The following is a 115,232-nucleotide window of genomic DNA, read 5'->3' on the forward strand; positions in this document are numbered from 1 at the left end:
ATGTCAGTAATATCTGGAACAACATTAAAATTAAAGTATAATTTTTTTTAGTTTCATAGTGAATATGACATATTGTTAAAATTTCTCTGTGACCAGAGTTACATGAATGATTCATATTTATAGTTTGTAAAAATACTCAGGATAGATTTAGAAGTTACATTTCAAACTGAAAATCAAGTAAGTAATTTCAGAAAAATAGAATAAGCACATTTTTAAGAATTGCTTTAAATATCTTAAATATTTTTGCAATTTTACCTATTTGGTTATATTTTTACCTTAGTTCGCTTTCACTATAAATCACTTTCGTCTCCTAGTAACCCAATTCATCTTTTTAACCTTATCACTGTGTTCAGTATCTATAGCATTCAGTATGAACACAATTTATCTTCTCCCTTCATCTCCTCTCAGTCACTACTACAAACTCTACCCTAGAACTGCACTGTACAATGCAGTAGCCACTAGCCACATATGGCTGTTTAGATTTTAAAAGTTGAATTTTAAATTAAATTGAAATTTCAGTAGCCACTTTTCAAGTATTACAGAGTCACATGTGGCTAGTGACTATTGTAGTAGACAGTGCAGGTATGGAACATTCCCATTGTTCCAGAAATTTCTATTGGACAGAACTGCCCTGGAGTTTGGATCTAGAATTTCTATATAGTTAGAATTTGTGGTTAGCAGTGTGGTTGAAGTATGGGTTTAGGGATTTATTCTGAAACTGCATTAGATGTCATTTTGTACATAAATTGTATGCTGATAGTAATTATGTGGGGGTACAATAAGGCTCACAAAGCCATTCCTTTATTCAATCATTGTTCTAACCACACCAAACTCCAAAGCACTCCCCACCCCTCAAAAATATTGCACTTAATTTCCTTCAGGCCTTTGTTCACCTTGTGGTTATCTCCATTAGCTACTGTCCTTCCCACAACTACTCACCAAAAAAAATTACTCACCATTCAAGGCCCAGCCTCAAATGATCCTTCCTTTGGGAAGCAACCATAGCACTTTTTTCCTAGGCTCACAGATAATGTAGTTCAAAACACTATTATCTATATATATAAAAGCCTAAACAACCATTACGAGCAAAGGACCCGTCAACTGGTCACCATGATGCACACTGACCACCAGGGAACAGACAGTGAAAGCAGGAGCTTCCCCCTAGTGGTCAGTGTGCTCCCACAGCCAACTTCCTGCGGTCCCTCCCACAGGCAGGCTGGCCCAGATCGGTCCCAATCGAGACGGGGCAAAATGGCCTTGATCAGCCCTGATCACCGGCCATGCCAAGGGACCCCACCTGTGCATGAATTTGTGCACTGGGCCTCTAGTAGAATATATTACAGCCTTGCCTTATTGTATGTCTGATTCCTCCAGTAGATCCCAATCCTGTCAAGAGCAGGGACTTTGTCTTTGTTTTTTATTTATTTATTTATTTATTTATTTATTTATTTATTTATTATTTTTTAAAATATATTTTATTGATTTTTTACAGAGAGGAAGGGAGAGATATAGAGAGCTAGAAACGTCGATGGGAGAGAAACATTGACCAGCTGCCCCCTGCACACCCCCCACAGGGGATGTGCCCACAACCAATGTACATGCCCTTGACTGGAATCGAATCTGGGACCTTTCAGTCCGCAGACCGATGCTCTACCACTGAGCCAAACCGGCTTTGGCTGTCTTTGTTTTTTAAATATATCTTCAGTGCTTAGTGCAATGCCTTACTCTTTGCAGGAGCTCAGGAACTGTTCATTAAATTAACTTTTAAATAGCTTGGATGTCTAAAAGATATCCTAATACTAAATCTGCTGCAAGCATAGTCCCACTCCTCTCGGTGGTTACTTTATCTTAGTTACTCAGGTCTAAACTTTCTAGGCACTTTACAAATGTTAACTTATTTATTCCTCATCATGGCCCTCTGAAATGAAAACTTTTACAGATGAGGAAAATGAGGCACAGAAAGATGAAGAAATTTGTGCAAGGCTGTTTAGTTCATAGAACCTAAATCATATCATGTCTCTTCTCTGTTTGAAACACTCCAATAATTTCTCCATTTTATTCACAGTCCAAGCCTAAGGTTTAAAAAGCTATATGTGATCTGCAGCCTCCCTGCTCTATTTTCCTCCATAGCAATTTAGTTATTTACTTTATCTCTCCCCAAACAAATTAAGCTCCATCAAAGCAGGCAGGGATTTTTGTCCCCTTCTCCACAGATTTTTTTCTTTCTTTTCTTCTCAATGCCCAAAACAATGCCTTGAATACTAGGCCCTCTTAAAATAATTGTTGCACAAATTATTCTATTTCATTTACTGTAAGTGAAAACAAATGTTTAAGAAAAGAAGTAAAAATAGGAATCTCAAAATCCCTGAATTTTAGAGGTCACTGTTTGATTCCTGGTCAAAGCACGTGCCCAGGTTGCCTGATGGATCCCCAATAGGGGGTAATGATGGGTGTTTCTCTCTCATCAATATTTCTACATCTCTATCCCTCCCTCTTCCTCTCTCCAAAATCAATAAAAATATATTTTAAACAACAAGTTTGTGTACATATACAAACTCCATTTAATGGGTAAATTACTTACTACAAGAATGAAAATGAAAAGCATCACTTTTTCAAAATATATATTTTTATTGATTTTAGAGAAAGAGGGAGAGGGAGAAATAGAAACATCAATGATGAGAGAGAATCACTGATTGGCTGCCCCCTGCATGCCCCCTATGGGGATCAAGCCCACAACCCGAACATATGGCCTTGACCAAAATCAAACCCAGGACCCTTCAATCTGCAGGCCAAATCTATCCAGAGCCAAACCAGCTAGGGCAAAGCATCATTCTTTATTAGCACCCCGCTGGTTAACCAACTGAGCTTAACTGACCACCCAACAGAAACATCACTCTAGTTATTTAAAATTACATTTAAAAAACAACACAGCTGAAACCAGTTTGGCTCAGTGGATAGAGCATTGGCCTACGGACTGAGAGGTCCCGGGTTCAATTCAGGTCAAGGGCATGTACCTTGATTGTGGGCACATCCCCAGTAGGGGGTGTGCAGGAGGCAGCTGATCGATGTTTTTAACTCTCTATCCCTCTCTCTTTCTTTCTGTAAAAAAAATCAATAAAATATATATATTTTAAAAACACAGTGAAAGGGACAGGCTAAAAAGAGTAGGTTTTGGGCAATTTAATAGTTTGGATGAAAACAATCTTGAATGGATTCTGCCTGCTACTCTATCTAGATCAGCGTTTTTCAACCGCTGTTCCGCGGCACACTAGTGTGCCGGGAGATGTTGCCTGGTGTGCCGTAGGTGCAGACAAGAAAAGAATTTTATAATTTTTCACTATTTTGTTTACTTAATATTTCATAATAAAGTAATTATAAAATACTTTCTTTGTGTTTATTTGATTCCTATTCAAGAGAATTACTTTATATATAGTCAATATAGGCACAGAGTTAAATTTTTTAACATTTTCTAATGGTGGTGTGCCTCGTGATTTTTTTCATGAAACAAGTGTGCCTTTGCCCAAAAAAGGTTGAAAAACACTGATCTAGATGCCCAAGAACAAAGCACAAACTTTTAGGCAGAATTCTAGCAAATCAGCAACTGTATCAAGATCACTGGAATCTCCCTTGTGTAATACCGGAAAAAACAATTCAGTGAGTGTAGTACCTTTAACATTTAAGATCAGGTAAAGGATGTGTGGGAAAGCCCAATGGATATCTGATCAAGAATAATTTTTGTGCTCGCTTCGACAGCACATATATTGAAAGAATAATTTAAATAAATAATCGCATATCATTTTAAACTATGGCCGATGTCAGTTTCAAGAGCTGAAAGCTATTTCATCTTACTGTGGTTTTTCAAGACTGTCTTTTGAAATTAATGTGTTTCTCGGGTTCATTTGCTCAGCTTTTTTACACTGAATTGCTCAAAGCCACTACATTGGGTTTTCCTCTGGATGGAAGAAAAAAAAAAGGTTATTCTTTGGCTTATTTATAACATTTAAAAAAATGAATTTTTCCCATATTCACGAGAACATCTAGCTAACTGGTAAACCTGCACATGTCTGGGTTCTTCGGTTTGGGAGTGGAGCCCAGGAGCCTACGTTTCAGACTATTCTTTTGAGAACCACTCGACTCTGATATTTTTATATTTTACTATGATATTTTAATATTCCTAAAATATTAACTTTAGAAATCTAAAGAGGAGGCAGCTACACTCCGGTGGTTGTCAGCAGGTACAAGAAGGAGCGGCCCACGTTGCATACCGAGTTGCAAAACTTTTCCTCCGTTTGCAGACCTCCAGTCCCTAGGGAGAAAAGCAGTTCATTTTCACCGAATCATGAACGGTTTTCAACCAGTTCCATCCACGTCCCTTAGGACGAACCCCAAAAGTCATGACCTCTTTCTTTCCGCGCCCCAAGTTACAGCCCTGCCCCTCGTGTGCGGGGACCCGGCGCTTCCCGCCACCGGGCTCCCCGGCTCGCCCTATGGGCCGCGTCTTCCCCGAGGCGCTCGGCGCGGCAGGTCTTGGCGCCAACCGGGTGGCGGCGCTGTCCGCCCCACGCGTGGCGCCCGGGCCCGAGGGAGGCGGGGGCTCGGCGGGCGGGCGGAGGAAGGGGCGGGAGCGAGCGCGCGCCCTGCTCTCGCGTGCTCTCGCTCCGCTCGCGCGACCGGCCGGCGTGTGTGTGTGCGCGGCGTCGGCGTCGGCTCCGGGGGGCTCGCACGGCCGGGCGCGCGCCGCTGCGAGGGGCGTCCGGGACCCGGTGCGGGTCGGCGGGCCCGGCCGGCACGAGGGGCGGGCGGGCGCGCCGCAGGGGGGGAGGTTCCGGGCGGACACCCGCGCACACGGTCCCGGAGGAGCCTTCTCTCCTCGGCTGCTCTTCCCCGGCCGGACGGAGAGCGGCAGTGTCTCCCCGCCTAGCGCTCCCTCGCCCCGCGTCTCCCCCCGCGGCGGCGGCGGCGGCGGCGGCTCCTCCTCGGCACCGCCAGCCCCAGCGCCGCTCCGGGGCGGGAGGCGGCGGCGGCGGCGGCGGCGGGACCCACGGAGCCGCTTTGTGTGCAGCCCGGCGGCGAGGGGCGGCGGCGCAACCACCTGACAGAGGCCCGGGCGCCCGATGCACCTTCCGCCCGCATGAGGAGGAGGAGGTAAAGGCGGCGGCGGCGCGGCTCCCGCCCTAGGCTTGCGGAGGGAGGGAGGGGACGGAAGGGGGAGATCGGAGGGAGGAGGGGGTGAGGGCGCGGGACCGAGGCCCGGCGGGGCCGCCCGGAGGTGCCGGGGAGGCCTTGGGCGGCGCGGGACGGCGCTCCGGGGCCGGGGTTCGGCCCAAGCCGCTGGGGTCCCTCCGCCTAAGTTGAAGGAACAAAATGTGAAGTGCGGGGCCGCGTCAGCCTCTCCTCGGGGCGGAGGGGCGGCTTGTTTTCCCCTCCCGCGGGGGTGGGGAGCGGGGCCGGGGCGCGGCGGGGGCGCCGGGGGTCCGGAAGCGCGGCCCGGCGAGGGCGATCGTCCCCCGGAGCCGCCGCTGCGTGCGGGGCCGGCCGGGTCCCTTAGTTTTGCGGCCTAAGCCGAGCCCTCTAGGCCTCGCGTCTCCTCTCCCGAAGGCGGGTGACCGGCTTGTGCGGGGACCCCGCGTTCCTCTCCGGGGGAGCCGGGGCCTCGGGGGGCCCTCGCCGGACTCCCGAGGCCGCCAAACTTCGGGCCTCGGTGCCTGGGAGGCGGATTTCATTGTGAAAGAGGGAATGGGGGAACTCCAGGTGCTGCTCGGCGCTTCCCCTCCCCGGGCCGCAGCGGCGGCTGCCGGGGAGCCCCGTGGGCCCGGGGAATGGGGGGCCCGCGTGGGTGGAAAAGGGGTGACGGGGGGCGATCGCCAAGCTCCCAGCCTCGGGAAGGAGCGGGTGGCGGGGCTGCTGCCGCCGCGGCCCCGGCCTCCCCGGGAGAGAGAGGGCCCTTTGCAGATGAGAGATTTTTTGAAATGAAAAAAAAAAAGAGAGGTTACAAAGTCGCCCCTTTCCCGCTGAACTTTTGTTTTCTGACCGATAGAGGCCGGTAGAGGACTGTGAGAGGAAAGTTGTCCCCCAGGATGGACTTCGCGGCGCAGCCCAAGCCCGCCGCTGCCCTCTGTGGCGGCGTGGGGGGTGCCGCCGACGGGAAGATCGCTTACCCTCCGGGGGTCAAGGAGATCACCGACAAGATCACCACGGACGAGATGATCAAGCGCCTGAAGGTAAGCCGTCTGGGCGGGCGGCGTGCCCACCTTCCTAGGAGTGAGGTGGGAGGTGCCCTCGCTGTGGTGGTGTCCCGGCTGCTGGGCCTGCCTTAGTTTCACCTACCAGGGGCTTTTCTAGATCAGTGTTTCTAGATAGTTGATCGCCTTCTCCTTAATCCCTTCTCCAAGGTATTGTTCCCTCTTAGCTTATCTTTGTTTTTCGGTGTTTTTTGTTTTTGGCTTATCTTTGAATAAGTTGCAGGGGTGGGGGGACATAACCATTATGAGACATGAAAAGGAGTGTTTATGGGTGTGCTTTTTAATCTTACTGGGTTTTTTTTTTTTAAGCATAAGAATTCAACTTTTAAAAATTTTCACCCCTAGAAATACTTAAGAGAATACTGTTCATAGTAGCTTGCAACCTTAAATGTAGGTAATAATTAGCCTGAGAAGTCCCATTTTCATCAACTTCTGATGAGACTTGAGTTAGGTACGAAAGGTATTTTTTTTTAATTGTCACAATTTTCTAATTTCCACAAACTTTAGTGTGTATATAGTATGGTTAAACTTTGACAGAAGGTAATGACCTCAAAATTCAGGCTTGAAGTAAGGTGATGTTTTAGGTCCATGTGTTCAAAGGAGTTGTGAGAAAAAGTATTATGGCTCCTTTTATAAAGAATCATTTTTATTTAGTTTAGCAAGGGGAAAGGAAGACCTTTTTTCCTCCCGAGGGCCATTTGGATATTTATAACATCGTTTGTGGGCCATACAAAATTATCAACTTAAAGATTAGCCCGCTATATTTGCTCAGACGTTTAATTAACTCACCGCCAATGCCTTGGCAGGGCCAGACCAAATAACTTCGGCCGGACATTCTCCACCCCTGGGTTAAAGCTTGGTGGTCTTAAAGTCCAGGGTTTAAGTTTCAGCTTTATGTTGGTCAGTTTTTTGCTGTGTTGCATGACTAGATTGTGGCCACAGCCTTACAAAATAAGTTCCATTCTTGTTAAGGGATCAGCTTGATGCAGTAGTTCTCAACCAGGACAACTTTGACCTGGGAGGACGTTTGCCAATACTAAAAACATTTTTGTTGTCAAAATTGGGGCTAGACTGAAGCAGGGAATCAAGCTAGGAAACTGTTAATAGTAGTGTAGGTGAAAGATATTGAAATCTTGAAGTAGGGCTATGATAGTGGGGATAAAGAAGTAGGAAATGATCCAAAAGACAATTCAGAGTTGGTGGAATGCGAGGGAAGAAACACTATTGATAGTGTTTCTACCTTGAGCAACTTGGTGAAAAGTATTTTTAGGGAATGATCTTGCCCCTTTGCTCTTAGAGCTTAGTATAGTGCCTAGTAAATGTTTACAATGTTGTGAGTGTTTAAGGGATACTTTAAGTATTCTTTTAGTTCATGTTTAAAATCTAATAATTTGTTACCTCTTTGGAAGGAATGGGACACAATACCTTCCATTAAAACAACTCTTCCCTGACCAGGTAGCTCAGTTGGTTAGAGCATGGTCCTGAGATGTATGTTTATTAATATTTTTTATTGATTTTTTATAGAGAGGAAGAGAGAGGGACAGAGAGTTAGAAACATCGATGAGAGAGAATCATCGATCAGCTGCCTCTTGCACACCCCCTACTGGGGATGTGCCTGCAACCAAGGTACATGCCCTTGACTGGAATTGAACCCGGGACCTTTCAGTCCGCAGGCCGATGCTCTATCCACTGAGCCAAACTGGTTTTGGCATGGTCCTGAGATGTAAAATTATGGGTTTGATTCCTGATCAGGGCACATAGAATCAACTAGTGAATCTAAATAAAAGCCTAAGCAAACGTTATAGCAGAACAACCAGAACTACTAGTCGCTATGATACACACTGACCACCAGGGGCAGACGTTCAATGCAGAAGATGCCCCTGGTGGTCTGTGTGCTCCCACAGAGGGAGCACTACTCAGCCAGAGCTGGGCTCAAGGCTGGCAAGTGCAGTGGGGGTGGCAGGAACCTCTCCCGCTTCTGCAGCAGGACTAAGGAACAGTGAGCCAAGCTGTAAGGAGCAGCAAGAAGGTGGGCAGTAAGGAGTGAGGGCTTCCGAACTGCAAGAGCGATGTCCCCCCTGCTGGCGGAGGCCTGCTCCCCACTCGGCCTAAGCTGAAACCACACATAATTGGGTTCCAACTTCAATTTTTCTTTTTAAATTTAATAAATCTTTATTGTTCAGGTTATTACAATAGTTTCTCCTCCCCCCCCCATAGGTCCCCTCCACCTGGTTCCCACCCCATCCTCTGCTCTTACCTTCCTCCTCTGTCCTCATCCGTAGGTAAACAATTTTAGTCCAGTCTTTTCCTGCACCTCCCATAACCCTTCCCCCACTGAGAATTATCAATCCACTCCCTTTCTATGCCCCTGATTCTATTATATTCACCAGTTTATTTTGTTCCTCAGATTTTTTAATTCACTTGATTTTTGGGTTCCCTTGTTGATAGAAATGTATTTGCTGTTCGCCTTCCTCCTTCCCTTCCCTCTTCCCTCCTTCCTTCCCTCCCTCTCTCCCTCCCTCCTCCTCCCCTTTACTTCCCTTTCTAATTAAAGAAGAAAAAAAAAGAAATGTATTTGCTATTCATAATTTTTTATCTTTACTTTTTTCTTTTTTCTCTTCTTAAAGAATACCTTTCAGCATTTCATATTCTGGTTTGGTGGCAATGAACTCCTTTAGCTTTTTCTTATCTGTGAAGATCTTTACCTGACCTTCCATTCTGAATGATAACTTTGCTGGGTAGAGTAATCTTGGCTGTAGGTTCTTGCTATTTATCACTTTGACTATTTCTTGCCACTCCCATCTGGCCTGCATAGTTTCTGTTGAGAAATCAGCTGGCAATCATATGGGTGCTCCCTTGTAGGTAATTAACTGTTTTTCTCCTGTTTGTAAGATTCTCTCTTTGTCTTTTGCTCTTGGCATTTTAATTATGATGTGTCTTGATGTGGTCCTCTTTGAATTCCTTTTGTTTGGGGTTTTGTGCACTTCCTGAACTTGTAAATCTATTTCTTTCACCAGGTTTGGGGAAGTTTTTAGTCATTATTTCTTGAAATAGGTTTTGAGTATCTTGCTCTCTCTCTTCTTCTGGCACTCCCATAATTCTGATGTTGGAATGCTTGAAGTTGTCCCATAGGCTTCTTACACTATCTTCAACTTTTTGGATTCTTTTTGCTTTTCCGGTTGAGTGTTTTTTGCTTCTTTGAATTTCAAATCTTTTGACTTTATTCTTGTGTTCCTCTAGTCTACTGTTGGGCCTCTATAATATTTTTTATTTCAGTCAGTGTATGTTTAATTTCTAGTTGGTCCTTTTTCATATCCTTGAGAGTCTGGCTAAATTTATAGGCCTTTTCTAGGAAATTCTTGAGAAACCTCCTAACCGTGGATTTGAATTCTATATCCAGACGTTTGTTTTCCTCCATTTTTTTGTTTGTGCTCTATTACTTTGTCTCTGCATTTTTGCTGCCTCCCTGAGTTGGTAGGGTAGCTTTGTGTGCTAGGTTTCCTATATGGCCCAGTGGGTCAGCCTCCCCAGTTACTGAGGTGGACACTCTTAGTGCACCCCTTTGTTTCTATGTGTACAGCCTTGTTGTAGTTAGCCTCTTGCTTGTTGGTATCACTGGGAGGAATTGACCTCCAGGCCAATTGGCTATGCGTATCAACCATGTGTACTCCAGGAGACCTGTGCTGCAGACAGCCTTATAGGACCAGACTCGCAAAATTGCAAAAGCTTCTGTGCTCAGCTTGGATGGGGCAGAGTCTCAGAACTGAGCAAACAGTTTTCACTTCCGGTCAGCCCTGCCCTTGTGTGCGCGCCTCCAGATCTCTGCCTTCTGTGGCTCCTCTGAGTTTCCACCTGATAGTCCAGATTCCCCCAGGCTTGCCCAGAACTGGGGCTCAGTGCAGTTGGAACTGGGGGTTCAGTGCAGTCAGAGTTTCTGACTCCCTTCTGCTGGGAAGAGCTAGTGGCAACCTCAGCAGTCAGTCTTCTCTGTGTGCATTCATGTGTGCGTGCCCAAGACTCCAGACCCCTGCCTACCACAGCTTCCCCGAGTCTTCATGTACCTTTCTCGCTACCTGATAGTCCAGACTCCCCCCGTATGAGCCTGGGTCCAAGAGGTTTTGCCCAGAACTGGGGTTAAGTGCAATCGGAACTGGGGTTCAGTGCAGTCAGGGGCTTCCTTTCCTCTCCTGCCAGAAAACGCCAATCAGGCACTCAGTCACCCTTCCTCTCTGCACCTGTCTCTACCTCAGTCCTTTGCAGGTCCTCTTGATTCTCTGTGTATTTTCCTCTTTCCTTCTAGGTGTAGAATTTTCACTCAGCCAGCTTTCCTGTGGTTCTGGATGATGTCCGTTCTGTCTTTTAGTTGTAGTTTTGAAATTGTTGTGCGAGGCTGCAGTTTAGGTGTTTACCCATGTGGACATCTTGGTTTCCCCCAACTTCATTTTAATTGATGTTTCTTAAGGTTATATTGATTGTTTTCAGATGCTGAAAAATTATGAAATATAAAACAAGTAAAAAATGTATGGACTTTTATTGTATACATACTAAGAATATTAAAACTTGAAGTCTAGTAATGAATATCTGGTTTAAAAGTTATAACTACCGGTATGTGTTTTCCACTTGAAAATAGATTAAATATCAGAAATACTGTTAACCACAAAAGGACATAGATCCAAGTCTAGAATGAGCATTGGGTTAGAATATTCATTATAAGTTATTTTGGAAGTTAAAATTGATGTATATATATTCACTAATTTGAATGTCCCATGCTAAAATTTTGCTTTTCTCAAAAATTCTTGCCCTGGCCGGTATGGCTCAGTGTAGTGTTAGCCTGCACACCAAAGGGTCATGGATTCGATTCCCAGTTGAGAGCACATACATGGATTGAGGCAACCAATCAATGTGTCTTTTTCACAGTGATGTTTCTCTCTCTCTTCCTCTCTCTGAAAAAGCAATGGTAAAAATATCCTCAAGTAAAGATTAACAAAACAAAAGAATTCTGAAAATTTTGTTTTCCTCCCACTTTTCTAAGTATGTTTTGACTTCATACTATTTTGAATTTTTAGCGATCTTTGTTTTGTTAAAGTATTACTGTCTCATTTGAAGTGTGAATTTTTAAACACTAAGTGTATTTTTGATAATTTATCTTTGTTAGACCCTTAGTTATGAGCAAATGTTATAAGTTCAGTAATTATTGCATAGCAACAATGTCTAAATGCTAAATAAATAGAAAGAGGGCTTAAAAACAAGTAAAATCATGGTCGATGCAATTCATAGATATTTTGTCTAATTCTCTTCAGTTTAAAGAATAGAACAAGCGTATTTATAGTGAAAACATAATTTTAGAATAAGAAGGATCTTAAAAGAAGTTCTGTAACTTCTCTGTTTTACAGATGACAAAAAGGCCCAAAGTGACCTAGTAACATTCACCAAGATCAATAGTCAGAAGACAGTTTAGTGACACTGTCAGGGGTATAGCATTATGTTTATTTCTATTATTATAAAAATAAAAAAATCTAAGTAGAACTAAGAAGTTAACGTTTTTTATGCACTGGCTGGATGGCTCTGTTGGTTGGAGCTTTGTCTTGTACACCAAAAGGTTTTGGGTTTAATTCCCAGTCAGAGCACATATCTAGATTGCATATGGGAGGTAATCATCGACATTTCTCTCATTCATATTTCTCTCTCTCCTTTCCTCTCTAAAAATCAATAAAAACACATCCTTGAATGATGATTTAAAGAAAAGAAAAGAAATTGTACTTTTTATTATGCTGTTGAAAAAAACTAAAATGAAAAGAAAGGAAATCAATGAGAGTTGCTTTGGTCTTTTTTTGCAGGGAGATATAGCACAGCATTTTTATTTTTTATTTTTTTTTTAACATTAGAGAGAAACTATTATCCTTCGAAGCTTCCTTGAAAATAATTCTTAGAGTGTGCCTTTGAAAAGCTAAGCTATCCTTTCATATATTGGAAGCTTTAATTTCTAAGGAAGGATTGTTCTGTCTAATCACATTTGTCTTCTGTCAGTTCCTTGAACATGCCATGTTTATTTCTGCCAAGACACATTCCACATTATATAGGCCATATGTATCATTCCTCTCAGTTCATTTGTCATTTATTTGTTCTTTTTTGGTTAATCCTCATCCAAGAATTTTTTCCATTGATTTATAGAGAGTGGAAGGGAGAGGGAGAGACAGAAACATTGATGTGAGAGAGAGATATTGATTGGTTGCCTCTTAACATACACCCTGACCAGGGCAGGTACATGCCCTTGACTGGAATCGAACCTGGATCCTTCAGTCTATTGGCCAATGCTCTAACCACTGAGCCAAACCAACTAGGGCTATTTGTTCTTCTTAAGAGAAGTCTCTTAGATTTTCCATTATATACTTTCTTACCCCCTTCATATCACTTTTAGTTGTGATAATACACATATGCAAATGTTTGATTTGTTTCCCCAATTTCTCTGTAAGCTTCATGAATACTTTTTTTTTTTGTATCCTTCCAGTGGCATGTTTATTGTTTGGTACATAATCAGGTGCTCTACAAGTATTAGTTAAATGAACAAATTAATACTTTGTTTAATACTGGATGAAAGAAATATTTTTATTATTGAAAATGAAAGATAATTTGAAAATATTGGAATTGCAGCTAAGTACCTTATCTGTAAATCAGAAATGATAGCATACATAAAATTTTAGAACTAAAAGGTAGCTTAGAGTTTATTAGGTTTTGTTCTAATTTTCCACATGAAGAAACTGAGTCTGGGAGGCTGTGACCAACCCTTAGTCACATAAAGCTGAAAACTGTCATTAACAGTTTTGATACTTAGATAAGCTACAATTATATATTAACTAGAGACCCAGTGCACAAAATTCATGCCGGGTAGGGTTCCTAGCAGCTGCTGGCTGCCGGACGGGGCCTCCCTTCCCACAGTTGGCCAACTGGCCCCGCCATTCGAACTCTCAGTCGAGGGGACAATCTGCATATTAGGCTTTTATTATATAGGATTGACAGAAATAACCATACTAAAATTAGTTGGCTGTTTGGAAGGACAGCAGACCATTTGCTACCAATGTTAGATTAAGTGCGAAGATAAATAGTCTCCCTTTTATATAGTTAAGGATTCTGAAACTAATGCAGAGGTCATGTCTGATAGGTTTTGTAACATTCAAAATATACCTATAAGCAGTGTGGTACAAAGTTCCATTAAATGATTCTGCCCATAGTTTGTTATACACAGTCTATTTCTGTTCATGTGCCACTTACTACACAGCTATATGCCACGTACATCCTTGTTCCTTCCTTTCTTGCTATTTTGGAGATGGGAGGCCCTTGATAAGCCTTGGTTGTTAGAAGGAAGGATGAACAGGGTGAAATTGGTTTCTAATATACATTTCTTATTACTTGGTTTCGGTTCAGTGCCCTAGACAGTTCTCTAGCGATAAGTTCATACCTAAATCAGCTATATTTATTCTGTAGGAGAATCAAATCAAAATAATTACTACCTTGGTGCTAAGAATTAGGAAACATAAATATAGGGTTTTATTTTTCCAAAAATGTCCTCCATTTTTCTCCTACCAAGTCTTGTGGTTTTTTTGCATTTGTCGGTAATCTTTTCCTTTGTGTCAGCCATTCTTCCTTTTCCCCACATTCTCAGTTTTGCTTTCTATAGTCTGGCCTGTTTGATAGTTTAATAGGAATTAGGATATGATGGGCTTGATTTTAAGGTAGGACATTCTCCTTTTCTCATCAAACCTAGGTTGGAAAAGGGGAGGAATAGGTTAGGGGCAAGAAGGCCATGAATTCTTTTCCTTTCTTTTCCTCCAGATGAACCCAGAAATACTTAATTTGGTTGTAATCATTTTCACCTCCAAAAATGACTTTTATTTATGCCAATGCAGTGTTAATTTTACATAAAATTCAGTATGTAATTTCAACTCTGAATTATGCTCATATATATATATATATATATATATATATATATATATGCCTAATTTACCCAACAACCGGGTGACTGCTATGATACACACTGACCACCAAGGAACAGATGCTCAGCAGCTGCCCCCTGGTGGTCAGTGGGCTCCCACAGCCAACCTCCTGCAGCTGGCCAACTTCCCATGGTCCCTCCCTCCGGCCAGCCAGCCCCATTTAGCCCTGATTGGGACTGGGGAGATGGTCCCAATCAGCCCAATCACCTGCCAGGCTGAGGGACCCTACTGTGCACAAATTTGTGTACTAGGCATCTAGTATTTTAATAGTTGTATTAATGCAGAAGATTCTGCTAAGAATTAAGTTAAATTGAGAGGCAAGATTTTTTTTAATACATACTGATTTTTTACAGAGAGGAAGAGAGAGGGACAGAATCAGAAACATCAATGAGAGAGAGTCATCGATCAGTTGCCTCTTGCACACCCTCTACTGGGGATGGGCCCGCAACCAAGGTACATGCCCTTGACCTGAATCGAACCTGGGACCTTTCAGTCCACAGGCTGACTGACACTCTATCCACTGAGCCAAACCGGTTTCGGCAAGAGAGGCAAAATTTCTTAAAATCAAACCCTAAAATATAGCCAGTTTACACATTTATAATACATTAGTCAATAAATTACACATATATATATATATATATATATATCTATATATGTATATTTATATATCTATATGTATCTATCTGTGTGTGTGTGTGTGTGTGTGTGTGTGTGTATATATATATATATATATATATATATATATATATATATATAAAAAACTTAGTACAGCACAGTTCTTATTTTAGACATCCATTTGTGTAGAACTATTCTGGTTTTCAGTTGTATAACTATTTCCCAAATTTAGTAGTTTAAAACAGCAACTTTTTAATTTAAATTTTTATTTATTGATTTGAGAGAGGAAGGGAGGAGGGAAAGATAGAAACATCAATGATGAGAGGGAATCATTGATTGGTTGCCTCCTGCACACCCACTACTGGGAATATGCCCACAACCTGGGCATGTGCCCTTGGCCAGAATCGAACCTGGGATCCTTTAGTCCACAGGCCAATGCTCTATCCATTGAGCCAAACTTGCTAGGGCCTCACTGGTTGATTTTTGTATATGCCCTGACTGGGGATCAGTTCTGAAACCTTGGTGTATCAGGTCGACATCAACTGAGCCAGGGCAACAGCAACTTTTTTTGTCTGTGGTAAATTGAAAAGAAAAAAAATATATGTGTGTGTGTGTGTATATATATGTATTAAATATAATAAATATACATTTATATTTATTAAGTATAATATTCTGTATAATAAAGTAAGATGCAAATTGACCCTCATGTCCTCACAAGATGGCTGCCTACAACCAGGCCAGCAGGGGGGTTAACGAGGGACTACCAAATGACCGAATAAGCAGGCTGCATGGGTGCAGGGGGTGCAGTAAGGCGTGACCAAGCTAGTGTGTGTGTGTGGGGGGGGGCAGTTAGGAGCGACCAGGTTGGCAGGGAGGGGCAGTTGGGAGCAACCTGGCCGGCAACAGGGTGCAGTGAGGGGCAATCAGCCAGCGGGGGAGGCAATTAGGGATGACCTGGCAGGCAGGCAGATAAGTAGTTAGGGAGACAGTGGTCCAGGATTGAGGGAGGGATGTCTGACCGCGGGTTTAGGCCTGATCCTAAACCGGCGTCATACATGCCCTGAGGGGATCGTCCCACGGCCACCCCCTCCAATGCATGAATTTCATGTACTGGGCATCTAGTATTATATATACACACACACCTGGCGTATAAGACGACCCCCTAATTTTACAGTTAAAACATAGGTTTAGGCCTATATTCGCTGTATAAGACTACCCCCCACTTCGAAGAAAAGACTTACGTCAAGATCTGCAGGTAATTTTTGTGCAATTTTGGTCTTTTGCCCCGATTTTCGGTTGACTTTTTTTCGTTTCAAAAGTTGTCTTATACGCCAGAAAATACTAATAAAATTTACCATTTGAATCATTTTTTAAGTGTGCAATCTGTGGCATTCACAATGTTGTTCAGCCATCACCACTGTCCTCTGGAACTTTTTTCATATTTCCCAACTGAAACTTTGTATCCACTAAACTAGGGGTGTCGAACTCAATCAGAGAAGGGGCCAAAATCTAAAATCCAGCCTAAATCGCGGGCCGAATGGTTTACTGAACAGTCATAAACTGTCATTGTGATGGAAACGCAGCGGAGTGCAGTGATGACAGCGCGGTGCGGGCCACATTGCAAGGCCTGGCGGGACGGATTTGGCCCGCGGGCCTTGTGTTTGACACATGCACTAAACAATAACTTTGTGTCGTAGTCTTAGAGCACATGTGTCAAACACAAGGCCCGCGGGCCAAATCCGTCCCGCCAGGCCTTGCAATGTGGCCCGCACCGCGCTGTCATCACTGCACTCCGCTGCGTTTCCATCACAATGACAGTTTATGACTGTTCAGTAAACCATTCGGCCCGCGATTTAGGCTGGATTTTAGATTTTGGCCCCTTCTCTGATTGTGTTCGACACCCCTATCTTAGAGCTTCTTCACTCTCTCTAGTAGGGTAGTTGGACTCAGAGCTCTAATAAGACAGTATGGAGGAAGTTGCCAGTTCTTTTAATGGTTTGGTTCAGAATTGGCAGTGTCACTTCTAACTTACTCTACTAATTAAAATAATCACAGCCCATCCCATCTTCAAGGGAAAAAAAATTAATCCTACTTCTTAATCTAACAGGTAGGAAAGAATTTCTAGCCATCTTTTAATCTACCATTGGAACTTTCATACCAAGTTTAAGTATACCATCTATAACTTTTGTAGAATATTTAAAGACTTGAAAAACATTTAATTTCTAAAACAGCAGTATAGCCTGACTGGTATTAGCATCAACCCATGAACCAAAAGATCCCTGTCTCACTTCTCAGTCAGGGCACTTGTCGGGTTTTAGGTTTGATCCTAGTATGGGGTGTGCAGGAGGCAGCCAATATATGTCTCTCTCTCTCTCTCATCCATGTTTCTATCTCTCTGTCTCTTTCCCTACCCCTCTCTCTAAAGTCAAAAACATTTTTAAAAACCAATATATATTTGCAACCAACTGACTAGATTTGTAAAATTTATTTTAAAAACTAAGAAAAAACATTGTAGTACTTTTTTTTATGTGCTAGTTAGGAAAAATTATGGGGAAGGCTTATTATTTGATCTCAGAATTGTTTTTTACAGTTGAATTTTTATTGTAAATTATTACTGGCTGATTATAATGATTTTTTCATCTCTTCCTTTTTAAAAAAATTTGTTACTCTCAACTTTTTATTTTTGAGACATTTTTCACCTTTAGAAAAATTGGAAAAATTTTACCTTAAACACTCATGTCTTTTTACTCAGATAACATTTGTCAACTTTGCTTGCTTTTATGTTTCTACACACACACACACACCCCCCATACATTTTTGCTTGAGTCACTTGAAGACATCATGACATTTCACCTCAGAATGCTTCAGTATTCTTAGAACCAAGGATGTCTACTTGATCACCATCATCATTATTATACTCAAGAAATTTAACATTTATTCAGTGGCATCTATTATACTGTCTATTATAAAATTCTCCCAGTTGTCCTTAAAAAAGTTGTCTTCTAGCATAGGATCATATGCTTTTATCATGTCACTTTAGTCTTCTCAATTTAGAAAGTCTTTTTGGGGGGTGGTTGTTCATAGCATATTTTGAAGCATTTGTCTTATAGGATCTCTATAATCCTTTATTTATTTATTTATAGTCTCATTCGCATATGCTTAAATTCAGGTTGAACTTTTATGGGGATAAGCAAACTACTTCACAAGTCATGGTGTATAATTAGTTTCCTTCGCAATATATCATGAGGCACATAATGTTATTTTGTCCAACTGGTTATGCTAAGTTTTATCACTTGGTTACAGTTGGCCTGCACTTTCCATTGTAAAGGTACCTTTTCCCTTTTGCAATTAACAAGTAATGTTTAAGGTGACAGTTTGTAAAAATAACTTGTTTTTAAACAATTTATAATTAACCATTTTAACATCCACTCTAATGATTATAAAATGTTGACTTTGTTTATTCTGTCATTCCTTCTACATGTATTAGCTGACATCCTGTAAAGAAGAGCTTGCCCCTTGTTCTTGCTGGTTTGGCTCAGTGGATAGAGCATCAGCCTGTGAATTCAGGGTTCAATTCCAGTCGAGGGCACATGCCCTGGTTGCCCTTTGGATCCCCAGTAGGGAGCTTTTCAAAAGCACCCAAAGACAGAAGGCTAGTTGCTAATAGAATCATCAGTGGGCAATGATTTAATCATTCATGACTGTGTAGCAGTGCCTCCATAAATACCCAGGAGAATGGACTTCAGAGAGCTTCTGGGTTGGTGAATACATTGGAGATTCACCAAAATATCATGGGGCATGCAGGAGCTGGCTGATCAATGATTCTCAATCTTCTCTCTTTCCCTCTCCCTACCCCTATGAAGTCAATAAAATATATTGAAAGAGAAAAAAGAAGAGCCTGCCCCATTTAAAAGTAAATTACTCATGGATTCTTCATTCAATATATTATTATCTACTACTATCTTTATTCCTTTTGAGAGTCAAATTGCACCAAATAAGCATGTGGGGTTAGGGTGTCTTTTTGAAACTTCTTATATCTTTCTGATGTGTCTCTCTTAGTCTTTGAGTATTTCTTAGTTTTCTGGTACAAAATGGTTACCTCGTACTTCCCTGCCCCAGATTTGAATAGGTCATTTTCTCCAAAGTGCCCTAGTTCCTGTTTAGTAGGGAGTGGTGTTTATAAACCAAGATCTAGGCATGGACATTGTGTTCACATTGTCACTAGGATATGATTTTTTCAGACCCTTTCAGTATATAGAGCTATGAAATACACGTATACACTTTAAATTATGAGTTCATTCTGTTACCTTCAATTGAAATTTTGCACTACAAAGTTTATCCTCCATTCCATGTTTGATTCTTCTCTTACAGTATAAACTTTTAATAAATTTATTTATTTGTACTACCTACTGTTATGTACAAAAAATTCAGACCTATTATACCAGTATCTCTTGCAAGATTTTTTTATAGTTCTTTCTGTCCCATTAAGATTATATAGAGCAGTGGTCGCCAACCTTTCGGATCTCTGGTTGGCAACCACTGCTCCAAAGGTTTCCTTAAAACCAATAGTCACCAACCTTTCTGACCTCACAGACCACTGGTTGGCGACCACTGCTATATATATAGTACCATGTTTGTTATTACTTGAATTTGAATTCTTTTGTCTGAGTGGCTATGTCATTAATTTATATGCAATCTCTTTCTTTCTGTTTTTATTCTATCAACTCTTTATTTCCACTGACAAATATAATCCTTGATTTTTTTTTTTTATAAAAACACATAAACTGTGGCCAGCGAACCACCTGATTGGGGGGTGGCAATCTCGCAGCCCCTCCCCCCTGCCAGCCTGCCCCTGATCAAACTTTCCCATCCTGATCAAGAGTGGGGCGGCCACCAACACCCCCCCCCCCAATCCCATCAGCCAGCCCCACCACAATAGGCCCGCAGCCCCTCCCCCCTGCTGTCTGGCCCCTGATTGCACCCTCCTACCCTAAAAGGGGGCAGGGCTGGCCAGCCAGCCTTTTGCAGTCCCTCCCCCCAACCAGCCACGCCCCTGATGGGTTCCCACCACCCAGATCAGCCCTCAGCCCCTTCCCATGGCTAGCCCCGACCCTGATTGCCACCCCATCCCAATAGTGGGCAGAGGCGGCCAGCCAATTTCCCATAGCCTCTCCCCCTGGCTGGTCCCACTCCTAATTGGCCCCAACCCCGATAGGGCGGGGCCAGTTGGCCAATCTCCTGCAGCCCTTCCCCTCGCCCGGCCCCCATCTAGATTAATAGCAGGGCCAACTGGCCAGCAATCTATGGCCCCTCCCGCCATCCAATCACCTATAGCCTCTTCTCCAAGCTAGCCCAGCTCTGACTGGGCACCCCGATCCACCCTGACGGGCCAGGCCGGCAAGATCCCACCTGTGCACAAATTCATGCATTGGGCCTCTAGTATGAAATAAGTAACATTGGCATATAGAACACCAATAATATTTATTTTCCCTATATCAGAAATCTGTAGTTGTCCAAGGAAAAACTGGTGTTCACATTAGAGAACAGATTTAAGGACATTAATGAATTTTATTCTATTATCTTCTATTTTCAGAATTTATTGTTTAAGTTAAATGCTACTTTAGCTGAGGTTGTTGGCACCTGGAAGTATGTCTAGTTGAATTCTCTGCTCAGAAAGATAAAATGAGTGGAGTTTACACATTATATGAAAAAACCTAACAAGTTATTTGCTGAAGACAACAAATCAGTAAGTTTCTACATAACAATTTCAATGGAAGACCACACAGTCATAACAAAGGAATTTACGAAATTTCTTTTCCTTGCTGTGGGTATTTGGCTTTTTACATTAAAGCAGAACTCTTCTCAACTGGTCTGCTTCTACATAGTTATAGGTATGCCTCAGTCTTTGGAGGTTACAAATATATCATTTTTTTAATATCACATGGTAGTTTAATGTTGGGAACTGCCATATTTGTTGTGTGTGTTTTGTTGTTTTTATTTAGTTCTGTCCAGACACATTGGACGGCCTTTTTTTAAAATTTTTAAAAAATTTTATTAAGGTATTATATGTGTACATATCTTACCATTGCGCCGCAACCTCCTCCTCCCCCCCCCCCCCCCCCCGAGTTTTGCATCCATTGGTTATGCTTATATGCATGCATACAAGACCTTTGGTTGATCTCTCATCATCAATGAGAGAGTAACATCAACCGGCTGCCTCTTGCACACCCCCTACCGGGGATGTGCCCACAACCAAGGTACATGCCCTTGACCAGAATCGAACCCGGGACCTTTCAGTCCGCAAACCGATGCTCTTTCACTGAGCTAAACCAGCTTCGGCAGAAATTTAATTTTTAAAAAAATATATTTTATTGATTTTTTAGAGAGGAAGGGCGAGGGATAGAGAGTTAGAAACATCAATGAGAAACATTGACCAGCTGCCTCCTGCACACCCCCACTGGGGATGTGCCCGCAACCAATGTACATGCCCTTGACTGGAATCGAACCTGGGACCTTTCAGTCTGCAGACTGACACTCTATCCACTGAGGCATACCGGTTTTGGCAAGAAATTTAAATTTTAAAAAATATCTCAGGTATTTGAACTGAAGAGTAATGTGTCTAAGCGTGATCAAGCAGTTTCTTAAGCACATGAATAAACCATTTTCTTTGTGGTTAATTTGTGGAGTGTTTTTATCCTCATGTCTAGACTAGATAGCATCTTTGGTTGAACAGTAATCCATTTCTAAAGGGCAGGGTCTGAAGCGTTTTATCACTAGCCTTGAAGGCTGCAGATGAATAAAATTTAAAAGTGTGGTTAGCCCAGCCACCATGGCTCAGTGATTGAGCATTGACCTATGAACCAGGAGGTCACAGTTCGATTACTGGTCAGGGCACATTCTTAGGTTGTGGCTTGATCCCCAGAGTAGACCATGCAGGAGGCAGCCAATCAATGATTCTCTCTTATCACTGACTAGAGGCCCAGTTCGTGAAAATTTATGCATTGGAGTTGGGGAAACACCAGTCAGTTTTTCCTCAGCCCAGCCTGCCCCCTCTCACAGTCCAGGTAGCCCTCAGGCGGGAGGTGACTCAGTAATCAGGGGAAGGCCACGCCCCATCACACTTCTGCTGCTGTCTCTGCTGGCAGTGCAAACCTTGGCCTGCTCTGGTTACCTGAGCCTTAGATGGCCCTAGGCAGCTGGGCAGCTGCAATCCACGGCTTGCCTGCGCCTCTGGCTGGCCTTGGGAAGCTGCGGGGCTGGGCCCTTGGGGTGGGCCTGGCCTTGCTGTGCTGGCAGGGCTGAGGGCCTCAGGATATTTGAGGGTGTGACAGTCAATTAGCATATTTCCTCCATATTGGCTGCGGGTGCCGCCATCTTTGCAATGGCATGAGGGTCAATTAGCATATTCCCTCTTTATTAAATAGGATATTTCTATCTTCTCCCTCTCTGAAGTCAATAAAAATATGTTTTTTAAAAAAGTCAATTTGGATTCTGATGAGGATTGCATTGAGTGTGTATGTCAGAGGATTTTTGCTGACTTTTAAAAATACGTGTTTATTGATTTTTAGAGAGAGGAAGGGGGGGTAGAGAAACAATGTGAGATAGAAACACAGATCAGTTGACTTCCATATGCACTCTGACTGGGGGCTGTACCTGAAACCCTGGCATGTGCCCTGATCAGACATCCAACCAGCAACCCTTTGGTGCATGGGATGAAGCTTAGCCAGTTGAGCCACACCAGCCAGGGTGGGACTGTTGCCATCAAAACAATGCTGTCTTTTGGTCCATGAAGATGGATATTTTTCCATTTATGTAGTTTTTTTTTTTCTTTCTTTTCATTTTGAACAGTGTTTTTTAGTTTTCAGAGTATAAGTTTTGTACTTATTTTGTTGAATATATTCCTAATTCTTAGATGCTATTGTAAATGGAATTGTTTTCTTTATTTCATTTTCAGATTGTTCATTCCAAGTATTTAGAAATTTGAATTTTGTATATTGATCTTGTATCCTGTAACTTTGCTAACTTATTTGTCATTAACTCTAATTGGTTTTAATGGATTTATTAGGAGTTTTTGTATGTAAAATCATATAATCTATGGATAGAGATAACTCTTTTCTAATCTGGATGCCTTTTATGTCTTTAATATGCCTAATTGCCCTGTCTAGAACCTTCAGTATAACATTAAATAAAAGTGGTGAAAGCAGATATCCTTGTCTTGTTCCTGATCTTAGTGGAAAAGCAACTAATTTCCCACCATTAAGTATTATGTTGGCTGTGGATTTTTCACAAATGCCCTTGAACATGTTGAGAAATTTTTCTTCTAGTCCTAGTTTCTTTTTTTGTTTTGTTTTTTAATTCTTTATTGTTGAAAGTATTGCATATGTCCCCTTTCCTCCCATTGAACCCCCTCCAGCCTGCCCCAATCCCAGGCCTTCAGCATCTTATTGTCTGTGTCCATGGGCTATGCATATATGTTATTTAGATTCCATATATGAATGTAATCACGTGATACTTAGCTTTTCTCTAACTAGGTTATTTCATTTAGCATGATACTCTCCAGGTCCCTCCATGCTATCTCAAGGGGTAACAGATTCTTCTTTTTTACTCCTGCATACTATTCCATGGTATAAATGTACCAAAGCTTTTTTATCCACTTATCTATTGATGGGTTCTTGGACTGTTTCCAGGTCTTAGCTATTGTAAATTGTACTGCTATGAACATAGGGGTGCATACATTCTTTCCGATTGGTGCTTTGGGTTTCTTAGGATATATTCCTAGAAGTGAGATCACTGGGTCATATGGGAGTTTCATATTTAATTTTTTGAGGAAACTCCATATTGTTTTCCATAATGGCTGCACCAGTCTGCATTCCCACCAGCAGAGTATTAGGGTTCCCCTTTCTCCACATCTGGGCCAGCACTTGTTATTTGTTGATTTGTTGATGGTTGCCATTCTGACAGGTGTGAGGTGATACCTCCTTGTCATTTTAATATGCACCCTCTAATGTAGTTCTAGTTTCTTGAGTATTTTTGGGGGCCCTGCTAGTGTGGCATAGTGGTTGAGTGTCGACCTATGAACCAGGAAGTCATGGTTCAATTTCTGGTCAGGGCACACGCCCTGGTTACAGGCTTGATACCCAGTACAGGAGGCAACTGGTCAAGAATTCTCTCTCATCATTGATGTTTCTATATCTCTCTCTCCCTCTCCCTTCCTCTCTGAAATAAATTTTAAAAAATATTTTTTTAAAGGGGCTTTTGATTTCTGTGAAATGCTTTTTCTGCACCTATTAAGATCATGTGATTTTTGTTTTTTATTTATATGTATTACATTGGTTGATTTTTTTTTTTTTAATGTAAACCAACCTTGCATTCTTTTTTTTTTTTTTTTTTAATTGATTTTTTTTTACAGAGAGGAATTGAGAGGGATATAGAGTTAGAAACATCGATGAGAGAGAAACACTGACCACCAGCTTCCTGCACACCTGGGATGTGCCTCCTACACCCTGGGGATGTGCCTGCAACTAAGGCACGTGCCCATGACGGGAATCAAACCTGGCACCTTTCAGTCCGCAGGCTGAAGCTCTGTTCTCTAAGCTAATCCAGTTTCAGCCAACCGTGCATTCTTGACATTAATCCCATTTGGTCATAGTATCTATTTCTTTCTATATGTTCCTGGATTTGGTTTGTTAATATTGAAGATTTTTGCATTTATATACATAAGAGATATTAGTCTATAATTTTTTTTATTGTGGTGTCTTAGTCTGGTATTGGAAACTGGTTATACTGACCTCATAGAATGAATTGGAAGTGTTTTACCATCTTTTATTTTTTGGAAGAGTTTCGGGAAAATTGGTATTCTTGAAATGTTCAATAGGATTCAGCCGTGAATCTGAATTACCGTATTTTTCGGACCATAAGACGCACTTTTTCCCCCCCAGAAGTGGGGGGGAAAAGTCCCTGCGTCTTATGGTCCAAATATAGCCTACACATATACTTTAAAAAAAAAGTTTTTTTTACTTGCCCGGCTCTGTGTGGTCTCTGTGTGCTTGCCCGGCTCTAAAATGGTTCTAAATGCTGCTGTTTACTTTACAGGGTTGATTACATGTATTTATGACTGTGATGTTGGGTTTTAATGCACATAAAATATTTTAGGACACTATTTGTTTCAGAATCTTTTTTTCTTCATTTCCCTTCTCTAAAAACTGGTGCGTCTTATGGTCCGAAAAATACGGTAAATCTGGGCCTACATTTTTCTTTGTGTATAGTTTTCCTTTATAATTCTTTTTAGTAAGATCAGTAATATCCCCTCTTTCATTTATTAATCTGGTCATTTGAGTCCTCTCTTTTTCTTGGTCAACCTAGCTCAAGATTTATTTATTTTGTTGATGTTTTCAGAGAAGCTGCTTTTTATATTTCCTTTCTCTAGCAGTCTTCAAGTTCTTTTGGGCAGAGGTATTTTCTGGCAATTGATACAGGGAACCTTTGCCCAGTTTCACTTCTCTGCGGCTGTCTACTCTTTCCCACCATTCCCTTTTCATCTTGCCCTTAGGGAATTTCCCTGGATTTACTTTGGCTTATCCTCTGGCTCTCACTGCTTTTGTACCATAATTAATTCCATCTGTGTTTCCCCTCATACACACACACACACACACACACACACACACACACACACACACTCACTCGTCTGCTTGAACCCCTTTTTCCTTTCCTCCTTTCTTTCTAATTCTAATTCATTTAACCTCAAGAAAAACCAAAACAGAAAAAAGAAAAGCCAACTGCTTTACATTGCATTATTTAGTAAATTAAAAAGACATTAAGTAATATAGATCATTTTAAGAGTAGGGCAAATGATCCACCTTTATCAAGAAAAATGAAAGCTAGAACACTTAGCTAAATTAATATATTAAAAGCATCTACAGGGTGTCCAAAAAACATGTATACACATTTTAACAGCTGATAGTTCAGTTGATGTTTCTTGTCAGCTAGATTAAGCTTTGAACAAGGGAAATTCACCCTAAAATATTACCAAAAGTTTAAAAATGCAGTTGAATTCCAGACACTGCATTTATAATTATTCAAAGTGTGTATACATTTTTTTGAGACAGTGTCCCTAAAACAATATGCACTCTTTAACAGCTAATAACTCACTTAATTTTTACTTCTTTTCAGATTTAACTGATTTGAAATAATGGATAAACAGACTAAGCTTTCAGCAAGGAAAATTTACCCACTAGACTTTTTTATGAGGATACATATAAGATAAAGTTTATGAAACAACACTGGCAGTGGTCAACAAATTGAAAATGGGAATATGACCACATAATAGTTATAGAACTATATAATATATAGCTCTATATATTTCTTATTTTTCTCCCGTAATTTTGCATTACCCATTGTCCTTCACTATATTTAATACAGGTAAAGAATGGTAAAAGTAGAAAAGAGTAGTTTTCACATCGCCTGGATTTGATTTTTTATGCCTGTGAATAATCTACTTAGGCTCAGTTTCCTCATCTATTAAATGGGGATGGTAATTGTCCCACAAGAAATCTTTGTATTATTATTTTTTTAAATTATAAGTCTATCTTTAATAAAATCTAGAGCCCCAGGGTAAAAATGCTATCATCCATAATTCACATTACTATGCTGAATGGCTGTAGTAAACAATAAACAAAGAGATTCACCATGTAAATAGAATCAGTTCTGGTTAATGATAAACAGATCATTTGCATAATGCCTTGTCCTTTAACAGTGCACTAGCATTACATAATACCCCTTTGAGGCAATGGAATGTTGTATGGTATCACCAAAGAATAAGCAAAGACTTTATCATGTCCTTTCTACCAAAATACCACCAGGAAATTATGTGGCTTGTGACTCCTGTGGCTTGTTGTTTTATTACTTGGGGAGGGGGATTGCTGCAGGTTTTGCACTTTAGTAATATTAAAGGTGGAACTAGGATTGCCCCCTTAAATTAGAAGTGTAGGTTGCTTAGGCCAGAGATATACTGAGGTATTGTTGTACCGAGATTTCCGTGAGATTCCGTGATCCCCAAGACCAGCAGGGAGCCAAGTCTGATGTAATAAACAGAAGAGCCTCTTCCATGCTAGCATGGGCTCTGTCCCACTCACTCCAACAGATGGTGGAAGAGAGCGAATTTCACCAAGCCCAGGGGTTTTAGACCGTTGGTGATGTCACTGCTTTGGCTGACCCTGATTGGTTGGGTGAGGGCTAGGGTCCAGTTACACAAAATAGAGTGGAGTCTGGAGTTTATCCTCACCCTGCCCTGTCCTCTCATTCTCCCCTTGTCTTATGTGCATGAGTCAAATCATTGACTCAGCCTACTTCCTTTCAGAATAAACAACAAATACAGTTACCAAGACCCTTAGTACCACAGTTCCCATCAGTATTGGCCTCACTGAAGTCCCGTTCCCCTCCTGCAGGCATCAAGTCTCCTCCTGGCCTGCGTGGAGCCCAGGCTGGGGATCTCACAGGTGAGGCCGCTAGTTGCCAGGATCCAGGCCATGCAGGAGCTGGGAGTCGTGTAGTCAGGTCTGGGTGCCATCTACTTCAACAGCCGTGGGCAGGCTCAGGATGACAGTGTAGCGTCCCTTTGAGTCCTTGGACAGTGAGTTTCTTTACCCACACTGAGTTCCCGGGCTACAGGGTCTGGAGTGGGCACTGGCAGTACATCTGGAACAAGCAAACTGCAGAGCCTGTAAGGACGCGGCCAGTCTGGCTCTCCGGATCGGAGTCCCTCGGGGCCTTGGAGAGTCCTGGAAAATCCAGGCAAAAATCCCGGGCGAGCCCCCAAATGTTGTGCCAAGATTTCTGTGATCCCCAAGACCAGCAGGGCGCCAAATCCAATGCAATAAACAAAAGAGCCTCTTCCATGCTAGCATGGGCTCTGTCCCACTCAAACCGACAGCATGATGGAAGAGCAGGAATCATTGTATTGGGTGAATTAACAGTACATTTAAATTACTTGAAATATGTGTGGCACTCAGGAAGAGCTCAAATGGTATTATAAAAAGTTGTATTATAAATACTTCACCTATACAAAATATGTTTTCTGAATTGAAATTTTTTTCTGCAATGTAAAGGTCAAAATGTAAAATTAATTCATTATTTTACTTTGTCAAAGTTGCCTTTACTTGTTTTATCCTTCTACCTCACTAATACCCAACTTAGAGAACATCTAAGGTTATGTTAAAACCAAGTCAAAACCTCTGAAGCCTCAATGCAAGTGTCAGAATTTATAAGGCTTTAACGCTACTCATAATTTTATGACCTCAGAAGTTTCTTTGAAACTAAAAATAGCTTTTATGATGACTGTCTCTTTGTGATCAGTATTAAGGTTATTTTTAGAACCCCAATAGAACTGGTTACCTCTAAGGTAGAAACAAATGGGGTAAAACATATCCTCTAATTTAGAAATTTTCAGGAATTATTGTTTTGTAGCACATGCTTATTAAATGGGTTCAGGCTAATAGAATTGGGTTTGGAGTTCAGAAAGCAGATAGTGAATGTGTAACATCTAACTTTTCCATACCATACAACTTAGATATGAAATAATAAATTTGCTGCATTAAAGAATACTAAACTTGACTCTATTAGTAGCAAGAGAAATTATATGTTCAGGTAGCCTCTAGTGGCTTATTAGAAAAATAGATTATTGAATTTTATCCTAACAATTTGTTGGAATAGAATAAAATTTTATCCTAACAATAACTTGTTGAAATAGAATAAAATAACTGTATTAAAGCTTTGTTGTTGTTTATTTGTTCCTCCTGTTCAGGTGCAGTGTTTCTTTTTTCCTTTTTGAAAATTCAAAATTTTTAATTTATTTAAACAGAAAAACAACCCACAAATAGTTTTCATTTCTCCCACCCATCACCCTCTGCCTCTGTCAAACACCAATCTGTTCTCTGTATCTATGAGCTTGGTGCTTTGTTTTTAAGAGTCCACATATAAGAAAGATCATACTGTATTTGTCTTTTTCTGGATTATTTCATTTAGTATAATGTCCTCAAGGTCTATCCATGTTACTTCAAGTAGCAAGATTTCATTAATTTTTACAGCTGAGTAATAATTCAATGTGTGCATATTCACTGTCTGTATTTCGTCTATGTGTGTGTAAAGAAAGATCTCATTTATTTACCCATTTATCTGTCAATGGAAACTTCAGTGTGTGCTTATAAATTCAGTGTGTACACACAAACACACACCACAATTTCTTTATTCATTTATCTGTCCATGGACACTTAAAAAGTTACTTGGAAGTACTTCATTTGATTTTGAGAATTAAGGAAATTAAAATCAGGTCTGAGGTTAAAAGGGCCTAAATTGATAATGCAATGTAAGTTTTATCAGTTGTATTCAGTATGGAGCCAACTTAATTGAAATTAGCAGTCAGTGCCCTTAAGAATATTAGGGTTTTCTTTTTAAAAAATTTACAATCTAGCTGACCACTGCCCTAATCAGTTTGGCTCAGTGGATAGAGCGTGAGCCTAAAGACTGAAGGGTCCCAGGTTTGATTCCTGTCAAGAGATGTACCTTTGTTGCAGGCACATCCCCAGTAGGGGTTGTGCAGGAGGCAGCTGATTCATGTTTCTCTCTCGATGTTTCTGACTCTCTATCCCTCTCCCTCTCTGTAAAAAAAAACAAAAAAACAAAAAAAAAACACCAAAAAAAAAATCTAGATTCAACAAAAAGACAATACTAATAGTATGGATTTGGTCAGCAAGTCGCTTTATCTTTGAGCTGTAGGTCCAAAAATTGCTTTAATGTGTTGAACTCCAAAATTAGAATGTTTATTGGGTAGAGCTTTAAATTTTGTAGTTCTAACGGCATATGCATTTAACTACCCGTACTTCATCTGCTTCTCTTAAATTTCACCTCAAATGGATATTAGATAAAATTGTTACAGATAATTATATGAAACTATCTTGGATTATATTTTGGGAAATAGTTCAGTGCTCATTCTTATCTGGCAGTCCATATGTATTCACTTACCAGGTGTACTGGTTAATAATGCGGATTTTTTTCCCCAATAGATTGAGTTACACATATATGTTGATATATGTGCAATTTGACATGTATGCTTTTTTGTTGTATTGACAGCAAACTTCAAAACTTCATATGTCAAATTTTCTGAAGGTGCTAACATTAAAAATGTCAAATTTCATGCCAAAAAAAAGCATTTTCAGGAAGTTTTAATTCATTATTTTGAAGGAAAGTGCTGCTGATAGTTACTGTATACTTCGGGAAGCTTATGGTGAACATGCTCCATCTCAAGATACTTATGAATGCTGGTTTAAATGCTTTAAAAGTGATGATTTCTATGTGAAAGACAAAAATATCCAGATCAACAGAAAAATTTGAAGGCCAACAATTTCAAGCATGATTGGATGAAGATGGGTGTCAAACTCAAAAACAACTTGCAGAAAGATTAAATGTTTACAATTTCCTATCATTTACAAGCAATGGGAAAGATTTTAAAGGAAGGAAAATGGGTGCCACATCAATGGAACAAAAGACAAATGGAAAACCGAAAAGTCATCAGTAAAATGTTGCTTCAATGGCATGAAGGAAAGTCTTTTTTGCATTGAATTGTGACTGGTGATGAAAAGTGGACTTATTTTGAGAATTCCAAATACACAAAATCATGCGTTGATACAGTTCATCCATCAACATCAACTGCAAGCCCAAATTGCTTTGGAAAGAAGAAAATGCTCTTTGTTTGGTGGGATCAGGAAGGTGTGGTATATTATGAGCTTTTAAAACCACCTGAAACCTTTAATACTGATCACTACCAACAACAAATAATCAATTTGAACCATGCTTTGATCATAAAACAACCAGAATGTTCTTGAAGACATGGCAAAGTAATTTTGCGTCATGATAATGCATTATTATACACACTTCAAAACCACTTAAAGATACTTGCCTGGGAAGTATTAATCCACTCACTGTATCCACCAGACCTTGCTCCTTCAGATTACCACTTGTTCTGATTCATGGCGCATGCACTTTCTGAGCAGCACTTCAAAACATACAAAGAAGTGGAAAATTGGGTATCTGAATGGTTTGCCTCAAATAAGAAAAGTTCTATTGGGATGGTATCCACAAATTACCTGGAAGATGGCGGAACTGTGTAGCTAGCGATGGACATTACTTTGAATAAAGCACTTTCTATATTTCTCTTAAAATTATCGTGTTTTCTTTTATTATAAAATTTGCATTATTAACGAAAACCTTGTAGTGGGTGAACCATCACTTAATATAAAAATTTTAAGGCAGCCGAAACCGGTTTGGCTCAGTGGTAGAGCGTTGGTCTGTGGACTGAAAGGTCCCAGGTTCGATTCTGGTCAAGGGCATGTACATTGGTTGCGGGCACATCCCCAGTGGGGGGTGTGCAGGAGGCAGGTGGTCAATGTTTCTCTCTCATCAACGTTTCTGGTGCTCTATCCCTCTCTCCTCTTGTAAAAAAATCAAAATATATTGAAAAAAAAATTTAAGGCATATTAAATTCTAAAATTTACATAATTTCACCCAAGATGGGTGGATTGTGTTGTAGAAAGATTAGTGTACATTTAGAGATTGTCTGAACTAGTTATTTCATTCATAATTCAATGAATCAAGCCTTCAGGTGACTATAACCTTGACTAATTATACAATTTCATGAGAGATTTCAAACTAAACCCACCTTGCTAAGCCATTCTCCAAGTCCTTTTCCACAGAGAGTGTGATAAATAAATACTGTTTACTAGAGGCCCGGTGCACGAAATTCATGCATGGAGCAGGGTCCCCTCAGCCCAGCCTGCACCCTCTCCAATACAGGACCCCTCAGGGGATGTCCAACTGGCAGTTGGATACCCCTCTCATAATCCAGGACCAATAACTCCTAACTGCTCACCTACCTGCCTGCCTGGTTCCCGCCAACTGCCGCCCCCTGCCTGCCTGGTCGTCCCTCACTGCCTCCCTCTGCCAGCCTGGTCACCCCTCACTGCTCCCCCCTCCCCCACTGGCCTGGTTGTCCCATGCAGCCTGCTGTTCAGTCATGTGGTTGTCCCTCACTAACCCCCTGCTGGCATGGTCACCCCATACAGCCTGCTGTTTGGTTATTACTGAGGGTGTCCTGACCAATTTGCATATTACCCTTTTATTAGTATAGATTATTGTTTGGGGTTATTTTGTTACATAGCAATAAATGACAAATACACATCTTTTGTCTTTTAAACCAAAAAACCTTTTTTATAACTCCCATATCCTATATAATCTTATTTAAAGCTCCTTTGTTGTAGCATTTAGGAGTACCATTTTCCTGTTTCACTTTATCTCTCACCTCCCTCTTACTCTGACTGTTTCAGAATACTTGGTTAGATGTCTCTAATGACTTGAAAGTCTTGCCAAATTACCTTATATGGATCTATTAATCTTGTGATGAGGCATTCCTTTATTGGCTACCTTTTAGCCGAAGATTAATTTTCATGAAATGCAAATCTGACCATATTATGGTATTGCTTAATAACAATTAATTGGCTCTTATAAAATAAGGGCCAAATATCTCTGGTGTGTATGCTCTCTCCTTTTTCTTTTGTCAACTTGCATTAGCATTTAAACCGATTCTTAGTTTACTCATCTATAAATATGAGTTTTGTTGGTTGAGGTTAGGTGAATTATGTCTGAACAGAGGGTTCTATATAAGATGATTTCAGGTGGCCTTGCTAGTCCTACCAAAGTGAATGTTATGATTATCTTTGATCTCTAAGAATTCCTAAGTTTTGGGTATTTTTCTTCTATACTATATCATTTATATCATTCTCCTCCCTCCCCCTTCTCTCTCTCTCTCTCTCTCTCTCTCTCTCTCTCTCTCTCTCTCTCTCAACTTTTAAAAAAATATATTTTTATTGGTTTCCAAGAAGGGAAAGGGGAGAGAGAGAAAAAAAAAATCTATGAATAGAAAAAATCATTGTTCAGCTGCCTCCTGCATGTCCCCTACTGGGGTTCGAGCCCACAATCCAGGCATGTGTTCTTGACTGGAATTGAACTCAGAACCCTTCAGTCTGAAAGCTGATGCTCTAGCCACTGAACCAAACCAGCTAGGTCTCCTTTTTATCATTCTCAATTCTAACTAGATAACAATCTCTACTAAAATGTTAATAGATAACCAAGATATAAGGCTTACTAGCTATTAAATCTCACAGGGATGTTTGTAACTTAAAAGCAGACTCTCACAGACTGACTATGTAACTAAAAGATGAAGCTACAATAGCAGAAGGTCAGGGGAAGGTTTGATATTATTGATTATTCTATCTCTCTCCCTTCCTCTCTGAAATCAATAATAACCTACTTTTAAAGAAATATCAAATCATGAGGAAATGATCATGATTTGAGAAATGAGGAATTATGGGATGGTTATTTGCATCTTTACAGAAAAAAAATCCGCATAAAATACACAAAAAATATGTTAATAGTGGTTATTTTCTGAGACTGAGAAATAATGGATTTTTACAGTTATACTTATTTGGCTTTTTAGAATAATTCTAAAATGTGAATTTGTTAAGTCTTGTAACCATAAGGAACAGCAGAGGTTATTTTATAATTAACGCATTTAGTCAGAAGTACAACTACATAAAAATATTTAAACACGGCTTTCTATTGTGAATTGCAAAATTCTTTTTTTTTTTTTTAATATATTTTATTGATTTTTTTTACAGAGAGGAAGGGAGAGAGATAGAGAGCTAGAAACGCCAATGAGAGAGAAACATTGACCAGCTGCCCCCTGCACACCCCCTACTGAGGATGTGCCCACAATCAATGTACATGCCCTTGATCGGAATCGAACCCGGGACCCTTCAGTCCGCAGACCGACGCTCTACCACTGAGCCAAACCGGTTTCGGCTGAATTGCAAAATTCTTTTTTTTTTTTTTTTTTTTAATATATTTTATTGATTTTTACAGAGAGGAAGGGAGAGAGACAGAAAGCTAGAAACATTGATGAGAGAGAAACATCGACCAGCTGCCTCTTGCACACTCCCTACCAGGGATGTGCCCGCAACCAACGTACATGCCCCTGGCCGGAATCGAACCCGGGACCTTTCAGTCCGCAGACCGACGCTCTACCACTGAGCCAAACCGATTTCAGCTGAATTGCAAAATTCTTAAACTGTGAAATAAAATAGCAGTTTTAAGGAGCCTAAATGAAGTCAGCTTTGATAATAAAAGAAACATCAATAATATCACAAAGTATCGAATGAATTTGGTTGTGCACTTGAGGTCCAAAACATTTTACCTGCACTAGATATAAAATGATTAATGAGAACCTTATATTCTTCATAAATTTGGTGCAGATACAGATAATGTGTCTGTGAGTAATCCAAAAGTTGATAGTTGTTCAACTCACATCTTTTTTTTTTTTTAAATCTTTATTGTTCAGGTTATTACAATAGTTCCTCATTCTCCCCCCTCCCCCCAACCAGGTTCCTACCCCACCCTCTGCTCTTATCTTCCCCCTCTGTCTTCATCCATAGGTGAACAATTTTTGTCCAATTTTTTCCTGCACCCCCCATAACCCTTCCCAGCTGAGAATTATCAGTCCACTGACTTTCTATGCCCCTGATTCTATTATATTCACCAGTTTATTCTGTTCCTAAGATTTTTAATTCACTTGATTTTTGGGTTCCCTAGTTGATAGAAATGTATTTGCTGTTCATAATTTTTATCTTTACTTTTTTCTTCCTCTTCTTAAAGAATACCTTTCAGCATTTCATATTATACTGGTTTGGTGGCAATGAACTCCTTTAGCTTTTTCTTATCTGTGAAGCTCTTTATCTGACCTTCCATTCTGAATGATAACTTTGCTGGGTAGAGTAATCTTGGCTGTATGTTCTTGCTATTCATTACTTAGACTATTTCTTGCGAGACTCATCTGGCCTGCATAGTTTTTGTTGAGAAATCAGCTGACAGTCTATGGGTGCTCCTTTGTAGGTAATTAACTGTTTTTCTCTTGCTGCTTGTAAGATTCTCTTTGTCTTTTGCTCTTGGCATTTTAATTATGATGTGTCTTGGTGTGGTCCTCTTTGGATTCCTTTTGTTTGGGGTTCTATGCATTTCCTGGACTTGTAAATCTATTTCTTTCACCAGGTGGGGGAAGTTTTCAGTCATAATTTCTTGAATTAGGTTTTGAGTATCTTGTTCTCTCTTTTCTTCTGACACCCCCATAATTCTGATGTTGGTACGCTTGAAGTTGTCCCCTAGGCTTCTTACACTATCTTCAACTTTTTGGATTCTTTTAAAAATATATATATATTTTATTGATTTTTTACAGAGAGGAAGATAGAGAGATAGAGAACTAGAAATGTCAATGAGAGAGAAACATCGACCAGCTGCCTCCTGCACACCCCCCACCGGGGATGTGCCCGCAACTAATGTACATGCCCTTGACCTGAATCGAACCTGGGACCTTCCAGTTCGCAGACCGATGCTCTACCACTGAGCCAAACCTGTTTCGGCAACTTTTTGGATTTTTTTTGCTTTTCTGGTTGAGTGTTTTTTTGCTCCTTTGAATTTCAAATCTTTTTACTTGTTTCTTGCATTTCTCTAGTCTACTGTTGGGTCTCTGTATAATATTTTTTTATTTCAGTCAGTGCATATTTAATTTCTAGTTGGTCCTTTTTCATATACTTGAGGGTCTGGCTAAATTTATCGGCCTTTTCTAGGAAATTCTTTTTTTCTTCTTTTTTAAAAATATATTTTATTGATTTTTTTACAGAGAGGAGGAGAGAGGGATAGAGAGCTAGAAACGTCAATGAGAGAGAAACATCAACCAGCTGCCTCTTGCACACCCCCATCGGGGATGTGCCCGCAACCAACGTACATGCCCTTGACCGGAATCAAACCTGGGACCCTTCAATCCGCAGACCGATGCTCTACCACTGAGCCAAACCGGTTTCGGCTCTAGGGAATTCTTGAAAAACCTCCTAACCATGGATTTGAATTCTATATCCAGACTTTTGTTTTCCTCCATTTGTTTGTGATCTGTTACTTTGTTTCCACATTTCCTATGCTTCCCTAAGTTGGTAGGGTAGCTTTGTGTGCTAGGTTAATATCAGCTGTGTTTACTCTGGGAGACCTGTGCTGGAGACAGTCTTATAGGGCCAGGCTTGCAAAATTGCAAAAGCCTCTGTGCTCAGCTTGTATGGGGCGGAGTCTCAAGGCTGAGCTTCAGGTCAGCCCTGCCCTTGCATGTGCGCCTCCAGACCTTTGCCTTTCATGGCTCCCCCGAGTTTTCATTTGACAGTCCAGATTCCCCCAGTCTTGTCTGGTACTGGGGTTCAGTGTAGTTAGGAGCTTCCAACTTCCTTCTGCTAGGGAGAGTTAGTGGCAACCTCAGCAGTCAATCTTCTCTGTGTGCACCCCTACGCCCGAGCCTCCAGACCTCTGCCCACTGTGACTTCTCTGAGTCTTCGAGTCTCTGTGTACCTGTCTCTCTACCTGACAGTCCAGACTCCCTCCCTCCATATGAGCCTGGGTTAACGGGATTTTGCCCGGAACTGGGGTTCAGTTTAGTGGGGGGCTTCCTTCCTCCTTCCGCCAGAGAATGCTAGCCAGGCACTCAGTCGCCCTTCCTCTCTGCGAGCGTGTCTCCATACCTCAGTCCTTTGCAGGTCCTCTGAGTCTCTGTGTGCTTTCCTCTTTTCTTCTTGTAGAATTTCCACTCAGCCAGTTTCCTGTGGTCCTGGATGATGTCTGTCTGTCTTTTAGTTGTAGTAGTAGTTCAGATGTTTACCTATGCCGCCATCTTGGTTTCTTCCCCTTCCTCAAATTCTTGGCACATTCTTAGCAACCCCTCTTCCCATATATGCGCTGACTAGGACTTGAACTGTGACCTCCTAGTTGGTCCTTTTTCTATGCTCAGCAACTGGCCAGGCATAATGGTAATTTTTAAAAAATGTATGTCCCCCACTGATTTCTGAATATCAGATGTTGATTATATTTTTCTTTTATACATTTTTACAGATGGTAGTAAAAACTTTCATGGATATGGATCAGGACTCAGAAGATGAAAAACAGCAGTATCTCCCACTAGCCTTGCATCTTGCATCTGAATTTTTCCTCAGGAATCCCAATAAAGATGTGCGTCTCCTTGTAGCATGTTGTTTGGCTGACATCTTTCGAATCTATGCCCCAGAAGCTCCATATACTTCCCATGATAAACTTAAGGTAAATACAATCTTTACAGAATTGGTTTACTTTTATAGTTTATTTTACTTTTAGGAACATAACTTTAGTATATGTGCTGCCGAAGCGAGCACTAGGAATATAACTTTAATATTGTTCATCTTGTCATAGTAAGATTATGTCATAAGCCCTGACTGGGTTGCTCAGTTGGTGTGAGTATCACCCCAATAACCAAGGTTGCAGGGTCGTTCCCTGGTGAGGGCACATAAAAGAATTAACTGATACATGCATGGATGAGTGGTACAACAAATCAGTGTATCTCTAAAAAAATTAATTAAAATTTTTAAAATTTTTTTTATTGTAACTTGCAAAACAAGCTTTTAATTCAGTTATTTTTCATTGAATATCTATAAAAATGCCTAACATTTTTGTAAGATGTTGTAAACATCAAAGCTAGTCCATGTTTGCTCATATCTAACCTTCGAGATTACTTACCATAAAGCCCAGATGGCTGAATTGACAGGATAATAATGTATTAATGACAGCTTTTAAAACAATAGTAAAGCCTTACCTGCTCAGTGGATAGAGCCTTTGCCTGAGGACTGAAGTGTCCCAGGTTCGATTCCAGTCAAGGGCACATGCCTGGGTTGCAGGCTGGATCCCAGTAGGGGAATTCAGGAGATAGCTAATCAGTGATTCTCATCATTGATGTTTCAATCTCTCTCTTCCTCTCCCTTCTTCTCTGAAATAAAAACAAAAAAAACACACATACTAGTATTTAAAGAAAACAACAATAGTGGAACAGAACTTGCACATTCAAATGATTGTTTTCTCTGCAAGTTATTCTACATGCAAAATTGTTCATCTTGGTGGTTCTGCCTTTGTTTGAAATGTTTGAGGAGTTTCTTTTTTTAATTAATCTTGAGCTTATTTCATACACACACACACACACACACACACACACGTACATTTCTTGATTTGGGAGAGGAAGGGGGAGGGAGATAGAGATAAAAACATCCATGTTGAGAGAGAATCATTGATCAGCTTTCTTCTGCACACCCCCTACTGGGGATTGAGCATACAACCCCGGCATGTGCCCTTGACCTGAATCGAACCCAGAACCCTTCAGTCCACAGGCTGACACTGTCCACTGAGCCAAATTAGCTAGGACCTGACTGCTTTATTTTCAGTAGTCCTAAAATGTGTGTGTTCCATTTAATATTATTTTGGATTAAAACTTATAAAGAAAGGTTATTAAATAATGAAGCACCATGATCCTGAAAATACAACCTTTGGACCAATTTATTACTGCTTTTGTTCCACACAATTTTGAAGTCACATAAAATTCAAAAGTAGGTACTGAAAATTATTATTTACATATCAGAAATAGTAATGGAAAGACTTGTGTCCAGGTCATTAAATGAAAAATAATTGTTTGCCATCATGCATACTATAGATAGTAAAATGGAAGTTCTGTTTTAGAAGAAGGGTAACAACATATAAATCTATGATTCTGTCAGAATGAGAAAGCTTAAAAATTTGTAGTTGTAATATTTATTTTTTGCTTCTACTGAGAACAGTATTTTACTAGTCATTTTTGTTTAAAACTGAAATTGTGGGAGTTCAAAATTAACATTCTTGCCCTGAGCTTATAGACATCAGAAAAAGTTTCAACCTTGTGCTCCACATTGTTCTGCTGGGCTTTATCCAAATTAACCTTTAATGAGCCAGCTGCCATTTAGATTCATGTGAGTTCTCTTGCCCACAATTTCACTTGGGAAAACCAAGTCCTCCAGGATTGCATCATTAATGGCTGTCAAGAGTGGAGCTCCTGGAATGTTTGTGCTTATTCTTTGTACAGTTTTTTCGAGTTGACTTAGGCACAATTCTCCTCTGAGTGATAAAGACAATGTGCTTCCCACTGAACTTTATCTCCAACTCTCATACCAGCTGGACTTGGACTTTTTGGAAAGACTTCAGTTGAGGTACAAGAACAAAGATGATAAATAGCTTTCCAACTGTCACCAGCTTCAACATCCTTACTCACTGGGATGTTCAGCTCCCATTGCTGATCCTTGAGGCCCGAGTTTATCTCCAGCCTCAGCAGAGCTTGGGAGCTGCTGGACATGAACTCTTCTGGTTTATTGACATTGGGCTTCATGATCTTAGTGCTCAAACTGAGCATGGCCTTCTCCCTCAGTGAGCTCCGCCCTGAGGAAGGGCCTACATCTCACTAGAGTTTATCAAATATGCTCTTTATTTTTGCTTTTAAAGGATGTAATTTTATATGATTTGTTCTTTTCTAGTAGTTTTGAATGGGCTAGACTCAAGTCATTTGGCCAAAGAAGCATTTTATTTTAGTTTTTAAGAGAGAATACACGCGCACACACACACACACGCACACACACAAAATTAGTGTATTGTGAAAGAATGATACGTATTTGTGCCTAAATTAATATATTTTATCATTTTTTTAACAGGACATATTTTTGTTTATTACCAGACAATTAAAAGGTTTGGAAGATACAAAGAGTCCGCAGTTTAATAGATACTTTTATTTATTAGAGGTAAAAAAAAAATTTATTTTAAAAATATCACCGTTTCACATAGAAAATTCTTAATAGTAATTTTATAATGTTAAGTGAATCTTCGTTTTATACCATCCTTACTTGATAAAATGTATTTTATATTTTTTTGTTCCTCATGTCCTGAAAAGATAAAGTATATTCCACTGGGGAAACTGTTATATTATTTGAGGTTTTATTTTCCTACTTCTCTATTTTTTTCTAATCCAAAAAGGAATCAAGTTGAATTAATTTTCACTGCTTTTTATACTTTGTAAGTTATATATTTCTTAACAATTTAGTATTTTTCAATTAGAGAAGGTTAATGCCAAGGTTAATATCTTTTTAAAAGTCAGAGTACATGACTACTTTAACAGTTGTAATTTTGTATGTTTGAATTTTATGTTTTAAATAGATTTGTAATTCTAAAAATTAAGTTTTATCAATGAGTTTGCTTTTATGTAGTTTTTGTATGTGTAAATAATTTTTATTTTTTTATTTAAGAATTTAGCTTGGGTTAAGTCATATAACATCTGCTTTGAATTGGAAGATTGCAATGAGATTTTTATTCAGCTTTTTAGGACTCTCTTCTCAGTGATCAAGTAAGTTATTTTTGAAGCATTTGATTTTTTTCTTGCTGTGCTTATACACTAATATCTTATAGAGTTATTGGAAATGTTTTTCTTAGAAGGTTTAACATGAAAATATTTGGATGGACATGCAAAAGGGTTGTCTTTCTAAAAGTTATAGGAAACTGTATCTAATGATATGACAAATTTTCCACCAACATTTAAATTTTTCATCTGTACATTTTACCACTAAATGCCCAGGATGTCTATCATACATAATTTCGAATTATTTTTTTTAAATTATAGATGAGGAGAAATACACAAATTATATTAAAATTTAATGTGGGGGGTTTTTTGTTTTGTTTTTGTTTTTGTTTTTAGATATTTTTATTGATTTCAAAGAGGGAGGAAGGAAGGGAGAGGGAGAGAGAGATAGAAACATCAATAATGAAAAAGAAATCATTGATCACTGCCTCTGCACACCCCACACTGGGAATCCAGTTCACATGGTTGACACTCAACTGCTGAGCCACACCAGCCAGGCTAATTTGGTCTTGATTTAAAATGTCCTGTATCTATAGTGGTATAACTAAGTTATAACATTTCTCTTGATTTGTCTTTGCATATATATTTTGACAAATGTGAAATTGGACAGGTCAAGTCTTTAGTTAAGATGCAGACATAAGGAGAGATCTAGATGTTCTACTAGTTAAAACATTTTTTAGTCAGTCTCTTTAAATAAGCTTGTAGGCGTATTTATTGATGACTAGTTGACTCTTCAATTGGTTAAGGAAATAGGACCAAAACTGATTCTTGGTTTTATACCTTATTGATTTTTTTTTATTGTTTGAAATTCTTTGAGAGATAACAGGATGACATTTTTAGAACCTTCTAGTCTAAGTTCCCATAAGCATTTTATATCAAACTTTCAACTAAAACTTCTATATGCAGTATAACTTACTTGCATGTAGTTTACGACCTAGACTTTTTTTGTGTGTTTGTTGTTTTATTTTGGGGAGTGTACTAAGATCTAGAAGGATGAAAAACTGCCTTCATTATCTTGTAATATTTTTGTTTTCATACTTAAAAATTTTTAAATCTGGAGCCATGTAAACATAAATGGTCTTTCAAGTTGACATTTTTGTTTTATGAATTTAACTCACTGTTTGAATCCTAATTGTGTGAGAACTTAATTCATTGTAAAGTTCTTTGTTTCTATTGTAAAATGCTTTACAATAACTTAGGGCTATTGTAATAATTAAGAGAAGGAGAAAGTATATAGTACAATATTGGCATTGTTCCTTCAACTTAAAATTCTTATATATCTGACACGGTTGTTTTAAATTGGGATGTTTTAATTTTCTTTTTGTATGCCTGGATTTTTAATCTTCTGTTTCTTCCTCTTTTTTAGCAATAGCCACAATAAGAAGGTACAAATGCACATGCTAGATTTGATGAGTTCTATCATCATGGAAGGTGATGGAGTTACTCAAGAGTTATTGGACTCCATTCTTATTAACCTCATTCCTGCACATAAGGTCTGTATATATGAAAATATTAAAGGTTAATATTTAAAGGTAGTACTAACCATAAGACAATTATTTTCACCATTTGCCCTCCCACATAGTTATCTCTACTATCATTATCTAGCCCAAATAAAATGGAGTGACACACATCAGTCTTGGAGCTATTATTGTTTTTAAAAGATGTATTGATTAACATATATTTTCACTCAGTTAAGTGCTATCCATTTTCTGGAAAATTAAAAATATTTTAAATTCACTACTCAGATCTAATCTCGGAATTATAAGGGGTTAGAGTACTGTCTTGGTTAGTTTGTTGTTTTTAAAAAAAGAAAATGTATTTTCTTCTTTGTAACGTAGGTGTGGAGCATAGAAATTTGTATTTTTTTCTTAGAACTCATACCCTACATTTTTCTTAGGCACTTGCAGAAAAAGATTTAGGCAGAAGCAGGAACTATAATGATAATGTTAATCATCATTATTAAGATTAATTAAATAACATTAGTGGGGTGTTGTGTTTTTTGTTATAGTAATTGTTGTGTTTTTAATATATTTTTATTGCTTTTACAGAGGAAGGAAGGTTAGAGAGAGAGAAACATCAATGATGAGCTCTGGCCAGTTTGTCTCAGTGGATAGAGTGTCGGCCTGGTTTGGTTCCAGTCAAGGGCACATACCTTGATTGCAGGCTCCTCCTGGCTTAGACAGCCTGGTCAGAGTTTGTGCAGGAGGCAACCGATCAATGTGTTTTCTCTCACATCGATTTTTCTCTTTGTCTCCCTCTCTCTTCCACTCTTCCTAAAAATCAGTGGAAACATCCTCAGGCAAGGATTAACAAAAATAAATAAATGAACAAACAAGGATGTTAGACAATCATTGATCTGCTGCCTCCTGCATGTCCTACACTGGGGATCCAACCCGCAACCCAGGCATGTGCCCTTGATTGGAATAGAACCTGGGACCCTTTATTCCACAGGCCAACACTGTATCCACTGAGCCAAACCAGCTAGGGCAATAATATACCATTTAAAGAAATACAAAAGGTGCCTTAATTTTGAGCTAATTTTATCCTTTTGCCAGTAGAATAAAAGTCTGGAGCAAGGGTCAGAAGTCTGGCTCATCGCCTATTTGTGCAAATAAAATTTTATTGAGCACAGTATGCTAATTTCTTTTATTTTATCTACTAGAGGCCTGGTGCACAAAATTTGTGCACGGGGGAGGAGGGTGTCCCTCTGGGACCCCTTGAGGGATGTCCGACTGCCCGTTATGGGATCGGGCCAAAAGAGGCAGTCGGATATCCCTCTCACAATCCAGGAATGCTGGCTCCCAACTGTTCGCCTGCCTGCCTTCCTGATTGCCCCTAACCACTTCTGCCTGCCAGCCTGTTCACCCCATAACCATTCCCCTGCCAGCCTGATAGATACCTAACTGCTCCCCTGCCAGCCTGTTTGACCCTAACTGCCCTCCCTTGCAGGCTTGATAGCCCCCAACTGACCTCCACTGCTGGCCATCTTGTATCCACATGAGGACAGGATCTTTGACCACATGGGGGCAGCTGTCTTATGTGTTGGAGTGATTGTCAATTTGCATATTACTCTTTTATTAGGTAGGATAGAGTCCTGGTGCATGGGTGAGGGCCAGCTGGCTTGCCCTGAAGGGTGTCCCAGATCAGGGTGGGGGTTAATCTTGGGGTGTGGGGTGGCCTGGGCAAGGGGCCTGTGGTGGTTTGCAGGCCAGCCATGCCACCTGGTGACCCAAGGGGAGGCCCTGGTGTCTGGGATTTATTTATCTTGTACAATTGAAATTTTGTAGCCTGGCACAGAGCCAAGCCTTCTGCTCGCTTCATGGTGGCAGCCATTTCTGTTGGGATTTATTTTTCTTCTATAATTGAACCTTTGTAGCCTTAAGCAGAGGCCAAGGCAGGCCAGGGCTACAGAAGCTTGGCTTCTTCCATCACTATGGGCAACTCTAGCCTCCTGCTCTATCCAGCTCCGTGGCTGCCACCATTTTTTTGGGATTTCTTTATCTTCTATAGTTGGAACTTTGTAGCCTGGAGTGCAGGCCTGGGCCGGCCAGGGCAGGCAGATAGCTTGGCTTCCTCCATCACTGGAGAAACCCAAGCCTCCTTCCTGCTCTTTCCGTGGCCACAGCCATCTTGGATGGCTTAATTTGCATACTTGCTCCTGATTGCCTGGTGAGCGTGGCTTATGGATATAACTGAGTGATGGTTAATTTGCACATTACTCTTTTATTAGATAGGATGGCTGCTTTCACCCTACAAAAGCAGAGTTGTATAGTTGTAGCATTGACCATATGACTTACAAAGCCTACAATTTTTACCATCTGTTTGGGAGAGGTGAAAATTGATGTTGAATGAATCTCAGTTTGGTCTAAAACTTCAGAGTATAGAGATGTACTCCAAAGCAAGAATTTCCTTTTCAGTAAGTTTTTAAATATTAAGTTTGTATTTTTTTTCTAGTCATTTTAGACCCTTTAATATTTTGTAGTGCATTGGGAATCTTAAGGAGTGAACTTAGTATTCAGCATTTCAGAATTATAATTTATTGGCAGTTTTACTTGGAAAACTTTCTAGATTTACTCTTCCTCATAGCACATGTTGATCAGACAATGAAATACTGAGATCATGAGTTAGAGAGGGGTGCGTGTGTGTGTGTTTAGGATACATGGGTGTAATTGCCAATTTAAGTTGGTTAGCAAAACCAAAAGCCTGTGATTTTGAGTTTAATAAAACTAAACGATATAGTTTATGAGTAACGAATGTACTATTTTTGTTTTTTTATTCATAATTGTGCTATTTTCAAATTCTGCATTTAAGACCACTTAACTAACAGATATTGGGTAAAACTTTAACTAGGATTCCATCCCATTTTTTAAAAAATACGTTTATTTATTTTAGAGAGGAAGGGAAAGGGAGAGAGAGAAACATCAATGATGAGAGAGAATCATTGATTGGCTGCCTCCTGCACACCATCTACTGGGAATTAAGCCTGCAACCGAGGCATGTGCCCTTGAATGGAATCAAACCCAGGACCCTTCAATTTGCAGGCTGACACTCTAACCCTTGAACCAAAGCAGCCAGGGCCCATTGTATTTTTTGCTTTATATTTTGTATGCTTGAAGACCGTAGTGTTCTAATGGTGCTAGAATAAATTCACCAAATCATTTGTAACTTTGCATATTTGTATTTTTTTCAGAACTTAAATAAACAGTCCTTTGACCTTGCAAAAGGCCTATTGAAAAGGACAGTCCAGACTATTGAGGCCTGCATTGCCAATGTATGTATTTCAGCCTGTATTTATTCCATAATTGTGTAATTCTTAATCCATGTACTAATTTATGAGCAACTTTCTCATATGTGTTTATTTAGCCTATAAACAGCTTCATTTAGAACAAAAGTATGTTGCCTTTTAAAACAAATATCTTTTGATGATACTACAGAAAAGTATATGCTTGTATCATTTGCATACAAATGCCTCTAGCATTTTCAAATTTAATAATTTTTTAAAAATATATTTTATTGATTTCTTACAGAGAGAGGAAGGGAGAGAGATAGAGAGCTAGAAACATCGATGAGAGAGAAACATCGACCAGCTGCCTCCTGCACACCCCCTACCGGGGATGTGCCCGCAACCAACGTACATGCCCTTGACCGGAATCAAACCTGGGACCTTTCAGTCCGCAGACCGATGCTCTACTGCTGAGCCAAACCGGTTTCGGCTAATACTTTTTTTTCTAAGGGTGTATGTGTTGGTAGGAAATGGAGGTTTCATCTGAAGTTATGGAAAAATTGGTCACACTCAAATAAAAAAGATAAGAAAAATTTTTTTCTCTGCTATTAGGAAATTTCTCTATAAAGTGTCCTATGATGAATTACATAGACTAAATTGTTCTGTTTTAATGAAAATTAAGATTCCCACAAATGTCATTCTAACTTGAAAGAAAGTTAACAATGAATTGTGTTGTTTTTTTTTAACCTTTCTCTTCCATGTAACATTCATGATTTGATGTGTAGAACTTAATTTAATCTGTTTTTGTGACTGTCATATCATATATTGCTTGAAATATCTGTTCTGTTTCATCCCCTTCAGTTGTATATATAATGCCTAATTATAGTTTTTTAAACCCATGTTTATTTAAAAAAAAACTAAGTTTTTAAATGAAATGGATATTTTTGTTTTATTATCTCCTATAGTTTTTCAATCAAGTCCTGGTGCTTGGAAAATCATCAGTAAGTGATTTGTCAGAACATATATTTGATCTGATTCAGGAGCTTTTTGCTATAGATCCTCACTTATTATTATCTGTCATGCCGCAGCTTGAATTCAAACTGAAGGTAGGACTGACTATAATTTTTAAGCCTTTTAAACTTTCAGAAAAAAAAAATATATATAACTTAGTTTTTCTTTAGCTGTAAAATATGAGTTCAATTTATCCTTTTAATATTTAGTTAAGGTATAAATTTTGGAATCATTTGAATACAGCAGTATCTCTTATCTGGGTCATAGGAGAATATACATTGCAAAAGTATAACTTACCTACCGTATTTTTCGGACCATAAGACGCTCCGGACCATAAGACGCACCAGTTTTTAGAGAAGGGAAATGAAGAAAAAAAGATTCTGAAACAAATAGTGTCCTAAAATATTTTATGTGCATTAAAACCCAACATCACAGTCATAAACACATGTAATCAACCCTGTAAAGTAAACAGCAGCATTTAGAACCATTTTAGAGCCGGGCAAGCACACAGAGACCACACAGAGCCGGGCAAGTAAAAAAACTTTTTTTTTAAAGTATATGTGTAGGCTATATTTGGACCATAAGACGCAGGGACTTTCCCCCCCCACTTCGGGGGGGGGGGGGAGTGCGTCTTATGGTCCGAAAAATACGGTAGTTGTTAAATACTTGATGAACACAGTGACACAAATAATAGGTATAAAATGTAGAGTATCACAAAAACTTATGATACATGTTATTAAATGGTATTGAGTATTAGATGTGATTTGTTTATTTTTTTATTTTTAAAATATTTCTGTTGATTTCAGAGAGGAAGAGTAAGGGAGAGAGGAACATCCCCTGTAGGATTGATCGCCCCCAAATGCCCTCCCTTGCAGGCCTGGCCCCTCCCACGTTCCCTCCCCTACTGGCCATCTTGTGGTGTTCATCTTGTGTCCACATAGGGACAGGATCTTTGACCACATGGGACAGCCATCTTATATGTTGTAGTGATGGTCAATCTGCATATTATTAGATAGAATAGAGGCCTGGTGCATGGGTGGGGGCCAGCTTGTTTACCCTGAAGGGTATCCTGGATCAGGGTTCCCTTGGGACGTGGGACAGCCTGAGCAAGGGGCCTATCGTGGTTTGCAGGCCAGCCACGTACCCCAGTGACCCAAGTGGAGGCCCAGGTATCTGGGATTTATTTATCTTGTACAATTGAAACTTTGTAGCCTGGAGCAGAGCCAAGCCTTCTGCTTGCTCTGTAGCAGCAGCCATTTCTGTTGGGATTGATTTATCTTCTATAATTGAAAATTTGTAGCCTGGAGCAAAGTCCTGGGCCAGCCAGGGCTGAGGAAGGTTGGCTTCCTCCATCACTGTTGACAACTCTCACCTCCTGCTCTCTCTAGCTCCGTGGCCACAGCCATTTTTGTTGGAATTTATATATCTTCTATAATTGAAACTTTGTAGCCTTAAGCGGAGGCCTGGACCAGGCAGGATGTGTGGAAAGCTTGGCTTCCTCCATCGCCAGGGATACCAAAGTCTCCCTCTCTGTAGCTGAAGCCATCTTGGTTGTATTAATTTGCATATGTGCTCCTGATTGGCTGATGGATGTGGCTTGTGGTTGTAGTGGAATTATGGTTTATTTGCATATTATTCTTTTATTAGATAGGACCTGTAATAGTTGCAACAATTAAAAAATCAGCCGATACTGGTTTGGCTCAGTGGATAGAGCATCAGCCTGCAGACTGAAAGGTCCCAGGTTCAATTCAGGTCAAGGGCATGTACCTTGGTTGTGGGCACCTCCCAGTTGGGGTGTGCAAGAGGCAGGTGATCGATGATTCTCTCATCGATGTTTCTAATTCTCTATCCCTCTCTCTTTCTCTCTGTAAAAAATCAATAAAGTATATATATTTTATATATATATATATACATACATATATATATATATATATAAAACAGGTGATTTGGCAATTTTCGGTTGATATTTCTATATGACAACAAAATGGCTAAGACTGAGCAGTATCACCTTCTTCAATGATTATTTATTTATAATATTTATTTTAAATCAATCTTCATTGTTCATATTATTACAAAGGTTCCTCATTTCTTCCCCCCTCCACCAGGTTCCCACCCCACCCTCCACCCCCTTCCCCTCCCCTGTTGTCTTTATCCATAGGTGCACAATTTATGTTCAGTCTCTTCCTCCCTCCCTTTCCCCGATAATAAATTCCTTTTCAGATAGTAAATCAGTTACTTAGCATTTTCTCATATCAATAATACCTCCACATGCCTAAAGATACACTTCACACAAAAGACATTTCCAAATAGGTCAACCAACCTCATCCAGGCCCCGCACAAGGCACTCACAGATCAACACCCCAGCGCTATACTAACTCAACACATCCAGATCTAAGCCTTCATCACTTGATTCAGCAGACCCTCTTCAATGATTTATTAACTCAGTCTACCAGTCCCCAATTACTCTTAATTTTTTTTTAAATTAACATTGTAGGAAGTTAATGTTATTTCTGTTGTAGTTTGTTTTATAGCTAAAAATTTTAATAGTTAATAGTCACAGGTTACAATTTTTTATTTTACTCTGTACTTGGCTACTTCATACAACTATATATACTGTCCACTGCATGGGTCCACAGAGTGCTATTCTCTTATATTTCAGGGATACCCTGGAGTTGTCCTTTTTAACGGTTTTGTCTGTAGTTATGAAATTTGCCACATTTTATATTTAAAACACACACACAAGACATTTACATTTATTTTCCAGAGAGGGAGGGAGAGATCGATTTACATTTATTTTCCAAATTTAAAAGTACTGTAAAACAGTTACTATACTGCAGTGGTCAGTGTTGCTCAGTTGGTTGGATATTGTCCCACGCACTGAAAGGTTGCTGGTTCGATTCCTGATCAGGGCCCGTGTCCAATTTTCAGGCTCCATCCCCAACGGGGCTGGTGCAGGAGGCAGCTGGCCTGTATTCTGTTCTCACATCTCTCTCCCCCTCTCCCTTCCTCTCTCCTTAAAAATCTGTTTAAAAAAACACACCAAAAACCCAGTTACTATTGCCTTATTTTGATTAGAGTGGAAATTTTTAGAGAATTATTCTGAATCGGTTAGAGTTAGTTACCTTTTCTAGCTAGGATAAAAAGAAATGAAAAGTACAAGCATACTTTTGAGGTTTGTGGGGGGTTTTTCTTGGAGGAGGGTGTTTTTTATTGATTTTTTTTTACAAAGAGGAAGAGAGGGGGATAGAGAGTTAGAAAGATCCATGAGAGCGAATCATCGATCAGCTGCCTCTTGGACGCCCCCTACTGGGGATGTGCCCGCAAACAAGGTAAGGTACATGCCCTTGAGCAGAATTGAGCCCGGGACCCTTCAGTCAGCAGGCTGTTGCTCTATCCACTGAGCCAAACCGGTTTTGGCTGGTTTTGGTTTTGTGGAAGTCACTGGCAAATTGTTGATGCCAAATCTCTAATATTTGTTCATTGTTTTAATTATTAAGGTATATATGTATAGTCAAACAATGTATTATGTAATATCTTAATGATATAATTTTAGACTTTGGGATAGATTAATAATATACATTATTTTTTGTATCAAAAAATTATGCCATCACTATAAATTATATTCCAACTTGACTCAAGGAATTAATTTAAAATTTTGAAGTTTTTTTTTTAATTTAAAAAAATGTTTTATTTGATTTAGAAAGGGCGTGGAAAGGGGGGGAGGTAGAGAGAGAGAAATATCAATTTGTTGTTCCACTTATTGATGTATTCAGAGTTCTCACATATTTTTATTTCAGTAGCTAAGCACATAGATGTGAAATGTAACATCATTTGAAATAATCACTAAGCTACTAAAGCAGTCACTTGCAAGTAGAATAAGACTTCCCCTTATTCTAGTGTTTGACATTTAAGGGATAAATTGATTTATATTAGCAGTATTGAGGGTTTGAAGTAAGAGTAACGAACCAGATATGATCAAACATGGAATCAAAACAATATCAGCCTAGTAAAGAAGAGCATGTATTTTAAAGTTCTCACATCACTATAAGCAGTATGTGAAATTGTAGCTTTTGGGGAATGTTTCATTTTCTTTCCTATGATGTAATGAATAAATTGCCTGATTTATATATTTTTTCTTTTCCCTTAGAGCAATGATGGAGAAGAGCGATTAGCTGTTGTTCGACTTTTAGCTAAATTGTTTGGTTCTAAAGATTCTGATCTGGCAACACAGAATCGTCCTCTTTGGCAGTGTTTTCTTGGACGGTAAGAGAACATAGAATTCTATGGATTCTTTATGTTTTGGAGATCAGTCAATATGACCCACTAAAACCACACATATATCAAACTTTACTAGATAAGTGTTTGTTTCTTTAGTATCTTTATTGCTATCTTTCTTGGAAAACAAATTAGAAGACAGATTTTTATGAAGAAAACTAAAACATGTAAGTGAAGCCATGCTCATGCTATTTTTCAGTCCAGCAATTCATTTACTAGTGCTTATCTTTTAGGTCTGTAGCATGTCTAAGTGCATGCTGTATGTTTTGAACTAATTTGGTATTGTCTGTTTTGAAATTGAAAATATCATTCCTCTTCACTCAAATAGTTTTTTATGTTTCTTTTCAAGAACTTAGAATTATTATGGTCTATCAACTTGATGGTAAGGTTGAAAAAAATCTATGGAATGTATTCAATTCCCCCTTGCATTTTTGTACATATTTCTTTGTTTCAAAATTTAATTTAAAAGTCAATTTTAATTATTAGTATTATGTAGAGCATTTGAGATTTACCATTGTTTAATTCAACCTATTCAGAAAATGAGCTCAGAAATTTTCTTAAAGTAAATTTGATGTAATACTCCTTGTAATAGTCTTAGGTTAAACATTAAAATATAACAAATAAATCAGAAATTTCAGATCCCGACAATGATAACTTACTTACATTTTGAAGGTCTTAATAGTATTAAGTAATATTTAAATAACTAAACTTGAATTTATAAGAATTAGAGTAGAAAAAATGAAGCAACTGTACTTGTCGATATGTAGAGGAGTGATTCGGTCCTTGTGATTGACATCAGTATTTATAGCAAAACAAAGTTCAAGAATTCTTTTTATCCCTGTGTTACTTGTAAAAACCAAACCGTAAGAGTTTTTTCTTTATCCTTTTTAAAAAAATAATTTTCTTTCTTTTTTTTAATATATTTTTATTGACTTCAGAGAAGAAGGGAGAGGAAGAGAAAGATAGAAACATCAATGATGAGAGAATCATTGATTAGCTGCCTCCTGCACGCCCCCTACTGGGGATCAAGTCTGTGCAATCCAGGCATATGCCCTTGACTGGAATGGAACCTGGGATCCTTCAGTCTGCAGGCTGATGCTCTTTCCACTGAGCCAAACCAGCTAGGGCAATAGCATTATTTTTATTTTCCTCTGGCAGTTAGGAAATTATAAGCCCTAAATGCAAGAATTTCTTAAAATATGATTGATTATCTCTGGATAAGAAAGTAGGCACGGACATTAAAATTAAAACATTCATTAAATAACTTTAATTTAATTGGTTGTGGAGGTGTTTTTGTTTCAATATATTTTTGTTTCTTTTTTTGTTTTTATTACTGATTTCTGAGAGTAAGGGAGAGGGAGAGGGAGACAGAAACACCAGTGATGAGAGAGAATCATCCATTGGCTACCTCTTGCACTCCCTCTAGCAGCGATTGAGCCTGAAACCCGTTCATGTGCCCGCTTGGGAATCAGGGGAATCAAACTGTGACCTCCTGCCTGGTTCCTAGGTCCATACTCAATCATTGAGGCGCACTGGCCAGGCAAATTGGTTGTGAAATTACTTTAAAAATATTTCTTGCTATTTAAAATCATATTATTTATCATTAATAGCTGTTTTCAAACTGCCCAAAAATTTTAAATTGAAAGTTATTCAGCTTATTCTTATTTTTATATGCAGTCCTTTTTAGTGCAGTTTTGAATTCACATGTGATATTTCATAGGTGTTGAGTTCTTACAATATACAATATTATACCTTTAAAAGAGCATTTTAATTTTGGTACTATTCATGAAACTTTGTGAGGCAGTATGACACGTGCATTTCATGTATTTATCTTTGACCTTCTGGATCTGCCTCATACATGATTTCCTTTCTACCTCACATCCCACTGGTATTTTCCTCATTAAAAAAAAATGTTTTTGCCTAATCAGTTTTGCTCATTGGCTAGAGAGCATCGGCCTGCGGACTGAAGGGTCCCGGGTTCAATTCCGGTCAAGTGCATTTACCTTGGTTGCAGGCACATCCCCAGTAGGGGGTGTGCAGGAGGCAGCTGATCGATGTTTCTCTCTCGTTGATGTTTCTGACACTCTATCCTTCTCCCTTTCTCTCTGTAAAAAAACAATAAAATAATAGTTTTTTAAAATGTTTTCAAGTAGATTTTGTGTTTCAAATATTTATTTTTTTTGTTTGTTTTATAGAATAATTTTAAACTTAAATTTTGAGCTCTATAAAGTTGTTGGTAATGGGGGTTGGGAGATGTGTTTGGACTGCTTTTTGTTTGTTTTATAATGGTAAACAAATTGTTTTCAAACTGTTTTTGTGAAATAATTGTTTTACTTTATATTCTTCCTTAAGAACATGTTAACTGTCAAAATATACTTTCTAATCAGTAGTTTCCTGTTTATAGGCATTTATATAATGTTAGATATGTGTACCTTATTTGAAAATAATTGTTTTGCCTTACAACTAATATTTAGCAATCTTTTCATATGTAGATTTAATGACATTCATGTTCCTGTGAGATTAGAAAGTGTGAAATTTGCCAGTCACTGTTTAATGAATCACCCAGATTTAGCAAAGGATCTCACAGGTAAGGTAGCTGCTTTATATTATTTTAGATGTCTTTAACCTTAACTTTAGTTTTTGAATTAGATTTTAATTCGGGAAGGCACTATTTCAGGTCTATATCATCCTTGGGCTAGTAAATGATTTCATGTTAATATAATAAAAGTTTATTTGAAATCTTCATATTGTGATCCTCATAGTTTGAGGAAGTAGGCTTTTGTGATATATTATGAAATCACTATACCTATGTGAAAATCAAACATAGTAACATCAGTTATTAATAACTAAGAAAGTGGTTACCTTCTGGACTAGACTAAAATTTCTCATTATTCATTTGAACATAGAGCATTTAAGCATATCTTATTTGGTAATAGCAAATAAATGACTTCTATCAAAATGCTATTCAAAAAAGAAAATAACATTTTTTTGTTTTGATTTTGGTTGTATTGTAAATATTTAGAAAATTTTTATAGGAAAAATTTTAATTCTGTTTTTTTATAATGTGCAGACATATACTTATCATTAAGCCTTTTTTGCTATTTTTTTCTTTTTCAGTCTTAATTTGTATAGTAACTTAAATTGTAATCTATTTAATCCAATACTGTGTTGTGATTTGATTTTTTCAGAATAATTGATGTTACTAAGATATGATTGTGCAGTAGTAAATACTATGTCATAGTTTATTTGTATTTACATAAGATATTGCTACCTCAAAAATAAAATGCTTTAAATTTATGCATATTTTATAAACATTGTAAACATTGTGGACAAAAGTTTAAAGTGTTAGTCTCTTCTGTCATTCTGAACATGACAGATATGATAGCCAACATTTATTTTCATTTTTTTCTCTTATTATAGAATATTTGAAAGTTAGATCACATGACCCAGAAGAAGCTATTCGCCATGATGTCATTGTTACCATAATAACAGCTGCCAAAAGAGACCTTGCCTTAGTAAATGATCAGCTACTTGGCTTTGTAAGGGAAAGAACACTGGATAAACGGGTAAACTATGAGCAGTATCTTTTCTAATTTACTTTGTTTAAATTGTTTACTAACTGCAAAAGAATTTATTTTCTATTTAAAGCATTTCTGTGTGAAAATCAAATTAATACACTGCTAGATAACAAGCTAATATTTTTGTATTTCTGTGTATTTTTAAGTTACCTTCATAAATGAATACATTGTTTTCTATAGCTTTTCAGATCTTAGGCATGCATGATTTGCTTCTAGCTTACCTTTTTAAAAAGAATAGCTAGCCCGGCCAGTGTGGCTCACTGGTTGAGTGTCAACCCAAAAACCAGGAGGTCACAATTTGATTCCCAGTCAAGGCACATGCCCAGGTTGTGTGCTCCATACCCGTTAGGGGGCATGCAGGTGCAGCTGATCGATGATTCTCTATTATCATTGATGTTTCTATCCCTTCCTTTCTGAAATCAATATAAATATTTTTTTTAAAAGCTAAATTAAAGTTTTATTTTACCTTTTCACTTGCATGATGAGTTCTGAAAGAGTAGTGATTATCCATATTTATTACCTATAGTTAGTATTTTCAAAAGAGACTGTATTTTTTAATTTAGGTGGATATGGCTGTCATTCATTTAACTAAAAGATAATCATGCTTTCTCTGACTATGATGTTTTCATATAGGTGTGCCAATCTAAGGGCAGCAATCACAGTTGTAGTTTTTTTGTGTGTGGTTTCCTCCATGTGGAAGCAGTTATAAACATGGGTTGCCCTGGCCAGGTAGCTCAGTGGTTAGAACATCGTCCCCATGCGCCAAGGTTGAGAGTTCAAAACTCAGGGCACATATAAGAATCAACTAAGGAATGCATAAATAAATAAGTGAAACAAAAAATATCTTTCTCTTTTTTTCTCTCTCAAATCAATAAATATTTTAAAACTTAAAACACACACATGTGGGTTATATGGAAAAATAGTATTAAGAACAGCAATAGCAATTGCTAAGGCATAGTGTCATCCATGAGCAAAAGACAGACATGCAAGACAGGCTGATTAGCCGTGCTACTAAATTAACGTCTTTAACAAAGGTTTGCCTTTACACTGTGCTGTTTTATTGGGGCATAGTTGAAAACCTGATGTTCTCCCAAATAAGAGTTTTTCCCCTTGACTTTAATTTAAATGAAATGATACTCTCCCTAGTGGTAACTTGATATTAGCCTACACATAACCAGTTTAAAGTATTGCTGTTCGTTTTATTTCCTCTCTTTAGGAACATTTCATTCCTGTATCTGTCAGTGTTTATAGTTTCAGAAAGAGTAACTGAATGAATCTTCCTGAGATTGCATGATGTGATGTGCTCATAATAGAGCACTTATTGGATATTTTAGGGAAGGAGAAGGAGAGAGAAATGGAAACATCAATGATGAGAGAGAATTATTGATCGGCTGTCTCCTGCACACCCCCTATTGGGGGTCAAGCCCACAATCCAGGCATGTGCCCTGAGTGGGATTCGGACTGTGACCTCCTGGTTCATAGGTCAACGCTCAACCACTGAGCCATGCGGGCCTGGCCTTATTGGATGTTTTAGATGTAATAAATTAGATGGCCTTGGATATAGACTTTCTGAAATGTGTTTTCTGTATACTAATCTTAGGTTTTACTGCTTAAATTATATGGTTTTGTGTAAGAAATGTTACAGACCATCTATTACCTGTTGTATGGGAACAAAGTTCATTCTGTTCACTACAAAAATTTTATTAGTGAGTTTTAATTTAAACTAAGGATAGTATTCTCTGATTTGTTATTGAGACATTTTTTTTGTTATTGCTTTATTACATTTTACTATCATGATTCTAATTATGTTTTTATAGTCTCCTTTTCTTTCTGTCCACCCTCCTCCAACTACCTTTCTTTCCAACTAGTAAACCCCATCCCAAACTCTAGAAGTCCCACAGAGTCTTTCACTAACTAGGATGTGGCTAGGTAAATCATTTGTCCTCTTAATCACGAAGGTAGGGTGGTTCACCTTAGAAGATGTCCAAGTTACTTTCCAATTTAGCAATTCCAGGATCTTGGTATTAAATTTTGCTTTTGTCTGAGCTAACATCAAATGGGATGTGATTAGGATAAACCATTCCTTTTTTGTGTACAGAGTGCATTTCATACTTTATTTTTACCCTTTAATTGCTTCTAAAACTTGGCCAAATTTTTTTTAGACAGAATTGAATTAAATCTTTGTAAGATTTACAATTGCTTGGCTTTGAGGAAAATAAGTTGGCAAAAGATTTAGCAGAATTTGCATTAGATAATTTTTAAAGTAGCCTTATTTTTAAGTCAGAGCATTTTCAAAATTGTGGGTTAAACAGTTTGTCTGCCTCTTATGAAAAATATTGTGCTATTTTTGTACACATAAGTCTAATAGTACAACCTAGTAAAGAATTGGCAATTTTTGTAGATTGGTATATAAAAGTTTGGTATTTAGCTCATTCAAGAAACTTTATACTTTTTAGTGGCGAGTAAGAAAAGAAGCTATGATGGGTTTGGCTCAGCTTTATAAGAAATACTGTCTTCATGGTGAAGCAGGAAAGGAAGCTGCAGAGAAAGTCAGCTGGATAAAAGACAAACTTCTGCATATTTATTATCAGAATAGCATTGATGACAAGTGAGTAATATGTTGCTAAAATGTTTGAATATAAAGTTGCTTTTAATTTCTAAAAATATTCTATTTAATTTTTTAAATAACTTCTAAGTCTAGAAATCATTTTCCATATATTTATGCATGCTAACCCATATAATAAAAGGCTAATATGCAAATTTATTTGTTTGACCAGGGGGTGGGTCTGGCCAGCCAGACCCCACCTGTGTACAAATTCATGTACCAAGCCTTCTAGTGTTTGTATATGACTCTAGCCAAGATTGTAGGTAGCAGAATAATAGTGAACTAGGCATAAGCTTTGGAGTTAGACTAGAGACCAAATGTTCATTCTGCCCTTTATTGTGATCTTGCACAACTGACAATTTCTGTGCACTTCAGTTTTATCTAAAAAGGAATAATAATAAAGCCTCCTTAAAGAATTGTCATGTGAATCAAATAAAATAATGAATGTAAAGCCCCCCTAGCTCTATGCCTGGCAATACAGCACTATTTAATAATAATTATTATTTTTCCTTTTTATAACACCGTAAGTACCAATAGGAGTATTACTGTGTTGTTTTTTTATTTCAGTGTAATTGACATAATTATATATAATATGCCAGTAGTGGTTTCATCTTTGTATATATTGAGAAATGATTGCCACAGTAAGTGTGGTTAACATTTGTCCCCATACATAGTTATAATTTTTTTCACATGATGAGGCCTTTTGTCATTTTTATTGTCTGAATGTTACTTACCTAGTATTATTTTATACTGGATTGTAATAATGATTTTGGTTTTTGTAAAATAGTTGGTAATGTGTTATTGAATTAAATTTACTACTTTGCATCACTGGGTATGTATTTTATTGATTAATGAAGAGCATTTGTATTTTCTTATTTCAATTATATTGAATAATAAATATAAGCTTAGCAAGACCATGGAAAGAAGAAATATCAAATGTATACAGGAAAAACTAAATTTTCAGGAAATAGTATAAAGGTAGAACCACCCTAAATTTTTCTTTTTTTTCCTTTCCCCTCCCCCCCTTTCTTTTTTTAATGACAACATGAGAAAGGAGCTGAACTGTAATCAAAGAAAATTAATGTGGGGGTTTGGTTGGGGTTTTTTTTTTTTAATTAGCTATTCTTGAGATCGAATTTTTATATATTAGTATTAAGTAATTTGTTATAACTCTAGACCATTGGAAGAATAGGTAACCTAGTACCCTAAGCAATCTGTGTTTAGGATTGACATACAATCCTTTTAGAACATCTATTTCATACCGACAAATTAGAAATTAAAGCCACAAATAGCTAGCATAGCTCTAAATGTTAAAAAAAAAAAAAAAAAAAAACTATCTCCAGGAAAAGAACTGATCACACACTGATCATTTTCATTGTATTTACACACATACATGCTACCCTTGGTATGTTAGCTTTGCAGTTTGTGGTTCTTATACAAAATGACTATTTTTAAAAAACAACAGTGTTATCTGGGAGGTGTTTTTTTTTGTTGTTGTTTGTTTCATAGACTATAGAGAAAAATCTTTGAAAAGTAGAATAATTGTGTTATTGGTTGGTTGTTTGTTTCACAGGCTGTTGGTAGAAAAAATCTTTGCTCAGTATCTTGTCCCCCACAATCTGGAAACAGAAGAGAGAATGAAATGCTTGTATTATTTGTATGCTAGTTTGGATCCAAATGCTGTCAAGTAAGTTACTTTTTAATAATTGTTTGGATTATTTCCTGAAAATTTCATAAAATCACTTTATCTGATCTAATTAATTGTTCATGATGGGGTTATTGCTTCTGGTTGAATCAAGAACCTCAGATAAATATATAGAAATAAAATTTTTATAGGTTCAGGTTTAGTCTATAGCAAGAATATGCCTATATGGATAGGCATATTTGGCAACTGAGTCAGTAATATGGTTTCAGGGATTCAATTAAGTCCCCGTGTCAAAATTACCTATTGTCTACTTGTTGACTACGGTGTGAATCACAGTGTTGGAGCTTTACCATACTAAGCCTCAGACTGGTTCTTTGTCAGGCAAGTATATTCAAATCACCTCTATGTAGAATGTCCATATACATATTTCTTCTGAACCATTTGGAGTAATTTGAAGACATTAGATTCCTTTATCCCTAAGTACTTCAGTCTATATCCCCAAAGAACAAGGATATCCTCTTATATAAACAGAATACTCTTATCAAAAATCAAGAGGTTTAACATTGATACACTATTATTTTCTAATTCAATATCTATTCATTCAGATTTCTTCTATTGTCCAAATAATATTCTTTATAGATATTTATTTTCTCATTGTAGGTTTACATAATGCATAGTTGGTTTTCATATCTCTAGTCTCTTAATGTGGAACGAATTCTTTGGTCTTTGTTATGACTTTGATGGGTTTTGGAAGAATATTGAGCATGCCACTAATTTTGTAGATTGTTTCTCAATTTCAATTTGGATTCATTTGGAATTTATTAGATTGAGATTATGGTTTTTCTCCAGAAATTACAGAGTTAACATTATATTCTCAATGCATCAAGTTTGGAGGCATTATCTTTTCTAAAAGATTTGTAAGTGGATCCTAAAAATATAGGTAGTAAAACCCTGAACTAAAGTTTGGTCTCTGTTTATATTTCAGAATATTTGGCAAAGGATACCTAGAATTAGACTAATTCCTGAGATCCTCTGGAATTATGGAGTGGGTTTATGAGAGAAGAAAATTTGCTTCATTGAGAGAAAAGAATTCTGAATCAACACACTCCATTTTAAGTGTGGCATCTCAATCTATATCATTTCGGACAAATTCATAGTTTGAGATAGTCTACTGACCTTTATGCATATCCCCTTAGCTTGGCATAAAAAGGCCTTCATCATCTCATCCTTTTCCGAAGTATATGCCATGCATTTTGATAATATTTTATAATTCTTTATACCAGAACATTCTAGCTATTTCTGTTTAGAATGTCTTTCAATTCCTTCAGTTACCTGTCAGATGCTATTTATCATATATTTTCTCTCATAAGAAGCCTTATATTCACCATTTTACATTAAACTATCTTAATAGTAATAATTACATTTTCTGGTGCTTAAAATATTAGGTAGATATAGAAGAACGATGCATCTATATCATGCAACACAAAAAAGTAATGAAGTTAGCCGAGACTAGTTTGGCACAGTGGATAGAGCGTCAGCCTGGGGACTGAAAGATCCTGGGTTCGATTCCGGTCAAGGGCATGTACCTTGGTTGCGAGCACATCCTTGGTGGGGAGTGTGCAAGAGGCAGCTAATCGATGATTCTCTCTCATAGATGTTTCTAACTCTCTGTCCCTCTTCCTCTCTGTAAAAAATCAGTAAAATATATTTTTTTAAAAGTAATGAAGTTAAATACTTATCAGTATTGTAATATTATGCACTTTTTTCATATTTATGACTTTATTTACAGAGCTCTAAATGAAATGTGGAAATGTCAGAACATGCTTAGAAGTCATGTACGAGAACTCTTGGATTTGCACAAGCAGCCTACAGTAAGTTCCTGATTTGTTAAATTCATTGTTACAGTCATTGTTCAGATTTTCTTTGGTTATATATAATGAAGCAAGTAGGAAGTATCTCAATTGTTCTATTTACCAAATGTCAGTTAAACAAAATTTCTGTAGATATCCAAGTAAAATTTCCATTTCAAATTAGTATAACAAAATCTTATTTTCCAACACAAGGAAAGAAATAGTGTTTTCTCTTTTATCAAATATTTAAACACTAATATATCATACATAATTTATCATAATGCAAATTAGAATTAAACCTCAAGATAAAATTATATTAGAAGTAATCATCTTTTTAATCCATGATTTCTGGTCCTTCAATGGAGAGTCAGTGTCAAATCAGGTATCCTATAAATATGCCAAATTCAAATTAACAAAAGAAATTCTATTCAATATTTACTGGAAGGTGGAGTAAAGAAACTTAATGATCTCTTAATATACTTCTAAATGTGTTTGCTAGAATACATGTTCTTTTTTAAAGATAGATTTTAAAATTTATTTCAGAGAGGCAGAAGAGGGAGAGAAATAGAAATATCAGTGATGAGAGAGAATTATTAATTGGCTGCCTCCTGCATGCCCCTCAACTCAAGCATGTCCCCTGACCTGGAATTGAACCATGACCTGGTTCATAGGTCGACACTCAGCTACTGAATCACACTAGCCAGGCTAGAATACATGTTATTAATTTGTGCTTTGCCAACTATTCACTCGGTGGTGAACTCTCAACTCTCCCTTTGTAGTACAAAAACAGTTCTATGCAATATGTAAAATGTAAATATGTAAATATGCAATATGTAAATAAATGGTCATGATTGTGTTCCAGCAAAACTTTTAGCAAAAAACAGGTGACCCATGGAACCATAGTTTACCAATTTCTGATCCAAATTACTCAAGTTTCATACAAATTTAAGTCATCTTTTTTGTAATGGAAGAAAGGGACACATATTAGAGGGGAGGGGGTTTTCGGATGTTATTTAAGTAATAGGCCACATAAAAGCTAATAGAATTCTATTCAGGAGGAAAACATTTCTAATCTTCACATTATTAATTTTCTTTGGTGTATGGTTTCATGGTAATTTCCATGTAATTGCTTTATATCAAAGTTATCCTATTCAAACTTCTAGCAGGATAATTTCCCTATGAAAATTATATACTCTAAATTTTTAAATACCTGTTCCTACTGACATCACCTTTCCTTCTATTTGTCCTAACTTAATAATTGTTAGTAGTACACAATTTTTTATTATCAACTTAGGGTGTAGATATGATAATACTAAATATGTAATACTTTTAACTTAAAAAATAGATCCCTAAGCATAGATTTTCTTTCAGAAATTTAATAGCACATATCACGTCTTTTGTTTTTGTTTTAAATTTCAGTCAGAGACTAACTGTTCTGCCATGTTTGGAAAACTGATGACCATAGCAAGTGAGTATGTTTATTCACTTTGTAGATATATAAAAAACATCAAAACAGACAATTTACCCAGTGGGACTATCAATTTAAATAAGGAAACATTATCCTTTAAGTCCTTACAGGCGTCTTCAAACTACGGCCCGCGGGCCACATGCGGCCTGCCAAGTTTTTTGGGCAGTGAGCGCAGCCGAGGTGTTACAGTAGGAATTAGTAGTTCATATAGTCTGGCCCTCCAGCTCTCTGAGGGACCGTGATCTGGCCCTCACTTTAAAAAGTTTGAGGACCCCTGTGTACTTTTATTTCGAAGTCCCAGTTAGACTGATATTCTCTTGCTGGCTCAAGAGATGGAGGCATAGAGATATAGAAACATTGATGAGAGAGAAACTTCAATTGGTTGCCTCCGGCATGCCCCCTACTAGGTATCGAGCCTGAAACCTGGGACTGTGCCCTGACCAGGAATGGAACCATTTGGTTCCTGGGTTGATGCTCAACCACTGAGCCACACCTAAGGGCACTCAGCATTATTTTTAAGACAACTTTTAGCTTAATAGAGTAGGGTTTTTTTAAAATGTATTATTGATGTTCTTTTAATTTTGTAGAGAATTTGCCTGACCCTGGGAAAGCACAAGATTTTGTGAAGAAATTTAACCAGGTTCTCGGTGATGATGAGAAACTGCGGTCTCAGTTGGAGTTATTAATCAGCCCAACCTGTTCATGTAAACAGGCAGATGTTTGTGTGGTTAGTAAATTATACTTTTATATTTATTTATTCTTCTAACTTTGTTTATTTTAGTTGTGTTAGTTTACCATTATTGTGAGCTTATTTTAGTTGTGTGAGTTTACCATTATTGTGAGCTCTGAATTACCTAGGAAATATATCTGTGGTCAGCTTAGTTCTTTTTACTTACCACTCCTCAGCCAAATTCCAGGAAAAAAAATAGAGAACTAAGCCAGGGAGATTAGTCCTAGGAAGTGAGCAATGCTTTGTATTTAGTAGGCATTAAGTAAATAAGAATTTTCTAAATGCTTGTTTGTGCATACATTTTCTTCTACCGTATATTAGCAAGGAGATACCTTGTCAAGAAATCAGCGATAGTTACCTTGCTGTATATATATTTATAGATAAGGTAATTCCTATTTAAGCTTCTGTCTTCATTCTATTCTTGGACTCTATTTTATAGAAAATCGATATCATTGAAAACTTTATTTGTTCATTTATTTAGCATTTTTTGAGAGATGCTGGCCAGGTGAGCCTCATTTTTCTCATCTGTAAATTTTTAAAAATATTTTTATTTTATTAATTTTTTACAGAAAGGAAAGAAGGATAGAGTGCTAGAAACATTGATGAGAGAGAAACATCGACCAGCTGCCTCCTGCACAATCCCCACTGGGGATGTGCCCATAACCAAGGTATACGCCCTTGACCAGATTGAACTTGGGACTCTTCAGTCCTCATACCGATGCTCTATCCACTGAGCCAAACTGGTTTTGGCCTCATCTGTAAATTTTAACTTCTTTATAGGGTTATTAGATTTGTTTTATACACACACACATACACACACACACACACACACACACACACACACACACACACACACACACTAGAGGCCCAGTGCACAAAATTGGTGCACAGGGGAGGTCCCCTCAGCCCAGCCTGTACCCTCTCCAATCCGGGACCCCTAGGGGGATGTCCAACTTCTCTGGTTTAGGCAGTTAGTGGCAACCAACTTCTGGTTGCACCTGTCTGCTGCGCCCTCCCCTCTCCCCCCCGTCTGGTCAACCCCAACTGCACTCCCCTCCCCCACCAGCCTGGTCACCCCATGCAGCCTGCTATTCAGTTGTTTGGTCGTCCCTCACTAACGCCCCTGGCAGCCTGGTAGTAGGCAGCCATCTTTGTGAGGGTATGGTGGTCAATTTGCATAATACCTTTTTATTTTATAGGATAATCTCTTGGCAAAATAATGCCGTCAGGGGTGGAAAGCAACTCCATCTCACCTCTGCTGCTGCCACTGCCAGCAGCACAAGCCTCAGCCAGTCCTGGTTACCTGAGCCTCAAGTGGCCCTGGGTGGCTGGGGGAGCTGGGGGTCTCCGGAGGCAGGTGCCCCAGTGGAACTGAGGGGACTGGGTGTCGCCATCTTTGAGGGCAGGGCAGTCAGCATATTCCCTCCTTGTTGGCTGTGGATGTCACCATCTTTGAAACAGCATGACAGTCAATTAGTATATTCCCTCTTTATTAAAAAGGATATACCCCTACTACCCTTTAGGATTTAAGTAAATTGTATTTCTATGGTATTGCACATTGATAACAACTACTATGTATGGGACCAATCCTTAATAGAGGAAAAGGAGAAAGAAAAATTTAGTTATTTATGTCTAACTTTGTTCTAAAAAAAAATAAGGATGGGATAATTATTTAAACTTTGTAAACATATTATAGTTCTTACACCTTATAAGGTGTAAGAACTATGATATAATATATGTTTACAAAGTTGTTTGAGAACATGGAGTAGATGTTTTTTTATTCAATCTAGGGTTATAGGATATCTAAGTGGATCTAAAATGACCAATAGCCAAAACTGGTTTGGCTCAGTGGGTAGAGTGTTGGTCTGGGGACTGAAGGGTCCTAAGTTTGATTCTGATCAAGGACATGTACATTGATTGCGGGCACATCCTTGGTAGGGGGTGTGCAGGAGGCAGCTGGTTAATGTTTCTCTCATCGATGTTTCTAACTCTATCCCTCTCCCTTCTCTATAAAAAAATCAATAAATATATATTTTTAAATAAATAAAATGACCAATAATTATTTCTAGTATTATTATTTATATACATAGTTATATTTTATATAACCATGATTATATGGAAGCAACCTAGTTGTCCATTGATAGATGAATGGATAAAGAAAGTTATACACAGAGTGGAATATTATTCAGTCATGAAAAAGAATGAATTCATGCCCTTTGTGACAACATGGATGCTAAGTGGAATAAGTAAGAAAAAGACAAACCTGTATTATTTCACTTATATCTATACTAATAAAAGAGTAATATACTAATTAGACTGGACATCTTCCAGACGACCTTCTGGACAAAGCCACAGTGTTGGGGCTAAGGCATAGGCAGTTAGGGGTGATCAGGCCAGCAGGGGAGAGCAGTTATGGTGATCAAGCAGGCAGGGGAGTGCAGTTAGGGCAATCAGGCAGGCAGGCAGAGTGATTAAATAGGAAGGTGAGTGGTTAGGAGCCAGTGGTCCTGGATTGTGAGAGGGATGTCAGAAGTCGGACATCCCCCAAGGAGTCCCGGATTGGGGAAGGTGCAGGCTGGGCTGAGGGACCCTCCCAACCCCATGCATTAATTTCATGCACCGGGCTTCTAGTCCTATATAATAAAAGGCTAATATGCAAATTAACTGTTCGTTGTGACACACACTGACCACCAGGGGCCAGATATTCAATACTGGAGCTGCCCCCTGGTGGTCAGTTAACTCCCACTGGGGGAGCACCGCTCAGCCAGAAGCTGGGCTTACATCCCCTGAGGACTTCCAGACTAAGAGAGGGCATAGGCCAGACTGACGGCTACCTACCCTACACCCCAAATGCATGAATTTTGTGCACTGGGCCTCTGGCACAGAATATAAAAAAGTAAACAAATTAACAAATAAAACAAAATAGATTCATAGATACAGAGAAGAAACTGATAGTTGCCACAAAGTTGGGATGGTGCGTAGATGGGCAAAAAGGTAAAGGAATTGTGAGATACGAACTTATCAATAATGTGGATGTAAAGTACATCATAGGGAATGCAATCAATAATATCCCAATGACTATACAGATGATTACTAGATTCATGATGATCATTTCTTAAGGTATATGAAAGTCAAATCACTGTGTTGTACACCTGAATCTAATATATTATTGTATGTCAACTATAATCTTAAAAGAGCTCTACATTTAGAATAAGCTTATAGAGTTATTGCTTTGTAGTTCGAACACACTTAATGTGCTTATCTTCTCAACTAAAATTTACAATTACTCTTCAGATACTCAATTAAAAGCCTTGTCGTTAGAATAGATTTCTTTTTCCATTGCCCATATGTTATAACTTTGACCTTGTCTTTAGGTTGTTAATTCTCTATAATCATGAAGTGATGTATTTAGACATTTACAGCAATGTCTTTTTTTTTTTTTTTTTGTATTTTCTATTTGATGTATTGCCACTATCTTCAAATCAGCTGTTTATCAAAAACTGAAAATCTTTATATGTATACACTTATGAATCTTTCTCTTTTTAAAAAAACAAATTAATGACCTAAAACACATTATTCTGTCAAATTATGAAATAAACCAAAAAACTTATCTATGAAAGTGTACATTGTTTTGTTTTATTTTTTCAAAAGTAAAGCATTAAAAAATTGTTTATTAAACAAAAATTTTATGGGAGAAATCTGAGACAAAGTCACAAATCACACCATATTATTTCCGTTTTGTTCTCCACAGTTCAGATTTTGCAGTGGTTGCCTAAGAAGTATGTAATTTCAGTCAGAGTCTAAAGCAGAAGTGTGTGTGTGTGTGTGTGTGTGTGTGTGTGTATGTTTTACTTTACGCCTACTGGTTTTGAATCTTTAAATATTTTGATGCCTATAATCATATTTATTTTGAAAAACATGAAAGTGAATCATACTTACGATAAAACTCTTTGCTTTTTTAGAGAGAAATAGCTCGGAAACTTGCAAATCCTAAACAGCCAACAAATCCTTTTTTAGAGATGGTTAAATTTCTATTGGAAAGAATTGCACCTGTGCATATTGATTCTGAAGCAATAAGGTAAGCTAGGAAATATATTTATTCAAAATAAAATGTAATCTGAAACTAGTGTTGTAAATTTAAATTCTTGGTTCCTAAGTAGAGTTGAAAATGTTCCCTTATACCTTTCTACTGGAAACATAAAGAACATCATTCAGGTTGAAAGAAGGACCTGTTTATTTTCCAGTCTTTGGCTTACTACAATGCTTTTTTATTTTTTAACAGTTCCTGTGTTTATTTTTAGTTTATATGTGCTCATTAAATAAAACCTAAAACATAAGAACAGAGAAGAAAATTTAAATCTATAGACTGTCAGTCTTTGAGTTTTCTGTTTTTAATTTAAAGAATGAAAAATTTTCTTTTTTTTAATATATATTTTATTGGTTTTTCACAGAGAGGAAGGGAGAGGGATAGAGAGTTAGAAACATCAATGAGAGAGAAACATCAATCAGCTGCCTCTTGCACACCCCCTTCTGGGGATGTGCCCGCAACCAAGGTACATGCCCTTGACCGGAATCGAACCCGGGACCTTTCAGTCCGGAGGCCGATGCTCTATCCACTGCGCCAAACCGGTTTTGGCAAGAATGAAATCTTACAGCACCAAAAGCCAAAACACAAAAGAATTACAGATTTTACTATATAAACATCGGTAACTTCTATTGATATATATTTAAGCAGATAAAATCAATAACAACAAAGAAATCTTTAGAAGTTTCTGGGAGAACAAAACTTGGAGTCAGAGACACTATTTTTTAGTCTTCACCAAGTTTATATTTTTACTGTTTTTGAGAGAGAGAGAGAGAGAAAGAGAGAGAGAGAGGGAGGGAGGGAATATAAGAATATTGCGGGGAAGAAAAACATTGATTAGTTGCCTCCTATATTCGCCCTGACCAAGAGTCCAATCCACAATCATTTGGTATATAAGACAATACTCCAACCAACTGAGCCAGTTGGCCAGAGTTATCTTTGGTTTTTTGGGTTTTTTTTTTTAACCATTTTAATGATTACATGATATTCTTTAGTATGTATTATATCACTATTCACTTGAGGTATGTGAAAACAGAATAATGTTTTGAAAAGAGCACAAGATTACCATCAGACTACTCTGGTTTAAAAACCTGTGTAATATTGCTTTGTGACTTTGGAAAAAGCCCTCTAATTTACAATATCTGAGTTTTTAACTTATTTTTTACCTTAGTGTGGGTGTAATATCTACTTTGGATGATTGTGAGATTTAGCGATAACATATAAAAAGTAAGGAGCCTGTCCCTGACTGGTTTTGCTTAAGCACATGTGTCAAACACAAGGCCCGCGGGCCAAATCCGTCCCGCCAGGCCTTGCAATGTGGCCCGCACCGCGCTGTCATCACTGCACTCCGCTGCGTTTCCATCACAATGACAGTTTATGACTGTTCAGTAAACCATTCGGCCCGCGATTTAGGCTGGATTTTAGATTTTGGCCCCTTCTCTGATTGAGTTCGACACCCCTAGGTTAGAGCTTTGGCCAGAGGACTGAAGGGTCACAGGTTCATTTCCAGTCAAAGGCGGTATCTCGTTTTCAGGCTTGATCCCCAGCCCAGGGCTCAGGCAGAAGGCAACCATTCAGTGTGTCTCTCTCATTGATGTTTCTATCTCTTTGTTTCTCCCTCCCTTTCCACTTCTGGAAATTAGTGGGAAAAACATGTCCTCAGGTGAGGATTAACAAAACCAAACAAAACAAAAGTAAGGACCCTGGCATAACTGATGGCTGTTTTTTATTAACTACTCCCATAATTTTCTACATTTCAGTTTCTAATGATTTCCTGTTATACTTTTGTGAGTACTTTCCCCTTGCACTAATTACTAGAACTTTTCTAGTGGATAAGTTGTATACTATGGTATTACTAATTTAGATTTTCTTGTTTTAATAGTGCACTGGTAAAACTGATGAATAAATCAATAGAGGGGACAGCAGATGATGAAGAGGAGGGTGTAAGTCCAGATACAGCTATTCGTTCAGGACTTGAACTTCTTAAGGTATTTTTGAAACAATTATCTCTTCAGAATTTCAGTAATCACTATTTTTTTATTAAAAACTTTTTATGTTGACATTATTACAGATCCCCCCTTTGCCCACCTCTACCTATCCCTATCTGCCCCTCTTTTAACCTTCGCCACACTATTTTCCATGTCCATGGGATGTGCATGTATATGTTCTTTAGCTAATCCCTTCAACTTCTTTATCCAGACACTCCCACCTACCTCCCTTCTGGCTCTTTCCTGTCTGTTCCATGTGTCCATGCTTCTAGTTCCATTTTGTTCATAGGTTTATATTGTTCATTAAATTCCACAAAGAATCAAAATTTGAATTTTATTAAGGTTATGCTAGAGTTAGGCCTTATTTCATTAGAAACTATTCAAAAGATTTAAACTTTTTGTAGTGATCATATTCTATAAAAATTCTAGAGGCCTGGTGCATGAAATTCATGCATGGAGCGGGGGAGGTGACCCCTCAGCCCAGCGGCACCCTCTCCAATCCCGGATCCTTTAGGGGATGTTTCACTGCCAGACATCCCTCTCACAATCCTGGACCGCTGGCCCCTAATCATTCACCTACCTGCCTGGTTGCCCTTAACTATCCCTCGCTACTGGTAACTATCCCTCGCTACTGGCCTGGTTGCCTCTCACTGCCCTACTCCCCTCACTGACCTGGTCACTTCTTACTGCTATCCGCCCCCCCCCGCTGTCCTGGTCGCTCCCAGCTGCCCCCCACCCCCTGCTGGCCTGTTAGCCCCCAACAGCTACCCCCTCTTACCCCTCCCCCCATCAGCCTGGTTGCCCTACATGGGCCCCCCCACCCACCACCAGCCTGGCCACCCCATGCAGCCTGCTGTTCAGTTGTTTGGTCATCTCTCACTAACCCCCCTGCCAGCCTGGTCACCCATGAAGTCTGCTTGTTAAGTCATTTGGTCATCCTTCACTAAACCCTCTGTCAGCCTGGTCGTAGGCAGCCATTTTGTAAGCGTTAATTTGCATATTACCTATTTATTATATAAGACTAGAGGCTCAGTGTACAAAATTTGTGTTGGGGGGGGGGTGGTGGTCCTCAGCCCAGCCTGTACCCTCTCCAATCTCAAGATCCTTTCACAATCTGGGACTGCTGGCTCCTAACCACTTGCCTGTCAGCCTGCCTGATTACCCATAACCCACTTCTGCCTGCCAGCATGATAGTCCCCAATTGCCCCTCCCCTGCCAGCTCAATTATCCCCAACTTCCTTCGACTGAGGAGACTAGGGACTCCAGCTGTATGAGGCGGGCCTGAGGGAACTTGGCCACCGCCATCTTGTAAGAGTGTGGCAGTCAACTAGCATATTCCTCTTTATTGGCTGTGGGTGCCACCATCTTGCAAGGGTGTGGTGGTCAATTAGCATATTCCCTCTTTGTTAGATAGGATTATTTTTTACATTTATAATAATGTAATTGTTTTACATTTTAAAATAACATTTTTGAGCTCTAGCCTCAGTGGTTAGAGCATTGGTCTGTGGACTGAAGGGCCATGGTTTCAATTCTAGTCAAGGGCCATACCTCGGTTGCAGGATCAATCCCTGGCCCTGGTTAGGGTGCATGCAGGAGGCAACCCATCAATGGATCATTTGCATGTCTACTGTGCTTATAACAGTACTAGTATATGTTAAATGATCTAGTACCTTTTAAAGAACCTGCATCTGGAGTAGATTTGCTCATGGGAATATTATATGACAACATATGTCTTATCAGGGAATTTTTAAACAATCGGTAATTATAATAGATGCCAAAATCTTCAGAGAATCGAGCCAATTAGTAAGGTCAGGCAAGACTTAGTAGAAAAAATATGACTTAATCTAGAAAAAAACATCATCATCAAAGAGAATAATTTTTGGCATATTTTAGAGATCATTAGGACTCTAGCCTGACTAGAGAAAAGGATTGCTTTGGGGTGTAATGGGAGACAAGGTTGGTTCTAGATTTTGGAGTGCCATTGATGCAGAAAAATATTATCAGGGCTTTTTTCTTCCTTGGTTTTGTTTTTCTTCTTCTTTTTATTTTATTTTAATTTTTATTGATTTTGTACAGAGAGGAAGGGAGAGAGATGTCATCGATCAGCCGCCTCCTGCACACCCCCCACTGGGGATATGCCCGCAACCAAGGTACATGCCCTTGACCGGAATCGAACCTGGGTTCTCCCAGTCCCCAAGCCGACACTGTATCCATTGAGCCAAACCGGTTTCGGCTCTTCTTTTTAAAAAAAAAATATATTTATTGATTTCAGAGAGGAAGGTAGAGGGAAAGAGAGATAGAAACTTCAGTGATGAGAGAGAACCATCATTGATCAGCCTCCTGCATGCCCCACACTGGATATTGAGCCCACAATTTGGGCATGTGCCCTGCCTGGGAATTGAACCATGACTTCCTGGTTCATAGGTTGATGATGATCAACCACTAAGACACACCGGTTGGGCTTATTGGGACTTTTAACCTTGCTTTTAATATGATATCAACATTTGATAGAGCTTTTATTGGATGGAGTAAAGAGAAGAAATTGAAGTCAATGAAACATTTAGACCACTACAACATGTAACCTAAGGGAAAAGATACAAATCAGTGCAATTGATGGACATTAGGAAAGAGGGCTGTGCCTTAGCCAGTTTGGCTCAGTGGACCAAAAGGTCCCAGGTTCATTTATGGTAGAGCATGTACCTTGGTTGCAGGCTTCTCCCTGGCCCAGGCCCTGTTGGGGTTTGTGCAGGAGGCAACCAATTGATGTGTTTCTCTCACATTGATGTTTCTTTTTCCCTCTCTCCTTCCTCTCTCCCTAAAAATCAATGGAAAAAGATCCTTGGGTGAAAATTAAAAAAGAAAGAAGGTTGTATTGGAATGGTCTTAAATATTATATCATGGAAAGAATTGACATGCTGCTTCATGAGAAATGTTTTAATTATACTTTTTATAATAGGGATATATTTTTTAAATAGTTTTAAGAGTAAAATCATCTATAAAATAGATGTGTGTTTTTTTTTTTAATTGATTTTTTTTATAGAGAGAGGGGAAAGGAGAGAACATCATGATGAGAGCAAAACATTGCTCAGCTGCCTCCTATGCCCACAACTTGGGCATGTGCCTTGACCAGGAATCAAACCAACCTTTCGGTACATGGGAGGATGCCCAAAGATAACATCCAAATTAAGGGGAGAAGAGACAAACCAAAGACATTAGAACATAGATTGTTTGATTTGATTTTTTTTTTTTTCTTTTTTTTTTTTAATTAAATATATTTTATTGATTTTTTAAGAGAGGAGGAGAGAGAGACAGAAAGTTAGAAACATCGATGAGAGAAAATCATCGATCAGCTGCCTCCTGCACACCCCATATTGGGGATGTGCCCGCAATCAATGTATATGCCCTTGACCGGAATCGAACCCAGGACCCTCCAGTCCGCAGGCGGACGCTCTATCCACTGAGCCAAACCGGTGTTGGCTGATTTGATTTTTCAAATTTGATTCTCCATTTTTCTATGAGTTATTAAAAGCTCATAACTAAATATTATCACTGTAAATCACATCAAATAGACAATCTCTCCACTTTATTGCCCATTAAATAAATGATTATTGTATAACTTACTAAAGACTATATACTCCATTCCCCCATCTCCCTGCCTCTCAACTTTAACACTTATCCTATCCAATAAAAGAGTAATATGCAAATTGACTGTTATTCCAACTAACAGGATGGCCGCCACCAGATGGCTGGTAGAGGAGGGCAGTTGGGAGAGGCCAGGCCTGCAAGGGAGGTCATTTGGGGGCAACCAGGCCTGCAGGGGAGAGCAGTTAGGGCAATTGTACTGGCAGGGGAGCAGTTAGGCATCAGTCAGGCTGGCAGGGGCATGGATAGGTGGTGATCAGGCTGGCATGAAGAAGTGGTAAGGGGCAATCAGGCAGGCAGGCAGGCTAGCAGTTGGGATCCAGTAGTTCTGGATTGTGAGAGGGATGTCTCAGATAGGAGAGGGTGAAGGTTGGGCTGAGGCACATACACACTACGTGCACAAATTTCATACACTGGGCCTCTAGTTTCCAATATTATACTAACTAAATTGTTTCCATAACATGTAACTTTGTAGACATGTCTAACTTGCTGTCAAGTCCTTAAGGATAGGCTGGAAGTTAGGTATTAATAAATAGGGAAAAATTATATGTTTGTAGTCATGATTAAAAGTTATTAATAATCACCTTAGCTAGTTAGGCTCTGTGGATGATCAATAATGGCTTGTTTATAGTTGTGATGAGTGAACTTTTTGTGATGGATTTCACTTAAAATATTTGCTCAGTGGATAGAGCGTCGGCCTGCTGACTGAAGGATCCCTAGGTTCGGTTCCAGTCAAGGGGATGTACCTTGATTGTGGGCCCATTCCCAGTAGGGGGTGTGCAAGAGGCAGCTGATTGATGTTTCTCTTTCATTGATGTTTCTAACTCTCTCTTCCTCTCTGTAAAAAATCAATAAAATATATTTTTTTAAAATAAAAAAATAAAAAATATTTTCTTATAGAGTATCTTTTGCCATGAAATAAAGCTCTTGGTGCCCTAACTGGTTTAGGCTCAGTGGATAGAGCATTGGCCTGCAGACTCAAAGGTCCCAGGTTCAATTCTGGTCAAGGGCATGTATCTTGGTTGAGGGCACGTACCCAGTAGGGTGTGTGCAGGAGGCAACTGATTGATGTTTTTAACTCTCTATCCCTCTCTCTTCCTCTCTGTAAGAAGTCAATAAAATATATTTTGAATAAAAAAGCTCTTGATTAACATTTTGTTCACATCATAACATCATACCCTATGAAAGAGGAGCCACATTTCCTACATTCCCAGTATCAGAATAGACTCTAAGATAAGAAGAAAATAGGGCAAGGGCCAGATATCAGCTGTCTTAAGGAATCTACTTTGCAATATTTCTGTCAGTGTCTTATAAGCCATGCCTACCTACTAGATATAAATCCTAATTCTGTGTAGCCAGCTTGTGCAGCCCATAATATTAAATTATATTTATAGTTATCTTCTTTTAATGGATTAAAATCATTGTCTATACTTCTAAAGCTATATCTGTTCCTCCAGGTTCTGTCTTTCACACATCCTACCTCGTTCCACTCTGCAGAGACATATGAGTCCCTGTTACAGTGCCTCCGAATGGAAGATGACAAAGTAGCCGAAGCTGCTATACAAATATTTAGAAATACAGGCCACAAAATAGAAACAGACCTACCCCAGATACGATCGTGAGTATATTTTTTCTCCTAGTAAACACAAGAAGCTTCTAAGTGTGGGAGCCATAGGATCTTTGTTTTCCTTTCACATAAGAAGACAGGTGGGAGGAAAGACAACTTGTATTTAGAAGCTATTTCTCTGTGTTCTTTGTTTTATCTTTTCTCTGACTCATTTCTCCCCTACCATTAAGATATAGGTAGAGGAAGAACTGAAACTTAGTTTATAACAATATGATTTTAAAATACTAATATTAATCATCAAGAGTTGTCACAGAATTTAGAACTTGTGGTTAATATATTTTTCTAACCTATGTATGTTCACCTTTTTCTCTCCAACTGGTTATAAATTCAATAGTTACTACCTTCATATCCCATTACAAAATGGGATAATAAAGTAGTGAGCTTAATAAAATATTTCTTAGTTGCATGGTTTTTGACAGCGGTGCTTTTTATTGTTTTGATCTCTCCCTCTGGGTTACCTCCCTTCTCCTCATAAGAATAACATACAGCCCTAGCTGGTTTGGCTCAGTGGATAGAGCATTGGCCTGCGGAATGAGGGGTCCTGGGTTCAATTCTGGCCAAGGGCACATGTCTGGGTTGTGGGCTCAATTCCTAGTGTAGGGTGTGCAGGAGGCAGCTGATCAATGATTCTCTGTCATCATTGATGTTTCTATCTCTCTCTTCCTCTCTGAAATCAATAGAAATATATATTTTAAAAAGAATGACACATTTTGTTTCACTTTGGTATCTTAAAGAGGTTTCTTAGGATCAGAATTGTGCTGAGACTATATTTGGACATAAGATTTGGGAGATAAATTTTGGAAGAATACTATTACTGATAGCTATTGAATCACATGTTAGAGTATATGCAGATAGTTTGGGTTTAGAGCATATGCAGATAGTTTATATCCAGTCAAACAGTTTTCTCCTTACAGAGTAATCAGAACAAGAAGCCTCATGACTCCTAAAGTTTTTATTAAATTTGTGAGCTTATGGTTAAATTTGAGAAATAATTAAATTTTCATTGTACATTTTCTTTATTGTCAGTGCTATACTGGTGCTAATAGGAAAGAACTACCACAGTCAATCACTGCTCTTAAGAAGGAGTTTATAGTTTGGAGATAATACTCTTTATGAAGAAAATAGAGCAAGGGCCAAATATCAGCTGTAGGATAAAGTTCTCATGTGTTTATGAAAGTAGAAAAATCTCTCTATATATTTTTTAAGATAAAGGATTTAGTTATGAGGGAATTCTGTTCCAAAGGAAGCAGTGGAAAAATCAGGTGTGGGTGGAATAGTTAACTTTGGGCACAGAAATACAACTTTTTTTTTTTTTCTAAAAGACTAATGGGGAAGGAAGGAGAGAATCACTGAAAAGCAGAGAAGCACAACACTGATGCATCAATAACAACCCTGATGCATCATAGAATTATAGCACACTAGGAAGCAACAAGAAAGGTTCAATTTGACTTATGTGCCGAAACCGGTTTGGCTCAGTGGTTACTGTGTCAGCCTGTGGATTGAGGGATCCCAGGTTTGATTCTGGTCAAGGGCATGTACATTGGTTGCGGGCACATCCCCAGTAGGGAGTGTGCAGGAGGCAGCTGGTCGATGTATTTCTTTCATTGATGTTTCTAGCTCTCTATCCCTCTCCCTTCCTCTCTGTGAAAACTCAGTGAAATAAATATATATATATATATATATATTTTTTTTTTTTTTTAAACACACAAAAAAGAATACACTTATTAAAAAAAAAGTTGACTTATGTATTATTTCATGAGGCTAAGAAGAATTAATAATGCATTTAACAACAATTGGAACAACACATCTTCCTTTGCTGTATTATTTACGGGAATTGTTACTCTGGTAAATTATTTTGTGAAGGAAAAGACTTAAGCATTACTCTATCAAAGAGGCTCTTTGGGCATAGAAATCCCTCTTCCAAACTTGCATGGAGAGAAAAATATGGCATATTCAGATCAAATCAGACCTATAGTGACTAGCATATGTTCCCATTTTGTTGTTGAATCTAGCTTTCCATTACCATAAGAGGACCCTTTGTCACCACTGATCTTATAATCTATAAAATAGGATAATTGCATTACATTTAATTATGACAAGGATCTTTTAAATTTTTATTTTTCCTTATAGATTTTTTAGTTAGAAAAATACTTTGTTCTAATTAGAACATTATATTGTAAATGTTCATTGTAAAAACCTGAAACTTTAAAAAATACAAAGAACAAGTCACTTAACATTTTTTATGAAATGTTTTGTCTGTCTGCTTGACGTGTATGTCTATTTTTTATAGGTTGATACAAACATGCTTCTTTATTCCACTTGTTTTCCATATCATCAACATTCAATACTTTAAGACTAATATGTATTTTCACATTGTCCTATAAAAAAGATTTCTTAATTTTGATTTTCATTGTCAATATGGAGGTTAGGGATTTTTGACCCTATACTTTTTGACTCAGTGGACAGAACATAGGCCTGCGGACTTAAGGGTCCCAGGTTCAATTCTGGCCAAAGGCACATGCCTGGGTTGTAGGCTTGATCCCCAGTGTGGGGCGTGTAGGAGGCAGCCAATCAATGATTCTCTCCCATCATTGATGTTTCTATCTTTCTCTACCTCTTCCTTCCTCTCTGATATCAATAAAGAATTTTTTTTTTAAGTATAGGGATTTTAAGAGCAGAAATGCTTATCTTCAAATCCCAACTCTACCATTTCCTAACCCTGTTACCTTAAGAAGCTCAAATAATATTTTTGTGCACTGGTTTTTTTCACCTGTTTATTGACTGTAATAATTAATCCTCTTTGATTTGAAGATTAATCCATATGAAAATACTTAGAATCATAATTTGCATCAAGTACTCAATCATTGTTAGATATTTTTATTACTCTGCTACCAATATATATATGTCTGTGACCTTGCATACTTTCTTTCACTGGTATGATAATTTCAGCTTTTTCATAAAATTTGATCTTTTGCTACTGGTATTCCTTGAATCATACTTGGGAACTGAGAAGGAACTTTAGATCTTTCTATAAATCTGGTAGTTTTTAAGACAGACTTTTCAATCAGTTTATATCCAGATAGTTATAGAAGGTAACCAAAACATCTACTTGTAGTTTATGGGCTTTTGTTTTGAATTTCTGTTTTTATTTTTTACAGGACTTTAATTCCTATTTTACATCAGAAAGCAAAGAGAGGTACTCCACATCAAGCAAAACAGGCTGTTCACTGTATACATGCCATATTCACAAATAAAGAAGTCCAGCTTGCACAGATTTTTGAGGTATATATAATATGTAGGGTATCTTTGTATTGATTTTTATTTTTATAGTCTGTGAAGATAGGTTTTTTGTTTGTTGTGGGTCTTTTTTTTTTGTTTTTGTTTTTTTAGGTGTGTTTTTATCCCACCCTAGAATATTCCATGGGAGCAGAATCTCTGTTTATTCAGCAATATATATTTAAATATATATATTCAGATTATATATTTAAATACTATGTATGGAAGGGTGTTTGTATGTTTGTGATAGGACATTTTACTTAATTGGGTCAGTAATCCATTTAATCCTCAAAAACTATTAAATGACTTTGAACCACTGAGTTAAAAGTACCTGATACCCTTACCTGAAAATTAGTCCTGTTGGCCTTTCTTATATATGATTCTTGGCCTGATTCCATTACTAGAAAGGTATTCCTATTACCATAAAATTGGATATAATATGAACAGAACCCAGTGATGTCTGGTTTTTTATGATTCATAGTCATTTAAAATGTTTCCACAGGATAAAAAATTCACTAACATAACAAAATTATTCTTGTACATGGCTCAAAAATAATGCTGATTTGATGATACAGAAATGTTCTTGTTTTCACTCCTACCTTTAATTGTGCTTTATTTTTTTCTATTATCTATTTTCTGCATTCTTCAGACTTGTTAAATTTTAGTAGGTAAAATAAGAGACAAGTATCTGATATGACTGAAGTTACTTTTGATCATATAATTAGAACAGATTTGTTTGAGCATGATAAATTCAGGAGGAATTAGGAACATTTGCTCTTTCCATAGAATGTCTAGCTGTTTACAAAACAAACCGGTAATTTTGACTGTTTTATTTTTATAGCCACTCAGTAGGAGTCTGAATGCTGATGTACCAGAACAACTTATAACTCCATTAGTTTCATTGGGCCACATTTCTATGTTAGCACCGGATCAATTTGCTTCCCCAATGAAATCTGTAGTAGCAAATTTTATTGTGAAAGACCTGCTAATGAATGACAGGGTAAGTTTCTCATTTAATTAAATTTAGAATCTTGAGATTAAGACTGTTATCTATCTACAACTTTATCACAAAGTAAACATTTCTGCTTCTTTAATTATAGTTCTTTTTAAATTATTGTATGCTTTCCCTCCTTATTTATTTACTTAATTTCCAAATGACATTCTTACTTCTGTTTAACTATTACTAGATATTAACTTTTAAGAAAGAAAAAATAAGCCCTAACTAGTTTGACTCAGCAGATAGAGCATCATTCTGAGGACTGAAGGGTACCAGGTTCGATTCTGGTCAAGGGCACATGCCCATGTTGTAGAACCTACCCCCAGTGGGCAGCGTGCAGGAGGCAGCTGGTCAGTGGTGTTCTCTCATCATTGATGTTTCTTCTGTCTCTCTCTCCCTCCCCCTTCCTCTCTTAAATCAATAAAAAATAATTTATTTTTTTAAAAAGAAAAAATGAGAACATGAGATGAATAAATTATGTAAAAAATATAAATCAAAGGACTATTTGAGTGCCAGAATTTTGTTTTATTAAACATTATTAAAAAGTGAAATTGAATTTAACTAACATTTTGAAATATAATTACATTGCACTTTGGTGCTATATTTATGTATTATATTTTAGTTAATGAATTGTGTGTGAGTGTGTGTGCTCGCACACGCACACACACTAATGTATTAGCTCTCAGTTGGAGTCCAAACACACCTCTGATTAAGAATCTCTACTTTAGTCAGGGGAGGGGGTGTCAATCAGGGAAAAAAGAGACATATGTAAAAGTTTAGACAATAAATGAATAAAATTTTTTAAAAATTTCTACTTTATTAAATGTACCTAAATTTAAAAGTTATTTAATTGATTTTAGAGCTAGAGAAAGAGGGGGAGAGAGAAACATCGATTTGTTGCTCTACTTATTTATATACTTACTGGTTGCTTTTTGTATGTACTCTGACCAAGATCACACCCACAACCTTGGCATATGAGGATAAGACCCTAACCAACTGAGCTAACCGGCCAGGGCTAAAGAGTTAATTTATTTAATAAAGACAAACCAGGCCGGGACCAGTTTGGCTCAGTGGATAGAGCGTCGGCCTGCGGACTGAAAGGTCCCGGGTTCGATTCCGGTCAAGGGCATGTACCTTGGTTGCAGGCACATCTCCGGTGGGGGTTGTGCAAGAGGCAGCTGGTCGATGTTTCTCTCTCATCGACATTTCTAACTCTCTGTCCCTCTCAATTCCTCTCTGTAAAATCAATAAAATGTATTTAAAATTAAAAATAATAATAATAATAATAATAAAATAAAGACAAACCAGTCTTACCTGCTGGGTCATTGTGGGCGCCTTTCAGTTCATGCTGACTTCCACATGGTCCAGTGGTCTTCAAGTCCTCAATTTCTGAGCTTAGGTAGGAAGAGACTTGGCAGTGCACTCTCCTCTTTTCCCTTCCCCCTTGGATGTAATAGACAAGGATGGAAGAGCATGGCTAGTCTCATTTCTATTCCACATTCTTGTGCTGTTTTTTGAACTGTTGCTAGATGTAGCTGGCAACAAATGTGAAATTTAAGGCACCTCTTACAGGCGTCCTCAAACTTTTTAAAGTGGGGGCCAGATCACGGTCCCTCAGAGAACTGGAGGGCCGGACTATATGAACTACTAATTCCTACTGTAACACCTCGGCTGCGCTCACTGCCCAAAAAACCTGGCGGGCCGGATCAGACTCCTCTGCGGGCCGCATGTGGCCCGCGGGCCGTAGTTTGAAGACCCCTGGTAGATGATGACTTAATTGTTAATGGATCCTAATTTAAAATGGCTCTTTTTTGTGTGATAAAATATACATAAAATAAACTTTGCTATTTTTACCATTAAGTGTACAGTTTGCCTATACCATATTCACCCATATTCTTAATATTTTTGTTGGATGTTTTTGTTTTGATCATTTTAAAAGACAAAAGAAGTTTAATCATATATATACCTCCTGTATTCTGGTACATGGGAGATACTCAGGAAAGCCAAGTAACTCTTCCAAAATGGCCTAAACTACCAGCTAAAATATGCACCCACATTGTTGTATGCCATCATACCATTTACTTCCAGAACTTACCACCTCAGATGGAAACTGTATTCACTAACCAATGACTTCCCATTGTCTCAAGCCACTGGTAAACTCTGTTCTACTTGCTGGCTCCATGAATTTGCTTTTTCTACAGACCTCTTCTACAAATATAGTATTTGTTCTTTTGTGTCTGGCTTATTTCAGAGTATAATGCTTTCAAGGTTGTAGTATGAATCAGAACTTCATTTTATGCTAGAATAATCCATTGTGTGTGTAGCCTACATATTGTTTATTCATCTGTTGATAGACACTTGGATTTTTTTTATACCTTTTGATTATTATGAATAATGCTGCTATGAACATTTGAGTCCCTGTTTTCAGATCTTTGGGGTATATACCTAGAAGTGGAATTCCTGAGTCATATAGTCATTCTGTGTGAAACTTTTTGAGGGATCACCAAACTGTTTCCCACAGTAGCTCTATATTCCCACCAGCAATGAGCAAGGATTCCAATTCCAATACATCTTTGCAACACTATTCTTTTCTGAGTGTTTTTTTATAATAGCCATACAAGAAGCATTATCTTGTGGTTTTGATTTAGGTTTCCCTAATGACTAATGATGTTGGGGATTTTTTTAATGTGCTTTTTGGCCATTTAAATATTTTCTTTGGATTTTCAAAGTCCTTTGCCCACCTTTAATTGAGTTGTTGAGTTGTAAGAATTCTTTTTTTTTTTTAATATAATTTTTTTCATTTTTTTATTAAGGTATTATATTGGTTGCTTTTCCTGTAAGAATTCTTTATATAACCTTAATATTAAACCTTTGTCAGATATTTGCTAAATGCAAAATCATAAAGATTTCCCCTATATCTTCCTGAGAGTTTTCTAGTTTTTAAATTAGATCTTTGATCCATTTCAAGTTCATATTTTATATGATACGTGGTAACAGTTCAGCTTTATTCTTTTGCCTGTGGAAATCTAGTGCCATTTGTTGAAGAGACTCTTCTTTCCTTAATAATTGATCTTAGCACCCTTTAAAAAATCTGTTAAACATATATAATATATTTAAGGGTTTTCTGGTTTCTCTATATTATTTCATTGGCCTAAATGCCTATACTTACATCAGTACCAATCACATTATCTTGATTACTATAGATCTCTAGTAAGCTTCAAAATCAAGAAGTTTGAATTCTTCAACTTTGTTCTTTTCTAAACTATTCTTGATGACTTTCCTATAGCACTGCATTGTTCAGCATGAAAAATTTAATGAGCAGAACTTTAAAAAATTTTTTTAAATTAAATTTATTCAATTGACTATAGTCAACAGGTGAGAAGAATGGAAAATTATGGTCTCCAGATGAAGAGGTTTCCCCAGAAGTACTAGCAAAGGTAAATTTGTGTAGGTCTTGATAACTTTTATGTTGAAAAATAAACATTCATAGATAACCTTTTTTTAACCTAATAGTTAAGAATCAGTTTTAAATGAGTTGCTTTATTTTTAAATCAAAAGTTGTGTGTTTCTAAAAGGAACCAGTTTTCACTGAGTTATTTATATATAGAGTAGAGGCCCAGTGCACAAAATTGGTGCAGAGGGGGGAGGGTTCCCTCAGCTCAGCCTGCACCCTCTCACAGTCTTGTACCACTGGCTCCTAATCACTCACCTGCCTGTATGCCTGATCACCCCTAACTGCCCTCCTCCCTTCCCCCTCCCCCTGCCAGCCTGATCACCCCTAACCACCTCTGCCTGCTGGCCTTATTTCCCCTCACTGCCCCCCTGCCAGCCTGATCACCCCTAACAGCTTTTGCCTGATGGCCCCCAACAATCCACCTTCCCATCCCCTCCCTTCCCCCCCCCCCCCAGCCTGGTGCCACTTCAAGTCTTTTGGTTGCCCCTCACTAACAACCTTGCAGGCCTGGTCGCCCCACACAGCCTGCTGCTCAGTTGTTTGCTCGTTCCTCACTAACCCCCCTGCCAGCCTGGTCACCCCACGAAGCCTGGTCAGTTATCATTTGGTTGCAATGGTAGCTTAGGCTTTTATATAGATAGATGATATATCTGCATCTTATGTAGACCTTTCTGCCAGCTAAAACATTTTCAGAGAGGCTGTTTTTACTCAAGTGATTGTTTGCAGAATGTTGAAGCCCAAAATCTAGATCTCACATCTAGCCTCACCATCACTATCTTACCTACTATAAGCATATTAATATTAACTTGGCAAAAAACAGATGGCTGTCATCAAATTGGTAACTTTCAGTAGATGTAAATTGTAGCTCATAAAACTAATTTTTAAAGTGGTAGTGTTGGGATTTAAAATAAGACTTCTTCATTATCACTTTCCTTGATAATCGGATTCACCTTGTGTAACTTCAGAGACATTATACAATATATTCCATCAGTTCCTTTTTCCAGGTTGTCAATAAATATATTAAATAACACCTATATCCTTTAGCTAGTGCTTTCACATATGTTGGTAGCAATCTTTTGAGTATAAGCTTCCAAGTAATTATGATCACAAATGGAATCTCCTAGTGTTGCTTGGTGTTTTGTTTTTTTAACAGAATGTTAAATGAGATTGAATTAGACTTGATGGTTTCATCAAAATAGTTTTTCAGTACTACAAAGAATATTAGTCTGAATAGTAATAGTTATTTTTAATCACTATAATTGGCATAGTTTCAATAGTTAGTTTAAACAAAATATTTTTCACATACTTTAAAAACACTGGCAAGTGTTCGGGTATGAAAGGCCTGAGTTCAGGAGCCACACCTTGGTCAAGTTATCCGTCATAATAATGTCTCAGTTGTCTTACGGTGGAGATAATACTTCCCTCATAGAATTGCTTGGAGATTAAATAAGTTAATACATTTACAACCCTAGGAAAAGTGCCTGGTGGCAGATTAAATGGAATAATTATTAGTCCTTATTGTTATTATTCTGTAGACTTATTTAATAAAGCATATCTGCTGACAATTAAGCTCATTTATCTAATTTAAATTTCCATTTAATTGGAATTTTAGGTTGCTTTCTTTTTTTTTAGCATGTTAATATTTTATAGGTACAGGCAATTAAACTTCTGGTAAGGTGGCTGTTGGGGATGAAAAACAACCAGTCTAAATCTGCCAATTCAACTCTTCGGTTATTATCAGCGATGTTGGTTAGTGAGGGTGACCTGACAGAGCAGAAGAGGATCAGGTGAGATTTTTCTTTGTTTTTAATTTTTTTTTTTAGCCCAAAATGTTGGTAGAACTTACGTAGGAATTATTTACCTAATGAATATTGAATGTTGTAATTGCACCATGTTCTTTGGAATCAATTTTTGTGTACTCACTTGGGTTTTACATCTCAATAGTGATGTTATATTTTTCTTTACTCCTAAAGACTAAACTCTTCCCAATAAATATTTAGTCATTATCACTTTAGAAATGTTACAATTAGCATCAGCATTTGTTTCAACTACTCAATTTATTTGTTGAATACTACTCTTTGCAAAACACTATGAAAAACATTGCAGCAAAAACAGGTAAGATTCAGTTCTTTCCTTCGAGGACCTTACTTTGTATGGTATAGTGAGATAAAAGCAGAGTGACTTGGTAAAACAAAAGGAATAGAAATCTCAGTGTAGGTTTCAGAAAGAGCTGCAGCCTCCTAGCGGACTGCAGAAGACTGCAGGATCTTCCAAATGCAAAACGAGTGCTCTCATTCTACACAGTTCGCTCTTCACATCTGTGAGATTACCGTCTCTACTTTCCGTTCTTCCTGAGGTGAAAGTAAAACCCAAAGTTTTCATGATCCGAGCTTATTTCAAATTCTTCATGTACTAGATTTCAAAACACTAACAGAAATAACTAAAGAATCCTACTTGTGATGCATCCTACTTTAAAACTGGTGTTAGAGGACAGGTTTTATTCATTTATGCAGACAGTATTTATTGAGCACTCTCATATCAGGCACTGCTATACTTTTAAACATACAAAAATCTCTCCCTCCGAGGAATATGCACTCTGGTGGAAGAGATAGGAAATGAGCGATTACAGTAGAGATGCTGAATGTTTTGATAAACTGAAGAAAACCATGAAAAATTATATTTATCATAGAACAAGCCAAGGGAAGCTTTGTATGAACAGAATGAAGATTAGAGCTGAGTTAGGAATAATGAGAAGTTTCGTATTTAGGGAAACTATGTACAGTGCATAGCAAAGGCTTAATAAAAGGAGTTTTTACAAATCAATGATAAATAGGCAGAGTCCCCAGAAGACTATGTACCAGTTTACCGTTAAAAATGTTTAACATTCCCTAGCCGATTTGGCTCAGTGGATAGTGCATCAGCCTGTAGCCTGGAGGGGTCCAGGTTCAATTCTGGTCAAGGGCACGTGCCTGGGTTGCGGGCTTGATCCCCAATAGAGATGGTGCATAAGGCAACCAATCAATGATTCTTTCTCATCATTAATATTTCTTTCTCTCCCTCTCCCTTCCTCTCTGAAATCATTAAAAAAATAATTTTTAAATGGTTAACGTCACTAAATACAATTTAAACTTAAGTGATACATCTTGCCTGTTAGATCAGTAAAGGTACATATTCTATATATTTATTTTAATTTTATTGATTTCAGAGGGGGAGAGAGAGATAGAAACATTAATATGAGAATCATTGATCATCTGCCTCCTGCATTCCTCCCACTGGAGATCAAGCCTGCAACCCTGGCTGTGCCCTAACCCAAATCAAACCGTGACCCGTACTCTAACGCTCAACCACAGCCATGCCAGCTGGGCAAAATCTGTATACATATACTTACACACACACTTTTTTTTTTAAGGAGGAGTACCGTGGGATCAGGGAAATGAATTCCCTCATTATTCCAGTAAATATATATATTGGCATATTGGCACAGTCTTATCAGGACAGTTTGGCATTTTTTGTCTAGATCCTTAAAAATGTTATCCTTTGACTCTATTTTTACGCTCATGAGATAAAAGAATTATGCTCTTTACAGCATTTTTTGTCCCTCATTGTTACAAATGCTCACTTTATTTTGTTTTAAATATATCTTTATTGATTTCAGCAAGGAAGGGAGAGGGAGAGGGAGAGAAACATCAATAATCAGAGAGAATCACTGATCGGTTGCCTCCTGCACACTCCCTACTGGGGATCAAGGCCACAAATCGAGCATGTGCCCTTGACTGGAATCGAACCCGGGACCTTCTGGTCTACAGGCCAATGCTCTTATCCACTAAGACAAACTAGCTAGGGTGCCACTTTGACAATCCTGTTACCCAAGAGTGCATGCTTTCTCCTCTTGTATGCTAAACCAGCGGCCACCAACTGGTGGTCTATGAGGTCCAGAAGGTTGTCTAAATAATAATCCCTTGTGGATTCTGACCAGATTTTCACATTTCCTACAGTCTTCAAAACTGTGCTATGTTTTGCATAGAAGTTGAAGTGAGAAGATCGTCCTTTCATCCCATTCAGTGTTACTTTTTACTATTTAGGATCGGGAGTAGGGAACTTTTTTCTACCAAGGGCCACTTAGATATTTATAGCATAATTCACAAGCAATACAAAATTATCTATTTAAAAATTAGCCTGCTATATTTGGTCAAACATTTCATGAACTCACACCTAATAGCTTGGCAGGGCCAGACCAAATTATTTTGCAGGCCTTATACAGCCTGCAGGCCAGACGTTCCCAACCCTGATTAAGGTGATAAAAAGTCCACTGGGTGAGAGTGCATGGACCTCCCAGTTTCCCTTTTAAAACTGATGGTGCAAAAAAAGTCTCCTCAGAGATTGGTACTTGAGATAGACTGGTTCTCATCTTCATAGCCTTTCCTTTAAATTTTGTTGTTACTCCTCACCCGAGGATAATTTTGCCAATGATTTTTTTTTCCCAGAGAGGAAGGGAGAGGGAGAGGGAGAGAGAAAGAGAGAAAGAGAGAGAGAGAGAGAGAGAGAGAGAGAGAGAGAGAGAGAGAGAGAGAGAGAGAAAGAAACATCAATGATGAGAGGATCACTTTGATCGGCTGCCTCCTGCATGCCCCCTACTTGGGATCGAACCTGCAACCCAAGCCCTTGACCGGAATCAAACCTGGGACCCTTCGGTCCGCAGGCCTGGTGCTCTATCCACTGAGCCAAACCATCTAGGGCCTAGTGATTTTTAGAGAAAGTGGAAAGGTACCAAGGAAAGAGAGAGAAACATCAATGTGAGAGAGAAACATCGATCAGTTGCCTCTCACATGCACCTGACAGGCTAGGGATCAAATCTGTAAACCAGGTACGTGTCCTTGACTGGGAATCAAACCCTCAACCCTCCAGTGCTTGGGCCAAAGTTCTAACCTCTGGGCCATGACAGCCAGGGAGGTATCTTTTCCTTTTAGGTATTTGTCTGATACCTCCCCCTTTTTGTTACAAAAATCATTTTCTGATTTCTAGCCTTTCATTTCATCAGACAGTATGCTTAAGCTAGAATTCTATTAAACATATGTATACAAGCATGTGCATTTAAAAATTGTTGAGCATTGACAATATATTTTAGCCGAAACCAATTTGGTTCAGTGGTAGAGCGTCGGTCTGCGGACTAAATGGTCCCAGGTTCGATTCCAGTCAGGATCATGTACATCGGTTGTGGGCACACCCCTGGTAGTGGGTGTGCAGAGGCAGCTGGTCGATGTTTCTCTCTCATCGATGTTTCTAGCTCTATCCCTCTCCCTTCCTCTCTGTAAAAAATCAATAAAATATATTTAAAAAAATAAAAATTTTAAAAAATATATTTTAAATAATAGGTTATCTTAATTTGGTGGTTTTTTTAAATCAAATTTTCTACAATGAACGTGTATTCCTCTTAAAGTGAGAAATATAGTTCCTAATATTCTTCTGAGAGCTGCAGTTAGTGTGGTTGTGCTTGTAATCAGAATTTAGTGACTGTGGTGAAGGATTGAAGCTAAACCATAACTAAAAATGAAGGCATATAAATTTATTATTAGATAGTCACTATGATTTGAGCCTTTTTACCTGTATTGAATTCAAGGATTCAAAGTAGCTTTCCCATATCTGTACATTGTCATTTTAAGTATAAATTGTGCTGACTATCTTAATACTCAAAAAAGGGATCAAAGTATTTTTATGAATGATAATGGTTATAGGAAATGTTTATTTCTTTTTTGTTTATAGTAAATCTGATATGTCTCGCTTGCGATTAGCTGCTGGTAGTGCCATAATGAAGCTTGCTCAGGAACCTTGTTACCATGAAATTATAACCCCAGAACAGTTTCAGCTCTGTGCACTTGTTATTAATGTAAGTAACCTTATTTTTGTCAGTTACTTAGCCTTCAAAGTTAAAAAGTATTTTATGGATATATATAGATCCACTTACAGTATGTATATGTGCACAAAAGAGATTGTATTTAAGTATTTTTTGGTTTTGTGCTGCTGTAGGATGAGTGCTACCAAGTAAGACAGATATTTGCTCAGAAACTGCATAAGGCCCTTGTGAAGTTACTTCTTCCCTTGGAGTATATGGCGATCTTTGCCTTGTGTGCCAAAGACCCTGTGAAGGAGAGAAGAGCACATGCACGACAGTGTTTACTGAAAAATATCAGTATACGCAGGGAGTACATTAAACAGAACCCTATGGCTACTGGTAAGTCACTTTGAAAGTTTCTGGTGTACAAATATATCCTGTTAGTATGTCATTGGGAGAGTATTTTACATATTTCTATTGTAATTTACAATAATACTGCGATTTCTATAGAATGCTCTCTTTGCAATTATGATGTACCTAAAATCTAAAGTTCTAGTTTCTGAACCCTCATGATACTGTTTTCGGAAACTGCATTTTTCTTATGGGACCAGCAGTATGGCTCAGTTAGAACACTTTGCTCAAATGTCAGAGAGTAAAGAATTATTCTAGCTTTGCCAGATACCCTCCATATCATCTAACTTACTCTTTGGTTTTGTAACATTTAAAATAGGAATAAAAGTATTTTAGTATTGGGTTTTACGTTGCCTGTAATGTTGAATAACTGAGAGGGAAAATGAAAACTGAAGTAGAGGGATTTTAGAAAAGCTACCTTTACTGTTGTTAATAATAATGTTTTCACTTTAGAGAAATTATTATCACTGTTGCCTGAATATGTAGTTCCATACATGATTCACCTGCTAGCCCACGATCCAGATTTTACAAGGTCACAAGATGTTGATCAGCTTCGTGATATCAAAGAGTAAGTCACATTGATTTTCACAAATTCTTAAAATTATTTTTACATTTAAAAAAATGCTTAATTTTTTCTTTTACTTTTCCCATTAGAATAAAAACTCTTTTATGTTTTGTTATTTTTGCTGTTTATATTAATACATGCTTCGGTTACTTAGTTTGACAACTTAGAAAGCCATGTAGTAGCCGAAACCGGTTTGGCTCAGTGGGTAGAGCATCGGTCTGCGGACTGAAGGGTCTCGGGTTCGATTCCGGTCAAGGGCATGTATGTTGGTTGCGGGCACATCCCCGATGGGGGTGTGCAAGAGGCAGCTGGTTAATGTTTCTCTCTCATCAATGTTTCTAACTCTCTGTCCCTCTCCCTTCCTCTCTGTGAAAAATCAATGAAAAATATATTAAAAAAAGAAAGAAAAGAAAAAAGAAAGCCATGTAGTAAAAATTTCTCTCCTTTAATGATCTTTACTTTCTTTTTTTCTTTTTTTTTTTAAATATATTTTATTGAATTTTTACATGGAAGAAGGGAGAGGGATAGAGAGAAACATTGGTCAGATGCCTCCTGCACACTCCCCACTGGGTATGTGCCTACAACCAACATACATGCCCTCAACCGGAATTGAACCTGGAACCCTTGATTCCACAGGCCAACGCTCTATTCACTGAGCCAAACCAGTTAGGGCATAAATGATTTTTACTTTCAACCTCAAAAGATAATGCCTAAAAATATGCTGAACATTCAAAATATTCTGTGGCAAGACTGGGGTAATACAAAATTAGATTTGTTATCCCAGGCACATATTTGTCTCTAGAGGAGAGAGGCAAGTCACGATTGCAAAGCACTGGTTCTGAGAGTATTCTTTATGTGAACTAGAATTTGTGTGTGATGCAGGGTGAACAAGTGAGAGATGGCCTAGGATTGTCTACAAATGGCCTCAAAAAAACTTTAAAGAGATATTTTCTTTTCCATTGCTGGCTTTTGCTTTGTACTCTTGGTTTTTTAATCCTTACCTAGGGGTATGTTTATTGGTTTTAGAGAGGGAGAGGGAGAAGGAGAGAAACATCAATGTGAGAGAGATATACCGTATCTGTCGTGGCCTCTCATGTGCATCCTGACTTAGGATGGAAGCCAAAACCTAGGTTTGTCCCCTGACTGGGAATCGAACCCGAGACCTTTAAGAATACAGGACAGTACTAACCATCTGAGCCACACCAGTTCAGGGCTAGAAGGAGTCCTTTTTTTCCCCCCCACAGAGAGGAAGGGAGAGATAAGAGAAATAGAAACTTCAGTGATGAGAGAGAATCATTCATTGATTGGCTGCCTCCTACACACCCCACACTGGGAGTATATGCCCTGACCAGGAATCAAACTGTGACCTCCTGGTTCATATCAACCACTGAGCCACGCTGGCTGAGCTAGAATGATTATTTGCCTCATGAAACTGTCATATTTTCTCATATTAGCTGTCTTCATTTTTAATATTTTGGTGATTTAATTTTCCATTTAATTTAACATTAAGATATTTCTATTAATCATTAGGGTTTTCTTTATATTTTACTTTTCTTACTTAAATTATTTATTGTTTAAAGTATTACATAAGTCTCCTTTCCCCCCCCTCCCCATTGTATATTTTGCTCTTACTATATTCAAGTATCAGAACTTTCCAAAAAGATATATAATCCATTTAAGCAGAAACACCTACATGTAATCTCTGTAATACACAAATAATGTTTACCATTTAGGTGCCTATGGTTCATGCTTGAAGTTTTAATGACAAAGAATGAAAACAATAGCCATGCCTTTATGAAGAAGATGGCAGAGAACATCAAGTTAACAAAAGATGCCCAGTCTCCAGATGAATCCAAGACAAATGAAGTAAGATATATTGGTCCAGTAAGATGTCATAGGAAAAAATATCTTTGCCCTTGTCCCACTTGTTTTTGCTATTAATATATTGATTACAGAATGTTTGTACAAATATGTATTTATAGTCAGTTTTTATTGTTTTGTTTCTGTTAAATTCTATTATTTGAGGCCTGTTTGTTACTCTGAAAAGATATTAAAACTTCTCCAGAGCAAGGAGATGAGAGCTAGTAAATTGTACAATTGTACTGTCTCTCAGACTTTTAGTGAGATTTACAGACAAGTAAGTAGATCTTATATTTTTCTGTTTTCTTTGGTTTACTTTGGTTTGTTTTCTGTTGTTTAATGCATACTTGGCATTCATGTTAAATGAGTTTTTTGTTTAACAGGAAGCTACAAAAGAATAAGTGTCAAATACAAATGTGAAATGTTCAAGGAATAAATAATAACCACACATTCTTCTTTTGATTCTATTTTATGCATTGGGTAGAATTGGTTCTTGTAATTATTTTGCACTACTGAAAGCTATATATGATCTTTCTTTTTCTTTTCTTTTTTCTCCCTAGAAACTTTATACAGTATGTGATGTGGCTCTGTGTGTTATAAATAGTAAAAGTGCTTTGTGCAATGCAGACTCACCAAAGGATCCAGTACTTCCAATGAAATTTTTTACACAACCTGAAAAGGTAATTTTCTTTCCCTTCCTTTTTCTACCACACAAACTGATTTAATATTCAGTTACCATCAACTCCAGTGGCAAATATTTGATTGTCTGGACTGTAGAGTAAAAAAAAAAAAAAAATACCTCGCCGAAACCAGTTTGGTTCAGTGGATAGAGCGTCAGCCTGAGGACTGAAAGGTCCCAGGTTTGATTCCTTTCAAGGGCATGTACCTTGGTTGCAGGTACATCCCCAGTGGTGGGGGGATGCAGGAGGCAGCTGATCAATGTTTCTAACTCTCTATCTCTCTCCCTTCCTCTCTGTAAGAAATCAATAAAATATATCTTTTTTAAAAACTCCTCTGTGAGTTTATGAAGAAATGTGGGCTTGTCTTCCAGAGCCCTGAACGGTATCATTCTCACCTCACAGAGTAGGAGAGTACATATATATGAAATAAAGAGTTAGAATTAATGGAATTGGTTTTGGTAATTGATAGACCTGGATTCTAATCAACCACTTTTAAAATATATTTCTATTGATTTCAGAGAGGGAGAGAGATAGAAACATCAATGATGAGAGAGAATCATTGATTGGCTGCTTTCTGCACCCCCTAGGGAGGATCAAGCCTGCAACTGGACCCAGGCATGTGCCCTTGACCAAGAATCTAACCTGGGATCCCTCAGACCGCAAGATGCTCTGTCTGCTCAGCCATACATAGAACATTTATTTTGCTATCAGCAAATTAAGTTTTTTATGTAAATAAGTTTTCCAGCTAACTCAAGCTCCTTTACGTTTCTCTAGCTAACTTTTAAAAATATATATATTTTTATTGACTTCAGAGAGGAAGGGAGAGGGAGAAAAGATAGAAACATCGACAATAAGAATCATCAATTGGCTATCTTCTGCACGCCCCCTACTGGGAATTGAACCAGCAACTGGGCATGTGCCATGACCGTGAATTAAACCATGGCCTCCTGATATAGAAGCACAGATAAATGAACCACTGCAGCCTGGCTTTCTAGCTAATTTTTTTTTATTTTTATTAGTCATATCAAGGAGAGAAAGAATATTGAGTAGGGAATATCTTTCTTTTGACTATTTTCTTTAATGATTCAGTGTTAACATTTTTTAAAACTATTAATCCTTTATTTCCTGCTTTAAGATGGTATTTTAAAGTTTAATTTTCCTGTGCTTTGTAATCAGAAAAAAAAAAATGCAGTTCTTAACATTTTTTTTATACATTTTTAAACCTGAAGATAGATTTCAGAGTAATATCTTCCCTCCCCCCACCCTACACACACAGTACTTTCCAGAAGAACATTCCAGGAAATAAAGCTTCCTACTTTGAATGCCATACTTTGACAAAAATTTTAATCAGATTTTCTTTAATGATTTAGTATTTGGCATATATTGTGCCTGTTTTTTTATTGGAATAATAAGGATTACAAAGTTATTTGCCTTTTAATTGCATTTACTCATCTTTATAAATATTCTTAAGTGAGCTCTTTTAAGTTTACTTTGTTGTTAACCCAGAGCTGTCATGACTGGAATAGTACCCAAATAGAATATTCATACAGTAGTGATCCTGTTCTCAATAATTAAATTGTTCTGTCTTTGCATGTAATTTTAATAGTTTCTTAATTTGATATTTGAAACTTAGTGTTTTTCCCTTAATAATATCTTGGGTTTTTTCTGTTTTCAATGAACAACTTTCCTCATTCCCTTTTCTAATATGTTGCTTTTAATCTAGGCATATTGAGATAGTACTAGTGAGGCTATAGTATGGTCTTCATGAATAAAATAAATGAACTTTGGTGCCTAGGCCTTGTAACATGTAATTTAGCTACATAAAAGCCTTTGTGCAAAAAGAAAAGAAAGAAGATACAGCTTTGCCTAGAACACATGTCAAAAGTGATTTCTTTATGGGCACTGCTCTCTCCTAAAACAATAGTAAGAAGGTAAACATAATAAAAGAAAATGTTACTTTAATAAACTTCTTGATTGTAGTGAAGCATTTTGTTTCTTTGACACCACGGTGGGTTATTTGTGTGCTGTCCCCAGGATATGTAACAGAAAAGCATGGAAGTATCAAAGTTGAGCTCTAGATATAATTTACAGGAAAGTATCTTCAGTGTCCACATTTGGCTTAATTCACTTAATTATATTTTGGTGGTGTATTCACCTTTTTGATTTGGACAAAAATCAAAACATGAAAAAATGCAAGTGTTCCATTTAAAAATACACATGTTCGCTTTGATTTTTTTTTTATAGGATTTCTGTAATGACAAGAGTTATATTTCAGAAGAGACACGAGTACTTCTGTTAACAGGAAAGGTATTATGTACTAGATAACTTGGGGATCTTTATTTCATGTATATATTACTTCTGATACTGAGATATAACCATTAACTGTCCCCCAGATTTTTTAGTTTTTGATTCTTAGGGATCATGTTGTGGATTGTAGGACCTAAAGCATTTGTTCTTTATTTATTTATTTTTTTTAAGTATTTATTTTATTTTATTTTTTTAAAATATATTTTATTGATTTTGTACAGAGAGGAAGGGAGAGAGATAGAGAGTTAGAAACATCGATGAGAGAGTCATCGATCAGCTGCCTCTTGCACACCCCCTACTGGGGATATGCTGAAACCAAGGTACATGCCCTTGACAGGAATCGAACCCGGGGCCCTTCAGTCCCCAAGCCGACGCTCTATCCATTGAGCCAAACCGGTCTCGGCTAAAGCATTTGTTCTTTAAAAAAATTGTTTGTTCTCTTGGGCTTTTTTTTTTTTTAATTGATTTTAGAGAGGAAGGGAAAGAGAGAGAAACTGAGAGTGACACATCAATCAGCTTCCTCCTGCATATCACCTCCCCCCTTTCTGAGGATCAAGCCTGAAACCCCTGGACATGTGCCTCCACCGGGAATCAAATGGGAGATTTCTTTGGTTCATGGGTCCATGCTCAACCACTGAGTCACACAAGCTGAGTTCTGGGGCTTTCATTGCCATTAACCACGCTTTTGAATTATGATCATGTGTTCTCATCAGTCCTGATTCTAAAGTTTAGAATCCACAAAGCAGATTTTTCTGAAAAGTAGTATAATAATTTTAGATGTGTAAGATATAACGGGAAGAAATAATTTCAAAGTATTAATGAGTTAGACAGTTTATATTATATAAAAGTAATATGACCCCTAAAAGAGCAAAAGTAAATTTAATTTTCAGTTAGCACTATCTGAACTAATACTATGTACCCTCAGTTTATTTGTAATACATTTTATTTTGTATTATTTATTATATTCACTGTGTTTATGGGGCCTTTTTATTTCAATTGAGCAGCAAGGAATAATTAAATATTGCCTAATTATTAAGTATAGGTAATACTTGATTTGTAATTATTATATTCATATAAGTGTAGTTTCATAGAATTGTCATTTCTAAGACATTTAGGATAGACTTTCTAAAATAACAATAATTCCTTAGCTTAAGCTAAATATTTCTTACATGTGCCTAAATGCATATGTATTCTTTTCAGTAAGGTAAAAAGTAACGTGTATATTTAATTTTAGCCAAAACCTGCTGGAGTACTAGGTGCAGTAAACAAGCCGTTATCAGCAGCGGGCAGGAAGCCGTGTGTTAGGAGCACTGGAGCTGAGACTGGAAGCAACATCAATGTGAACTCGGAGCTAAACCCTCCAACAGGAAATCGGTCAAGGTAATTTCCCCCACTTGTTTTTATTTCACAACTCAATTTATCTTTTGATTTTTCCTAAAGCACTATATCATAGAAATCGTCTTTAGGAAATATTTTGGTACAAAATAGTAGTGCTAAATTAGCACTGATGATATAAATTGTGAGTGTAGTATAACATTTTAAATATGTAGAAAGTTAAATGGAAAAAACACAAGGATTTATAATATAACTAATTTATATGGAAATGTCTTCTAAATATATATCTACCGTATATGTGAAATTTTAACATAGGAAAATATAATTTTTTTTTAAATTGATTTCAGAGAGGGAGAGAGAGAGAGAGATAGGATCATTGATTGACTGTCTCATGCATACCCCACACTGGGTTCGAGCCTGCAACCTGGGCATATACCCTGACCAGGAATCAAACCATAACCTCCTGGTTCATAAGTCGACACTCAGTCACTGAGCCACACCAGCCAGGCGAAAATGTAATTCTTAAATAAATTGAATTTATCAGCATGAGTTGAGTAAAAATAACCTTTCCACTTCTAAAAATATTCCCTGTTTATTTTAACACTAGAGGCCTGGTGCACCAGTGAGGGTCCCTCAGCCTGGCCTGATCAGGACTGATGAGAACATAAGACCTTTGGTTAATCTCTTCCCTCCCTGCTCCCCTCAGATTCGTCAATCTGTGTCATGTTTCAATGCCTGAGGTTTCCGCTCCTGCGTTGAGCATTTGCCCCCAGGTGGTCAATGCACATCATAGCTTAGGTTTTTATAGAGAGAGATTGTTAGGTAAGCTGTGGTAGTTTGTGTGGTTTTGAGAAATAAATCCATTTATACATGTCAAACTTGTGTGTACGGTCAGCCAGTTTCTCAGGCTTTTATATATATACTAGAGGCCTGGTGCACAAAATTCATACACGGGGGATGAGGGGGTCCTCAGCCCAGCCTGCATCCTCTCCATTCGGGGACTCCTTGGCGGATGTCCTACTCCCCTCGCAATCCTGGACCACTGGCTCCTAACCGCTTACCTGTCTGCCTGCTTGATGGCCCCTAACTGCTCACCCCTGCCTGCGTGCTTGCCCCTAACTGCTCACCTCTGCTGGCCTGGTTGCCCCTAACCATCTCGGCCCCTGACACTGTGGCTTTTTCCGGAAGAACACCCAGAAGGATGTCTGGAAGATGTCCGGTCTAATTAGCATATTATCCTTTTATTAGTATAGATAGATGTCACTCATTTATACTAATAAACCCCGCTAGAGATTCTCAACCTGTGGGTCGAGACTCACAGGTTGAGAACCTCTGCTGTAGAGCCAAGACCATCGGAAAACACAGATACTTACGTTCCAATTCATTAACAGCAGCAAAATCACAGTTATGAAGTAGGTTGGGGGTCACCACAACATGAGGAACTATATTAAAGGGTCATGGCATTAGAAAGGTTGAGAACCACTGTTTTAGATAGTCATTTCTGTCTTATATTAGTAAGATTAAATGGAAACCAACAACCTTACTGATAAGAGACTAGTGAGTGGTCTGTAAACGACAGATCTGAATCTTGCTAACATTGCTTCTTCTAAACCAGCCTGAACTTTAATTTCTCTGTTGATATGGTGAGAGCACAAATTTTCTATTCATGTGGTGACTTAAAGAAGCTTTGGTTTATTTTTCTTCCACAGGGAGCCGAGCTCAGAGGCAGCAGAAACTGGAGTGAGTGAGAATGAAGAGAACCCTGTGAGAATTATTTCTGTCATACCTGCAAAAAATATTGATCCAGTAAAGAATAAGGTAAATTTTAAAATTTAACAAATAGGTTTCTCTCATGAAGGTTCTAATTATAAATTTCATGGTAGGGGTAAGAAACACACAGTCAAGAAGTGAATGTGTACTACATATTTTACATGGGGCACACCACCCCTTGCTGTGTTTAGTATGCTCCCACTCTCCCAAAGCGATTCTGCCCACATTTCCTGACGTGACTTTGCAGAGCTCCCCATTATGTTACACACTTCACCCAAGCTTGGAAGACTAGGATTTGACTTTTTAAGATCTAACTTTAAAAAGTTTATTGACTCCTGCCGGGTTGCCATTCTTTTGTATCTATTTTATTTTTAAAAGTTAAATTTATGAATTAACTTTTTATAATGTGTTTGAGTTTTTGTTTAATAGCTGCATTCTTTGTTGTTGACCTTTTAACTATGGCACCCAATTTTTTGGTAGGATAGAAAGGAGAAAATATTCAGACTCACCTGACTGAATCCTGGCTCTGCTACTTGCTGGCTGACTATTTACTTGGGCAAATTGCTTGATTTCTAAGCTTCCATTCAACTATAACATTCCTCAGTAGGAATTGCATGAAGATACTATTATTTTTCTTCACACAGATTATATTCTTGAAAAACTTATCTTTATGTTGCCCACCATATATTTATGGTATTTTATCAATTTTTGGGAATTACCTTTGGGGACATAAAATATTGGAACTCAGAAAGCAATAGATTTGAATATTATAGGATCCTTATACAAATTTAGATGCAAAATTTCATGTTGCCATAGTCATTTAGTGGCTACAATAAATATTACGGGATAGTACAGGTACCAGTGTTTAGTCAAACAGCTAGCCATAATCTTTCCAGCCTCGTTGCAAAATTCTGTATAAGATAAATTGGGCATTAAATTCTAATTTCTGAGAGACTAAAATTTTAATTTTAATGGATTTATAATATATTGTTCCAAACCCTTATTTTAACTCTTTCACAATTTCAAAGAATGCTTTAACAAATGCACTGTTACCTGGGGAGATGGATTCGTTATATTTTGACAAAAGCCTGATAGATCGCTCCTTATCAGGTTTCCCATAAGTTGTAGGGACATTTCTTTTTAGTGTCTGGTCCTGTCTTATAGGCTCAAAAATTATACTGTTAGTGTGCTATAAGAAGGTAAAGATCTAAGGGAGTATTTCTTGCTAGCCAGTTTCTCAAAGAGATTGATGCATAAACCAGTTTTTTAGTTATAAAAACAAAAATTATTCAGCAAACTGAATGTGCATGGTTACACATCAGCACATTCTCTCCTGATATTTTCCTATGAGAGAAAACAAATTGTAATATGAAGGATGGATAGGGAGATGGTTAAAAGAAGAATGAAGACACATCTCTGTATTTAGGCAAAGCAGTACTGCCAATGTCATCTTTTATGAGCCTTCTTATTTGTTATTGTTGTTAATCCTTACTAAAGGATAATTTTTTCCATTGTTTTCTAGAGAGAATAGAAGGGGAAGAGGGAGAGAGAGATACCTTCGGATTGGTTGTCTCCGGCATGTCCCCGAAGGGGACAAGGGATGGAACCTGTGAACTCGGTGAATGGGCCAACGTGTGTCCATTGAGCCACTCTGGCCAGGGCTGGAATGTTCTTTTTCTTCATACCTGTAGCTAATCAACTGGTTTCCTCTTCATTTGGCTTGTCCATCAGTTCTTTATTCATATGCATATGTACATAATGTTTATGTATGTGTGACTATGCTAATGTGTGATTTTTAATGCAGTCTTTCTTTTCCCTTTCAAACAGCCTAATCTCTGTTCATTTTTTCCTATTACAATGTTATTAAATTATCTTCTTATTGACTAAACCTCTGATGCTGTAGTAGTTTTACCTTCTTGTTAACATTCTTGACCCCTTCCAATCCAGTCACCACATAAGAGCCAATTTGATCTTTTAAAAATGTAATTTGACCCTGGCCAGGTGCCTCAGTTGATTGGAGCATCAATAAAAAGGATCTTTTTTTCCTCTTCTTTCTTTTCTTTTTAGGTTAATCTTCACCTGAGGGTATTTTCCCATTGGTTTTTGTTGTTGTGTTTGGTTTGGGGTTTTTTTTTTGTTTTGTTTTGTTTTGAGAGAGAGAGAGAAAGAGAAGGGGAGACAGAGAGAACATCTGCACGCCCCCGGTATTGAGCCTGCAACCGAGGTATGTGCTCTTGTTCGGGAATCAAACCTGTGACTCTTCAGTCCAGGAACAGGGGCTCTAACCACTGAGCAAAGTTGGCTAGGGCAAAAGGACCTTTTCATTAGAATGGCTGTGGTAGCAAAACTGAGTAGATTTTCTATTTTATGTTTACTGCCTGGGCATTTTATTTTTTTACTTATTTATTTATTAATACATTTTTATTGATTCCAGAGAAAAAGGGGGAGGGATAGAGAGATAGAAACATCAATGATGAGAATCATTGATCAGCTGCCTCCTGTACGCCCCCTACTGGGGAGTGAACCCACAACCTGGACATGTGCCCTTGGCCGAAATCAAAACTGGGACCCTTCAGTCTGCAGGCCGATGCTCTCCACTGAGCCAAACCGGTTCCGGCCCGCCTGTGCATTTTAAATACGCATTGAGTACATGATATGTGTCCAGCACCGTGGTAGATCCCACCTTCCAATCTCTATCCTCAAGGAGTTTACATTCCTCACGGGCTGCAAGTAGTTAATGAGAAGCTCTGGAACCCCAACCCCTTTCAAATACATTCAGGATACAGCTTTCTGCTACAGATTATTGACGTTTAAAGCAGTTGTGTTTATAGAATCGTCTTGTGCTCTTTTAGGAGATTAATTCTGATCAGGCTACCCAGGGCAACATCAGCAGTGACCGAGGAAAAAAAAGAACAGTCACAGCCGCTGGTGCAGAGAATATCCAGCAGAAAACAGATGAGGAAGTCGATGAATCAGGACCACCTGCCCCTTCAAAGCCCAAGAGAGGACGTCGACCCAAGTCTGAATCTCAGGGCAATGCCACCAAAACTGACGATGTCAGTAAACCTCTCGGCAAGGGAAGGAAGCGAGCCGCGGGCAGCCAGGAAGGCCCCGGCGGCCTGGAAGCAGGTAATGCCAAAGCGCCCAAACTGCAGGACGGAGCCAAAAAGGCAGCGCCGGCAGAGAGGCAGATTGACCTGCAAAGGTAGCGCACGCTCTTCTTCTCACCTGCCCCTGTGCTTTGCACTGTCACCCGTTGCGGAGTGTTCACTGTCCTTGGTGTCCTGAGTAGGTTATGATGGCATTGGTTTTGATTTCATAACCTCCAGGATATCAATTTGAAAAGATCTCCTTTTTTCCTTTGGTTCATTTTTAATTAGAATATGGTATTTTCATATTTCTATATATTAGCAAGAACAGTATAATCTTTTGTTTGGTTTCCTTAAAATAAATAGCTACCTTTTAGATATAAAAGTCCCAGAATGGAGAAAGTAGTAGTCTTGACACATGAACAAGGTATACTCCTACTCTTTAATTCCTCTTGTTAGTGTTAATTTTAATATAAATCAACTTACCTCTTCCCTGAAACAACCTCACAGGCTGCTCATCTTTGAACATTCAAAGATGATTCCTACTTGTATAATTATTTACTGACTCAAGAATGGATATGCTATTCCACCAAACATGGATTGTATGTACAAAAATTTATTGGCATAGAGTTTACTTTTTAATCTGGGAGTTGATGCTGAATGTTTTAAGATGTCACCTTAATTAGAATTTTTAGATCCCTTTGGATTTTATAGTAAATGTGTTCCCTTAGCTACTTATTGTGTGTGTTCCTATGTATGTTCCAATAAATGTTACTGTTTATATTTTGGGCTGTATTTGGTATTGTTAACTTATGAGAAAATTCCTTGAATTCACTATACATCTATAAAAGTCAGCCATTTGTATAGTATGGTCAGGAAACAGTATCTTTGTATGTAGTAATGGGGCTGTAAGTAAAAAAACTCATTTATTTTTCTCTCCCAAGTTTGAAGTTGTTGAGGAAACAACTTTTTTAAAAAAATATATATTATTGATTTTTTTTTTTTTTTTTTTTTTTTTTACAGAGAAGGGAGAGAGATAGTTAGAAACATTAATGAGAGAGAAACATCGATCAGCTGCCTCCTGCACACCCCCGACTGGAGATGTGCTCACAACCAAGGTATGTGCCCTTGACCGGAATCGAACCTGGGACCCTTGAGTCTGCTGGCTGACGCTCTATGCACTGAGCCAAACCAGTTTCAGTAGGAAACACAGTCTTAATACTGATCTGGCTGATTTCAAGTGCGGAATTGTACAGGCCAGGTGGCTACTAATGGCTTGCATGTAAATTGGACAGCTGCAGGCAGACCAGAATCACAGTTTGGGAGCAGAAGAGAGCACATCCAGATGAGGCCACGCCCTGTGTGTCCTGTTCTCGCTCCCTCACCTATTAGATGGGCCCTCCAGAAGCATGGGAGATTCTGCTAACTTAACAGAATTAAACTACAGTTTCTCCTAGTTCTTCGAGTATACTAAAATTTATTTATTTGCCCAGTTCAAGAATCAACACGTATTCTGCTTCTTATAATTGATTTTGCCATCGTAGCCAATAATTTTCTTCCATAACAATATCATTTTGCAAGTATTCATTAAAAAGTGACAATTATAATATTTTAGCCAAGATTGGTTTGGCTCAGTGGATAGAACGTCGGCCTGTGGACTGAAAGGTCCCAGGTTTGATTCTAGTCAGACGCATGCACCTTGGTTGCGGGCACATCCCCAGAAGGGGGTGTGCAGGAAGCAGCTGGTCGATGTTTCTTTCTCATTGATGTTTCTAACTCTTTATACCTCTCCCTTCCTCTCTGTAAAAAAAAAAAATCAATAAAAATATATTTAAAAAATTAAAATTACAGTTATTTCAAATAACAGCTTTTATTTTATTATTGTAAGCATATTGGACATTGGGTAGCAGCACTTACTAGTTGAAAAACTTCTTCATTGGCATTTTGTTTTTTGATAGTTAGGGAAATATTCCTTAAATCAAGTAAAGTCTCAAGTGAAAAGTGGAAAATATACATTTCCAGATTTTAGGTTATAACTATAGAAATGAAATAATTCGTTTATTTTTATATTTACATATTTTCTAACATTGCTTTCATCTGTCCCCAAGGTAAAAAGAAAACTCATTTGCAAAGGGAGAAAATGAAGGCCAAACAGAAGTAGTTTCAACTTCTGCAAAAAATTGGATTCAAAGTGTCCCTGAACAGAAAACGAAGTTAACTCTCTGCCTTGAAAACTGAAAGAAACTATTTCTTCCTTTTCTCATGATACAGTCCTCTGGTGGAAATGTTCTCTTGAGAGAGAGAGAGAGAGAGGCTAAAAGCAACTCTGTTCTACATCCCCTCCCCCCAGACTTTTCTTATGAAAAGTCAATAATTAAGCAAATTGCTTAACACTTGGTTCCAGTTCCTGCATATCTGGAGTTTAAAGGCGTAAATACACCATTAATTTCCATGCTGCATATTTTTATGTTAAAGAAAGTAACAGGATGTCCTTAAACTGACACTGAAAAATTCATCAATTTTAGAGCCAGGAATTCCCATGTTACACAAGAAAAAAGTAGAAGCCTACTGAATTAATTTTTTTAGAAGAAAGAGATCAGATGAAATATTTGTCTTTCCTTTTGGAAACTTTTATGTATAATTCTTTCTGCCTGCCTACTTTTCTGCAAAAATGAGTTGTACAGATTTTAGTTCCCTGCTATGAAAAGTGATGTGGTGGCAATTTTATAAATGTTGATTTCTGATTTTTATCAGAGTGAGAAAATAATTAAGATTATTAATGATTTCATATCACTTCGTATTTTGATTTCCCCCCCTCCATTTTAGTTTAATATAATTTGCAATAAATGTACATATCGTTGTTTCATAAAGCATATCATTTTAAAGTGGTTTTTACTCCTGTGATTATGTTGGAATATTTGAAATTTTAAAGGAGTAAAGACTGTCCACCATTTGGTTTTATAATGTTTGTCACCATATTTTTATTGATGTACAAAAAGTCAGTTTTTTTAAACAGTTGGGTTTGGGCAGCTCTGAGGAAGCTGGAGGTGTAAGATTGCTGTTGATTCCGGCATTGTGCTCTTGGGAAAGAAGTGTGTTGCTTTTGTCTGGCAGTCTGGGCTCCATTTTAATGTTTATTTTAGAAGACAACTGTTGCATCGATATATTGTTTCTTGGTATTGTTCAGCATAGGTAATGTGTGCACATCTGTGTACACATATCATATTTAAGTTTTTGCATAAAATAAATGCTTCTAGATGTCATGGTAGTCTTTTTTAATCTTTTTATCATACATTGTGAAATTTTTTTATGTGAAAGGGCTAAAGTCATTTAAAAAAAACATGATAACAGTCAACTCTCCATTATCTATATAAAATAGTGACTATGCCTCAGGTTTTTGAATCTTGTAGAAATCATAAACTTAAAATAATGAAGGCATATTATAAGCAGTAAATCAGAAGTGACTAAAAACATGTTCTTCCTCACACTCAGAGGTGGAGCCTGCCCCTTCTGCCCATGAGGCCGTTCCCAAAGTCCTCGCCGAATGTGTTCACCCGGGTTCCTCGTCCCCAGAGTGGTGAGAGGACTGGACCATTCTGCCTGCTCTAACTTGGTCTTGATAGGCTGTGTCCTACGGGGGTGTAAAACAGTGAACGTGAGCTGTGTACCAAAAGGATGGTTATGTTAAATGTGAAATTTACTTGTAGTAAATGTCGTTTGGTTCTAATAGATAATCAAGAGTTGGCTGTATATTGACTGAGTGAAAGATGGGTAATTCTTTTAAATATGCATATACACACATTTAGGTATCAGATGATGATTAGGGAACAATGGATGCCAGTGATAGAAAAGTATCTTAAGAGGGCAGAAAAAGCCCTCCTATTCCTTATTGCCTCTTTTTATAACCCTTTAGGAATAACGTATAAAATATTGCCTCCAACATGCTGAAAAATATCTATGCATAAGCATCAGAGAAGTCCCTCAAGCAGTCAGTGGGCATGTTCTGTTGAGAAAGGTTTTAAAGTTCTCTTAGCATCAGACAACTTGATTCTTAATGCCATGAATTTGTCACCATTGAAAAGCACATTGGGTAGGGGCCGCCTCTCTCTCCACTCCTCATGTGCAGTCAGCATCGCAGCTGACGAGATGACCTCGTGTTGTCCCATTGAACAAGGAAGTATTTGCGTCAGCTCTGCCTGCCTAGGTTTCTGCCGGAGAGGAGTTAACTGAAAGGCTCTGGCCCCAAACGGAACATCCGCAAGTGTCTGACACTAAGGGAAGGGACAGTGGAATGGTAGGTAGACGGGGAGCAGATGGGGAGGGACTTGTGCAAGGGACACTTGTCAGTTTTCCTTTGAAAAAGGAAAACCCCTTAGGAATTTGGTATTTACATCTCAGAGAAATACAACACAAAGTGCAGACTTATATTTGAGAATTAATGTTAATTAACCCTTTGTGTCTAGTTTGAAGCTTCTTGTATTTGTCTAAAACTACAAGCCAGAATTTTGTATCTCCTTTGATAAAAAGTGTGTATAATGTAAAGTAGTTTTGCATATTATTGTGCTGCACATGGGCCGAATTTTTAAAATTTTTTTAAAGACTTGAAGCAGAACCTTGTAATTTGTGTAAATGACACGTGTAAAATCCTACCATAAAATGCTAAAAAATATGCATTGTTTCAAATAAAATCAAGAAATGCAGCATTATATAGTAGTGTGGAACCCTGAATATCCATGTATTTCCTGGTATGTCACAAGCTGGAGAAATATCTGTGTATTTTCTTTTTTTTCTCTCTCTTTTTTAAATATATTGATTTTTTTACAGAGAGGAAGGGAGAGGGATAGAGAGTTAGAAACATCGATGAGAGAATCATCGATCAGCTGCCTCCTGCACACTTCCTGCTGGGGATGTGCCCGCAACCAAGGTACATGCCCTCGATCGGAATTGAACCCGGGACCTTTCAGTCCACAGCTGAAGCTCTATCCACTGGTTTCAGTGAGAGCCAAATTTCGTAAACTTCTTCTAACGCCACTTCTTCAAAATAGACTCGCCCAGGCCGTGGCATTTTGTGGAAGAGCCACACTCAAGGGGCCACAGAGCCGCATGTGGCTCCTGAGCCGCAGTTTGCCGGCCGCGGGGCTGGGGCAGGAAGCGCCGTTACTAACAGTGACTGAGTTTCCAGGTCACGCACCTTTGCCCTGGGCGAGTCCCGCTCCTCACAGGGTTCCCTGGGCGCAGTCTGGTCCTCGGCCAGGAAGGTCTGAAGCAGTTGTCCGCTGTGGCCCCGGGCCCAGGCGGTCTCAGTAACACACCTGACTGACAGCTCCTGCGCTGCCTGGGAGGCCCTGTGGGGAGGAGGTCTGGGAAGTGGGCTCTGCAGGGAGACAGCCCTGTGGAACCCCCCTCTCCTGATACACATGGGACAGTGGGATCTTGGCAATCTTATAGGCCCTCCTACCACTGTTTTCTCCCTCTTTTTTTTCCCTTTTTCTCAAAATGCCTTATTGTTTCCATTTGGTCCAAGGCAGGGGAGAGGGCTTCCGGGTGGTTGAAGGAGTGGCTGCTAGTTTTGGGGAGGTCAGGTAAGCCTGACACCGGGGGAGGCAGGGGACTCCTCACAGGCCTCTGGGCTCCGCAGGCTCCCCGTTGGGCCTGAGGGCTGGCAGCCTGTGGGGTGAGCAGGTGCCGCCCGTCTTCCTGATGAGTTTCACCTCCTCACCCCGGAAGTGGTTCTCCAGGAAGTCGTGGAGCTGAGGGTCGGTGAGGGTAGAACCCAAGGCAGGCAGCTCCCAAAGGGGCCTGTTCAGGTTCCTCTCCAAGGCCTTGGCGGCTTCCCTGGTGCCCCGCGCTTTGCCCGCTCACTCATCTGGGGAGGCCTCGGCACCTCCTGGGGGAGGGCGAGGCCGCTGCACTGGTGCTGCATCTTTAAGAGACGCCCGGAGCCCTCGAGCTTCCCCACCAAATCTTGGAAGAAGTGGCCAGGCCCTCAAGAGCCACATCGTCAAAACAGAAGCCCAGAGAAGGTAAGTGGGGACAGACGCCCAGGGAGAGGCGGGTGTGGGAAGCCCGCTGGGGCAGGTTGGCCACAGCCTACACCTGGGTGGGACAGTTCTGAGGAATCTGGGAGCGTGTGGTTGTTGGGCAATAAGGAGTTAAGGTCAAAAAACAACAATGGTGTGTTGGCTGGTCTGGGAGGTGGTTCGGAAGGTGGTGACGGGGTAAGACGCAGGAGAGTGGCCAGAGGCTGGAATACCGTTGAAATGAGACCCAGGACCACGGAGGGTACTGTCTCACCTGTTAAATAATAACCGCGGCACAGGTGGTCGTGAGGGTGAAAGGAGGTGAAGATGGGGCCCCTCACGCAATGCTGGGCCCCAGTGAGGGCCTGCCCACAGCGGAGGCCACCGGCCCAGCACCTGCAGAGACTGAGACGTGGGTTCCTGTGGGTTGTGTCTGTTTCCAGGCTCTGGGCCAGCCTCTCACTTCGGTTCATTCTCTTTCCTGAGCCGGACCCGTGCCACTTGCTCACATTTCCGTACCGTTCAGCCCAGAGGCCCCGGCCATAGGGACCGTTTTCTGGCCATCAGGACACGGACCGCCCTTTCGTGTTTGGGGAAACCTCACAAAGGCCACCAGGAGGCGGAGCCAGTTCCCTCTGAAAAAGCTGAGGACACTCCTTCCTTCCTAACCGGCCCCTGGGAGCTGTGGATTAGGACCCGGAGAATGGGGACTCGGCACCCTGGGGATGCTGGGCGGCACAGGCACTGGCAGGGAAGGCCAATTCTGTGATACTATTTCTGACACTAACATCCACCGTTTCCCAGAGGGTTTGAGCTACTTAACACCTGTTTTTAAAATTTTTTAAATATATATTTTTTATTGATTTCAGAGAGGGAGAGAAACATCAATGACAGTCATTGATTAGCACGCCCTCTCCTGGGGATCGAGGCTGGAACCCAGGCATGTGCCCTTGACTAGAATTGAACCTGGGACCCTTCAGTCCTCAGGCCAATGCTCTATCCACTGAGCCAATACAGCCAGGCCCTGTTTTTAATTTTTTATTTATTTCAAAGAAGGGAGAGGAAGAGAGCTAGAAACATCAGTGATGAGAATCAGTGATCGGATGCCTCCTGCACACCTCCTACTGGGGATTGAGCCCACAACCCAGGCGTGTGCCCTTGACCGGAATCCAACCTGGGACCCTCCCGTCCACAGGCTGATGCTCTATCCACTGAGCCAAACCAGCTAGGGCTCAAGCCTGTTAATAAATTTCTTTTCTTCTCGAATTAGCTAGTTGACTTCTCATAAATTAGCACCACCAGTTGTAGGCAGCACTCAGGGAAATGTCACCTGGATTAGCTCCTGGGCTGGGTGAGGCAGGCGGCCGTGATAATGAGCAGAGACTGAGGGTGGGCTTTCAGCACAGAGTGGTGAAAAGTTAGACGCCCTCATAGCATCATCGCTGAAACCCTGAGCCCCGTGGGGCTGCATGCGGAGATACGGCTTTTAGGAGGTAATTAAGGCCCTAAGAGGGGGGCAGTGACCCAGCAGGGTTCGTATTATAAGACACAGGAGAACTCACTTGTGGCCCCTCCACCTGCGCACAAAGGCCTGCCCATCTACAATCCAGGAGGAGAAAGCAAATAGCGCTGCAGCGAACCTCGGGGGTGGGCTTCCGGCAGCAGGAGCCTTTGGCTGCAGGCTGGGGCTCTGCCCCTCCCTGTGCCCAGCCCCCTCTGAGCTTCACCTCTGCTCGCTCTCCGACCAGCAGCCAGTGTGCTCCTTGGGGAGGAGTTGGGGCATCGGAGAGCTTATCTCTGGGCTCCACCTGCCCCTGGGCGAGCTCTCTTGTGCTGATGATAAAGCACCGGTGCGCAGCCATAAACTCGGAGTCTGAGGGACCTTTCTTTAGGTTTGTCCGTTTGCTTATTAAGTTCTCTGATGGGTTCAAGAAAAGTTCTGACTTTGTGGATTATGTTTTCTTCTTTGAGGGCAAAAACCACTTTTTCTTCTAGCTTTCTACATTCTAAGCTTTGGACAGAAGGCCCTAGATTCAAAGTGACGAGAAACTGAACTCATTTCAACTTTGTTATTCTGTGTTTGTGTTTGAATTTTTTGCTACCAAAGTCACTAGAGTCTGCCCCGGTCGGAGTGGTTCAGTTGGTTGAGAGGTGCCCCATGCAACACCAGCTAGAGCATCTCATATCTTTGCTTCTATTTTCTGCCTTTGGGTGTTTTTTCCCCATTGAGACATCCTCTACTTTATTTACCACTCTCCTATTCATTCATTTACCCTACAACCATTTACTGATGACTTATCTATTTTTTAATGTTCCAGTCAATGTTCTGGGCATTGTAGATAAATTAATAAGAACACCCCCCCCCAAAACAAAAAAAAAAAAAAAAGTCCCAACCCTATTTCGGATAAAATGAAAAAGCAGGTTAAGCACAGCTGGTTGGCTGTTTGAGGTCCGGGTTTGATTCCTGGTTGGAGTGGAGGCTCGATCCTCAGAAGGGGGCATGCAGGAGGCAGCCAATCAGATTCTCATCATTGATGTTCTATCCCTCTTTCTCTCTCTGAAATTAAGTTCAGTGAGGAGGATAACTGAATGAAGGCAAAAGTTGTTTCAGTTAGAATGATCATTTGAACAGCAGCATGAATAAAATGATGAACAGGACATGTGAGGATCTGGAAGAGCATTCCAGGCAGAGAACAGCTGCTGGAAGGGCTGAAGTTGAGAAGCCTGGTGCATCTAACGCTAGAGGCCAGTGTGCCTACCTAGGGGAGCAAGGGAGAGAAGGGATAAGGCCTGAAGACTAGGGAAAGAGGGAGCAGCTACTGTCACCATGGTAAGAAGCACCAATTCTGTTGATACACTTGATGAGATGTACACCTTGCTTCTCTTATACAAGAAATTAACTTGTTAGCTGTCAGGGATAGAAGGTGTCAGAGATTCAAGGCAGGTGCAACTGTCACCTCACAGAATGGAAGGCTATGGCCAGGGCAAGAGAGATTAAAGCTAAGTGCTAATGGCCCGGTTGAACATAGTGGTTATCAGTCAACAGTGAGAAGTCCGCACAACTGTTTTCTCCGGGTAAGTTCCGTATGCAGATGTGAGGCGACTGGGTAGAGAGTATTCTGCCAGGAATGTCAGGAAGGGGCGAGATGTTACCGTGATGGCCCATGGGACAAGCCGGGTCAAGGTAAGTCACACGAGTGCGCCTGCCTCACCTTCGGGGATGTAGGATGTTGAGGACGTTAAATCCGACCATACCAACGATCACTTTAGACATAATTTTTCCATCTCTTCATCTTTTAATTGCTACTCTAACCTACGTATCAGCCTCCTGGTTCCTTATCTCTACCTAGTTCAAAGCTTCTGCTTCAGTGAATGGATGCCCTTTACTTACATACACCCTGCCCCCAAGATTCGACTTCTCAGTCCCTTTGTGGATTCAACAGCCCTCCCTCAACCTACATCCCATTAGTAAGTGAAGATAAAGGTTAGGGATAAAATTAGAGAATCAAGAGATACCAGACATAATGATGGTACAGAAATATGACTCCTACAAAAGAAGCCTAGAGTTACCTGAAGAGGGATTACCTTAAAATAAATAAAAAAATAAATAAATCAGCCGAAACCGGTTCAGCTCAATGGATAGAGCGTCGGCCTGCAGACTGAAAGGTCCCGGGTTCGATTCCGGCCAAGGGCATGTGGTTGCGAGCACATCCCCAGTAGGGGGTGTGCAGGAGGCAGCTGATTGATGTTTCTAACTCTCTATCCCTCTCTCTTCCTCTCTGTAAAAAATCAATAAAATATATGTATTTTTTAAATCAGACATTTAACCCTTTGCACTCCGAACCATTCTGGGCATTGGCTACCAGCTACTCGACGCTACTTTGCGGCCGACACGTGCGTTGAATTAACTCAATTCCCCGTAATCACTAATTAACTGCAATGTCCCCCCTGAGAGGGGACATCCGAGTGATATGCTAGAATTCCGATGTCCCCTGAGAGGGGACAGCGGAGTGCAAAGGGTTAAAAACTTTTATGGCTTAATATTAAAAGAGTGATAATCATAGGTTTTCCACAATGAACTCTTCCATTACTCATTATAAAAATTTGATTTTTTTAAATGAAAAAAGAACCATACTAATCATCACCCCAGCAGATGGTTATCCTGAATTTGTTTTCTTACCAAAAATTTTGCCTTTGGACTTTCCCTTTACATCATGACAACTTACAAGTTGACCTCAGAGGAGCTACACCTCTCCCTACAGAAGTACACCATTATGCAATTAAGAACTGAAGTATCTGTAATGGAATAAGATAATTTTTAGGGCAATTAGATGTTGCCATTTAATTTCCTATGGGGTCCCCTAAACCAAGAACACTGCTATGCACCCTATTATTCCAAAAACAGAATAAAAACATGTTCAGTGCATTGTACACTCAGCGGAAGTCATGGAGCCCTAAATACAGCTGGCACTGCTTCACCAAAACATTCTGCTCCACTGACACCATGAAAACTGGTTTGGGTACTTTTCTTGAAGACCTCACTCCCACCTGAACTGGGTTTTCCGTTTCATGCTTGCAAATGATCCCTCCACATTTCCTATCTTTAAGAAAAAACAAAATATTTTAGACTTGAAAATGCTACCAAGTTGAGTAGGCACATATAAATAGTATTATGGGACTTGTCAAAAATAACCTGTGACTCTGGATATCCAATTCATTTAATCGATTTATTTTTTTTAAAGGATTTTTAAAAACTAGGGGAAGCCCTAGCTGCTTTGGCTCAATGGATAGAGCATCAGCCTGCGGACTGAAAGGTCCCAGGTTCAATTCCAGCCAAGGGCATGTACCTTGGTTGCAGACTTGATCCCCAGTAGGGGGGAGTGCAGGCAGCAGCCAATCAATGATTCTCTCTCATCATTGATGTTTCTATGTCTCTGACCCTCTCCATTCCTAAAATCAATAAAATATTTTTAAAAAAAATTAGGGGAAAAAGGAGGGTCCCTTTTTCCTTAAAATCCTATAAATATGGTTAGAAGATACCAGTGGACTCTCATTAACCCTGTTCCTCAACATTGGACAGTTCATTCATATAGGGGTGTCGAACTCAATCAGAGAAGGGGCCAAAATCTAAAATCCAGCCTAAATCGCGGGCCGAATGGTTTACTGAACAGTCATAAACTGTCATTGTGATGGAAACGCAGCGGAGTGCAGTGATGACAGCGCGGTGCGGGCCACATTGCAAGGCCTGGCGGGACGGATTTGGCCCGCGGGCTTGTGTTTGACACATGTGATCTATCAGCATAGTGCAAATACTAATGAAATGAACATTACATGCATACATAAATAAAAAGTATATTGCTATAGGACATACTCCTAAAAGCCTTATTAGAAAATTCATGTTATTCACTAAAAAATCTTTAAATCTTTGATGAATCAAAACATGTACCAAGTGTTTACTACCCTTTAAATCTGACCATTCTTTGCTGGGGATTGGCATGAGAGCTCCCTTGAATTCCATGTTATCCTTGTTTTTAATAAGACCAGCTTGCTCCATGAAAAGAGCACTTCATATTGGTATTCCATTCAGGAGCAATTCCATTTCCAGGTCAGAGAGACTCATGACTGCTGAAAGCTTGTTATGAATGCCCTAGAGATACAAAGTAATCGTCAGTTTGCTATATAAAATAATTAGTACAAATCCTAATCAATATGAACTCTTCTAATTATCGTTACTAACGGAGGCAGGGGTAACCCAAGGACAGTGACCCAGGACTTTCTGAAACAATTCAGAGTCCTTTCTATGGTAGTAATCTTTCCAGAAAGACTTGTGTGCACTATGAACACAGTTACTTTCAATACTCTCTAGATTATGCCAATTTTTAAATTAGAACCTCGTTAAGCCCTAGCCGGTTTGGCTCAGTGGATAGAGCGTCTGCCTGCGGACCCAAGGATTTGGGGTCAATTCCGGTTAAGGGCATGTATCTTGGTTGCTGGCTCATCCCCAAGTGGGGGATGTGTAGGAGGCAGCTGATGGATGTTTCTCATCGATGTTTCTGGCTCTATACCTCTCCCTTCCTCTTTGTAAAGAATCAATAAAAAAATATATTAAAAAAAAAACCTAAATGTCTGTTTTCAAATAAACAATTTTAATTAGAATAGAAAAAAATTTCAACTCATTTTTAAACTCAGACCCAATATAATTTACTGCATCTATCATCATCATGCTCATCATTTTGAAACTTGCCTAGGAGAAACCACTACCTGCTGCTTTTGCTTGTTTAAAGTAATGTGGAGGCTTAACTGCCTGCCCATATGAATGCCCAGAAAGAAGATATAAACCATTTTCAGGAAAAAACAGGCATGCATTTATTTTTAAGAATTCCCAGTAAGGGGGGAAAAAAAATTCAACATCTTTAAAAATGTGTTTATTTTTTTTTTAAAAATCAGTTGTGTACAAAAGTGTTTCGTAGTTTTAATTCTCAAGACAAATACCCAACCCTCCCCCACAGCCCACCCTGCTTCATGGTCTTTCTGGTAACCCACCCACGTTCCCCATACAGGAGTTAACGGCTTAGGACAGACCCTCCTACAGATTTATCATCACTAACAGATGGTGGAGAATAGAGATCTAGAGAAGCTAACAAGCAAGGTTCGTTCTCAGTGAGGTTAATGTGAATCCCTACAATGGCAGTAGACTTCCAGCAGACACCACGACAAAGCACCATCAATTGCTGAAAGCTAAAAAATAGATATTATTTTCAATAGTATTTCATTTTCTATTGGAAAAGTCTTTAAATTACATTAAATAAGTCTCTTTCCCCCCAAAAGAAATAGTCTAGCTTTTATTATGATGCCTGTAAAAAGTAGGTAACAGCAAGCACACAAGGATTGGTTAACAGCACAGTGCAATGATTGATAGCCACCCACCTGCTAGAACCAAACTGATAAACTGTGTCACACCTGATTCTATATGTATAGCAGCATGGTTAAGATAACCAAGCAAAAGGTGACACATTCTCAACTTACATTTAGGCGATGGTCACAGGTTTATGAGGGTAGATCAGTCCAATAAAGCGGTAGGAGAGCAGGACAAGATACTGACATTCCCCTACCCCTGGGCCACAAGAGTTTTGATCCATGTTGCAGCAGTGCAAATAGAACATGTGACATAATATGTAGACACGGCAGAAAAGTCACATTTGGGGGAAAGGCTATTTATCAGTAAATACTTCAAGTTGCCTTCTTCCCTCGTGATAGCAAAGAGCTGTTATTAAGCATTATTTTAAACTGATACTAAAAGAATAGAAATGCAAAATTCTTAAATCAATGGTTTGTACCCTGGAATTGAAATTTCTTGAACTAGAAAAAGTGTTTCACACACCATTTTGTAAAAGTCCATGAAATAAAGTTAACTGTAAACAGACAGCTTCCTTTTTCATATCCAAACATGCTTTCCATTTATGTACAAGGATACCTGGCTCCAACTCTGCCCTGCCCGAATTTCTCTGAAATTTTTGAAGCTACAAAATGCGTTCTTTCCTCTGTTGCTACAAGATTGTGGAAACATTATCTTACTCCTATTGCTGAGTTTTAAAAGCTCAAATCAGGTGTAAACTTATAGCCAAGATCTACTTTCACATTGATAAACTTATTAAGCAGCCTAAACAGTAACATGATATGCTACTTTCTGTAGTGCATAAGTAAGCAATTTCCACCGAACTGCCAATTCTCTTGGATACTACTTAAAAAAATTAGTTTGCATAGTTTTAAGCGTCACCAACAACCACAAATGTGAAAAACACCCCCCCCATCAGTCTTACTTTCATTTCCTAGATTATTCTTCTTAAAAGCAAAATACTCAGAATCCAAACATATTTATAAAATTGAATGTGTTGTGTTTCAGTAAACCATAGTCACAATTCCAAACATTTGTGGGAGTTAACTCAGAGCATCTCATTTAGTACAAGTTCTTCAAATATTTATAAACTACTTACTCTATACTGGTTTGGGTCACAAATAGCTATTCATTCTTTCCGTAATCTGTACTGAAATGTTATACAATTATTTGTTGTTTTAAAAGTCAGGCACATTCTCACAGAATAGATTTGATTACAATAAAAGCCTGCTGGAGTATCAGTTGACTTTTAGCAAGTCTGCCTGCTGTAAATAGGACACCACTAAATATATATATATATATATTTAACCATTATTTTGAGGCTTTTAAAAAAAACTGGAAAATCACAAAAAACTGAGAATTATAAAAATAATTTTTACCAGGGTACCTTTTACATAGACTTGTACTTTTAGTGTCCTTTTTCTAAACATATATAAAAGACAAGAAGGAAAAAGAAATTGCTTTAATATCTTTGTTTAGGAAAATAAATCCACCTATAGAGAAATATGGAAGAAAAAAAAAAATAGGATGACAGTGTTCCCGAAAGGAGAATTATCACATTAAATGAAAATGAGGTAAATAAATTTTGAAATGAAAAAATCCATTATGGAGAACCTCTCAAACCAAATATTTTACTTTTCAATTTCCTGGGCACTGGGATGTTGAATTACAGTTGGATGAATAGGTACTCTTTGGGCTAATGTGCATAAAAATAAGAGGCAAGGTATAGCTGCCTCCCAGAGCTAAGTAATGCTTGCCGTTTAGTAACCTCTGAGTCTCTCCTTTGTTTAACCACAGGACAATTAAATATACCCTGAAAATATAGGCAAATAGTAAACTGGGTAGGTGTCTGATATTTAAAATAATCCAAATGTATTACCAAGCTGCCCTACACTTAAAAAAATTCTAACCAACAATGCAACAAAACTGTCCACATTTTCACATAATTCCAACCTTACTTCAAAATATAAAGAAAAGTACAAAGCATTAGTTATTTAAAATAAATAAAGAAAAATCTTGTTTCCTTTGGCATCTTTAGAAAGAAACTAAACTACAACAATTTAAAGGAGGTGATTATATAAAGAAATTTATGCTTAAGCAAACATATAGGGGAAAAAACATAGCAATTTGTGTTTAGTATGAATATCTACTGCTAGAGTTTACTATTGATTAGGAAAGCCTTACAAGTTTTTGGAAGAACCTTCACATCTTTAACATTACAATATATTTAACAATGGTTCTTTTATTGCTTCTAAGATTATTGAGACGTCAATGAAATTATGCTGAATTTATGGTTTAAAATTATTTTCCAAACACTTAACAATTATAATTTAGGATAAATAACACTTGAAGAAAACAAACCTTTTGTAATAGGACTTTCAATATACAGCCTTGCTTTAATTAATTCCAATTCAATTACATTTTTATTATTTGCACTGTCCTGAAAATTTAATAAGAACTGTTTTTCTATGCATAGGACTGCCTGCATAAATCTATTTCAACCTTCATAAAATAGTCACATTAGTGTTTGAACTTGCAAAACTAAAAATCTTCAAACTTTAGAATTTAGAATGAAATGTAAGTTTAATACACAGAAAGTCTGACTATATGTACAAGAGAAGGTCAAGTTTTCAGTTTTCGTATTATCAGAAACATCATAAAGAAAGCTAGATTTATAACACATTTCTATTCCTATGTGCATCTGAAGTATGTACAATTAAACACCAACACAGCTTTCATGGGTAAATAGGGGGAAATGCAAGCAAGAGTGACTTTTAAAGTATCTGATAAAGCAATCTCTACAAAGCCAAAATTAGACTAAAAAACTGCAGTTGGTTTATTTTGTCTCTTCTGTTTCTCAAAGAAAAACTTCATCAGCTTAAAAATAGATGTCAAATTCACTTGAAAACTAAGTTGGGTTCTTTTATTATTAAATCTTGGGGATACTGCAACATCAAGTATTTACTGATTTTGCAAGAGAAAGTTGGCAGCTCCCTCTTTACATTATGACTTCACATCGGAACGTTTTTAAGAGTAAAGAACTGTGACATAACATTCCATATGGACAACCTAAAAAAAAAAATGAAGCAAGGGATACTGTCCTTTAACACAATTCCCAGAGAACTTACTATTAGGATATTAGCTGTGTGTGGTAAGAGAGGAAAAATAAATACAGTGTCCCAGTCTGCTGACCAGGACAAAAAGGCTCTGAAGAGGTCACCATCTTCATTCTAGATAAATCTCAAGTTTAAGAATTCTCAAATGCTTAAAATGGTGGTCTTTTCAGCTGCCCATCTTAAGAAGTCA

General features: G+C 38.5%; 1 protein-coding gene and 1 pseudogene across 24 annotated transcripts; one reads left to right on the plus strand and one right to left on the minus strand.

Moving 5' to 3' along the window:
* Positions 1-4,790: 4,790 nt before the first annotated feature.
* Positions 4,791-103,717, plus strand: PDS5A (PDS5 cohesin associated factor A). Of its 24 annotated transcripts, none has more exons than XM_036418141.2 (34): positions 4,806-5,145; positions 6,038-6,221; positions 36,872-37,075; positions 39,514-39,600; positions 40,102-40,199; positions 41,578-41,704; positions 44,902-44,982; positions 45,900-46,040; positions 50,093-50,208; positions 52,713-52,807; positions 53,641-53,786; positions 56,255-56,406; positions 57,977-58,090; positions 59,838-59,919; positions 61,318-61,366; positions 61,954-62,093; positions 66,059-66,174; positions 68,063-68,168; positions 73,268-73,428; positions 76,596-76,719; positions 77,555-77,713; positions 81,079-81,147; positions 82,815-82,951; positions 86,925-87,048; positions 87,189-87,393; positions 87,859-87,973; positions 89,704-89,836; positions 90,391-90,510; positions 92,755-92,817; positions 94,052-94,197; positions 95,862-95,970; positions 98,775-99,127; positions 99,956-99,970; positions 100,216-100,373. In XM_036418141.2, exons 2-34 carry the CDS (start codon positions 6,078-6,080, stop codon positions 100,295-100,297), a joined length of 4,113 nt encoding a protein of 1,370 aa, XP_036274034.1. In that variant the 5' UTR covers positions 4,806-5,145; positions 6,038-6,077; the 3' UTR covers positions 100,298-100,373. The 24 variants fall into 24 exon arrangements, 15 of the variants coding, with proteins under 15 accessions (XP_045429254.1, XP_045429246.1, XP_036274143.1 ...); XM_036418159.2 differs by having other exon boundaries at positions 100,219-100,373; XM_045573264.1 differs by lacking the exon at positions 4,806-5,145 and adding an exon at positions 5,243-5,366.
* Positions 38,635-39,225, minus strand: LOC118709180 (annotated as a pseudogene).
* Positions 103,718-115,232: the final 11,515 nt, after the last annotated feature.

Source organism: Pipistrellus kuhlii, unplaced genomic scaffold (assembly GCF_014108245.1).
Source record: "Pipistrellus kuhlii isolate mPipKuh1 unplaced genomic scaffold, mPipKuh1.p scaffold_m20_p_1, whole genome shotgun sequence".
Lineage (NCBI taxonomy): Eukaryota > Metazoa > Chordata > Mammalia > Chiroptera > Vespertilionidae > Pipistrellus > Pipistrellus kuhlii.

What these genes read in the sequence shown, in the direction of transcription:
- PDS5A (XM_036418141.2), top strand. Translation starts at nt 6,078, where the DNA reads ATGGACTTCGCGGCGCAGCCCAAGCCCGCCGCTGCCCTCTGTGGCGGC. An exon ending in AGCTTGAATTCAAACTGAAG is followed by an intron (nt 46,041 to 50,092) that starts GTAGGACTGACT and finishes CTTTTCCCTTAG; the next exon opens with AGCAATGATGGAGAAGAGCG. An exon ending in GACCTACCCCAGATACGATC is followed by an intron (nt 73,429 to 76,595) that starts GTGAGTATATTT and finishes TATTTTTTACAG; the next exon opens with GACTTTAATTCCTATTTTAC.